Genomic DNA, 141033 nt, shown 5'->3' with positions numbered 1-141033 from the left:
TAGATTTATAAATTTTACTTCGATGACCGTTAAATATCAAAAATATCAAAAATATTAATTTTTAATAATTTGCCATTAACTTCTTTTTCTTTGTATTCAGAATGCAATTTGGGATGTCTGATGTACTCTCATGTCCCACTAAAAATATTGTGCAAACGTTGCTATCCGATTTTTAATATAAATTATGCATATCATTTTTAAAATATGGTTTTGTGTGTTACTTTCCTTTTGTTTTTATTGTTCTTTTCTGACAGGGTTGTTCTGTTTGTACGCATTGTATGTCAAGAGAGGCAATATATATAATAAAACTAGCATATGCAGAACATATCAATCGACAAAATATGAGACGGGTGTATCCAGAAGAAACGGTATGTCTTTTATTGTCATCTTTACAATTACATGTCCTGGCGCATTTAGACAGAAGTCCAGTAATGACTTCGTAATCAAGTGTAATACAGCCCGTGCACGAACTTGGTATACTCTTACACTCAAGGTACACAACGACATATGTTGGGCTCGCGCCTTCGCCGCTCTATAACATGCCTTTTGTCCTTGCACCTTCATCATTCCAAGAGGGAAATAATCACTTCGATACAAGATGTTCTTGATAGACGTGAAAAAAATGTGTTATCGTCAGTGGCACTCGATCCTAGTGGTCACTACTATTATCAGGAGTTCCAAAAGGTTCAGACTTAGGTCCAACCCTCTTTGTATTGTACATCAATGACACAGTGTACACCAACTCAGCAGGTAACCCTCCGTCTAACTTGACAGATCTCAGTACCCTGTGCCATATGATCCAGATTACGATTGGAATAAAGTGAAAATTCTTACATTGGACTAAGCAGTTTCAGATGCTACTAAATGCGATGCTCTCATCAGCGCTTGCAGGATACACGCTGTCATACATAGCATTATAAAGTCACCCATCTTGGTTTTACAATAAAAGGATAGACTGGACGGTTATGTCCTAAGTATTGCATTTAATACTAGCAATACTCTGGTACGGAACCCGTCACCCTGCCCTACACATGTTAACACAAAGGCTGACCCAGGGGCTGACCAGACTCTAGGGCAAACAAAGGTGGAATATGTACTTAGAAGATTTGCATCGTCAAGTTACTTGTTCGTTCACAAAAAAACACGTTGCCCTATGAGCAAACTTTAAGTGTGACACACATGCTGCCACGCTCAAGGTCTAAAGCTCGATTACACTGTGCTTTGTTTTACTCATCACGCGTTATGTTTGTGAACATCTCTTGCCGATACCATCTCTCTGTCTTGGTATCCTGTCATTATTCCGAAAGTCATAATACAGACTTTTCTTAGCCATCGCACCATCCCATTATTTCTGCCAATTTCTGGACACTGCAAGCCCACAGGGATATGACAACAACATCAACCTATCGGTTTTAAGGACCTTCTATACAACACAATCCTCGTTGGACACTTTGAATTTAAAAATAAATGGATCAACTGGAATTAGAGAGTATCGTCTTTGACAAAGAATACATGCACAACAAATTAGACATCATCTAACAGCTGCTGGTGTCAAAGCAAGGAAAAAAACACTCTTGGTATAAATTGTATATATGTTGTCACACTCTGACGTCAAACGGTGTGACACTCTTGATCAGTGGGTATCAACGTTAAATTAGTTATAAAACATACTGTTAAATAAATATGAACCACCAGATTCTCCATATAAATGCTGTTTTTATCTTTTCGATATTTTTTTTCTCCTCAGACAATGGAGGAGGCCATTTCATACAATGCAGAAGAGGATTCGCACCTGTCGCCAAACAACCGACTCACCAGAGCATGGTTTCGTGCAAAATGTGCTGCGGACCCTTATTGGTGCAGCTAGACAACAAACCTTTGATGTTAGTTTTTCCGTTGTTCAGTATTAACTATAAAATGCTAACACGTGTACCCGCGCAATTCACGGTCTACAGGTCACATTATCTCTATACAGAATACTTCTATGTGATCGCAGCCTTACGCTCAGAGTTGTGTGTAGCTTATAAATAAAAAAAAAAACCTTTAAAAGGGTTAAGCAGCGTCAAAGAAAATCTTTGAAAATTTGAAAACTGCGATGATTGTGTGTGTGTGTGTGTGTGTGTGAGGGGGGGGGGGAGAATGGACCAAAGTAATAATATGTTGACACGAATGTTAAGTTTGTTAGGATGGGTTAAAAATGTACACCGTGAGTCCAAGTGTTTAGGGTGTCTGTAACAATTTTGGCATTAGACAGTAAAGGTATGACACCAAAACACAAACGTTAACACATAAATATTAGGCCAAATAAAAAATAAACATGTTTCACGTAACCTCCCACTTCCTTTTTTGAGGTTTCTTCAATTATATATATATTTTTTGAAATTTAGTCATAACTTTTCAAAAATATGTCTAAGAAGTAGAGATATGCTTTCTACATTGCTTTGCTGATAATCAAGAAACACTTTTGGAATGTTTTGTGATAATAAGAGGGGATCTCTCAGAACAACAAATAAAAAGAGGCCTCCTCCTTTTTCCAGGTATTATTGTGTGCGCTAAAACATCTCTAATTATGGCTCTTTACACCGAAAAAAATAAAAAATAAAAAGCCCACTCTTCCTCCTTTTTTTCATAAACTCTTACTTGAAACATGTTTTGTATTTTACTTGGCCTTAAGAGTAAAGACTGACGAGTATTTAGATGTTTACTGTTCTATTTCATTACTTTTTAAACAATTTTGGAACTCAACATATCCGATGTTTAGGATCTTAATACTGTCATATGTTTATTCTTTGTGTTTATGTGTTAACTTTGTGTTTGCTTTGGTGTTTAGGTGTCTTACACTTAGTGTGAATTGGATAGGCCTAAATAAACACTTTTCAGTGTTCAGAAGTGTTATAAAAACTCTAAACACTTGGATTTACAGTTTATGTTCAACGAAATGTTGGGCAATAAATAGGTTTGTGTTTTTATAAACACTGTTTGAAGTTGAAGCAAAGAAGTTAAGCTATATACTGTAAGAACACTTTGGAGTAAAGCACTTGAACACAGAAATTGTACTTCGTATCAGTTTATTTGGTGGAAAAATATAACGTTCAGATGTACATATAAAAAATATTAGTTACTGGCAAAAGTAAGACTGTGTTGAAAGATTACATACAGTATACCAATCACGTAATTGATATACCTCCTGAAGCCCTCATCATGCTCATGAGACACGAAGAGCAATCGTGTCAACTATATGATACACCAATCACGTAATTGATACCCCTTACCATTTCCTGAAACCCTATACCATAAATGAATGTTACTGTGGCCATTACGTAACTCGGAAGATATGATACACCAATCACGTAATTGATATACCTGAACCCCTATACCATAAACAAGTGTTACTGTGTCCATTACGTAACTAGAAAAATCTGCCCAAGCTTATAAAGACATACCATTATATTTTTAGGGAACATAAACTTGTAATCGGGCAAATCAGAGTTTGCTCCTAAATTTATACACACAAAAGACACGCTATAGTTGATAAGCTTTTTCAAGATTCACTAAGTACATAAGTAACTTTGTAAAATGGCGTGTTGTTTCGTTATTAATAGTGCAAACTCTTAAATTCACGGAATAACCCCCTGCATATACCCGTGTACAATTTCCTGAAGCTTTCACCATAAACGAATGTTACTATGCCCATTACGTCACTCGGAAGATCTGCGTAAGTTATAAAAGACATACCATTATATTTTTAGGGAAACATAAAATTGTAATCTGGCAAATCAAGAGTGTTCCTAAATTACACACAAAAGACACGATTATAATTGATTACGCCCTGTCAAGTTTTCACCTGGTTTCACTAAGGGCACTACAGTCACTTTATAAAATGGCGTGTCGTTTTGTTTTTAATCAGAGTATAGTGCAAACTCTTTGAATTCACGACTGAATAATATAATATAACCCCTTCCAAATCTGGTGGTCTCACCTTAGTTAACCTCTACTAAGACTGTTAATACATACTACAAACCGGCCAACCCTTGCACAGACTGTTAAAAAGACAAACTATGCTTATTCTCTTTCTCAGTCATGTACTGCCATACAAAACAAACTCATAAAAATACAGAATGTGCATGGCTAGGCTCATTTGAGCTCGATTATCGTAATGTATTTTGAATGGTGTATCAACGAAAGTTGAGGAATATCACCTAATCGTATGCAAGCCATTTCAGTGAAATTAAATAGGGAAGCATCGCCTGCGGGCGCTGCTTCAACAACCTAAAAGGACTCCGTTTAAACAAGAAATATTTTCTCCGTTTAATAAACAAAGAGCCAAACAGAGAGGATGCCGCCCTCTCACGGTGGAAATTGGTTTAATATTTTTTTTTTCCTTGTTTTTAAAAACGCACCACATTTTTGACTCTTTTGTTTTAAAATGGCAACAATTATTTCAAACTCTTTTGCTTTATTATGTTCTTCACTATTGTACCCTTCTGTTTGAAAGAAGACATATATTTTCATATTCTTGTGTATTACTTAGTAAACTATAAACAAAAGAGTCCGAAATTATGTTGTTACTATTTGTCACGTCGGAACTCGCATTTTTTAAAATATTATTTCTGTAAATGTCCAGCGCCGTCTGATTCACTTGATCATTAAGTTTCAGGCATAGCGCCACACGCGGCCAATATTTTCGTATTTCCTTTGTAAGTTAATCGGACCACCTGGATTTATACCGGGATTTTAAAATCACAATGGAAGTATTGTGACCCGATTTTAACGTGCGCATTGGAAGAGCGTTTTCATTTACTTTCGATATAATTTCTGCGGTGTAAGGACGTTGGTTCATCGCCACCGCCTTGGTGGTTCACCTTTATTAATGGGCGCGGTCACAGTACCTCTGTGAAATTGATTACTCAATTTGGCAATTGCATGCGTAGTATGAGCAATTGAGGTCAATTATGTATTTGACGATGAGTAAAGTTTCCTGGGTTTAGAGGTTAGACCGGCGCGGGTATATTTAGAGACACGTGAAACTGTGATGGCAGTTCTAGACGTGGGTGTTCTCAAGGGACTACCAGAGCGATGCATGCAACGCCGCATAAACTATATCTGAAGTCAACTCCATATTTTCATTTGAGGAACTGGATGGGTCGAGGGTTTTTTTTACCATATCTTCGTTTGCTACTGTTTACCAACGACCGGAATCGCTTTCACCACTTGAACTTCACCTCGTACACAACTTGACGACCCGATCTTCAATTGGAGATAGAACATCATTTTCTACCGGTTTATGAACTTTCGCGATCAGCGTTGGCATTTCTACATCGTCATTTACGCATGAACTCATCGCGAATACATTATCGGTACCAATTCTTCTGATTAGATTCAATTGAACGGCCGTGGGTTTGTGTATGCACCTTTGCGAGGTTGTGTATCATTAAACAGGTTTATACATATTAAATTTTCAAAACACATCTAAATTGCAAGAAACTTGGATTATAAATCGGTCAAATCAATTTATATTAAATTTTGGAATTTCACTTTCAACATGGCGCTTGGTTGAAGCGAACATTGATTGACCGTTACATTTGGAAGCCCTTTTTGATTAATCATACACTTGGACTTTATTGAAATTTATTTTTGATCATTATTATTATTATTAAATTCAAATCTGAGTGTATGGTTTTCAAATTCAAATTTAAATAGAATACTACCGTGTCATATAGTTAATATAACGACTGGTGTTATTGAAATAGATTATTATATTTTTGTACTCGAATTATTTGTATTGGAGTTGGAATCAGATTTAAAAAAAAAAAGAATCTGATACATTTATTAATGATAGATTACGTATACACTTTGTCTGGAGTACTCATTGTATAGATCTAGTGTCTACCGCATCCCAATAACTTGCTTTTGTTTCAGTAATCCGGTCATTGTGATCTTCAATTCGGGTTTTGGTCACAATTTGTGGGGGCTCATCCGGGAGTTTACAAAAGCAGGGGTGCAAGGTTATTCTAGGTTTGTAGACACGAGTGATCCGTACGATGGGTTGGTTCGGACATTGTTATATTGGGTGAAAAATAATAATATTGTACTCCTAATTTATTTATTACATTTTCTCTCTAGGTAGCCTCTTGACACCATCCAGTATCCCGTTCTGCCAATACAGATTTCAAGGCTTGTCTTTGCGGTGTTTCGCTACGGTCTGGTGAGTCCGAATTGCTACAAACGGTAGTAATTCGATTTTAAATTGCATCATTGTCATTTTACTTCACCGTCAAATACAATTGCCTCTTTATAAGCGCATGTTAGCTTAATCTGTTTGCTTTGTTGTGTTTTAATTGGCAGAGGTTATCAGCAGCGTTGAGAGCGCGTATGAAAATTATTCTTTTGAAATATAGCATGGCGGCTGGCGCATTTAAGTTTAATTAAATTTTAGGAGTTCTCTCGTGACAATATAGTTTTTGTTTATCTAGTGTTCATTCTTATTATATTGATATTATGATTGTTTTATGATATTGTTGTAGTGTAAGTCACAGGCCTAATTTTAGATAGGCCTTATTTTGTATATATATTGTATGTTTATTCATGGCCAAGTGCATGACAGTAGAAATGGAAATCGAGAAGCTTGTAGAATTGGGGAAAGAATTGGGTTTGGAAGGTGCTGAGTTAAGAGAATGGATCAAAGTTGAAAGGGTTAATTTAAAGCAGCAGCATGATCGGGAGCGACAAGTTAGAGCTGAAGAGCGCGCTTTTGAAAAGCAGCAGCAAGAGCTACTTTTAGAGCAAGAAAAGCAGCGCATAGAGCAGCAAAAGCAGCGCATGGAACAAGAGCAACAGCGTATAGATCATGACCAAAAAAGGGCAGAAATTGAGCGCCAGCGCGAACGAGAGACAGCAGAAATTGAGGTTCAGAAGGAACGCGAAATGGCAGAAATTGAGCGTCAACGCAAAGAGCAGAAAGTGTCAATTGAAGAAAAGCGCATGCAGTTTGAATTACAATGCAAAAAGGAAGAAACGGGGACGATGGGAGATGTTGACGAAAAGGCTGTGCAGCGCGAAGAACGTAGAGTTACTATGGAAATTCATTTGGAAAATACCAAACTCAAGCGTTTAGAATTGCAAACGGCTAATCCTAATGGTGCGCAAAGTAAAGGTAGCGGCAAATTTGGAAATTATAAAGCGCCAAAATTGCACAAGTTTGATGAGGCTAAAGACAACATGGACGCGTTTATAGTAAGGTTTGAAAGGCATGCAACTTCACAAGGTTGGGACCCACAAGTTTGGGCCCTTAATTTAGGGACTTTGTTAACAGGCAAAGGTCTTGAGGCGTACTATAATCTTAATGTAGAGGAGGTTAATGACTACGAGTCATTGAAAAGACATTGTTGAAACGTTATGACCTCACAGAGGAAGGCTTTCGTAACAAGTTCAAGGACTCAAAGCCTGAACCCAGTGAGACTGCCACTCAATATATCACTAGAGTATCAAAGTACTTACAAAGGTGGTTTGATCTTTCTGAGATTGAACAGACACTTGAAGGCCTAATTTATTTATTAGTGTAGGACCAATTTGTTCATAGCTGCCCTAAGGAGTTGGGCCTGTATGTCAAGGAGCATGATCCAAAGAGTAGTAAGGAGTTGGCTAAAATTGCCGATAGGTATATTGAAGCACACCATGGTTGGTGGGCCTTTCCCAAGAAGAAGAGTCAAGACGAAAATAGGCTTAAGAATAATGCGCAGTATGGTAATCAAGGTAAGACTCTGCATCAAGAACAGCAGAAGAATACAAGGTACCAAGGTCAAGGTAATCGTAATCGTGATTTTTGTAATAGGCCTACAGGAAGTCAACCATTTAGGTATAGTATAACTTGTTACGTGTGCGGGAAGCAAGGACATCGTGCACGCAGCTGTACCAGCAAGAGTACTTTAGCAGCATTAGTCGACAATGCTAACATGTCTAATGTAACTTCTAGACAGACATCTCAACCAAACACCGACAGAAGGTCTATGTTTAATTCGGATAGGCCCCGTAGTCTTAGTAGTCGAGAAGGTGAGGTAGCCAGCTGCAACAACCAATGTGGGTTGATGTCTAATTTCACTCCGTCCAACGTAGGTGCAGTGACTTTTGGCAACCAGTGTAATGCAGGCAACCAAAGAAGGCCTACAAGTAGACCAAATGCAGTGAACACCGGTCACATCGGAGATCAAAATTTTGACTCATCTCACGTGATGGGTTACTTTTCTGAGTTTGACCCACACGTAGTATCTGGATGTCAGAATGGTTACTTAACTCTGGACTGTGGACATCATTTAGAATTGACAGCAGGGTGTCAGCATAATGAAGGTCGGAAGAGATACGTGCGTATGGGGATGATTGATGATCATCCCGTGTTAGCTATGCGTGACAGTGGATGTGATGGAGTTGTCGTGAAAGCAGACTATGTGCAACCAGAACAGTACACCGGTAGATACAGAGGGTGTATCCTCATCGATAGGACCATTCGAATATATCCAGTCGCAGAAGTATACATAGACACCCCATTCTTCGTCGGCAAAGTATTAGCGTCCGTGATGAAGAATCCTATCCGTGATCTCGTCGTAGGTAATATTCCTGGTGTTAAAGATCCTGAGGAACTCCCAAATCCACCAGACGAGCAAGAGAAAGCCGAGATAGATCAGGAAATGGGTACCAATCTAGTTCTTACATCTAGTCAAGTTACTTCAGACGTTATTCAGCAGTCAGACGTGGTTCCGCAGTCGGAAGTCAACATCGGGATGGTAGCAGAAGCAAGTGTGCAACTGACGACCAAAGCGAAACCACTCCAACTGCCAACGGTGACAGATGACGAGGTCGTTAAGCTAGATATATCGCCACAACCAGAATGATTCTACACTTCGTCATATTGAGGAGGTGGAAGAGTCAGAAGGACAAGGACAAGGTATAGTTGGAGGCTCTCCAATACAAAAAGACGAAAGAGGAATTGGCGTAATCTTCATGGTTTTGATACAGGAAATCATGGGTATATTGTTTTCTTGTATCTACACTACCAAGAAGTCAGAAGTTGAATGTACTCGCTCTAAAGAAGATGGATGCCTGGCGATCGTGTGGGTTTTGCGTAAAGTTGGTACTTACAGCAGAGAATCTACCGTGCAAACCGAACATCAGTAACTACCGTGCATCAATCAGTCGGAAATCACTCCATTCAGAATTTATATACGCCAAGCTTCGACTCCAAAGCCAGTTCGGTACCATATTGGAGTACGAGTAGTACACGAGTGGAGTCATATCGAGAGCAAGATAAAGTGAGATAAGGTAAGACATGTAAAACATGTTAATTATTAATAGGCTGTAGTGAAAATACTTAAGATGGTAAAATGTTTGACCTCAAGTTGGCCTATTATTGACGTGTAGCCTTAAAATGTATGTGGAAATAATATGTATATATTGTAGGCCTAAACTGAAAAGGCCTAGATGAAAAAAAAATGTGTAGAATTTAAGATATTGTAGATTAAGTTGCATCAAGTGCTTATTAGCAAATGTATTAAGTACTTATTAGTAAATGTATTGCATACATTTCCTTCGAAAGGAGGGAGTGAATTGTCACGTCGGAACTCGCATTTTTTTAAAATATTATTTCTGTAAATGTCCAGCGCCGTCTGATTCACTTGATCATTAAGTTTTCAGGCATAGCGCCACACGCGGCCAATATTTTCGTATTTCCTTTGTAAGTTAATCGGACCACCTGGATTTATACCGGGATTTTTAAATCACAATGGAAGTATTGTGACCCGATTTTAACGTGCGCATTGGAAGAGCGTTTTCATTTACTTTCGATATAATTTCTGCGGTGTAAGGACGTTGGTTCATCGCCACCGCCTTGGTGGTTCACCTTTATTAATGGGCGCGGTCACAGTACCTCTGTGAAATTAATTACTCAATTTGGCAATTGCATGCGTAGTATGAGCAATTGAGGTCAATTATGTATTTGACGATGAGTAAAGTTTCCTGGTTTTAGAGGTTAGACCGGCGCGGGTATATTTAGAGACACGTGAAACTGTGATGGCAGTTCTGGACGTGGGTGTTCTCAAGGGACTACCAGAGCGATGCATGCAACGCCGCATAAACTATATCTGAAGTCAACTCCATATTTTCATTTGAGGAACTGGATGGGTCGAGGGTTTTTATGTGCTACTGTTTACCAACGACCGGAATCGCTTTCACCACTTGAACTTCACCTCGTACACAACTTGACGACCCGATCTTCAATTGGAGATAGAACATCATTTTCTACCTGTTTATGAACTTTCGCGATCAGCGTTGGCATTTCTACATCGTCATTTACGCATGAACTCATCGCGAATACATTATCGGTACCAATTCTTCTGATTAGATTCAATTGAACGGCCGTGAGTTTGTGTATGCACCTTTGCGAGGTTGTGTATCATTAAACAGGTTTATACATATTAAATTTTGGTATTTCAAAACACATCTAAATTGCAAGAAACTTGGATTATAAATCGGTCAAATCAATTTATATTAAATTTTGGAATTTCACTTTCAACATGGCGCTTGGTTGAAGAGAAACATTGATTGACCGTTACATTTGGAAGCCATTTTTGATTAATCATACACTTGGACTTTATTGAAATTTATTGTTGATCATTATTATTATTATTAAATTCAAATCTGAGTGTATGGTTTTCAAATTCAAATTTAAATAGAATACTACCGTGTCATATAGTTAATATAACGACTGGTGTTATTGAAATAGATTATTATATTTTTGTACTCGAATTATTTGTATTGGAGTTGGAATCAGATTAAAAAAAAAAAAAAAATCTGATACATTTATTAATGATAGATTACGTATACACTTTGTCTGGAGTACTCATTGTATAGATCTAGTGTCTACCGCATCCCAATAACTTGCTTTTGTTTCAGTAATCCGGTCATTGTGATCTTCAATTCGGGTTTTGGTCACACTATTAAAAACAGAGGAGTATAATATAAAACAAAATAATTTAAACATACGATGCTAGGGGTACAACAGAGGGAAATATGGTAACATAACAAAAAAATTGGCAAAAAATATAGTGCTAGATAAGAATAATATAAACTAATAGAACATGAAAATATGTGAATATTTGAAAAAAAAATAGCAAACAGGTTTTCATAATATTTTGTTTTATATTGTCTTTCGTTGTTTTATCTAACTGTTAGCAGCATATTTTTTGCAAATCATTTGTATTTTTCTCTTCTCCCTGTTTTGTCCCTCTGTTTGAAATAATAGCAATATATTGTGATATCCTTTTGTTTCATATTTCGCCTCGGTGTTGCCCCTATCTTTGAAAAAAAAATAGCAACACATTCACCTCTACATTGCTATGACTGATAACTACCAACTGAACAGATTTTCATATTATGATGTTTCACGTTATTCTCCTCTGTTTTGTCCCTATTTTTTAGAAATAACACTCGAATTTCGGACTATTTGGTTTATCGTTTTTCTGTTTTATCTCTCTGGAAAAATACCGCTATATTTTTCAAAAACCCTTTTGTTTTTGTCACTTCTAAAAACAAATGTCACATCCAAAATCCATACAAATTCAATTTCAGTTATATATTCCGGGCTCTGAGAAATACCATGAATACAGCAGTATTTTTTTTACAGAAGTAAAAGGGTATCATTTAGGGGCTGTGCAATAATTATGAGCCCTGGGGGAGGTAAAATAGGAGGGGGCAAGAATTTTTTGGCGAGCCGAAAGGGAGGAGGCAAACAATTTTTGGCCTGTCGTGAGGGAGGGGCAAGTGATTTTTGGCACACATTTATAAAACACTCTAAAAAGGCTTAGGAAACAGTACGGAAACGCTTTAATATGCAAAATTTCCTGCTCGCTGCGCTCGCAACATTCTTTAAAACCCTTTAGGGGTGGTGCAATAATTATGTGTACAAACACAAACCTTTTCCCCCCCCTTTCGACGTGCCAAAAACCTTTGCCCCCCCTTTGACGTGCCAAAAATCTTGCCCCCCCTTACACATGCCAGATTTTGGGGAACCCGAATTTAAAACCTTAAAATGTCTTAACATATAATGCGAGCGCAGCGAGCAGGAAATTTTGCATATTTGAACGTGTTCGTAACGTTTTCCTACGCCTTTTTAGGGCGTAATATAGAAACGGTGCCCAAAATATCTGTGCCAAAAATTGCTTGCCCCCCCTTTCGACCTGCCAAAATTCGCTTGACCCCCCTTTCGACCTGCCAAATAATGCTTGCCCCCCCTTTTGGCCTGCCAAAAAATCTTTGCCCCCCCTATAATTCACCCCCCGGGGTACACATAATTATTGCACCACCCCTTAAGGTTTGTAAATTGGGATCCCAAAAATTTGCCATGTGTTAGGGGGAGCCATTTTTGGTAAGCGGGGGGGGGGGGGAGGGGGGGAGCAAGCGATGTTTGGCAGGCTGTTCGGAAATTTTACCCCGGGGCTCATAATTATTGCACAGCCCCTTAGTCAGCAGGCAATTTCACTAAATATTCACGCACGTTTCGTAAAGACTATTGTACTATTATTTAGTATAATATGGTTATTTAATGAGTATTTTACATATTTGTATAGGATTATAAATTTATAAATAATTTGCTTTTAAATTGCACATTATACTGCGCGCTTCGCATCAATATATAGTCAAGCTTCGAACTGGTAAGTAAGCTGTGTGCATTTGTTCGTGAAAAGATATTCTTTAAGTGATCACTCACTCACAAGCCGATTATATACGTGGGAATGGGTGAGTTTTACGTGAGAAATCTTTAAAAATGAGTCCGGACACAAGTCTTTATTTTGAAGGAAATAACCCTATATGGATCTTCTTTGAAAATATTCCCCTGTTACACGCGAAGAACTCATTATGGGAACTCATTAACCTAAAATTAATGTTTTTCACAGCACGGGAAATCTACAAAACGTAAAAATGGTAAAATGGACTTTATAAATAAACCAAAATTTGTTTATAAACAGATCCAAAACCAAATTATTAAAAGAGAACTTTTAACAATAAGAAAGTCTCACTGAGTAAAATAAATTGCTTCACCGAGGTGCTAAACAATATTGTTACAATTCTAACTACCAATTGCCCCCCCCCCCGTTGATATATAATGGTACGTCCCTCAGCTGGTCCCTTACATAAGGTACTTGACTTCACCTTTTAACATTTACGTGTATTATTTTGTCCTAGAGGCATGCATGCATTTGTATACTCATGTATTATGTGCACAGTACAGATGCAAAAAGTGCCGGCTACGCCGCTGTATGTCCATGTTGTTTTAACGCTACCTGAGCTGTGGTTCTAGGCTGCTATAAAAATATACTTGTATACACATTTAAATGAGTGCTTCAAAATGCCAGTATTCACCCGAGTATCCGTCATGTTATGATAAAGAAAGAGTATCTTAACACGGATATTCCCATCGTGGATTCACCACGCCACTCTGAAAACATAAATGAACGTGGCTGGACTGAGCTGATTGCTAGAAGCTTAAAGAGTCGGAATGGATAAGGTGTACTTATTTACGTATCTTTCTCGTGTGCTGCTCATACATAACATACTGTGTTTAACGTGGACAACGACATTAGCAGCACTGGGAGCACATTGTAACAGCGTCTGTCCTGGAGTCAGTAGGTGCAAAGAAGGTTGCGATTCGTCACTAGATCTTGACATAGAACCTGCTACTTGTGAAGTGTGCGAATGTGACTATGGATGGAGTGGGGAGTTATGTGATGTATACGACGATGGCGATTCTGGAACATCACCCGTTGTTTTTGTTATACCACTTGTTATATTAGCACTGGTTGTGATGGTTATATGTGTTATTTGTTTTAAAAGACGTGCTGCTAGCAGGCAACTTCAACAATCACAATCACATCCAATCACATTCACACAACCTGTGACACAGCCGCCTAACATTTATAATACGGTTGTTTACCAACCTCCACCGCTTGGAGCTGTTGTTCAGCCAAGCGCACCTCAATTATATGTTGCGCCACCGCCTGGGGGCGTTGTTGTGCCAACTGCACCTCAGCTGTACGTAGTTCAAGATCCCGTACAACCTCCTCCATCTTACGGCCAATGTGTGGGATATAATGCTATGCAACCTAAACAAGCAGATTCATTTGTTTGACCACAAGTGGCATATATATCAAACTATGTTAAAGGAAGGTGACCTGATATACGTTGAATATATAATTCTTTAAAACGTAAATAATCACATAAAATTATGTTCCTTTCAACTCAAGCATTCAAGCAAAAAGAACATGAAAATTTTCCTTGTAAATGTGACTTATTCCTTATGGAATTACTGATATTTATACACCGTGATTCTGGTAGTCTACAGTGTTTTTATTAAAGATAATCATCATGATCATATAATAAATTGTTATTAAATGACAGAGCCTACTCATCTCATCATTATATTGAAATTAAAAGTTCCAAGTTGGTGTAAATAATTCAATAAAAAAAGAGTTTTCACCTGATACCAAAATCTGCGTGTGGGTGTGTGTGGGTGTGGTGTGTGTGTGTGTGTGTCAGGGGGGGGGGGGTGAGACTATCGATCAGGTTACCCACATTTAACAAATAATATGCACGACAGCTGTAGTTTACAATATAGCAACAACATGATTTATGTAAAGAACTGTGATCAAGCATTATTATCACTAAAAGGGGATTATAAATATCTTGATATATAGAAGATTGTATCCTCGACATTAATAAACATTCTGCATTCCTGAGCTTGTTTATAATAACTTAGTGTACATTCATGAACGGTACTGTAATTTTTGTTTTATTTTAATAACAAATCAGCGTAAAATTGATTCGTAATCCTTAAAATAATAGTATACTGGCATTATGTAGGGTATGAACAATGTTAACTATTATTTAACAATATTTAAGACATAATGGGCACAATTATAATGTTAATTTTGATTTGGTGTTTTCATGAGTCCACACAGGAGTCTGTAGTCCCTTTGAATATTAGACATTTTATGTCAGCCACACTGAATCCATTAAAGCTATTTGGACTATAGTTGTTTTTGCATATCAGAGAAATATCACACACAGAGTGTTGTCAGCAAATGCTATACTTTTCAGGATATATGATTACCGGTCTATATTTTCAAAACACCTCAAAATATTCCTTTGCTGCTATGGTTTGTTGTTACTGAGCCCCTGTATTGAATCTAGAAACACTCATCAGTATTCCCGATGTGGTGTGTAGCGTATATCTGTATATGTAATGATTATAATGAATTAATCTGAACTTCACCTGTCTAGAAAGGGTTGCATAGATTTATGGCAGTGTACGCATGCGTGTTAAAGGAGTCAGGTTTCTAAGAATTCTTTAAAACTTACCTAATTACATAAAAAGTTGTCCCTTTCAGTATTATTTCACGCATTCATGCAAAAAGAACATGTAAATGTTTCTTGTAAATGTTACTAATTCCTTATGGAATTACTGACATTTCTACAGCGTGATACTGGTAGTCTACAGTGTTTTTTTATTAATGATAATCATCATGATCGTGTAATAAATTGATATCAAATGAAAGATACTGTTTTTCTCATTAAACAACATGATTTATGTTAAGAACTTTGATGAAGCAGTATTACCACCTTAAAATGAATATGGAGCAGTGGGTTATGGGTTATAGAAGATTCTATCATAGACATTAATAAACATGCTTTATCCATAAATGTGACCTGTCACGACGAATGAGCCGTAAATTCCTCCCCGGTCAAAATTGTTTTATTTCGTATTTAGAAAATATACATCATAAGCATTAAAATGGTATATTACATGTATTTGACTTCAAACGATATCCAGTAGCGGGGTTATGGTTTGTTGAACTTTGCTCCTTCAACAAAATGGTAGCTTTTTTCGTTTCTACGTGTGTCTCTTTTACCACATTGCTGGCAATAAATATCAAATAGTCGTTATTGGTCGTCATATCAAGTCAACGAGGTTCAAGAAAGTTCTCTCATTGTTAATTGTTGGTTATACATACCTATACAAAATACAATGCCTGGTAACCCACCACTTGAACAGGATTTAGCAAAAGCAAACAAAGACCAGAGCTATTAAAAATTCTATTGCCATCTAAGGTAGAAGCTTATTATCCTTTTCAATAATAGGATTATTGATTGGTGTTGTGACTATCAAAATGAGACAGATGTCGCGCCAGCTTAAGTTACCAATGCATACGACATTCGTACACATTTTACACTGTAAGTCAAAATACAATTAAGGGAATTTACGGCTCATTCGCCGTGACAGGTCACGAATATGTTATGGATAAAAACATAAGTGTATTTTCATGAACGTTTTGATTAATAAAATAAGCGTAAAATAATTCGTAATCCTTTTAATAATACCGGCATTATGTAGGGTATAAAAATACAAATGTTAACTATAGACATAGTGGGCACAATCATAATGTTTCTTTTGATCGAGTGTTTTCGTGGACCAAACATGAGTCTGATTTGAGCATGATCCACCATAAAAATGCAAGTGCTCCCCTTTCCAAATTAATAATACACTATGGATATGAATCAATAAGCTTAGGATTTGTAGTTTTTGCATCGCATCAACCATGGTATAATATGGCAATGTAGAGAACTATCACATCAAAGGTGCTGTCAGCAAATGCTAAACTTTTCAGGATATGATTATCAGTCTAATTTTTCAAAACACCTTGAAATAGTCCATTGCTGCTAAGGTTTGTTATTACTGAGCCCCTGAATGAAATCTAGAAACACTCATCAGTATTCCCGGTGTGGTGTGCAGGGTATATGTAATTGATATGAATTAGCCTGAACTTCACCTGTCCGGAAATGGTTGCATATGTACTGCGCCAAAAAGTATCCTTACACTTGGAAAAATAATCACAATTTCAAAACTGAACCATATTGGAATAATTTGTTTTATTAGATGCAGTATCTAATCCAGTACATTATGACACCCCATTGAATCCAATGTGACTTCAGGAAGCAAAGTTACAAGCATTTGATTAGACATCTGGTTTGAGAGTGGTGAATGACTAATTTATGCGTGCCTTTAATTTAAAACAAAAGGAACAAAAGAAAACTGAAACAAAATAACTGACAAATAAAATGAAAGTTATGAAAAGTACAGAGAAGTAAAAACTAAAAGAAACTGCTTTAAATTAAACTTCATTGAAGAAACTGTGCTGTCTCTTTGTTGCGCTTGTTAGAATCTTTTTGCGACTTGTGTAGGCCAGTTTGTCACTTTTAAAAGTGGACTTTCGTCTATTCAATTGCTTGTAACTTTACTTCTTGAGGTCACATTGGATTCAATGTGGTGTCTTAATGTACAGGATTACATCGTGCATCTATTACAAAAACAAATTTATTCCAATATGGTTCAGTTTTGAAATTGTGATTATTTTACCAAGTGTAAGGATACTTTCTTGGCGCAGTATATTACAGTATATGTCTAGTGTATGCATGCGTTTTGAAGGAGTCAGGTTTCTGAGGGACCGTTCAATATTTACGCCCGGGGGTGGGAGAATTGAAAAACAAAATTAAGGAGCATTTTTTGACCCCCCTCCCTAACGAAAGGACTTTCGCTTCATCGAACTTTTGGGTTGTTCCCTTATTACTTCTCCTTCAACAACAAAAAAACATGTTTTCTTAATATTACTACCATTTACACTACATGGAGCAATTATGAAATCTATTTTTTCCTTATACTGGTTCGTCTTCTTACTTTATTAAACCCAGCAAACACAAAACATTTTCGACATCATTCGCAAAAGGTTATAAAACGTTGTCGGAAAACGTTTGAATGTCGGGTTATATAAAGGGTACATTAATAGTATAAAACGTTTTCATAACATTAAAAAACATTTGTTGGTAATTTACTGCACAGCAAACACAGATGTTTTACAGAAAACATTTACATGTCGGGTTATATAAAGGGTATAAAAACGTTTTAATAACATTCCAAAAACATTTGTGAAAACTTGGTACAAATCATTCTAAACAGAATGTTATTTTGGAGTTGAAAAAAATTTTGCAAAAAATGTTTGCCCAAAATTATTTACAATAACGTTTTTAAAATGTTTTCACGACCTTTATATAACCCGACATTTAAATGTTATGAAAGCATTTTGTAAAAAAAAATTAAGAACATTTCTGTGTTTGCTGGGTGCAAATATTTTAACATAATGTTATTTAAGTGTTGACAAAATATTTGGCCAAAATGTTTGCAAAAATAGTTTACAATGACATTTCGAAAACATTTGAAAAATATTGTTGTAGTGTGTTTTCATACAAAACGTTTTAAAACGATTTCATGACCTTTATATAACCCGACATTTTAATGTTATAAAAATGTTTTTACCTAAACCAAAACCCAAAATATAACTAATTTAAAACGTTTTAGAAACGTTTTTGTGTTTGCTGGGAACCTGGATGACAAAGAACTAGCTTGCACTTAATTAAAGTGGCGCAGTGACGAATTGTATCTAGAAACGCTGATATTTTTTCCCAAGTGGTGTAAAGTGCAATATATATTTTACCTGAACGCGCTGAGCTTCTGTACACAGCTTACACACATAATGCAGTTAATGCTCAGCAATATACTATTACTAGAGCCACATCCTGGTAATAGTCTACTGATAGACCGTAAATTAAGTTGGGGGAGGTGGACCCTTGACCTTTGACACGACTCCTGCTAAATGTTCCAAACTGTTCCCTGGTGATGAGCTTTGTTGATCAGAGCAACTTAAAATTAGACTTTGACTTGACCTTTGACCTGGGATGACCTTTGCGGGTTTATACTCTCCGGGAGTCAGGGATTATTTTCCGCAAGTTACAGCCCAATTGGAACAACTTCAAATTTGACCTGATCTTTGACATCGGATGACCTTTGCGGTTTTAGACTCCCCGAGTGTTGAGGATGATCATTTCCCCCGAGTTACAGCCCAATTGGAGTAGCTTCAAATTTGACCTGACCTTTGACCTCGGATGACCTTTGCAGTTTGGTAGGGATTATTTTACCCGAGTTAAAGCCCGATCAGAGGAACTTTAAATTTGACCTGACCTTTGACCTTAGATGACCTTTGCGGTTTTATACTCCCGGAGTGTCTATCCGCGAGTTACAACCCGATTGGAGCAACTTTACAAATTGCATTATGGGTAAACAACCACTTCACACTGCATTATGGGTAGGCTTACACAACCTTACACTTCCATACCCTTACCAACAGACAGAAATGACAAATCTGTACCATTTGCAGACCATTCGGACAAAGTTTGAAATTCAAAAAATAATGCGCAGCAATGAATTCTGGGTAGACATTACGGTGCATGCATGTGTTACTTGAACTCTTTCTCTAGTGACTGCCAGAGGTATGTTTCCACTGCATAAATAGTTTTCACTCTCCTGACCTTAAAACCCACTTAGCCATATTTCTGCCAACTCACTCCCCTAGAGTAAAGACAGAGATATCCACAGACCCATAGACCGAGAGCTCTGTGAACTCACTCCCCTAGAGTAAAGACAGAGATATCCACAGACCCATAGACCGAGAGCTCTGTGTTAGTAGTTTGATGTACAAGTACATGGTGCTGCAAAATGTCATTTTCTGCAACTGATGATGAGCGAATATTAAATATTTTTATCCCGCTTATCTTCATCGCGGGTTCGCCACCGTACAAATATTATTATTAACATGGTCTGCTCATCTAATTATTACCAAGAGTCGTAATACAAAATGTACTCCATACACATCCTTCTCGTGTGTTTCATATATTGCATATCGTGTTTAACATGGTCAACGATATTAGCAGCATTGGGACAGCATTGTAATGATGTATGTCCTGGAGTCAATAGGTGCAGAGAAGGTTGCCATTCTTCAGTAGATCTTGATATAGATCCTGCTTATTGTGATGTTTGCGAATGCGACTATGGGTGGACTGGGGAGTTGTGCGATATAGACGACTCCAGTGATAGAGCTGATTCAGGAACATCATGCATCACTGCAGGTATACAACTTCTTGTATTAGGAGTGGTGGTTCTATTCATAATTTGTGTTTGTTATAAAAGACGTGCGGCAAGCAGGCAGCAACCTCCAGTTACATTCCAAATGACACAACCTGCACCACAACCCCCTTATAATGCGACAGTATATTACCCTCCACCTCCTGAAGCCGGTGTAGTGCCAGCCGCGCCTCATATGTACATTCAAGATCCTGTAGAGCCTCCACCACCTTACGACGAATGTGTGAGATATAATTGTATGCAACCTCAACAAACAAAGTTGAATACATACTCATTTGTTTGATCATGTTATGTTAACACACAATTTGCACGAGAGTTATTGGTTTTACTCCGGGTTTTTACTTCGAATTCAATAAATAGCAACTCGATTCATGTGAATCGTTTTGCTGATGCAACATTACGTGATTATGGTTTTTAAGGCAGATGTTCTCACCGACCTTTTACGCGACGGAATTCCAGTATGTTTCCTGTACTTTGGATTCCCTTTGGGCAGTGGGTTATAGAAAAATTGACTTTAATAAGATCTGAGGTACAAACAATATAGCTACAGTATGTCATCTTATGCTATTGCAATAAATAATCTCGAATGCATAAATAATACGACAGAGCATACGTGTAGGAGCAATTGCATATTTTGAGGTATTTGGAAAAATGACTCTTAATCATAACCTTGAAAATGACTTCTGGTTTATAATACATACCAAGTTTCGTATATAACTCATTTTTACACTGCAAACAACCGGAAACAAAAGAACTTTACGGATATTTACCAACGTGGTGCCTAAAACATGACCATTGTTGCCAATTTCCTGCGAACATTACTTCGAACACTTCGAAGATAGCACGTTTGGTCAAATTATCCTAAATTCTGCGAATAGCTTCGAAATGCATCTAGAAACAGTGTGCTTTGTACCGCAATACATGTATATAAATTAACCCGAACTTCGCCTTTGGCTAGCATGATAGCCATAGTGCATACATTATCATTACATCTACATGTATGCACATGATGTATAAGGGGCTATGCAATAACAATCTGGGGGAACAGAGGAGGACAAGATTGGTACGTCAAATGAGGGCAAGAGCTTTTTGGCAAGTCAAAAAGGGGGCACATTTTAAATAAAACGCTCTAAAAAGGGTTAGGAAATGGGAACGTCCTGCATGTAATATGCCAGATTTCCTGCTCGCTTCGCTCGCATTGCAATTTGAGTTCCCACAAATTTAGCAAAAGGGCAAGCTATTGTTGTCAGGTCCAGAGGGTGGCAAGGTTTTTGTGGAATATGCCGTTAGTTTTTTGCAAGCCATTCTCAAATCTCAATCTGCCTACCCCCGACAAATAATTATTGCACAGTCCCTAATTCATGTACGTAGGATAATTGATGCTTTTTCACTGCATTGCAGAATGCCAGTTTCCGACTTGTGATGAAGATTAAAGGAAATATTTATCTTCTCCGGATATCTTCATCCTAGGATTCTTACCGTAAAAGGGAAATAAATTAAAGCTAATTGTGTTGACACGGACTGATAGTTTTGCTGCTATAAAACAATTCAATGTGTTCAACACGCATATCTTCAGTGCGCTGCATTCTTAATGCATTCTTATCGTGTTTAACATGGTCAACGACATTAGCAGCATGGGGACAACATTGTAATGATGTCTGTCCTGGAGTCAGTAGGTGCAAAGAAGGTTGCGATTCTAAACAAGATCTTGATATAGAACCGGCTAGTTGTGATGTTTGCGAATGTGACTATGGATGGACTGGGGAGTTATGTGATGTATACGACTCCGATGTGGGATGGTCAACGTCAATACTAGTATTTGCTGGTGTAATTCTTGTAATAGGAGTTGTGGTAACAGTAATAATTTGTGCTTGTTATAAAAGACGTGCGGCAAGCAGGGGGCAACCCCCAGTTACTTTCCAACTAACACAATTTGCACCGCAGCCTCCTTATAACATGTATAACACGGCTGTATATCAATCTCCACTGTCAGAGGCCGTCGTTGTACCAACCGCGCCTCAGCTATATGTTGTTCAACAGTCTGGGGACGTTGTTGTGCCATCCGCGCCTCAACTATATGTTGCTCAAAATCCTGTACAACCTTCTCCCCCTCCTTATGGGCAATATGTGGATTATAATTATATGCAACCTCAACAGACTAGGTCCGAATCGACTACTTACTCATTTGTTTAATGACGTAACAAGTATTAACAGTATGATGTAGCATACGGCTTAAATTGGCAATTATCTTCAACACTGCCGGCTTGCTGGATTGCTTACATTATTTTACTGAGAGTGAAAAATAAGCTTGAATGTTTGCTTGATGGATTGCTTTATCTTTTTAAAAGTAATACACACTGCCTGAGACCAGTTATGAACATTTTTGATATTCGATCGACAGCCAAGTAGGCCAATGTCAGTTGCTTTTACCTCAAATGCAATGACACTTATGAGCTTATATGAATCAACACGTGACTTCAGATCTGGTGATTTTTAAGCATTTCGATTTAAAACATGTTCACATCTTCGATCGATAATTATTAACTAATTTGGTATGAAAACATTTAAAATATGTTCACACCAAAGTTAATATGGATCTGTGCTTCTTGCATCTACAATTTCCTTTGGTAGATGTTGGATAATCATGGTTATAGAATACTGTATCATGGTCGTTGCGTTTGAATGAGAGCTCAAGTACAATATTGTGTTATTGTTTAGAATTTACACTTGGATTGTATTATTTTACACTGGTCTTTTATACTTTCACCATAAAGCTTAATTTAAATATACAGATATTGAATGTTTACAATGGTAAGAGTGTTTTCATGAGATTGAATATGGACTCTACGAGTTGAATGGAACAATTAGTATTTCACCGAATGAAAATATTCTTTCCTTTGAATATGCAATTTCATATAAATTCAAGTTCTTACACTAAATGTTAAATATAAATCACCATGAAAACACAATGTATTTAAAAATATCTAAAGCTATATTATGTAGTTTTAGAAGTAACATCCACATGTAATTGGCGAGTCGAGGTGGTCACCGCGTGTGCTATACGCTCGCCCCAGCAAACACAACAACGTTTTAATAACGATTTAAATAAGTTATATTTTGGCTTTTGGTTTAGGTAAAAATGTTTTAATAACATTAAAATGTCGGGTTATATAAAGGTCATGATAACGTTTTTAAATGTTTTCAAAAAATGTTATTTTAAACTATTTTTGCAAACATTGTTGCCAAATATTTTGTCAATACTTAAATAACATTATGTTAAAATATTTGAACCCAGCAAACACAGAAATGTTCTTAAAATGTTTTTTCAAAACCATTTAATAACATTTAAATGTCGGGTTATATAAAGGTCATGAAAACGTTTTTAAAACCTTATTGCAAACATTTTGGGCAAACGTTTTTCGCAAAATATTTTTTCAACCCCAAAATAACATTCTGTTTAGAATGTTTTGTATCAAGATTTCAAGAATGTTTTTGGAATGTTATTAAAACGTTTTTATACCCTTTATATAACCCGACATTTAAACGTTTTATGTAAAACATTTTTGTTTGCTGAGCAGTAGATTATCAACAAATGTTTTGTAAGGTTATAAAAACGTTTTATACTCTTAATATACCATTCATATAACCCGACATTTAAACGTTTTCTGACAACCTTTTATAACCTTTTGCGAATGATGTCGAAAACGTTTTGTGTTTGCTGGGGCGTTTGTTAGCATTGCCATAGAAAATTGACTATTGCACTTTAGCAGAGTACAAAAGTCTTTTTTGCAGCTGGTGCCTAAAAATAACAAAAATAATAAATAGTTATTGGTCAATTAAATGACAAGAATCTTTATTATGAGTTACATAAATTCAATCAGTAGGACTCCCTCGCGAAAGTGTGAAGTGGATGCATAGTACAGTAAAGCCTTCTGTTACAGATCAACTCTTCAAGTACTCCAAAATGCGGGCCCAAATGTAATAGCTGTACGATGATGTCAACATATTATGCAAACCCATACCAATTAAAGTATTCATCTTATTATACATGTCAATTGAAGAAAGAATAATACCCTATAATTGAAGACTGAAAAAAAAGACTAGTTTGCGTCTGACGTCCTGTCAAACAGACCAAAAATGTCGTACTGCGCAGGTCAGCAACCAATCAAACCGCGCCATTGTCCTGACGTCAGACGCAAACTAGTCTTTTAATTCGGTCTTCAATTGTACCTGCTCCGTACCATGACTATTGTTTGTGAGTAATAAGTAACAAAAAGCTCAAAGCAAAGATCAAAATAATTAAATACCTATTAAGTGGAAGAAGGGCACAACTCCATTTTTTACAAAGATGAGTTAGATCAAGCATTTTACTGCCAACAGCCTGTTCTGTGTGAAAGAAAGGCCCAAAACCAGTCTCTAAATAATCATGGCTTTCATGGAAAGACGACCCATGCATTTCTTCCACAAATATTGGTGATATTAAAGTAGAGTTTTGTTTATACACACATCTGCTTATGGAACTAGCGCTTGTAATATATAAGTGGAAGAAGAGCCCAACTCCAGCTCGTTTGAAGACCTGTACCGTTGCCATGGAAACATCATTTATCATTCCACATGTGTGTAACAATTTTTATGTATTGAAGGTCCCCTGAAGATGAAAACATTGTCTATAAAACTTTTCAAATATTAAGTTTTTTCTTAATATCTCAAAAACAGATTTGATGTAATTGGGCCCAACTTCCTCTCAGGTATTATATTTAAAAAGTGCTCTCATTTCAGCGACACTTTTCTACAATTTTTCGTCATGTAAAAACTCGTCATGTAAAAACTAGTTAAAAGAGGAACATATCGGTGTCAATCATTGTGTTACCGGGTGTATGTGACATTAGTGTTACAATAAATAAACAGATAATGTCATTTTGTTCAAAACAACCTATGTCACACATTGTACTTTAAGGGTGTTTATATAATGAACATTTTTTAGCCGAGTTTTGAGCACATCGTTACTAACAAATAATGACGAAGGAGCACCAGCCATGCATCTCCCACTACAGTGAGCCAAATTATTAAGGTACCAGTTATGTGCATCCCTGCATATCCTAAACAAAGACAAATATATCAAAATTAAAATAAGCGGCTAATACCAGTACTCTTTAGCTCTGATTTAAGACCTTTGTTGAAATTGGTTGAGAGTTATAGAACGGTGATCTAAAACCCAAGGAACAAACGAAATCAAATGTTGCACTTTTGTGTTCTAAGCAATGAAAGCACGACGCTAGTTTTTCTCAATGGAAGCATCGCGCTAGTTCTCTTGTTCGAGAATGTTTTTTTTAAACAAATCAATAGGACATTCAATGGAACAACCTGCAACTTTTAAATTAGCATGTTCCTTGGTTTTTTGGATGTCGTATCTATATTCCTTTCACAATTTCAACGAATGAGGTCTTAAATTCGAGCTAAAAGACGCAGCTATTGACTGCTGGTTCCAATTATTATCTCAGGTATCTGTCTTTGATAGGATTTACGGGCGGAACATAACTGGTACTTTAATTCTTTGGCTTACTGTATATAAACACGCTTATTGCTATACAGAGATTGTGACTGAATTATTTCTCTTTCCAGTGACCATTTTGACTTTCACACATGAAAATTCGGACCTAAATACATTTGTATTATTGTGTTTTATTGATTAATATGTAAAGAAGGTCAGTATGTTTTATCTGTTTAACTTTTATATCGTAATAATTGTTCTAATGTTTTCTATGTATTAAACTGTAATGATAAATAAAACAAATTTATACGAAATAAAAGTTAATACGTTAATAGCTGGAGCGTAATACCGTAAACGTTCGCCTAATGGCGCTTTTGGATTCTTAGAAATGTGAGAGCGCCATCCTTGTAAAATCTCAACAGCATTAAGGATACGTGTATGTTAAATTGAGCAACCTGGACATAAAAATATCGTGACATGACCCAATACTTTAGGTCACTAGGTTAGTTGCTAGAGCAGCAAATGTTTTGGGGTTTCTTCATGTATTCTTTCTCAAAGTGCCATTGGACTTAATTTGTAAATCGATTCATACGTTATACCTAACTCATTTTGGTAAATCTTTTTATAACATTATACTTTCTTCATATTTTTTAATATTCTTCAGTTCAAAATTACACCCTTCTATTGTCTGACCCGTTAGCTCAGTCGGTAGAGGGTGCGCCTTGAATGGTGAATGGTACTTGTTCGAATCTTGATTTCTGCCCCCACTTTTATGTGAAGAAGGGTCAAGAAATGTTTTTGGATTTTGTCCCCATTTTACGAACGAATATTGTGATTTTTTTTTAATTTAATTTTAATTTTCTTATTTTTTTAGAAAAATTGACACTGCGAACAAACGGCAACACAAACCGCTGACAAAATTTGCTCCACCTGCTACCTATCAATGCGTGATATATTCCACTACATTTAACAGTTAAATGACCTTTGAAAAATAGAACGGCCTCAATGTTTCAAATTGTGTAACTACATTACTTTATTCATTTATGCATTATAAATGATCAGCTATTTTTTCTTTTCTTAAAAGGATCGAACCCAAGTAGATCAGACCATTGATCATATAACTATCAGACCACGAAGTATAGTTACGTAACTCCGTGATGGTATCGGAACCAAGCACTGTTTGTATGGCGATCATTACGATCACGCTATTTTGGTATGCCTTTTTTGTGTACTGATTGTTTCGATCGTGGTTCATTACTTAAGCGCGTGATCCCGTTGACATAGTAACATTACGTAACTTCGATACCGGGCTTCGATACTGAATAGTTGTTGAGTGCACATAATATGGAAAGGGTATTGTGTGCCTTCCAAAGCGCCTTATAACATGTTCTCATTGTGTTGTGGAATCCTAGCCAGTATTCAATGATAGCTATAGAGGCCTTGCGTTTATTGATTGGCTCCAAACAAAGGATTTGAACCGGTTTCTTCCCCGTAATCATGGCGCAGTGCAGTCCATTCAATCAAATGTTGTCATCAACCTATTTGATCGTAGTGCACTTTTTATGTGTGTGAGACGAACTGTCGCGGTAGATGCAATCATGCTTTCGTTGAATGCATTTGCGTAGTCCGCCATATTTACGGGATGATACGTCATATGCACAGCCTCTATTCAGTTGGTCGTTGTATGATTTTGTTCGTTCACTCATTCAAATTTTATTTATATCATTTGAAGACTGAGCCTATTATGATACATCCTCCGTGGAACAGTTTCAAACAAATATAGCTAGGGATTATTGGGGCAGAGGTTATCTTTTGAATCCTCTTAGAGGGCTATCATTTTTTTCGGAAGGGGGGTCCCAAATTTACAAAAGTCTGCGTCAATAAACTTGCGCACCCCCTATTTCGGTAACAAAAATTTTATGATCCCAAACCCCAAAATTGTATTGAAATCAGTCTTTTTGAATAAAATAACACACTTTCTGTGGTCATCGTGTGACTCTCTACATTTTGGTCATAAAACATTTTATGACCCCTCCTATTATTCTTTCCAAGACTTTATGACCCCCGTATATTTGGGACCCCCCCCCCCCTTCGAATAAAATTATATACCTCTTATGACATTGCAAAGGCAAGGACACTCGCGCGAATTGAAAGACTTGTCGCACGCGACAGTTCGTCTCACACACATAACAAATGCCTATACAATCAAATAGGTTCATTACAACATTTGATTGAATGGATTGAGTTACTCTAAAATGAAACGATAAAAACAAAGAATCATGAAAAAAGACACATACAAGATAAAATAATAACATTATATAAACAGTGTTTAAGATAAAATCAAGAAAATAGAGAATAAAATTTCCTCAAATCAGAAAAAAAAACATTGACAGATATAGTGGGTAATGGTGAATCCAACGGACGAGGACACAAAACACATCAAGGATCAATAAATGATACAAGAGGATACCTTGAATAATAACAACAGGAAAGAAAAAAGCAAGGTACACCAACTTGATGTGGGAAACAAGTAAAATACAGACTAGACAGTTTGCAGGGGACAAAAACATCAGACGTAGGCAGAAGAAGTAGGCAAAGTTCGATAGCCAAAATTACCAGTTCCAAGGCCCACAGAAGTAAGTGCTGAACCTGCAAAAACAACAAGGATCAATGGTAATACAAAACTGCACTAGAACAAGTGATGAAAATCAAGTGATGAAAATCACTGTGCATATCACAGGTGTTGGCCCTGATCATTTGTTCGTATATCCGCCATTTTGGATTTTTGCCATTTTGTGCATTTTGAAACCAAAGACCAATTTTTTCTTCATTTTTAAAGTCCCCAATTAATCTGTATGCAATTACCTATCATGTGAGACATGTTAATGGCTTGGCTTCGATTTAGTTTTCTTCTTCTGACAATTTTCACTTTACGGCCGCCATCTTGGATTTTGAGCTGAATTTTCATAAATTTTCAAGTTTTTCCGGATTTTTAAGCCGAAGGCCAATTTTTTCTTCAAATTTTGAAGTCGCTAAGTAATCCTTGTACAATTATCGTTCATATAGTACATGCAAATTGGTTGGCTTCGACTTAGTTATCTTTTTTTGAACTTTTTTGAACAAGTGATCGAGCGGTCTATGTACATCAACCCCTGTGATATAAACAGACACGCTAAACCAAACATCCAGAGTAGGCACAAAACAGGCAAAGTTCGATGGCCAAAAATTGCCAATTCCAGAGCCCACAAAAGTGTCAGGAAAACAGTACACTGGAAGTGATGAAAATCACTGTGTACATAGCAGTGAAACACTTAACAAAAAAAAACAACCGACGTTTCGAGCAGATAAACTGCTCTTCTTCAGGGACAGACAACAAAATATAAAGCAAACAACAAGAACTACATGCTGTAGTTTAAAAACAAATTCAAGTCAAAAATTGAAGGCAAGTTCAAATTGAAATAAGTAGCAAAATAAGACAGCAAACTCAGAGCAAAATAAGTTGTGTCTTCTCTCATTGAGAGCAAATTCACTACAAAGTTAGAATGGCAAACAATATGTAAATAAGCACCACCACGGGACAATAGAATATTGTCCTAATTGACAGGAAGTAAATGTCAAGTGGGGTCGCAATCAATAGAGGTTGTAGAGAATGAATAGATAGGATAAGTGGACAAATGTCACTCAAACTTTAATATTATGAGAAAAGTAATGCATATTAAATAAAGAACAAATAATGTTTATAGACCTACACAATACATGTATCAAGAAAAGTGAAAAATAAGCCAAAAATTGCTGGATAAAACACAAGACAATGAAGGTCTCAAATATTAAAGTGTAATATGCATACTGAAAAGAGGGGGAGGTAGAAAAACAGAGAAAGTACAATGTATGAAAGCATGTGGTCCATGCATGATAAAATTTAATTTCAGTGCATGTACAGATATAGGCCTGCGGATGAAAGTGATAAAGCCAAAAATCACTAAAACCAAAGCACAGTGAAATACCGTTGCAAATTGACATGAAATATGCCAAAATAGGTAGTGATACAGGGACTGCTAAAAGCTGGAAAATATTAGCAAGCAAGGAAGCCTACAATAAGAAGGCCAAATGTGAATTGACACATCAAACAAATAGGCCTACATGTAGGTCCAGAAATAAATGCTAACAAGATCCATAGGCCTAAAGATACACTGGCATGTTAATCTTTAACATTCAAGACAGATATCATAATCTGTCAGAAATTACTGCATGAGATTCGAACCATCAATCTTCTCCACAAGTTCTCTTTATCCTAGCACTATAGTCTAATGCTCTGCTCACTGGGCCACAACGTATCATGTGAATGATACCGCATTATCATGAACAAGTTTGTTCGATCTTGTTCATAATTGTATGTGTCGATAGGTTTCACCCTTTAACTACACGTACCCTTAATGATCTTCAATCTTCAATCTTCAATTGATACACTCCTAACAAAGCGTGATGCTTGTCCAAGGAGACTCTTGATGATGCTCAAAGATGTGCAGTTGTGCGATGTGCAGAAACTATACAGGTGCGAGTAAAAAGTAGATGCCCAACTAGATGAGCTGGTGAACTGCAGTGGGCTGCATAGCCCGGACTGCAGGGAGAGCTACTGACTGGAAGATGTTTGGTGATGTTGCTGACACAGCTTCCAGAGGTAGTCTGTTCCATGTAGGAATTGTCCGAATAAAAAATGAGTACTTGTACAGGTTGCACCTTGCGTGCACTGGGTTATAGCGGAGTTTGTGTGATGTTCTACCAACGGTGGGATGCATCTTGATGTTGGGTGGAAAGCCGATGTTGATTAAGCTGTGATGAATCTTGTAGAACAAAGTGCATTGGGACATTGTTCTCCTTATGGCAAGTTGATCCAATTGCAGTTGGTCTAGCAATGGTGTTACGCTGGCCTTTCTTTCAAACACTCCAGTGATAAATCTTACAGCTTGGCGTTGTACACCCTCCAGAGAGTTGATGTCACGAGCAGTGTGCGGGCTCCAGGCAGCAGATGCATACTCCATCTGTGGTCTTACTAATGCTTGGTATGCTTTCAGCTTGACCTCGGTGGAACAGGGCCCAAGATTCCTACGGATGACACCTAGAGTGCTGACAGCTTTTGCTCTAATGTTTGATATATGTTGCTTTGGTGACAAGTCACTGGATTTGGTTACTCCAAGATATTTATGATCAGTGATAATAGTCGGCTTTTACAGAGATGGCGCTCTCTCATTTCCATGAACTCCATAGCGCCATTAGGCGAACGTTTACCGTATGACTTTCTGTAAACGTCCCGTGTACGTATTCGTAACATGCCCAATCATATCAATGATAATCCTAGATCCTGTAACGCAAGATGCCACATCTTTCACTTGGTGGGCTCTTGTGTTAATTCTGAGGCAACTTTGTCTCCTGAAAGACACAACTCAAGACCTACCAACATACGAAGGTGTTTTTTTTTATCACATAAATGAAGCGATAATAAAATCTACCTTTGTCCCCTAACCCCAACACGCTCAACGGTCCATGCAAATTAGCTACTAAGCAAGAACCCCGACCAGGCCTAACTGTGACCTACCCATAATGGTACCAAATGGACCCTGCGATATGGGTTCTACAAAATTAGTCTTCTTATACACATTTGTCTAATATATAAATGACATGGTGTTAAAACAGATCGTAGTCCAAACGTTGACAACTCTGTGCAATTATTACTTATTATTATTATTATTATTATTACATAATACTACGGAGCACACAGCGCCTTACACAGTACAGCAATACACAAGCAATTATAATACCAAAAAATGCAGAAAATTAACTCTGGAAAAAGTGTGTTTCAGGCGTTTTTTGAATACAGACATAGATGCCGATTCCCTAATGTCAACGGAGAGACTATTCCAAAGGCGAGGTGCAGCAACAACAAAGGAATTATCTTCGACTCGTTTTTAGATCGAGGAACAGCAAGTCTTGTTGTATCAGTAGAAGAACGAAGTCTGTGTCTGTATCCGCCAGTAGCTACATCCTGAAGTAGCTGGACAAGATCAGTGAGATATGTAGGAGCCTGGTTATTTAGACATTGAAATGCATATCGAATGATTTTATACATAATTCTTTGCTTTACCGGTAACCAATGGAAAGACAGCAAGAGGCCATCAGAGGATTGATCCCGTCCACAAGCATAGACTAGCCGCGCAGCCTTTTTTTGACCTGACTAAACATTTGAGAGAGTCCAGTATATGATACTTCTACCACTGATTATACATTGGTCCTATGAAGAGCATGTATAGAGAAAAAATAAGGAGGAAGCCTTGATCAAGGCTATTTGCAACCTATTCTGAGACATACATGCACTGATTTCAGAGATACATGAGGCAAGATTATTAAGCATACAATAATGAACACTCAGGTCATGTCCACGAATGATATTTCCAACAGGATATGTATACAATATGAATCCTTGTGGACCGATTATAGAGCCCGGTGGTAAGGAATAAGACAAAACATGTTCATCGGAAAAATTATTCTTAATGGAAACTCTTGTAGTTCGATTTTCAAGATAGGATTGATAGTGATATCACCAATGTCTAATTGAATGCGAGGTAAAGTAGACAGAGCTCTAGAAGACCCAATGACAAAGAATTCCGTCTTCTCCTGATTAAGTTGCAACCTATTCTGAGACATCCATGCACTGGTTTCAGAGATACATGAGGCAAGATTATTAAGCACACGGTCACAGTCACCAGGAATCTAGGGGTCGAATTCAGAATAAAGTTGTATATAATGTGCAGCTTAACAATGAAAAGTCAGGTCATGTCCACGAATGATATTTCCAACAGGATATGTAATACAATATGAATCCTTGTGGACCGATTATAGAGCCCTGTGGTAAGGAATATGACAAATGTGTTCATCATTGGAAACATTATTCTTAATGGAAACTCTGGTAGTTCATTTTTGATAAATAAAATATGATTTTTTATTTACTATGCCCCTGTTGCATTTACATCAGCATTTAGGGAACTCTTTTTATACACAAATTGGTAAAAGAATAATATTCTTGTTATTTTAAAGTGTATCTATATATAGGCTAAATATTTACTTACTCTCTATTAGAGATGTGACGTCAAAATTACTACTTAAAAGTTGTCAAGTTAAGTTACGAAATACATATTCGAGAAGTAAAAGCTACTCTTTTGGGGGCACACCACTAAATAATCGTCCCATTGAAATACACGTGAAAACACAGTAAATTCGTTTTTCTACCCTTAGTTCCGAAAATGAGAAAATGTCGTATGGATTTTCTTAAAGTATAAAGTCTGAAATTTAATAAAAATTAATTTTTTTGTGACCAAGCCAGTCGAACTTTTGAGCTACGGGCACCTGAACAGCGCCCTCGCGAATTTCAGCCGACAATTTCGCCTCCTTACCAGTTCCGGCCTTGATATTATTCCGACAGCCTGTCACTAATTCACAATCGATTTGAAACATTTTTTGAACAGATTTTTAATGTTGAGGTCTTACTCTATTCTGTTCATAAAAACCAGCAAGATTCACTTAAATTTAGTACCCTCGAGAGGCTCATACATTTCGCTCAGGCGCTATTTTTAACCGGAACTATACAAGGTTACACCAAATGCGGAAGGTTTTAGTGGTGTGCCCCCTTTTACCTAATTTACGTACGTTTTTACTCATTTGGTTAAATGATTAACAACGTAATGTCCGGACATTCATGATGTTTATGTATATACACAGGTGAAAACACGTTACATGTCAAAATCACAATGTTGCAGCCATAGATTTGCCACAGACTATAAAAAAACCAGTCAGTCGTCGTTGTGCGGTAATTGACTATGCAAATGATCACAGCCAGATTCTAACCCAGAATACCGATTGATAACGTTATTATATTTACATTTTACAGATTGATGTGGATTTTTATTAAAATGTTCACATATCTCCGTACCCTATGGGATGGCGCGGTATTTTAAACTTCAAAGACTTTTTGCCCAATTATTTGACCATTTTCGTCAAATTTCCCCCTAGAAAGTCGGCTTACCCTCTTTGCATTGCCCCTCGAGCTCTGAAAATATCCAAGCTATGTAGCTGAAAACCTGAGCGCAAGAACACCGTAAGTCCACTTCGCCCCTCAACATGTATACACTCAAGTTGCGTATAGTTTCGTATAAGTTTGGTAATGTTTTATACATTTTCAGGGGCCAAAACAAATATTTCACAACCTTCATGATGTTTTCACCCTGGAACATGTATTAAACATTATAAAACCCTAAGAAACTATACGTAACTTTAGTGTATACATGTTGAGGGGCCAAGTGGACTTACGGTCTTCTTGCGCTCAGGTCTTCACCTGCACATGTTGTTGGCAGGCTTGCCATCTCTAAATCACTAAATAGACCACCTGTAGGCAGATGAACACGAGGAATGTTCATTGCTATAGATGATGTTGAATAAGAAGCACCACTTGAACAGATGAGGATCAAATTCAGTGGAGAAGTGGATATCACTGAAAGGAAATGTATTCCACTTTTGTGCCATATTTCATCAGTTTAGCTTCAAAATGGCACAAATTTCCGCACGTTTCGCGCGCATTTGTACAATAAACTTATTTTGTTGCCAAAAAGAGCTGGATTAACTCTGACTTCAAGAAATTGTGTCCACCTCACCCCCATGCCAAAATCCCAATCTCTGTATATTGAAGTTTGCTTGTAGGGGGGGGTTATGTGACTTTTTGCAAATTATTTGACCATTTTCGTCAAGTTTCCCCCTAGAAACTCGGCTTCCCCTCTTTGCATTGCCCCTCGAGTTCTGAATATATGCTAGCTATGCAGCTGCTTGCCTTCTCTTTTTTTTTATCTTAACGGCTTGAAAGCTAAACATTGTTCAAAATCTTCTTTATCTTTTGCTCAACTATTGTTGTAGTACATGGTCACTTGCCTGATACTAGTATTGTATTATTTTCTCAATTTTCAAACTTAATGACCCGTGATAGTACTGTGTAATAAATTGCTTCATTGCCAAAACAAAAGCAAAAGACACGAATCAGCATATAATTTGCAGACCATCACCAATGCCACCCACATTACAGTTGGCTATATTGTGCAAGCAAACTGTGTTGGCATTCAAATAGCTTCCACTCGGCAAATCACTAAATAGACCACCTGTAGGCAGATGAACACGAGGAATGTTCATTGCTACAGAAGATGTTGAATAAGAAGCACCACTTGAACAGAGGGGGATCACATTTAGCGGAGAAGTGGATATCGTTGAAAGGAAATTTGACGATGGGCTGCAAACACCACACGTCAATGGGTTCCCATTTAAATCCATAACCTTTATTTCAACAACGGATTCTGGATCTGATGGAGCTGGTATAGGATCCCCAAATCCATACACAGCACCGGGACACTTAAACTCTAAACATACTTCAGACATGCCAGTGTTACTATTTTTAATGGCATATACTTGTCGCGATCCGTAAAAGATGGGAGGTGTGTCATTAGGAAATAGTCCTGTGTCAGATGCGTAACTGCTTGATTTGACAAGCACTATGTCATATGGGACCGTCACTTCCAATCTAATGAAACAAGCTACAGTAGGAAGAGCCATAGTATATGGTTCAAATGGATAATAAGCGAATCTTGTATACACCAATGGGCTATTCGTATCGATGGGATACTGCGATGGCTGATTCAAGTTGTGAACCTTTTCAACTTGAAGCAGAGCTGAAGCAGTCGAGAAATAAAACTGCAAATGTTCGTCAGAAATTGTAGCGAGATGGCACTCATCATATTCATCAGCAGTGTATAAAGGCCCTGAAGAAAACGGGTATGTAACTTCATGTTGATTGGCTGTTATTCTTATCACATTCGTATCATTAACCGTGCTGATGGCATAATTCAAATTCGCCAGCGTAGTTGGATTTGACCCCGTTTGCATCGCAGAGGTCGCTGGCTCCAAAAAATTCCCAATAATCTCTGCAGTTATATAACTCGTGTACTTCCCATTATTTAATGAGTCACATGCAACCATTACACAAGCTCCAAATCCGCCAGTCAAAATCGACGGTTCTGACCGACCATAATATTGGTTTGAGTTGGTGGTATCTTCAATTAGTATTGAAAACTGTACATTGCCTAATATTTCTGAAGTTAGTAAAGAATCGGATGCATGTGGAAGCACTTTTGCCCAACACTGGTCTGCAGGCGGCCAACCTAGATAAACAAAGAAACAGCCAAACAATGATACAGGTATTGTGTCTTATATGACGAATGTTTTTATCGTGCTCTCTACTGTGTCTTTGGGCATTCTCATCTATATTATTTCGATTCATTTGGGCCACTCTGTACATCATAAGATCATAAGACCTGTTTGTAGGATGTTTTACAAGATGTGTGCGAAACATTAACATTTTATGTTTTCAATCGTGTGGTTGATAATCTGTTCAGTTTAAAAAACAAAATCAAAACATGCTTATTCCATCATGATTATAAAATGTATTCCGGTTGGTGTTTGGAATGAGTTGCTTGATGATTCGCAGTAATTTTAGAAGCTCCATTGATTCTCGTGTCCGTTCATTTTACTTCATAATGCAATTGCGTTTAATGATTTTCTTAACAAAATTAAAAATTAATTAAAATTCACCAATATGTACTTTATGTGGAAAAGATGCCTGAAACAATAACTCATATTTATTGTGTGTGTGTGTGTGGGGGGGTGTGTGTGTGTGTGAGGGGGGATGTGAAGTGGTTCAACCTATTTGGAAGGATTTGCTTATCATAATATTAGAAATAAGCATGATATTGATTTTTCAATTTCAGTTTTTGACAAAAATCCAATGGGGATAAAGAATAATGGGGAAATAGAATATTTAATTGCAAAAAAGAAAGCTAAGTTTAGCTTCCGCTTCCGTAAATGGAGATTTGACCTTGAATACCTTTATTTTGTTTTAGATAATGGCTTCATGATCATATACATGGAGCTATTAAGAATGGAGAGGCAATAGATTATGTAACGCATTGTACACTTGTGCCGATTTGAAATCTGAGAAGCTATTCATCGAAAGGTACCTTTTGTTTGGGACAAAGGGCTTCCACCATTAAATCGGTAAGCTGACCAGACAGTGTATTAACGCTTTACCTAGCAGACTACTGTCAATAAGTGATCAAACGAAAAGTACCTTTTGTTGTTATACCACTCAAGGGTGTAATTGAGTAGCCGTAAGCTCAAAAGGCACACATTAGCCGCTGATGCAGTTCGTTGTCACCCCACTGACTGTAGGTGCTTCATTTAAATAAATTGAATGCGCTTGCTGAATGATTACATATCAAGGCTGCCATGTCTGCATGTAATGGTAATAGCTACGTATAGGCCTACATGTAACATGTAATACGTATACCGGTATAGGCCTATATTAAAGTTGTTTCACAAATTGACATTTTATTTTATTTTAAGAAGGAGAATGTCATAAACAGTGGCGTCGCGTACTGAAGGGGGGGCAGCTCTTTTGTGAGAGGTCTTGGGAGGGGATGAGGGAGGAAGAGGTGGAGGAGGGGACATGAAGAATGAGAGGCGGCTGGAGGAAGAGAGAAAGAGGGACAAAAAGTATGAGGGGATGGAGAAGGGAAGGGAGATAAGAAGAGGGAGTGATACTTTAGCAAGGAAAGAATAAGTACAGAGAAAGGAAAAGAAAGGAATAACAAATAAATGTAGGCCTTATAATAATTATTATAGAAACTAAACACAGCCCCCCCCACAAAGGCCTAACACTAACAGCACTATAGGCAGCCATTCGATGATGTCAATGCCTTTATGCGTTACGTATTTAAAACGCCCAGTCAGATGTATTTTACACCTGCCAAGCACAAGTCACCCAATTTCGAAAATTGGACGTTGAATGTACACTCTCATGAATATTGATTGCCAACATTTTCCAATATGTCAGCGCTCAAATCGGGCACAATAGAACAATAGACCATTCAGTGCGCTGATCATATACATGAATACTTTGAATTGAATTGCCCACCTTTTTGTATTCATTTTAAAATCTGTTGTCTGCTGTTGGTTTTTTGTGTGATTTTTGTAATTTGTTGATAATTGTTTTTCTTGTAATAAAAATCCAATAAACATTGAAAGACAAACAAAAATCAGATGTGTGACCTATGAAGTTATGAGAAACACATGTATGATAGAGTTCGATATGGACTTAACGTAGCATTGTATCATTATGCGGGGGATGTGTGCCCAAACAAACAAATAAATAAATAAATAAATAAATAAATAAATAAATAAATAAATAAATAAATAAATAAATAAATAAATAAATAAATAAATAAATAATAAATAAATGAGTAGATGGGCTTTTTCTTTCTTTTTATTGAAAACGTTATCGTACACAGATTAGGGATTATGCTGTGAAATTCTAGGGGACTTTTTTACTGTGAAGTCTTACTAGGGTTGGTGAGTGGTAAAATATTCGCAGTAAAATTCTAATCATCAATTACAACCTCTGTCCATTTATGAACAGCAGAAGACGGATGATCTACTAGCTACATGTGTAATTTTACCCCGGAGGTCACTCGACTTTGGAAGTGACGGGGATGTGTGTACAGTAGTTCAAAACTATGGGTCTTTCGGTGAGAGCTTAGACACCTAACAAGGGTGTCTTTTGGTGAGAAGATCCAAAAAGGGGGTCTTTCGGTGATGCTGGGAAAATCTTATCAAAAAAGGGGTCTTTCCGTGAGACTGGGACAAATTTGATAAAAAATGAAAAAAGGGGTCATTCGGTGAGAGATTATCAGGACTTTGTCTAAAATTCTTAAAAAGGGGGATCTGATGATAGAAAATCTAAAAAGTGGGTCATAACAGAGTCATCCTCTTTTAAATAAAATTCTGTCCTTCATAAGGTACCACGGGAAAGTTGACATGATAATACAATAAAACGTGTGATAGGTATGAATGGTTGTGGAATCGATCTAGAGACCTGTCCCTTTGTCATCTTAAGCTATCTTAGAACTGTCCTCCAGCATGGCTGCCATTCCAATTTTTATACCGTTCCGGTCGATTTATTGCATACACTCTATAGGTCTATAGATCGATTCCACAATCATTCATACCTATCACCTGGTTTAATATATTATCATGCAAATTTCCCCGTGGCACCTTATGGAGGACAGAATTTTATTTAAATAAGGATGACTCAGTCATGAGTGACGTAGTCTTGAATATCCTCTATAGTTATTTGAAATACATAGAATAGTACAACATAGACTTACCTGTACATGTTACTCCATTTCCACTGTAACCGTTATGACATGTACATGTGAACGAACCGACGGGGGTATTGGTGCAATCAGCATTTACGTTACAGTTATGAGTACCTAAAGTGCATTCATCAATATCTGTACAAAATGGTATGAAATAAGCATAAGATGTGGAACCCCATTTATTTAATTCTTCATCCCGAATATTAACTATACGGCAAAGCCGTCTTGATTGACGCAACATTTTATCATTGTTTTCGTCAGGAGCTTTCGACATGTTATGCCATGTTATGTAACTGTGTGCCAGGTTACACTGGTTTAAGATCTTCATAACATATTACTAAGTTCCAAATGATATTAACCCGGGGATATTAATCATTCAAATAAAGTTGACTACTACTTGTATATGAGCGTAAGTCGGTTCCATTTTGTATATAGGTTATTTTCCCTTATTTATTGTCTCGTCTTCAATAATGGGCTATTCCAGAAAATAAATTAACACTCCCTATAGAGGAGTAACTTTTCAAACAAAGAAATGTTTGGATTTCCAGGCCTGCTTTCTGAAAGCGACTGGAATTCCAGTTGCCACTGTCACTTGAAAACAAGAAGTCTTTAAAAAAAAAGACAATTTACGGATCAGGTGTATAGTACTTTGAGCTACTTTAGTCTTACATTTAATATTCATATCTAACCTACTCTGTACTTTAATACGACAATATTTAAACCTCATTTTGCATTTATGTTTTTAAGCCACCTGCAGGATCTCATTTCGCATAAACGTTTTTAAGCCACCTACAGGAAACAAATTTTAACCGATTTGAGTGTGTTAGGTGTCAATTTGGACTGAAATGAGTCATTCACCAGATATTGTTGATTACAGCAAATTTCATTCATGAACAAAAAACCTATACAGCACATTTCATATCTGCCTAAACTCTTCAACAACCTCATCTCTTTTTCTGAAAAAGACACATCTTGAAGGTCAACACAAGAAAGTCATGCATATGCAAAATGAAGGAAATTCGAATTGCCAACTTGGTAAAATTGCATACTCGTTACCGAATCTCGTACATCATAGCACCCAGTTTTGGTTTGTGGTTTCAAAATATTGCAATTAAACATTGAGATGCAAAAACCAAAATCTAGTACAAACAATCATTATATTTATAAAGATATAGCAAACTTTCCATGCTAGATATTGGACCCAAGACAAAATTCACCTAAATTAAGTGTAAACTCAGAATTACCCCGCCCATGGCGGAAAAAAATACGGAAATTGCTAACAGTCCGGAAATCTGAACTCCTCTAGAAAGGGTGTGCATCTATGTTCTGGAATAGCCCAATGCGCTTGTCTCATTGCCGGGTTCCCCAGAACATTGAGCAAGCACTTACCTTGCAGGTCGCAAGATACCACAGCTCTGCAAATAGTAAGCCTTGTGACTGTTGTTTTAAATATACTGCTGTCTATGACTACTTACCATTTATGCATCTTGTTCCAGAAAATCCACTTTGACAGATACAGCTATACTGGTTGACACCATCTTTGCATTCACCGCCATTTTGACAAGGAACAGATGCACATTCATTAATATCTGAAAAATTGAAGTACATATTTAGATATCAGTTACTTTCTCGGTAAAATAACTTCCATGTAATCAGGGAATAAATAAAGATTGGGAAGCGTCACTCGAAGATAAATGTAATAAAACTATGGATGCCGCCATTACCCTGCCATCGCGTAGGCCTGGAACACTACCGCGATTTCTACCGGCTGCATCGCGCCCGTGCTCCGCGTTCAAGAAATAAAATTACCCGTGAAAATCACGGCTTGCTGCAACCAAGGTTAGACCTTTTCAAGCCTGCAACAGCGTATTTTTTCAAATGTTGAATAGCTGTTTTTAATACTTTTAATAATATTTTTAGCGCATCCATTAAATTAATTTATTAAATACAACAAATCGACCAACAATTCCACTCTACAGACCAAGATTTATACAAGAAAAATACTGTTTCAGTCACAAAAATTAACCTTAATTTCGCGCCTACACGTAAGACTTGGCAAGAGTCTATTCAGATATCGTTGTCAAGCTCGAGGTGATTGACCCTTGATGATTGACAGTCGGGAACGCGTACTGTTACGCGTAGTCATGGTGCTGGGAGCTGCTGGGCGCGTTCGGGGGTGCTGGTACCAAATTTGTGTTTCCCGGCAACTTCTGTATAGCATACCGTAGCGTGCAAATTTGGCCAAATTTGGAGAATCGGCGAATTACTGTCAACCCCTTGATGTAATCCAGAAAAGAACAAGTTTACTTTAATATACAGTACTCCCATTTCAGCTTGCAAATGGCAAATTCGCGTAAGCAAGGTGCATATTGTTTTCCTGAAAAATTATCTGTCACCTATTTATTTGGGCCCAGACTGTTTGACTCCTATTTTCAAAGAAATCCTACACTGATACTCATCAAGTTGTACTCCAGTAGACACATGTATGTCACTTTAATATTTGAGTGCCTCCACCACCCCCACCCCTGGGACTCAACCACTACTAGTCACAAAGTTATGCTATTAAATTTGTTATTCAACTTTTCTTTAATAGCCACTTATATTCCAAATTCAAGAACACATCTTGGACACCTTCAATGACGATAGGTGACTTCACCATTCGTCCTTCTCCACAAGCACGCAATCATGGCGTTAGCATGGACTCTGTCCTTAGCATAAGTAGTCACGTCGACAATCTGTGCACCAGTGGTCTTCTCGGTATCAGGAAGATTGGACGCATTCGGCAGTATCTGACTCGCGAATCAACCACTAAGTTGGTTCATGCCTTCGTAACATCTAAACTTGATACATGTAATTCGCTGTTGTACGGATTGCCGGATCGCGAGATTCAGAAAGTTCAGAACGTGGCCGCAACGCTTGTTCTGTGCGTCTCGCGACTTGAGCATATCATACCCGCTCTGGAAGAGCTTCACTGGCTCCCAATAAAACAAAAAGTGGCATATAAGATCATGCTTGTTACATATAAAGCTCTTCATGGCATGTCACCAGTTTTTATATCTGACATCATTCACGTCTATGTACCAACAAGATCGCTGAGATCATCTGCTGAATGTTGACTGAAAGTCATTAAGTCATCTACAAAGTTCTATGGTGACAGGTAATTTGCCTTTGCAGCCGCGAAATTATAGAACGATCTTCCCAGTGAAATTCGCCACGCTACTACTTTCGGCATTTTCCAGTCGCGACTGAAGACACATCTTTTTAGACAGTACTTCAATGGTGATGCATCGTAATTAATTTTTCATCAATTATTATGTGCGCAATTTATTTCTTCATGTGTTGTTTATTCCCAGTAACCCTGCCCATTTAATTTTGCCATCTAGGGAGCAAGATATTATTCTTGCTGAGAGTGATGTGCTGGTAACCTCTCCTCTCCAGGGTTTATTTATGCCATTGCTGTGCCTGCCACGGTTTGATGTTCCATCCACTTGTTTCAAATATGTTGCTTCGTATATTATCATTTTGTTTATAATGTATTTTGTTCCGTGCAATACCAATTATTACCCAGCCAATTTATGTTCTATGGGGCGTGATATTTATCTCGTCCAGAGTGATGTGCTGGCAACCTCTCCTCTCCTGGGCTTCTCAATTTCGTCGCATTTTCTCTCCTGTGCGGGTTTCGCGGAAACATCACTAATCACATTAAATAGAACATTTACATTATACAATATCCGTACCATTTACCAACCGCGAAAGACGGTGGCCGCGAAATACGGCTGACCGCTAGTTATTCAAAAAAAAAATAGAATGGTGATATGGTACAAAATAGACTTACCTGTACATGTTACTCCATTTCCACTGTAACCGTCATGACATGTACATGAGAACGAACCAACTGGGGTATTGGTACAATCAGCATTTGCGTTACAGTTATGGGTACCTAAAGTACATTCATCAAAATCTGCAAAATGGTGTGAAATTTGCCATTTATTTCAAAATGCACCATTGAAAGTCATTTTTGTGTGAAGAATTAGCACTTTTTGATGTGTAAAACCTACTCATTGTGCGATATATAACATAATGATAAGTAAGTGATAGAATTTTGAATTATATTTTTTATAATAATAAAAAAATGAAAAATATTACCGTTTATATTATTAGGTTAGGTGCTGTTAAGTAATACATTATAGGTAGAAAACAGATTTTGAGGTATATGATCAAACTAAATTAATTTACATGTGAAATTTTGTTGTATTTCGTCGCTACAACCACTAACCAAAGTAAAACCAAAATACAACGTATGATAGAACGCATAATTCTGCTAGTGATAGTTTGCGAAAGATTGTAATTAAAAGCTCACAGATGTCCCTAAAGACATACTGCCTTGATTGACAGTGGTTTTCCACTTTCAATACTACCACACATAAAGGTTTAAACATTAGAATAAAAAATATTGAGCAAATGTTGGAAGTAATTTGTGCCAGTTAATAATCATAGGTTTGAGTACCTTCCATTTTGAGAATCTATTCTCAAGCTGCCTGCTTCAATATTAAATCATGTGTGCTGCCATTTTGAAAATAGGGTGAACAAATTTTATAGTTTTCGTGGTTCAGTAGTTCGAAAAATAATTGTTTTTCTTTATGTTCGTTTACTTGTTTGTTTATTTAATGCTTGTCTTTAAAGTATACTTGCTTGTTTGTCTTTAAAGAAAACATTACTTTGAGAAACTGAGTCGCTTCGTAAGGGACAATATTGCAGTTTACAGACGTTTGACTGTTTGACCCCTATTTTCGACACATGTATGTCACTTTAATATTTGAGTGCCTCCACCACCCCACCCCTGGGACTCAACCAATACTAGCCACAATTTAGTTCTGGCGATTTCTCCTTGATCTGGAGGGCCTCCCGCACTAAACGGGGGTACTCTATATCATCCTTGGCTAACACCTTTGTGGATTCCCAGTCGATGTTATGGTGGGACTCTGCACTGTTTTGTGCTCTGCAACAGCAGATGGTTTGCGGCTGGGAGCAGTTGACTTGTGCTCCTTCAGTCTATCTCCGAGTTGTCTACCTGTCTGGCCGATGTATGAACTTGTACACTCGCCGCAGGGTATCTCCTAGACCACACCTGATTTTTTATCAGTTGGAGTGGGATCCTTAGGTGTGACTAATAGTTTTCTCAGCGTATTGTGCGTCTGAAGCTTGTAGCAACACCGTAGGATTTGAAAATACGCTGGAGCTTCTGTGACAACCCTTCTATAAAGGAGTACCCCGTTTAGTGCGGGAGGCCCTCCAGATCAAGAAGAAATCGACAGAACTAAATCGCGACCAAGGACTGGAATTGCCAACCTTATACAACGCCCTCATTCGACCAAAAGTTGCCAATGATCAACAAAAGGGCAAGTCCATCACAACATCTTAGGACTTCTTCTGATGAAGATGTGTGTCACACATCGAAAATTCAAGGTTAGTGAATTTTTGTGCTGAAAGTCAGTTTAAACTTTTGGAAATTGTTTATTACCAGCACGTATGAACTTACATTCGAGTATGATAATTTTCTTAGGTTCAATTTGCATTTTCTCCTCTTCCACCATCTGTCTCACCTCATCTTCATTTGGAAGTGCCGAACCACGGTACCAAACAGGCTTAAGAACATCATCATCAAGTTCCCAGGCGTAGTATAGAGGATTCTGTTGTTTGAACATACCAACCAGGCAATTAACCATACAGTTTACTACAAAGTTTGCACGTTGGATGTGGCATTTCATTGATTTACCGTCAGGGGGAAGCCTCTGAGACGAGGTTACCTTCCGCTTCTTTCCCTTTCCACACATTCTCATTGCATAGCGACTATCCCCTGCCATCCTTTCCTTCATTGGCCTGTTGTAAACTATGTGAAGTATGAAGTCTGTAACTTCATTAACATTGGCTGCAGTTCCTTCAAGGCTAGATATAAGTTCAACACTGTACCTGTCTAAGGGTCGTCCAGACAAAGGAAGAAAAAGAAGATAAACTCACCTTGACCAACAGTTACCACAGCTTGGTGAATGGAATGACTTCCTTACAAATGAATCCAATAGACTGCATCTAACGCAACTTCTAGCTGATTTCATCTTATCTGATGAATCTACTCTAGGAAGAGATGTTTTTGTCACAAAGGGTCATGTGTGTTTTTGCCTTCCGTCAGAACCAGAGTCAGTAATACGAGAAATCCCAGTTTCCTATCAAAGAGAAGCTGACCCTCGCCTGGCTTTCCACGCAGTGTATTCTACTGCAACACATAATACTTGTGTGGTAGCTGATGACACAGATGTATTTATTCTGTTGCTATTTGTAGCAGAAAATGCTACTAAGAACCTGTATTTCAGACAAGGGACCAGGCTGCCAAGAGCAGGCAAATCACCTTGGAAGAGATATTTGCAAGAGCCTACCTGCTTTTCATGTAGTAACAGGCAGCGACTTCACGCAACCTTTCTATGGCCGGTCTAAAATGAGAGCCTTTACCAAGATACAACAGAATCCAGAAAGCCTTGAAGGGACTGCAGCCAATGTTAATGAAGTTACAGACTTCATACTTCACATAGTTTACAACAGGCCAAGGATTGAAAAGACGGCAGGGGATAGTCGCTATGCGCATGCAATGAGAATGTGTGGAAAGGGAAAGAAGCGGAAGGTACCCCCGTCTCAGAGGCTTCCCCTGACAGTAAATCAATAAAATGCCACATCCAACGTGCAAACTTTGTAGTACACTGTATGGTTAATTGCCTGGTTGGTATGTTCAAACAAAAGAATCCTCTGTACTACGGCTGGGAACTTGATGATGATGATGTTCTGAAGCCCGTTTGGTACTGTGGTTCGCACTTCCAAATGAAGATGAGTTGACGTGAGATAGATGTTGGAAGAGGAGGAAGAGGATGAACCATCAGAAGCAGTCATGCCGACTCCAGAAATCCCAACAGAACTAAGGGGATATGATCTGATCAGCGACTCTGAAGATTCAGAGGACGAAGAAGTCCCGTTGAGTGAAGAGAGTTCAGAAGAGGACTCGTAAAAATGACAATTAATAACTATATGAAATAGGAAAATACGAAATAAACTTTATCGGCCATCCATGATCTTGAATGTAACGGTAATTAAGGTAATTGGTGTTCAAAATGGCGATCAAAATGACCTGCGAACAGCAAATCACTTTTAGATGGTGTTTTAGTTCTTGCAGCTATTTTGGATTTTGAAGGGAGCTGTAATATAAGTTTAAATCAAGAAAATGCTAATTGAACCTAAGAAAATTATCATATACTAGTACAAACAGTCATTATGAGCTATGTGATGGACATTACTAGTATGATTTCAGCAAATAGCAACCATTTTGAGCTTTCATAAACTGCTACCAACACATTTTTACATAATTATATTTAAACTAACACTTAATTTTCAACACTAAAGTTGTGGAACATTGTTTTCTTTTGGCCACATTTCTACATCGTTTTGGAGGCCATTTTGAGTTTTCGGGTATGCAGCAGCCATTTTGAATTTTAAAAATAGATTGATTGTGATCGTTGTACCCCACACAATGCAAATAGGTACTAAAATCATTTTAAAAATGTTCATACATGGGGAAATATTTCAATTTGGACAAATATTGCATTTTTGGCGCCATTTTGGATTTTTGAGCATAAGGCAGCTATTTTTTATTTTAAAAACTATCGGAATAGATTTGTCATGCTCGAAAACATATAAAGAGACACCAAATATACCATATTTGGCCAGAGAATGCTTAAAAACAAATTTTGACCCCCAAAATGGGAGCCACTACCGGGAAAAAGGCATTTTGGGCGCCATTTTGGATTTTTGAGTATAAGGCAGCTATTTTAAAAACGATCAGAATAGATTTTCTATGCTCGAAATCAATCTTACATCACTTTTAATCATTAAAAAGGAAAACAAAAATATACAAGTCTAGATCAGTGCCCCATGTTGATGGTGGCACGCAAGACATAAGTATAAACACACACAAATACAAGACATGTTATAAAACTTTGTATAAAAAGGCATAATATAAAATTACAATCAGAAGAGTAAAAAGAGCAGCCTAAAACAGACCAGACACCCAGATTAACAATATAAAAATATTAAATTTCTAAAAACGGTGGACAAATCCAGGAAGGCTCTTGTTTTGAATGAAAAATACTGAAAGATGAAACAATTGCCAGTTTTGAAAGATTATCCCTGAATATTTTGAAAGATGTCGGGTTATTGCACAGTTTCAAGATTTCTTTTAAACGATGAATATTGTCTGGTGTAATATATCCTCTTGAACCTACTTCTAAACAAATAAGACTAACTTCGTAACCAGAGTCTTCAATGTCAGCGACCAGGCGGGCATATTTATTGCACTTTCGAACATGAGCTTTAGCAACGTTGAATTCAAAAGGGACAGTGAGCTCAATGATGACTAATTTTTTAATGTTTTTCCAAAAAAGACAAATATCAGGAACCAGGTTTGTAGTTGAACATTCAAAAGGAATTGTTGTGGGGGGTGGAATGTTAGTTGCTCTGGTTACCAAGTCGGACAAAATTTGGGGAGGACTAACATCATTAATAAAGCCCAATTTAATGGTTTTGACAATATAATTGAGAATGTTGTTGTGTCTCCATGTGAACCGACCTTGTTCAAGGGAAGTTTTGCAATGGTTAAGCACGTGGTGGAGGGTCTCACGGTTCCTGCAAGTTCTGCATTTATCAGATGCTGCTTTGCCCCATCGTTTGAGATTGGTCTTATTATTCATTGTGTCACCAAGGGCATTGACAAAAAATTTCAGGACACCGTGGGGAAGATTGTAAATAATGCTCTTCCAATGGTGACATGTTGTTTCTAGAGCAAGAAGATCGAAAAATCGCCCTTGAACAAGGAGAGTTTTAACATGCGAGTGCCACATTTTTTGAACTTTATCTTTCAGATAGGTTTTAGCATTTTTTTGAATAGTTTTGAGAGGAGTGTCAACAGATTTATTTACAATTTTAAAAACCGATTCACTTTCATGAGTTATAGATTTTTTCCTAGTCCAGGATTGTTCCCTATTGAGACGAGTGTCAAGACAGTGGTTGACAAGGGGACCTCCTTTAACTCTAGAAGAGATGTGCGCTGTTAAATGAGCTTCACGGTACAAATCCGAGATAGATTTGATGTCTAAACCTTTTGGCATGTGAACGAAAGCCATGGTGCCAGGGTGGGGAATACCAAAAAATGTCTTTAAATACCTGTTGGCAAGGGCGTCCAGCTTTTCAAGATGGGTTGCGCACATGTCGTTCACAGTAAGATGATACCTCAAGGATGGAAGCAAATATTGCACATAAATGCGAATTTTATATTCAGCACGAATGGGGGAGTTTTTGATGTTGTCTAGGCCCGATGTCAACATCTGTCTGACATACTCGTAAATATCAAATTCTTTGTTATTAAAAGTGATAAGAGACCCTAAAAATTTATGAGATTCAGTTTTGACTGAAGGTATAGCAGTCTCACCCAACTGATAAAGCAAATCGGATGACGAGCCACGGACAAGTGACAAAGAACGACATTTTGCAGGTTTGAGTTTCAGACCCATCGTGGCAGTAAGCGAGTTGATTTTGGATATCAAACGCTGGTGAGTGCGCTTATTGCCAGTAATGAGGCAGAAATCATCTGCAAAAGGAGTGGTAATAACTTTAGTGCCGTCGATATCATATCCGTGGCTCATCTCAGATTCAAGAAATTGAATTATGGGATCAAAACACATAATGAAAATGATTGGTGAGAGTGGGTCGCCCTGGAAGATGCCCCGTTTAAACTGAAAGTTAACGGAAGACCATTGCTTGGTTGTAATCTTACCAGATATGTTGGCATACAAATTGAGGATGTACTTTTTGACTTCATTAGGAACATTGCATCTATTGAAAGAATACTCGATAAGATCATGTGGAACGGAACCAAATGCATCTTCCAGGTCGAACCAAGTAAAATGAACAGTACGATTTTTACTCTTAGCATGGCGAATTATTTCATGCACTACTTGGTTGTGCTCAATACAGCCATTTTTGCCTTTTAAGAATGCTTTTTGGAGCTGAGGATATAAATAGACACCAAATATACGATATAAATAGACACCAAATATACGATATTTGGCCAGAGTATGCTTAAAAACAAATTTTGACCCCCAAAATGGGAGCACTCCCGGAAAAAGGCATTTTGGGCGCCATTTTGGATTTTTGAGCAGAAGGCAGCTATTTTTGATTTTTAAAACTATCAGAATAGATTTTCCATGCTCGAAAACATATAAATAGACACCAAATATACCATATTTGGCCAGAGAATACTTAAAAACAAAATTTTGACCCCAAAATGGGAGCACCCCCGGAAAAGGGCACTTTGGGCACATTTTTTCAAAAAAGGCCCACCGGGATCGTGTTCCTCGGAAAATTTTGGTCTAGAATCGACTTCAAACATAAAGTGAACACCATTTCCCAATTGCGCGTGGCTGAGAGGCTGACTATCAATATGACATACTGCCTTGATTGACAGTGTTTTTCCACTTTCAATACTGCCACATATAAAGGTTTGAACATTATAATCAAAAACATTGAGCAAATGTTGGGAGTAATTGGTGCCAGATAATAAGCATAGGATTGAGTACCTTCCATTTTGAGAATCTATTCTCAAGCTGCCTGCTTCAATATTAAATCATGTGTGCTGCCATTTTGAAAATAGGGTGAACACATTTTATAGTTTTCGTGGTTCAGTAGTTCGAAATATAATTGTTTTTCTTTATGTTTGTTTACTTGTTTGTTTATTTAATAATTGCCTAAGAAAACATTACTTGGTTGTTTGTCTTTAAAGAAAACTGAGTCGCTTCGTAATTATTGCAGTTTATAGACGTTTGACTGTTTGACCCCCCTATTTCCGTAGTTGTGTACTCCAGTAGACACACGTATGTCACTTTAATATTTGAGTGCCTCCACCACACCCACCCCTGGGACTCAACCAATACTAGCCACTAAATTATGCTATTAAATTTGTTATTCAACTATTCTGAACTTACTTCTTTCACATCTTAAACCAGTGTAACCTAGCAAACAGATACATGTGTATTGATTGACTCCATCTCGGCATGTACCTCCATTTAAGCAAGGGGAAGACGCACACTCATTGATATCTGAGAAATAGGAACATTGATAAAAATGATCAATATGACACATGGAAGTAGACACTTAACCTGCAGTCTTGCAACACAACAATTATATATACATAGACTGAGGCTATCTGCACTACCACAGTGTGAAAAACTGCCTTTTTATATGACCTAAAATGTATACTGTACTAGCTATACATGTGTAATTTTGCATTAAAAGATTCCACATGAGCCTCTCTATTGACAATAAACTAAAATGACAATCATCCTCACACATCCCTAATTACATAAAATAGAACATTTACATATAAAATATCAGTACCATTTACGTTGACCGCGAAAGACGGGTGACCGCTAGTTATTCGAAATACATGTATATAAATAAAATGGTGATCGATATGGTACAAAATTGGCTTACCTGTACATGTTACTCCATTTCCACTGTAACCGTCATGACATGTACATGAGAACGAACCGACGGGGGTATTGGTGCAATCAGCATTTACGTTACAGTTATGAGTACCTAAAGTGCATTCATCAATATCTGTACAAAATGGTATGAAATAAGACATTATTTCAAAATAGACCGTTGATTAAAATTAGCATAATCTTGAAACTTCATCTTAAAATTCTTTAACACTCATGCTAAATGGAAATTAACTATATAAATGAAAGCTTGAAACGTTTGAAAGCTTGGGAAGTAGTAAAATCCGAAACCACAAAGATAGTAGACTAAAGTTTATTATTAGTATTACTAGACTTCCCAGGACCTGAATAAGACTTATCTTCACCTTGACATTCACGGACTTTGTTAATAGGCTAATACCTGGTCTTTCCTAGTCCTATCTCGTCATACCTGGATTTTCTCGCTTAAACTTGGTTCTGGATTTGATGGGTTTCTAATGATACATCATACGTGTTGAACGAAATTAACTTATTGATTCCAATGCTCCTAATTCACGGACGTCTCTGATATCAAATACTCTTGAAGCGTCATGTCACATAACAATATCATATTTTAGAGACGTCTCATAAATCACATACTCCCTAGTTTCAAAACCCAGTCGCAAACGATATTAGTAGTTTTGGTGAATGTGCCAGCGCAGTGTGAATACTTTTGTGAGTAAGCCTTATCAGGGTTGTAGCTAGCCCATGTTGAGTGCCTGCTAATTTTACTATCCAATTCATGAATTAGAGCGCAGGCTCGGCTACTCTTGTGATTTTTTTTATATACTTCAAAACATTTGATTTTGGCCCGGATTTTGGCCATTGCAATCTTAGTGCGTTCTGGGACCATATGTCAGAATTTGCACAGATAGATATATTTTTTGCACAGGTAGATATTTGCTAAACATAGGAAAGCTTATTCTAATACACCCAGCTTCGTTCCGACGAGCTCCATCGAGTGTCCATCTGTTAACAAAGCTCGACGTATGTGATATCACAGACCCCCGTATGTGAAATCACTGACCCGTCTTTGAAATCAGACACGTCCGTGAATTACGAGTGCCCCCGAACTGAAGTAGGTCTATAAATTCAAGTAGGTCTATGGTTTATGGTCAATGAATTCTGAGCATCAGTACCTAAGTTGTCGTCATGTAAATAATTTAGCTCTTATATATCACTATTTTTTCAATGGTCAAAGGAGTTCGTTTCACTTTAAAGTGGTTACTACTAGAAGTTTGTTACGGAAAAATTAAACTTTAATCCAATAATGTGCGATTTGCATAACGAATAGATTCTTATATGTTTTCCACAATAGGTTAGTTTTTTACTGATTACATTTTTCTCTTTTAATGTTGAGCCAAAAAAAATGAGGAATGGGAAAAACGAAGAAAGTTGCTATTTCATTATCATTACATTTCGTTATCGTCAATGCGTGTACTAGCCTACCGAACGTTATTGAGCGGAGCTTCACGCAGCTGGGACGTATAAATAAGACGTATAGCGATATGCACACAGTTTATGGTCACTGATTCAATGATACACATGCACGAGACGTGTCAGCCGACACTCGCTGGCAGAACTCGGAATGAAACCGGAAAACCAATGTTTATTATAAAAACTTTAATTTTGCTGTAAATAAAGCACTTCAGCCTTTAGTCTTTCACACTGTACACCAATTCTGCATTATAATCATGCAAAATCATGCAAAAAGTAGAAATTCGATAAAAATTGAGGGTGTCGTTGTAGAGCAGATCACACATTATATTCTTAGCCCCAACTAACACCCTGTCGTTACCTGGTGGCAGAACAGTCATTGCTGGATCAGTGGTCATCACACCTGGTGGCAGTTCATGTAAGAAATAAATTAAGTACAATGTATAATCATGGAATAAATCTAGGAAGCGGCATTAGATAATTAGCACCTTGCTGCATTGCTATAAAAATGGTGTATTGTTATTTAATTTTTCACCCTACTATAGGTTATTGGTCGCGCTATAGTTAGAAATTAGATAGATGTCGATATTGTTCTATTTTTCAGTATTCACTCTAAATTGATTGTTTGTAAGTTTACGTAGCTTTTCATCATCAAAAGTGCCGAGCTTGGGGGATATCTAGTTAATCTCCTCTTGAATCCCTTATTAGTATACTAACATTAGACACTTGAAAATATAAGATGGCCGCCATTAGTATTAATATTTATCATTTATTGGTTGCCATATTAAAATGGCAACCATCTTAGAATTACAAATGGCTAATGTTAGTTTCCTTGTTATTCAAAGTGATTTTATGGCCTTTTAATCCTTTGTTACATTGATATTTTGTAATTTAGGGGCAGCCTCTTAAAAACGGCGGCCATCTTGGATTTTGAATCCGCTAAAGTTTTTTCCTAATTAATGATTCAAATTGAGGGTAAATGCAAATTTGGGTACTTTTCTGGTCATTTGATTCCTTGTAACATTAATTTAGTCATTTAGTGGCGGCCAACTTGAAAAATGGCGGAAATAGTTCGCAAGTATCAAATTACAATTGCAGACGATAATCAAAATGAAACACAAATATGACATGAGATGATATACTCTTTCATTACACAAATATAAACTCTATAGAACGAAGATAAAACAGGTATCCTCAACTGTCATTTGATTTTTAATACAAGGGGTACAAAATCCGTGTAAGTAACCCAGCAAATTTGATATAACTTTAAAGAGGAAGAGAACAAATCTACCCACCTATCCATCATGGCGTCTGGTTTACCGACATTAGATCGATTATTTTTTAAATGTTCAAAGGAGTTAGTTTCACTCTAAAGCTGGCGATTTAGGCATTAATATAACCTTAGAGACTCTTTAGACCAAAAGGCACAGATGCATCTATCTTACCCGATGACAGAGCAGTTGTTGCTGGAGCAGTTGTCATCACATCTGGTGGCAGACCGGTTGCTGCAGGAGTGCCGGTCAAAGGGCCGGTCGTCACACCTGGCACTAGTGGTAAAGAGTAATACAAGATTGGCATAACATAAAAATTTGATTAGGTATGTAGGTAGTGAACTCATTATTGTCAATTACCTATTTTGCTGTGGTGCCAAGTAATCACTCATTCTATGCCGTACACATTATTGGAATAGTTTGGCATCTTTGTTAGAAAATATTTATGAAGCACGAATCACGTGGCTTTATTTAAAATTCATATTGAACATCAAAACGAATAAAAAGAGCTGACTCTCAGCATGCGATATTCAAAATTCCCGCGCTGAAATTGTTTAGGACAATAACGTCATTGTTATTTGTGCCGGGCCAATTGTCGTCAGCCGTCATTGTATTACTTGGCCGCCATTGCCCCAGACAATTTTGGCGTCAGTTGAGCGACGGCTGTTTTTATTCGTTTTTATGGTCAATATGAGTTTGTTTTAAATAAAACTACGCGATTAATATTTATTTTTTAACGTATAAGGCATAATATTGTGATTTCCAGAGACTTTACCTGTTCCGTTTGAAATATATGCCACAAACGCTACAACTCCCGCAGCAATAATTACCCCCATAATGAATATTACAATCCAGAGTCGACTGAACTTTCCTCTTTCTTCTTCTGGGGGATCTGAAATAAAAGTATGAAAATATAAGATAAATATTTTAGGGGAGAGCGGGGCAAGTCCGCCCTATTTTTTCAATCTCGCCTAGAGAGGGCAAATCCCATGATAGAAGGCTATACCTTTTACACTTTAAAGCTGTATGCTGTAGCTAAATACTATCACTTTTGTAAGAACATTGAGCTTTCAGTAACGGCAGAAGAAGGGAAAATAAATCACGATGCAAAGGCGGACTTGCCCCGTGCTGGGGCAAGTCCGCCCCTATGGTGAGGTAATATAAGTTCGTCCTGATAAAAAGAAAAGGTTGTAATATTGCATAACAATAAAGGGTATATTGGGCACTCATTCTCTTAGAGGGTATAATGTAAGCTAATAAATGTAGGGGTCCAAAATGAGCAAAAGCTTTATTTACAACTTCGGCAATTATGGTTTTAGGGGCATAAACGGTGGTATGAGTAATACTGATACCACTTAACTTAAAAATATGCTTTCATGTAGTTTTACCCTGTTTAAAAGTATTATTATGAATATTTTGCATAATATGCCGATGGGGCGAATCCGCATCGGGAGCCCACCTGGGGAAACACAGGACAAACTTGCCCCTTCACATACAGGGCGGACTTGTCCCAACGGTACTTTGTTTCTTTATCTCGTGTTATGCCTACTAAACAAAAAATGTCGATCTTTAAATTGCATAATTTGTTGGGCAAAACGTTCACATTCCAAATAAATATAAAAAAACTGCAAGGTCTTGAGATTATTACAATATTACTATAATATAATTCTAAAAAAGTAAACTTCCTTGACCCGGAAACGTTTTTTGACAATAATTTCTATGGCAAGATGTGTCGGGTTGTCTTGTTTTCTTGGGTACTTAGCTATGACGTGTGCAAGCTAATTACATCATCATTGCACTTTTCCAGCAGTCACGACATCAGAAATACGGGGTGGGCGGACTTTCCTCGAGGGCGGACTTGCCCCCGTCTCCCCTACTGTTTGCTTTGGGTGAAAAAATGTATATCCTGTTATGTGAAATTGTGCAGTACACACATATTACACGTATTATGATGCACATACTCAAGCTCTCCAGTGGGATATGGTGTATTGCTCTCCTCCCTCAGTCCCCTAGTACACCTCAAGTAGGGAGAAGCGTCCAAACAAAACCCAGCAGGACCCCCTTGGCGGTTACATAACACATTACAAACACACGCTATTCCATAGATTGGGACAATGTGAAAGTGTTTAACAGAGAAGACAGAGAGGGAAGCCATAGAAATACACTTCATGGATTCGACCTATGGTCATCTCACATCTCATGTCAACAGCTGTGGAGTTCTCCTGATGAGGACGTGTGTCTTCACGTCGAAATATGAGCTTATAGCCTCAACTTTGTTTGTGTTGAATGACTGCTTAAACTTTAATTGATATAAAAAAAAGAAGTAGCACTAAAATGTCACGGTGTCTGGTTCGGTACAGCATATCACAATACAGAAGCGGACATTTGATGTGGGCCTTATATTTAGCAACAATATAAGCATGTTTGGGTGTTTTGTTGTAGCAATTTTCATGCAGATTTCGATTATGACAATGAAAACGCGCAAAATTCAATATTTTCATGGACCAAGATCAACCCATTATCGACTAAGAACATAATAGCCACTTTAAGTACTACCGTGGTCACAATTAATGCTACTGCTTCTTGGGATCTAGGTTTACATCCAATTGATAACAAAAGCTTTAATTGGTGTTCTTGGCCATCTCAAGTGGCTAGTATGTCTTATCACTCGAACTCAAATCAAGCTTGCAGCCACCATCCATACCCGTATTTATTCAAGTGTGTTGCTAATCTTCGAGTATCGAGTTTCGAGTTCGAGTATCGAGTTTCGAGTTGCAATTTTCGAGTATCGAGTTGCAATTGTCGAGTATCGAGTTGAAATCTTCGAGTATCGAGTTGCAATTTTCGAGTATCGAGTTGCAATTTTCGAGTATCGAGTTGCAATTTTCGAGTATCGAGTTGAAATCTTCGAGTATCGAGTTGCAATTTTCGAGTATCGAGTTGCAATTTTCGAGTATCGAGTTGAAATCTTCGAGTATCGAGTTGCAATTTTCGAGTATCGAGTTGCAATTTTCGAGTATCGAGTTGAAATCTTCGAGTATCGAGTTCAATTTTCGAGTATCGAGTTGCAATTTTAATTTTCAATCTGCTTTTGAAGTAGGCTATAGGATGTCCCCTCTCCGACATGAAGAGAAAGCACAAATGTTTAACCCTTCTCTATCCAATTTGTTATTACGTTCTCCACGGAATTCGTAAAAGCCCCGGTAAAAGCACACTAGTTGTTCATAAAAAGGGTAGGCCTACTAGTGGATAGGTATTAACCTCGGGGTATTACCCTCCGAGTAGGCCTACATTGATACCAGAATGGCTAAATTAGACTAGGGTTAACTTATATATATACCGGGATATATACACGTTACCATTATATTAAGGGCTCGTGGATAACGAGAAAAAAGGAAAATCTGCATCAGAAAATTCAAACTAGAAAATCGTTCATTTTAGCATACTTCAAGTTTCAAACTCGAAAACCTGCAAAATGAGCCTACTTCGAGTTTTATACTCGAAAATCTGTAAAATGTTTAATTTTAGAGTTTCATTTATACCTATTATAATGAAAAGCAAACTACTTCACATCATATTAGATTAACCCTACTCTAACGCAGGGGTGCATGGTACCGTGGTATCCAACTCCCCTTACGGATGACTTTAACGTAACCCTAAAACGCTTTTATTTAGTTTTAGCACCCTCTACTTTTTATATAGCTCGAAAATCGTTCATTTTGGCATACGTCGAGTTTCAAACTCGAAAACCGTTAACATGAGCCTACTTCGAGTTTTAAATTCGAGAATCTGCAAAATTTTAAATGTTCGAGTTTCATTCATACCTCATACCTATCATAATGTAAGGTAAACTAAATTTACTTCAGATCATTAGATTAACCATATAGTCCAACGAAGGGGTGGTATCGTGGTATCCAGCCCGGGATCCAACACCCCAACAGATAAGTTTACCGTAACCCAAAAACGCTTTTATTTAAGCTTTAGCACACATTTCTTTTGTGCATGCGCATGTGCGAAAAATGTATCATTTGTAACAGGAAAGTTTAACTCGAACTTCGTTCATTTGAGCGCATTTCGAGCTACAAACTCAAAAACCTGCAAAATGAGCGTTCTTCGAGTTAAAAATTCGAAAACCTGCAAAATGATTAGTATTCGAGTCTCGTCCATATTTACTATATATGAAAGGCAAAATACTTCAGATCAATCTAGATTAACATTTGGCCTAATAATATGTGTTTACCACTTTGATTAAGGGCCGCATGTGCGAAAAGGGTATCATTTGTAACAGGAAAGTTAAACTCGAACTTCGTTCATTTGAGCGCATTTCGAGTAACAAACTCGAAAACCTGCACAATGAGCGTACTTCGAGTTAAAAACTCAAAAACCTGCAAAATATCCAATATTCGAGTGAAATCCATATTTACTGTATATGAAAGGCAAAATACTTCAGATCAATTTAGATTAACCTTTGGCCTAAATAATATGTGTTTACCACTTTGATTAAGGGCCGCATGTGCGACAAATGCATCATTTGCAACAGAAACGTTTAACTCGAACTTCGTTCATTTGAGCGCATTTCGAGTAACAAACTCGAAAACTTGCAAAATGAGCGTACTTCGAGTTAAAAACTCGAAAACCTGCAAAATGATCAATATTCGAGTGAAATCCATATTTACTATATATGAAAGGCAAAATACTTCAGATCAATCTAGATCAACCTTTGGCCTAATAAAATGTGTTTACCACTTTGATAAAGGGTCGCATGTGCGACAAATGCATCATTTGCAACAGAAAAGTTTAACTCGAACTTCGTTCATTTGAGCGCATTTCGAGTAACAAACTCGAAAACCTGCAAAAGAGCGTAGTTCGAGTTAGAAACTCGAAAACCTACAAAATGATCAATATTCGAGTGAAATCCATATTTACTATATATGAAAGGCAAAATACTTCAGATCAATTTAGATTAACCTTTGGCCTAAATAATATGTGTTTACCACTTTGATTAAGGGCTGCATGTGTGACAAATGCATAATTTGCAACAGAAAAGTTTAACTCGAACTTCGTTCAATTGAGCGCATTTCGAGTAACAAACTCGAAAACCTGCAAAAAGAGCGTACTTCGAGTTAAAAACTCAAAAACCTGCAAAATAACCAATATTCGAGTGAAATCCATATTTACTATATATGAAAGGCAAAATACTTCAGATCAATTTAGATTAACCTTTGGCCTAAATAATATGTGTTTACCACTTTGATTAAGGGCCGCATGTGCGACAAATGCATCATTTGCAACAGAAAAGTTTAACTCGAACTTCGTTCATTTGAGCGCATTTCGAGTAACAAACTCGAAAGCCTGCAAAATGAGCGTACTTCGAGTTAAAAACTCGAAAACCTGCAAAATGATCAATATTCGAGTGAAATCCATATTTACTATATATGAAAGGCAAAATACTTCAGATCAATCTAGATCAACCTTTGGCCTAATAAAATGTGTTTATCACTTTGATTAAGGGTCGCATGTGCGACAAATGCATCATTTGCAACAGAAAAGTTTAACTCGAACTTCGTTCATTTGAGCATCGTCATAAAATCCCTCAGAATTTCCGCATTGACTTCCGCATTGGGTCGACTGAAAAACGGGCTGAAAAAACCTACTTAGACTGGAGTCCAAAGTTGAACTCCTGCAGATTATGAATCGCAATATTTTTTACACAACATATGTGATTTTGGTGAATTTCGGGGGGAATTTAGAAAATCACATGTAGGCCTAATCGAATGGGAAAACGGCAACGGGATTTAAATTCCAAGAAATCGTGGCCGCCCTTCTCTGGCTAATAGCGATTTCTAGTTGGTGCCCCATATCTTAAGAACTGGACATCAGACGTTGTGCAAACTATTCTTTTTCTTATCCCAAATGACAAGAGGAACATTTTGCGACCATTTTGAAGAAAATCCGAGCATTTTTATTTTCTGACCCCTGTACAAGACTTCTGGCCTTTAAAACCCCCTATCTTGAAAACCATCGGTCTTATTGAGAAAAGAAATGCATTTCTGGAATCCTTGGAGAATGTGGATTAATTTGATATGCTGGATGCACACATTTTGGCACTTTCAATTTTGGCCACCTGTATACTCCTATACAAACGTTACCTTTTTATGTCATTTCAAGGTCATGTGAAAAAGATACATTTTGGCAGACAGAATATTTGGAATCAATATACCCCAAATGACAAAACAAAGGTGGTTGCCAGCTTTTACGCGGATATATAAACATTATAACAAGCTCTAACATCATTCAAATGACAAGCGCTAAAGGCAGACTTTTTGCCGGCCATTTTGAAGGACACATGATCAAAATAGATTTTGACAAATAAAATATTTGCATTCAGCACATCCAAAATAACAAATTAGAGGTGGTTGCTAGCTTTTACATGGATTGAAACATTATAACACTTACATATTTTACATCTATCAAACGACAAGCGCTAAAAGCATCATTTTGGCGGCCATTTTGAAGGTCACATGATAAAAATTGATTTCGGCAGACAAAATATTTGGATTCAGCATACTCAAAATGACAAAATAAAGGTGGTTGCCAGCTTTTACGTGGATTTGCGTCTAGCTTGAAAACTAAGCACATATTTCGAAATCCGCACCAGGCTAGCTGCCATAGGATTTACATGGGAAAACATGGCATGATATTTACGTGATTTTTGATTTAAAGGGCCATTTCGTGATCCACTTTTTCAGACCCCCACGTAACACCAAACTTTTTTGAGATTTTCATACCAATGGCACCCCCTACAGAACGAAATTATGACACACAGTCCTATGGACCATTGAAATATACGTTTTGGTCTATAACGCGCCAACGGAATGTCCGATTTGCATGAAATTTTGGATTTAAGCTTCTTTCATGAATGTCTACAGAATGAACTGATAAAAATATATGGGTAGGAAGAAATTTGGATCACGAAAATAATACCCCTTTAATTTTACATATTTTGGACAAAATACAAGTGGTGAGTTAAAAGTACTAGCATTGCTTAGGTTTAATGAAATGACAAACAAGATCTACTTTGACCCCAAACTGTGCTGTTATAAATTTATGACAGCTGTAGTTGAAATAACACTGGCGATCTTCAGAGTAATCCCGTGTACAATTTAAATTTCGCTATACGGTGCATGAGGGAGGGAAAAAATCGACAAAAGACCCACTGTATAGGAACTGTACTATTCTAAATTGGTCCATTTGACGTGATTTGGGGCGCCATTTTGAATTTTGAGGTATATGTCGGCCATTTTGGATTTTCTATGGTATCAGAACGTCTTTGTCATGTCCTAAAACATATATCTAGGTACTAATATTGCCATCATTAAGCTTTGAATAGCCTTTTTATTAAATAATAATTGATAGATTAGTGACTGGTACCTATTGCCACATCAAGTTCATCTTAGATATGTTCAAATTATTGTAATGCCCTACTTTACCCTATTATGTTAACTAGAGTGAATAACATTGATTGTATGTTGCTTTAATACGGTACCGCTTTCAGTTATTCACCAAAACCCATGTTTCAATTGACTATGATGGCTTAGGGAACAGACAAACAAGATCATTGTTTTTTAAAATATTTTTATCTACATGTATCTGCATTTACCAAGGCCCCCACACTGAACTACACTGGTACTAGGTGGAGAGAACAATAAACCTTAATGAGGAGTCAACCCTTCGTGGGTTTTTTCATGCACCTACTGGTACTCCAGGCTGGATTCTGCAGAATTGGAAAGGGATAGAAAAGTCAAAATTACCATGAATATAGTCACAGTTCCTGCAATCTTTCCTAAGCAGTTTGATTTCATCTTTAGTTTTTACAGATTTTCGTAGAGTGTCAAATGTTCAAAAAGTAGAAGTTTTGAACATTTGACACTATGTACGAAAATCAAAAAAGTTGGAAGGATGCTGGAAAGCTCAGCTATATTGTCATTTTTCTAGACCTTGCCAGTTCTTCAGAATACAGCCCAGAGTACCGCTAGGTGCACAAATGGTTGACTACGCCCAATGGCTAATGACAAGATTGTGTTCACACAATTTTCCAGACATATTCAAAGTGTGACAGGTAACTTTTAATTGTTTTCTAGCTTATTGTTGATTTTTTTAGTAAGTATTCTATGTGTAAGCCAGTTATTGTGTGTGTGAAAATTATTGTAAACAGTCTATTTCAGCTTGAAATGAATACAAAACAGATTTGTTACAAAGTTTTTCAACAATGAAAAAAAAAATGGAAATAAAAAGGGAAACTGTTTTTGTATATGTGGCGAATCATATCGAAAGGGGCACATGTCGGTTACTACTTTTGACTCAATAACAGTGCAAAACATCTATCAATAATCACTACTTGAAGTAGATCAATAAAGCTTCAATTGCTTTCGCCTTTGATCCTCGAGTATAATCCGCTAATATAGACACCCCAAACAATGGGCCGGCTCCCATGAGTGTTTTGAATGTTAAGTAGCTGTCAATCATGACTTACAGCATGCAATATCAAATAGCTTACAAAACCAGCAACATGTGCCATACACCATGTACTACCTTTCGACATAATTTGCTTGGAGGTTTAATGGTTTCAATTTAATCTTTAATGCAGTGTCTGGGAAGTTCCATTTTTGTTGCTATTTTTTGCTGTAGGTATATAGAAGAAATCGCTGCAGAATATTTCTTGTAAGTTAGATATGTAGTTAGAAATATATTATACCCACTGTGTAAGTTTGTGTATTCTAAGATAAGAAAACCATGCCTTCTAAATTTAAAGGAATGTAATGAAGGTGCTTTTATATTATCACCATTTGTAGTGTAGGAAATCAAAAATACTGATTACAGATATTATTAGCTAAAAAAAATATTTTGTTTGTTCAGCCAATTCTTTGAAGGAAGACTTGCTAAGTCAATTGGTAGTGGAGTCTTCATCAGCCAAACATGCTGCTAAGCCTAGCCCACCCCGTAGCCCATGTCCAGCTCCTAGACCGCCTTGCTGAACATAATTTTTACAAAGTCTTTGAAACATTTTTAGACTTAACCTTTGATAGCCTCAATCATCTGGACAATTTTGTCATGGTCTTAATTATGATTATTTTGTATTTTGAATGGCTCGGTGTTGCAGGCATATACTGGTTACAATAGTGGTGCTGATTGCCAACTGATTTCAACTTACCCTGATGAGCAACTGAAGCTACCAAAATCAGAGAAGTAAAGTTGGCTTAATTTCATGATATTTTTTCATTTCAATATACATGTATATAATTTGTAATCATGGTTTTGTTTCATTATTGACTTACTTTAACATCAAATTTAAATTAATTTGAAGCAAAACTGGATGCGCTTCCCATTGAAGTCCTGCTCTGAGGCATGTCTTGAAAATACTGAGTTATGTAGCCACGGGCTATGCCAGAGCTAGTGGTTGCAAAACTTTTTTGATGGAAGCATGTGGCTTTTGAAGTAAGCCTGGCAAGAGCAGTGCCTTCTTTTACCCCTGTTTCGAATAGTGAATGATCACACAAGCCCAGATTAGACCCACTTTAGCCTTAGGCTTAGCCTAACCTGTTGGCCTCTTGTCAAAGAATCGGCCCTATTCTTGAAAACATCCAATTACCAATTGTCTGATTGGTGTTTCTCAGTGATATTTACATGTAGTTAATGTATATAAGTTATTATACAGTGTAGTTTAGTAGAAAATAGAAAATGTGTCAGTCAATTTCAGACTCAATTTCAAGTTAATTGCATTATATAATTGGCATATACACACAATAGTTATTTTACTATGCCACCATTAGTATGGTGGCGAAGTGACTTAAGGAACTTTGGATGAGGCAATGATGTCAACTTTTCCCAACTAAAGAAATTTCGCCAAGGCCTGACAATCATATTTAGGCAATTTTTGGCAAGTTTGATTACGCTGAACTCAAACAACTCATAATATATATTGTCTTTCATCTGGGTCAGCTTACTGGTGCATCAAAAACATTTTAATATTGCAAACGTAATAGATAGTAGTTAATAATTATTGATATGTACGGGTATTAGCACTAAATGCGTGGCAGTAGAGTATGACTGTATAACCTGCATACAGCACAAATCACTAATGGGTTTTTTAAAACCCAATTGATATTGAAGTCAATTCCGGCATGCTGTGTCTTTAGGTGAATAATATATGCGCCGTCCACAAAATTTGACCAAAATACCAAAATATACACAAGTCATTTACTTACGCCATTTCAGACGCCAGCATGCTGGAAGTTAAAATGACATTACTACAATTGGGTATTAAAAAGTACCGGTGTCAGAACATAAATAGTCCTTGGTAGAAATTGGCCTACTAACAAAGGGGATCTATTCATATTCACAACAACCATTGATTGCAATTTATTCCGTGCTTGAATAGATCTAAATCTTTCAGGGCGGACATTTCATGGGTAGGACATTCAGTCTCATTACACCAGTAAAACGTGTAGTCAAAGGTATAGAGAAAGTGATTGGCTTGAAACATCGACCATAATGTGGAATAAAGTGACATTTTTACCTTTCAGGTAGTGATTCCACAATGGTGTTGTGTGATGTGCAGTCTAGTAGTCTGCATACAGAAGGGTTACGTCTGATCTTACGATTGATTGCAATGGCAGAATCCCATAGGAATCAATTGTAAGATCGATCGCAACCCTTTTGAGAAACAGCCCCTGTTACATTTTTTCCTTGCATAGCTTTGCATGTTGTAGCCTAACACAATAAGTGATATGTGGAGCTTTAGATGTGTAATGTTTTACTGAACTTAACTTTTATAAAATATGTAAAGTGGAATGTTGCATCTAATCATGGTCTATTAGTACCACTGATCATGCTCCTGAGTTGGAGTAGAAAAAAGTCGGGCAACTGACCCGCGGTTGGGTGAATCACATCTTGCACATGATATAAATTCTAATGTAAGCCCTGGAGGTAACCTTATTTACTGGATGATTTATATTTTAAGTTGATGTTGTTTACGAAAATGTGTTTTTAGTGAATGACTTTAATAAAAGATAATTATTAACTCTAATCTGCTGTGTTTAAGTTATTTCTATTTTTCAATTGTGCCGAAGTTAAACACGTAAAAATGAGCGCAGAGGATGTCCCCAACAGCTAAATGAAAGCAAAGAGTGCTAAAGAAAGGCGTTTTGGGGTCACGAAAAATATCCGTTTATAGAGGTAGATAACATTTAACATTTTGCAGATTTTCAAATTTTAAAACTCGAAGTAGGCTCATTTTAAAGGTTTTCGAGTTTGAAACTCGAAGTATGCCAAAATGACCGATTTTCGAGTTTGAGTTTTCTGATGCAGATTTTCCTTTTCTCTTATCCACGTGCCCTTAATATATATAATGGTGAATGTACATTTAAGTTAATCGTAGTCTAATTCGGCCATTTCTTGTAACCTCTCACGAAGAGGGGATGTTTGCCAACCACCCTCAGATTTTCAAAGTCTGTGGAAATCGTCGTGAGTGGCCTCCACCCCTTTACCATGTTTACCAAGGGAAGATTCTTTATAGGCCTTCCCGTTTTGCATCAACATGAGCGCAAAGGATGTCCCCAGAACCCACAGCTATATAAAAAAGAAAGTAATGTATAGGGTGATAAAGCTTAATAAAAGCGTTTTGGGGTTACGGTAAAATCATCCGTTAGGGGGGTCGGATACCATGATACCTCCCATTCGTTTGCCAAGGGTTAATGTAAAACTGATCTGAAGTAGTTTGCCTTGCATTATGATAGGCATGAATGAAACTCGAAAATTGTACATTTGCAGATGTTCGAGTTTAAAACTCGAAGTAATCTCATTTTAAAGGTTTTCGAGTTTGAAACTCGAGTATGCCAAAATGAACGATTTTCGAGTTGGAGTTTTCTGATGCAGATTTGCTTCTTTTCTCGTTATCGACGTGCCCTTAATATAATGGTAACATAAGTTAGCCCTAGTATAATTTATCCATTAGTTGTAACTCTCACGAACATAACTAAGGGGATGGGTAACATAAGTTAGCCCTAGTATAATTTATCCATTAGTTGTAACTCTCACGAACATAACTAAGGGGATGGGTGTTTGCCACCCGCCCTCAGAATGTCTATTGAAATCGTCGTGAGTGGCATCCACCCCATTTCCCCGAGGGGGAGATTAGGCCTACCCCGTTTTTGCAACAAAATGAGCGCAAAGGATGTCCCCAGGCCCCAAATAAAAAGGTAATGGGTGCTAAAGCTAAATAAAAGCGTTTTGGGTTACGGTAAAATCATCCGTTAGGGGGGTTGGATACCACGATACCACCCCCTGCGTTATAGTGTTAATGTAAAATGATGTGAAGTATAGTAGGTATAAATGAAACTCGAAAATTGAAAATTCTGCAGGTTTTCGAGTTTAAAACTCGAAGTAGGCTCATTTTGCATGTTTTCGAGTTTGAAACTCGAAGTATGCTAAAATGAACGATTTTCGAGTTTGAGTTTTCTGATGTAGATTTTCCGCTTTTCTCGTTATCGACGTGCCCTTTTTAATGGTAACATATATAATATAAGTTAACCCTAGTCTAATTTAGCCATTATTTGTAACACTCACGATGGGGGGGGCATCCACCCTCAAATTTGAAATGTCTATGGAGGTCGTCGTGAGTGGCATCCATCCCTTTACCCGAGTGGAAGGTTTTGTATAGGCCAACACGTTTGGCATCAAAATGAGCGCAAAGGATGTCTCCAAACCCCACAGCTATATAAAAAGTAAAGGGTGCTAAAGCTTACTAAAAGCGTTTTTGGGTTACGGTAAAATCATCCGTCATGGGGTTGGATACCACGATACCACCCCTGCTTTGGACTAGGGTTAATCTAAAAATGATCTGAAGTAGTTTGCCTTACATTATGATGGGTATAATGATACTCGAACATTGAACATTTTGCAGGTTTTCGAGTTTGAAACTCAAAGTACGCTCATTTTGCAGGTTTTCGAGTTTGAAACTCAAAATGCGCTCAAATGAACGAAGTTCGAGTTTAACTTTCCTTTTGCAAATGATACATTTTTCGCACATGCCGTCCTTAATCAAAGTGGTAAACACATATTATTAGGCCAAAGGTTAATCTAGATTTATCTGAAGTATTTTGCCTTTCGTATACTGTATACAGTAAATATGGATTTCACTCGAATATTGATAATTTTGCAGGTTTTCGAGTTTTTAACTCGATGTACGCTCATTTTGCAGGTTTTCGAGTTTGTTACTCGAAATGCGTTCAAATGAACGAAGTTCGAGTTTAACTTTCCTGTTGCAAATGATACATTTTTCGCACACGCGGCCCTTAATCAAAGTGGTAAACACATATTATTAGGCCAAAGGTTAATCTAGATTGACATATATATAGTAAATATGGATTTCACTCGAATATTGATCATTTTGCAGGTTTTCGAGTTTTTAATTCGAAGTACGCTCATTTTGCAAGTTTTCGAGTTTGTTACTCGAAATGCGCTCAAATGAACGAAGTTCGAGTTAAACGTTTCTGTGGCAAATGATGCATTTGTCGCACATGCGGCCCTTAATCAAAGTGGTAAACACATATTATTTAGGCCAAAGGTTAATCTAAATTGATCTGAAGTATTTTGCCTTTCATATATAGTAAATATGGATTTCACTCGAATATTGATCATTTTGTAGGTTTTCGAGTTTTTAACTCGATCTACGCTCTTTTGCAGGTTTTCGAGTTTGTTACTCGAAATGCGCTAAAATGAACGAAGTTCGAGTTAAACTTTCCTGTTGCAAATGATACATTAGTCGCACATGCGACCCTTAATTAAAGTGGTAAACACATATTATTAGGCCAAAGGTTAATCTAGATTGATCTGAAGTATTTTGCCTTTCTTATACAGTAAATATGGATTTCACTCGAATATTGGTTATTTTGTAGGTTTTGGAGTTTTGAACTCGAAGTACGCTCATTTTGCAGGTTTTCGAGTTTGTTACTCGAAATGCGCTCAAATGAACGAAGTTCGAGTTAAACTTTTCTGTTGCAAATGATGCATTTGTCGCACATGCGGCCCTTAATCAAAGTGGTAAACACATATTATTTAGGCCAAAGGTTAAGTTAAATTGATCTGAAGTATTTTGCCTTTCATATATAGTAAATATGGATTTCACTCGAATATTGATCATTTTGTAGGTTTTCGAGTTTCTAACTCGAACTACGCTCTTTTTGCAGGTTTTCGAGTTTGTTACTCGAAATGCGCTCAAATGAACGAAGTTCGAGTTAAACTTTTCTGTTGCAAATGATGCATTTGTCGCACATGCGACCCTTAATCAAAGTGGTAAACACATTTTATTAGGCCAAAGGTTGATCTAGATTGATCTGAAGTATTTTGCCTGTCATATATAGTAAATATGGATGTCACTCGAATATTGATCATTTTGCAGGTTTTCGAGTTTGAAACTCGAAGTACGCTCATTTTGCAAGTTTTCGAGTTTGTTACTCGAAATGCGCTCAAATGAACGAAGTTCGAGTTAAACGTTTCTGTTGCAAATGATGCATTTGTCGCACATGCGGCCCTTAATCAAAGTGGTAAACACATATTATTTAGGCCAAAGGTTAATCTAAATTGATCTGAAGTATTTTGCCTTTCATATATAGTAAATATGGATTTCACTCGAATATTGATCATTTTGTAGGTTTTCGAGTTTTTAACTCGATCTACGCTCTTTTGCAGGTTTTCGAGTTTGTTACTCGAAATGCGCTCAAATGAACGAAGTTCGAGTTAAACTTTCCTGTTGCAAATGATACATTAGTCGCACATGCGACCCTTAATTAAAGTGGTAAACACATATTATTAGGCCAAAGGTTAATGTAGATTGATCTGAAGTATTTTGCCTTTCATATACAGTAAATATGGATTTCACTCGAATATTGATCATTTTGTAGGTTTTCGAGTTTTTAACTCGATCTACGCTCTTTTGCAGGTTTTCGAGTTTGTTACTCGAAATGCGCTAAAATGAACGAAGTTCGAGTTAAACTTTCCTGTTGCAAATGATACATTAGTCGCACATGCAAAGTGGTAAACACATATTATTAGGCCAAAGGTTAATCTAGATTGATCTGAAGTATTTTGCCTTTCATATACTGTATACAGTAAATATGGATTTCACTCGAATATTGATCATTTTGCAGGTTTTCGAGTTTTTAATTCGAAGTACGCTCATTTTGCAAGTTTTCGAGTTTGTTACTCGAAATGCGCTCAAATGAACGAAGTTCGAGTTAAACGTTTCTGTTGCAAATGATGCATTTGTCGCACATGCGGCCCTTAATCAAAGTGGTAAACACATATTATTTAGGCCAAAGGTTAATCTCGTTATCCACGAGCCCTTAATATAATGGTAACGTGTATATATCCCGGTATATATATAAGTTAACCCTAGTCTAATTTAGTCATTCTGGTATCAATGTAGGCCTACTCGGGAGGGTAATACCCCGAGGTTAATACCTATCCACTAGTAGGCCTACCCTTTTTATGAACAACTAGTGTGCTTTTACCGGGGCTTTTACGAATTCCGTGGAGAACGTAATAACAAATTGGATAGAGAAGGGTTAAACATTTGTGCTTTCTCTTCATGTCGGAGAGGGGACATCCTATAGCCTACTTCAAAAGCAGATTGAAAATTAAAATTGCCACTCGATACTCGAAAATTGAACTCGATACTCGAAGATTTCAACTCGATACTCGAAGATTTCAACTCGATACTCGAAAATTGCAACTCGATACTCGAAGATTTCAACTCGATACTCGAAAATTGCAACTCGATACTCGAAAATTGCAACTCGATACTCGAAGATTTCAACTCGATACTCGAAAATTGCAACTCGATACACGAAAATTGCAACTCGATACTCGAAGATTTCAACTCGATACTCGACAATTGCAACTCGATACTCGAAAATTGCAACTCGAAACTCGATACTCGAACTCGAAACTCGATAATCGAAGATTAGCAACACGTTTTAAGGATTTCAGGATATAATACGATTTCCCTTTAGGGATTTCTTTAAAGATATCTCTAACGCATATGGGATTTGCTTGGCCGCCTCGCCTAAGTCGAAACCTCCAGAAACTGGTAGATCACGATGGATGGTTAGTGTACGAGGGTCGGTCAGAGCAGCAACCGCACAACCCCCCCTCCTCATCCTGGCTCGAAATACCGTGACACAATTCCCCAACATTCACAATTTTAACCTCCCTTTAGCCGACATTCTTTAACACTTGAGAATGTTCTTGCAATCCTATTGGTTCTTACCCGTGTGATATGACACGATATCACACACCCCAGCGCGTGCGTGTCGACGCGATACTCGTACGCGCTATTTGAACCAATCGGATGTGCATAGCAACAACAGGACTTATCGATTCTAAACCCTAGGGAATTCCTTGTAAAATATAGGATTTAATTAAATTAAAATTTGGTATACTTATGATTAATATATTTATTTGAATTGAAGTGTTTAAGAATGAGAATAAAGGTATTGTTTTTAGCCGCTGTCGTGCATCTATCATCTCATATAACACGCGACATAATTATTTTTGGCGTAAAACGAATCACCTACGCCTCGTTGTTTTACTTAAAATAATGATGTCGCCCGTGTTATATGAGACGATAGATGTACTCCAGCGGCTAAAAACAATACCTTTATTCTCTAATTACAAAACAGTGTGTAAGTTTTTTGTGCTTACCAATGTGAGTGTCTTTCACTTCTTGGTAAGTGTGATCTTCCTTACGAAGGGATTCATACACATTTCTCGTACTCGTAAGACTACTGTCTAAGTCCGTGTATACATCGTTGCTCTGTGGTTTTCCTGCGATATCGTTTTGTACTGCAGAGTGACTACTATCGTCAGTTTCTGTCTCGAACACGGGATTAGTCACACAAACTTCACTACCTGTCGATACCTTTGCATTCCGAAAAGCGTCATCCATGTTTTTATCAATATCTTACGACGAAGTCATAAAGCTTTTGTATCTATTTGTAAAAATTACAATGTTAAATCATCGTTTCGGCACCAAAACTGTTTGAAAAGTAAAAACACGTGAAACTTTAGTTGTCGTTTTTTCGTTTGATTCACATGGCTTTGATCTTGGTAAAGGGAACTGTACAGTGCAATCAGACGTGTCCGGGTTCAATGGCAGTGGTGGGTGAAGTTGAACTTGAAGTGTAATTGTACAATGTTTACTTTACTTTGTGATCTTGTCAACCAATGTTATTGATATTTTGAGGTGTCAAGGACAAAAATTTAACATGAAATGATGGAAATAAATAGTATGAGATTCAGCTAATTAAATTTTAGAGATCTATGATAATATGTTGCTGTGGTACATTTAATATTCGGTATGTTTAATGTCTTTAAAAAGTTATATAGTTCAAAATTAATTAAATTGATTGATTTGTACCAGCAATACAAACTAAATGAAAACGTTGGTTTAAAGCGATGTTTATCCCTAATGTGAGAATTTAAATCAAAACGAATATTTACCATACATGTAAAATACAATAAGTTGTAATCAAACAATACAGTACCTTATACAGCTTATTATAAATATACCATGAATAAATGTTAAATAAAAAGTTAAATAAGGTGTTTGCCAACCACTAAACGGCAAGCAAACCAACATACGTATGTCAAAGGGGCGTGGATAAGAATATTCTACAAACACGAATGATACGAAGGGCAATTTTAGATTTGGTTCGTAAGAGTAATTTAGATTTGAATATTCCGATTTCATCCAACATATTAGGGGCTATACTATTCACAAAGAAAGTGGTAGACAGTGGTTTTTATCATAACAGTCATGAAAATTCGAATACATGAACAATAATGGAATTATAAATATATAACAAACAAATCTGTAAACTTCAATTTATGTGGTAGTTTTTCCTCAAGCGAGAAGTAAATAAGTTGATTCAGAGAGTTATTGATATCAAACAAGTCTACTTGATACTACAGTAAAGGGGCAATTTTCCCAAACGTATATTAATTTAGTAAAATAAATAATATTTAGATATTGTTAACGACACAACATCGAAACAGCAAAGAAAGTTTCTGATCAGAACCTTTTTTAATTTGTTGAATACTGAGTACTTTTCCCCTACATATACCCAGACGGTAGTTTTTACCTATAGAAAGAGGAGTCCCCCACCAAAAAAATTTGACCAAAAGAAAGGTGGGGGATCAAACATTTTGTGGTCAAAGATTCCAGCTTTTTTTACTCTCCCACGCCAAAGTAATTTAACACATTCCCTTGACGTTTAAGATCATTTTGATTGATTTTATGTTTGTTTGTTTGTTTGTTTGTTTGTTTGTTTTTGCGTCGTATTCCATGTTAATATTTTCGTGTCACCAGAAATTTATGCCGATACTAGGTAATACCATTATAAGCAACCATTACAATGTTAAGATGCTTGCTAAAGTTTATACCCAGCTGTTTACTATATGAACCCAGCCACTGTTGTAAAAACTTCTATAAAACTTTATCCAACTCTTTGTAAGCATTGAATGGATGAAAAATAGTTTAAACAAGCTGTGTAATTCTTAAGCAACAGTTGCTAGGTAAATAATTATAGTAAGCGATGCGAATATTTTTATATACATCACTTCCTTAAACCATGCCAGGTAACATCTGTGATTAAAACTCTGAACAAAGTCACGCACATTAAAAGACATACTGACATTTAGGTATCTGTATACGTTGATTGACAAATTACATGGTAAATATTTAGCATTCTTGATTGTATAAAATGTCCAATATTTATTTAGAACCATTAAAAAGTTATTTGGAGCTTACCTATTGCAAGTTAGGATGTATTGCCATAAAACAATTTCAAGCTCTCTAAGTTGTTATTGTACCATGTAATGTATTTTGAGATTTTGTGAGATATGATTTTGAAAAGCAAGTATTTTAGCCATTTAATACTTAAACAGCGCCCTCGGTTTACCCAATAAATGCGTTTACCTGAATGAAGGCGTCTAACCACAAAAGGCAAGCTCCGATGCTAGCGTAAACTTCCACTGCCTGGATTGACTAGCAAAACAAGCACATGCAATTCAAATAGGGGTGAACATGAATATCTACACAAACACCCCCCCCCACACACACACACACACAATGAACTAATGGAGGCCTGAGGGTCATTTTGGATAAAATAAGAGCCATTTCTTTATTGTTCATACGAGTAATATAAATTTCAGTTAATCCAAATTCATCCAACATACCATCCACAAAATTAATAATAGACCGTTATTCTTTTGGCAATTCAAAATATATGAAAAACTATAATGGAATTACAAATAAGCAAACGAACAAAGAAACATACTAGTAAGCAAATCTGTTGATTCCAAAAATGAAAACAACTGTGTTCGTCGAAATTTGGATATGGGTTTGTTTTTGTTGTTTTGTTTTGCTTTGTTTACTTTTTTGTTTGTTTGTTTTTGTTTTGTTCTTAGTTTTGTCTTTTGTTCGTTTTCACACCAATCGATTTTTTTCTTCCAAAAACCAATCAAACCAGGAATGGATTGCCTGGAATATTTCACAGTAAAACAGGTTAGTACCCATTCATTGAGTCCTATTACTGATGACCTATTTTACTGCGATACCTAGATAATGAACCTAATTAAAATAATAATGAAATAAGTGCACACATTTCTGTTTGACTTTTTTTTTTATTACAAAACGAACGTTTTTGAGGATTTGTTAGAGACAAGTTGCAGTCTTTGACCAAAATAGCTCCAATTACAACTTTTGACACTTTAACAAAATGGTGAAAAACATAAACTTGGTTACCCAAAGGCTGCGATTTTTTTCCTCTATACTAACATGCCTCAAACTGACATTTAATGCAATAATATAATACTCAATCGGACTTTGGAAGTTACCTACTTGACTATGAGCAACAATAAACAGAACATAGAGTCAATGTTATAGCTGTTCCAACAACTTTTTATTTTTCAAAACTTTAATAATAATACACAAAAAGCAGGTAAAGCAGAAACTCTAAAAAAATACCCCAAATAATAACCACACAAAAGTAAAACAATGTACAGTCAAAATATTTAACAAACTGCAATCTTAAAATGATCTATCTACTCATCTTTGAATAGAAAATTCAACAATTTGACAGATGAAACTTTTCAGATGGGAACATAACAGTCTAACAGATTGCTCTTCAAAATGACTCGGATATTCTCATCAAAATGACAAGAAACTAAAAAAATCAAATTTGGTCAGATTGCGTTGTCATTTAATACGACGATCTTATCATTTAATATACAATGACCAGATTTTTGTCATTATCCAATTTACCAATTTTGAGTATAGTTGCCTAGTCAGAGGACGACTTAACAGAATCTTGTCAAAATGAAATAGATAAACTGGTTAAATAATAAGTTAGAGATCTTGTTAATATGAATAGTTGGTCGAATCCAACGAAAAGTGTACACGGCATGTTCAGGGCCATAACTTAAAAGTATTAATCAGTTGGCTTTCGTTTTTGTATTGTGTTTATTCGCCTTGATCATACGCTCTGTGAAAAACTTAGACACAGAGACCCCAAAACATACTATTTTGACCCATTTTTTCAAAATATTTCTTAACGTATTTTTAAAAGATCTACATCAGTTATGAAAAACAGTCATTGGATTGATTCTAAATTGTATTCAAAGATTGCCTGTTCAATTTTTCACATATTTGTGCATAACTATGAATTTTTGTGATAATTTTTTGAGTGGTATTTTTTTACATTACCTACTAATACAATTTTTCATAGCACTAGATATATCTTTAAAAAATAGAATGCGCGATTGATACAAGCTTTGATATGTCCAATACTGAAATGCATTGCATTTAGACATCTTTCTCATTGTGTTTAGCTGCCAGAAATTCTAAATGGCACAAAGGTAGGTTTGGTAAATATATGCATTTCCTCCGAATACATGCTAAAAGCTGTGTCATTTCCACAAACTAAGAGAATAGTAAATAATATTTAAGCAATAGGTGCAGGGTAATAAATTCTTTAAGTTTCATTTAACTATTTCTGAGATAGTAACAAAATAAGTAGCTTTCGATAGCCGAATGTTGCTTCAAATACAACTTGACATCATGACAGTATTGTGAAACACCGCCATTCATGCCCATATCGGTACATAAAGAAGGCCCGTACGTTCGCTGTCAAATCATATGCCAATATAAAGTTGCGAATTCACATATATGCCTGCCATGCAAAACTGAATACATTTTAATTGTTGAAAAATATGTACTGAAATAGACGACGGTTTGAAAGAAAATCAGATTCAAGGAAGATTAGAAGGGGACAAACATATGGATTTGTCAGCTGTCATGTGTGCTTCATTTTAAACGTTTACCGACCTTCTGGTTTCTGAGTAATTTGTGTCCAAATTGATTTATTCGAAGGTAACTTTTGACGTTTTTGCTAAGGTTACCTACGAATATAATGGACAAAAACGACTGTTCTCATTGTCTCATGATCTAGACAACACCGTGATGGACCCTGGTATAAAGCTAATTGTAGTTGCCCTCAAACGAAAGGCTACAAGACGTAACTGACTCCAAGATGGACGTCACAAGTCTGTAATAGCGGTTTAAGCGCTTTGTGTACAATTAAGCAAATTAAAGTCACTTTAGTGCCTTTTGGTTTTTTTACTTCAATCCTCATTCAACCACTGTGAACCGACATTATTAATACATGATAGGGTCTATAGTATCAATAAATGCACATAAAGAAAATAATACATTCAAAGTGCTTTATAAAATGAAGATTTGATTGCGATATCCACCAAAAGTCTAATTGTTACATACAAATACTGAAATGTTACTTACGAATACAGCATAATATTAGCACTTGTCCAGTGCCTGTATGGGACCATGACAACCCCTCGTGACATTATAAAATTCACCCTCGGCGCAAGCGCCTCGTTGGCTTTCGCGCGCACCCCACCCTCGAGGAACTAGAACTAGTTCTACATAATACATGACATTCTGTAATGAAGTGTCCCTACTAGTTGAAATTAACTGTCAAAAACTTTAAGTGGTACCCCGGACAATATTATTACCCATATACGGATTCATTCAACAATTATTTATTACGTAACTTGTAACTGTTTAACTACTTGTATATCAAAATGAAGTGTTCAAAATCTTGCCAAAAGCATCAAATAATTTTTGATCTAAGCTAAAAACATTTATTCATTTGGACGTACGCGTACCATCTGAAACAGATCTAAAAACTACCATTTTATTCATTCATTTACATAACACCTCTAAACTCAATATAGATGTTGTTAAATCCACCATGTTACCTACGAATACCCGGGTTTCGTGGGCACGGTGGTGCAGCGGTACGGGCTCTACCTCGTAATCGGAGGGTTGCGAGTTCGAGCCCCGGCCGGGCCATCGTGTTGTGCACTTGGGCAAGGCGCTTTACCTCCATTTCCTCTCTCTACCCAGGGGTGAAGTGGGGAGCTGTTAGGAATAATGTCCATTGAGCGCCGCTTAAAGGTATGAGCATGCCTTGGGCATTGCATGGCAGCTGACATATTCTAATGACAGCGGAATAAATGTAAAGCGCTTTGATACATGTGAAAGGCGCTATATAAATGTGAACATTTTTCTTCACCTATCATTATATAAAGCGTTATGTGTATGCTTATTTCCTAAATATTCCTGAAAACAGATATCCCACTCTTTCGTATACAATATGTAAATTGATTCATACTCAATTGATAAATAAAATACAGAAACTGACTTCATTAAACTTCATTTTCAAAAATAAACTAGCATAAATATGAAGGTCATGCAAACGTTTTAAAATGTTTTGTATGAAACCACACTACAAAAATATTCAAAAATATTTGTAAAATGTTTTCAAAATGTCTTTGTAAAATATTTTTTACGAACATTTTTTGAAAAGCTAAAAGGTTGATAAAAAAGTTCGCAGGCCAAGTTGAAGCCTATCACAAAAGAAAAAAAATTACACTAAAATCCACGCCTAAGGGTAACACGAGGATTCGAAACAAATATATAGTCTCAAGCATTATAGTTTTTCATAACATTTACTGAAAAAAGGAAAATCATTGCTTTTTATTTGGCCGAGAAAATTAATCTTACATTGGAAAGGTGCAACTCAAAATTTTCCTCATTTCAACACCAAATTCGATCGTTTGTATTGCCTCACTAAATGACTGAGTGAGCCTTGTACAGCAATAGAAATCGATTGACTAGTTCTGCCCGTACTGCCAGCTTTAAATATGCATCGGGGTTCTACTATTGACCTTCAATAGTCAAATGTTTCCATTATACTCGAATTAAGAAATAGAGGGTACTGCAGATACCTTTACACCCATTTCATATATCCAAGGCAGTAAAAACGTAAGTAATGGATGGGGCATAGTGGAACCTATTATTTAATTTTTTACTGATGAGGACACATTATTTAGGGCTGTGCAATGATTATGAGCCCCCAGGGATAACAATTTCAAATTGCGTGCCAAACATTGAACGTTTCTGTAGTGTTTTCATAACCCTTTTAGAGAGTGTTAATTAAAAGGTGCCCCGTAAATGTGTGACAAGAATTGCTTGTCCCCCCTCTCGGCCTGCAAAAATTGCTTGAGCCCCACCTCCTCCCCCTCTCTCGGCCTGGCAAAAATCTTTTCCCCCTCCACCCAATTTTACCATTCCCCGGGCTCGTAGTTATTGCACACACCTAATAAGTGTAAAGGGTAGGCCTAATGTTACACACTTTATGTCGATTTCATTACCATAAATAGTGCGATTTAAAAAAAATCAGCGCTACCAAGCAAAAATATAGTACGCGTAACCATAAGTGCTATGCGTAAAATGTGTTACGGCGATCGACCCATTATTTACAAATAAAGGGCTCTCACATGATTTGTTTTTAAAACAAGTCACGGTGCAAGATTTTGAATGATGGGTCGTTAAGGTAATATAATAGAAATTATATTATTTTATATTTCTAACCAATTAGAAGACAAAAATCTATTATGTTTTTAAGTTAGTGTACAATACTCAGGTTCAGAATACCTTACTATTCATATACCACTAAGATTCACCCAGTTTACACTGTTATTCTAAATATACACCGAAGGACTATAAGAATATAATTATTAAACATCTAATACATTGTACATGACAACATATGGATAATGATTATATATGATATTTAATGCTCATATCACCACATGCCACATAACTCTAGAAATCTAATACAATTCTTGATTAATCTAATATATAAAAAATATATAAATAAATCGGAATATTTGACACAGATATGTGTTCTTAACAAGTAACATGAATTACAAAACATTCTGCTATAAAACAACTACGTAAGTGTTAATACACCTTTGTTTATACTAAGGGTAATCAATTCAAAGAACGAGCCATGATTGGTTAACTAATGAATGCTAGATCACTAGGAAGACATTTTTCCGATGTGACCGGCTGAAAAAAAATCCGTTAAAATCTGCAAGTGTTTTGGATTACACAGATTTTTCACGGATTTTTCAACCGATCACAGATTTTTGTCTTCAGTTTAGATTTCCTGTTTAGCTTTATTCTTCAAATTTGCACCAGATTTTCGGACAAAAATTCAGGCTGTGTAGCGTTTATATATATAAACGAAAAGGGTGAGTAAGGTAATGTACACCGAGTGGAAAGAGTAGAAAAAAGAGTGTGAAATAGAGGACAACCCTTTTTGAGTGGAAAAATATTATAGTTTGTATACTCTCAAAAGAGTGAATATTGCCTAAAGAAAATGTACTTTCTCTCATTTAATAATGCTTTCCACTCATTTCCACTCAAACACGGATTGTCCTTCGTTAAACTCTTTGAAATAGTGGAAATTCACTCTTTTACATTTAGAGAGGACAGAATCAGGTTTTTTTATTAGCGTGAAAATAAAAACCAAAAGCTTACATCGAGTCATTCTTAAAAATAATAATCAGCAAGTAATTTTAAGGGCAAGTAATTTTCAGGGCAATATTACTTCCACCCATAGCACAGTTGGCTGTACTGTGTATGCAAACGTTTATAGAATTCAAAAGGGGCTTATATAAGCCGGCGTTAGCAAAAGTTATATCAGGAATTCTTATTGCAGTATTTGATGTAGAATAAACACCATTTGAACAATCTTGAATTAACGCATTTCCTGGAAACGGGTTTATAGTAGATGACATTAAAGTTGAAAGGAATGGTCCTGATGGGCTGCAAACATCACACGTCAATAGGTTATTATTTAAATCCATAACCTCTATTTCAACAACGGTTTCTGGATCTGGTTGTTGGGGCCCAAATACAATACCTGGACACTTATACTCTAAACATACTACGGCCATATCAGTGTTAACATCTTTAACCGCACATACTTCTCGTGATCCATAAAAGATGGGAGGTGTGTCATTAGGAAATAGTCCCGTGTTAAATGCGTAACTACTTGATTTGATACGAACTATATCATCAGGGGCCGTTACTTCCAATCTGATAAAACAAGCCTGAATGGGGTTACTCGGAGGGAGCGGGTTGTTATCTACAAATGGATAATAAGCGAATCTTGTATAAACCCCTGTGCTAATCGTATGTATAGGAAACTGCACCGGCTGAAGTGGGTTGTGAACTGGATCAATTTTCACACATGAAGGCAAATAAAACTTAAAATGTTCGTAAGGGAGAGAAATCGCAGCGTTACGGCATTCAGATTCTGTACCATATAAAGGCCCTGTAGTGGTAATATGATTTTGTTTCGCTGTTATTTTTATCGCCTTGTTAATAATACCTACATCAATGAAGTAGCTCATAGCATTCAAATTCGTCTGCGTCGTTGGATTGGCTGACGTTTGCATCAAGGTCGCTGGCTCAAAATAATTCTGAATAATCTGAGCCGTTATGTAACTATCATATTTACCGGGATTCGATTGAGTCGAGGGGTCACATGCTGCCGTTATACAAACTCCCCCGCCAACCAAATACGACGGATAATAATAACCATAGAAATACTGGCCATTTGAATTTGTGTTATCTTCAACTAATATAGAAAATTCTACATTGCCTAATATTTCCGAATTCAGAAAAGAATCTGACGCATATGGAACTACTTTTGCAAAACACACGTCATCCCATATTACATCAATATTACACACACTCTCAAATGTGAGATCAAGTGTTCCGGCAAAATAGTCCGTCGTTTCTGTGTGCGATCGTTTTTTGCGTCTTCTGGCAGTGTTCCTGACTAAACAGCTTTCTACTTCCCAAAAACCGGAATTTTTGTTAAGGACCCACATTTTCACTTCAGATAAGCCATTTTCATCTTCGTTTTCTTCAAGTGCTGGAACTTCAGTGGAATCTATGTATATAGGGACAGAGCCACCCACAGACAATCTTTGATTATCGGATCCAGTGAAATACAGGGAAAGTAGTCCGAAAGACTGTATAGGCATTGTATCACCACTAGCGCCTACTGTAGTAAACTCACCTGGTGCCGTCACACGGTCAGATTCGCGACGCATATCAAAATTGGTAAGAAAAACATTAACCTGACCTGTGTACGAATTTCCATTTCCATCATAAAATGAATTAGGTAGAAGTACTATTACGCCCACAGGTGCAAATTCTTCCCCTGCAATGGCAATTTCATTTTCAACATCACTTTGAATCTGAAATGGCACTGGACGCGCTTTCATCTTCACTGTGATGAAAAGTGAAGAACCACTACTTACAGTAACAACTTTGGTTGTTTCTTGCAGCGAATTAAAAAAAGTATCTTTAAATGTGAGAGCAAGACGTGATACTTTAGAATCGGTTATTTCTACTACGAAATTTCCACCAAAATCTGTATTTGAAACCAGCTCACCATGCATGAAAACACTTCCTAATAAAAGTGGTGAGTCATCAACAGCACTAACAACCCTACCAGCTACCCTAATTGGTATAACTACACATTCGCTACAACCACACTCAGTTATTCTAGTACGTAATATTTCATAATCACTGCATGTTACTGTTACTAGCTCTGTGTCAACAACAGCACAACAATTTTCCTCAATATCTACACAACGTGTATCATCTCCACCAGGACTACCACAGAGAGTATTAGGACATGTACCTATATCGTAAGTAGCTTTCCCAGTGTCCTGTTGCACACAATCTGTAGGAAGTTCGATAAAATTGCTTATCGGTTCAGGATTACATCCAGCTGATGATGCATCTGTAAAACAAAGACATACGTTAAAACAAAATTGTGCTTAGTCAGTTATAGCAGGGGTCGTCCGTGTGCGCCCCTCGGCCTCGCTGACTTCACAATGTCAAATGCGGCCCAAGTGTCTCATAACTAAATTCAATACTATACTGTAATTAATTAGAGAACCAAATAAAACTGATTATATTTACGTGCATGCGTTTCTCTTTTCACTGTCAAAAAGGGGTCATATCCGTGACGAGGATCCTTACCTCACCATGTTTTTATTAACCTCTTAATGTCATTTTTTCTTGCTCGCTCCGCACACTAATATAAAGTTTTTCTCAATTAAACGTTCTTATATATATATGTCAAATCATACAGAGATCTGTAATATGCTCCCACCGAAAATCACCCTACGCCACTATGGAATGAAGCCAACGAATAAGTGCATTCCATGAAAACAAAGCTTTTGACGAAGGTCAAAGTCATTCACCCGATTATAGTTCTCTATATTTTGTATACATCCATCAGGAGGACTGAGGAAGGCAATTTAGCATGCCATTCGGACATGTATTGCACAGCTCCTTGTCTTCCTCTTTACTTGAGTACAGCTTTACCCATCACTCGTATCAATTAGTTGAATCCATTGATGCAATCACAGTTCCAATATTTGGTACGCTTATTGGACATTTTACCCTCCAACGGCGTGTTTAATAATCATTCCACAGCCCCTTACCTGCTGCTACTAGAAGTGAAGCTTCTGTTGAGAATACTGATCCAGCCTTGTTGGTAACCCTACACTGATATGAGCCACTTTCTTCACTATCAAGTTGTGTGAGGGTTAATTTGTCAGTTACATCTGAAGATGTGTCTAGAATGTTGCCGTTTTTAAACCTAATTGAGAAATAATCACGATGGTATGGCAATAAATATCCGCGGCAGGTACGAGTTGTTAAGAACGTTTTTAAGTTATTAGTGCATATGACAGGAGTCTTCATTTCTCTATAATCAATAGAATACGTTGCTTATACAATTTTGGTTGTCATCGCACATTTTGCCCTTTACAAAACACGTGTTCCAATGGAGGCTGCAGCGCTCTATTAATGCCTATGTCTCTCTCTAAACTCAACAGACTCTGTTGACTCTGTTGTTACGGGATAGTTGTCGTTTAGATTTAATTTTTTAAAACGTTTCCTTACCATTCATATCGTGTTATTGGAGGACTTGCTGTAGCTGAACAACAAAACGCAACATTTTCCCCCACAGCTCGCACTTTATTTCGAGGATTGTCCACAATATTCGGCAGCTCTGCAAAAAACGTTTCGATATAAAAGAACAGAAAATGATTTCCATCTGCAGTCAATTATGTTGACAGCTGGTCTCCAGCAGTTATGTACATTTTATACCGACAGTAGAAGAGCAAAACAAACTATACTCAGTCCGTCACATAATGGAACACTTCGCACTAAAGGCAGAGCGAAATGTCATTTAGTTTTATTTGTATTTCCCATTTGTATTCATTTATAATTGGATGTTACTATAATTTAAAATATTATTAGGCCTACTTTTCACAAAAAAATGTATTTGATGTTGTTTCAGTTGTAATATAACACTTGCATATCGAGCAGTATGATGCATATCGATTTTTAACTGTTTCCGGTGCATCAAATCTTATTTTGGCTCTGAGGTCACCTACAAAAATCATTTATAAGTGACATTGCAATGTATAATGCTAGTTACCATTTACAGAACTAAAGCTATAAGAGAGAAGGTAGAACTTCTTGAATGACCCTCGTATAATCATTTCAATATGAGTATCAGATCAATGAGATCATTACAATTATGATTCAGTCAGTGGACGTACCCATTCTAGTCATGGTGATGTCAACAGTAGAAGAGATCGCATCTACAACTTGACTTAATACAGACACTGTTCCATATAACGACTTTGTTGCGAGTATCATGGTTTGAGTGGCACAGACACCAACTACCGAAAAGGTACCAGTGTTGCCTGTAGCAACTACCAGAGAAATGTAAGGTATATCCTCGTACGCGATGGTAACACCCGATAAGGGTCTGTTGTCGGCATCATGGACAAAACCAGTCAGGGTGCTACTGTCACATACACATGCGTCACACGCAGTATTCAAGACGCCAAAAACACAAGCTCGACCGCAATCTAGAGGTGAAAAATAATATGAAGAGAAAAGGTGGCTATAAACCGCTGTAAACAGAGACAATCCCTGTTTAAATAATTCAATTCAATTTTCAATTCAATTTTATTTGTTTTCTTCTCATAGAACAAGATATTATATATAAACTTTAGCAAAATACATGATATGTGGATGGCATCAAAAACGCTAGGCGTGTGGCTGATGGCACCCAATGTTTATACAGACAAATATTAGACAATAGAAAACATAAATAGATGTCAACCAGAAAATAAAAAAATAAGTTGAATAAATAAACGAATGTATCATAGAAAAATATTAAAAACAGTAAAAGGATGTCATAGTAGGTACATACGTGTACCATGGAAGAAAGAGATGAGAAGGAACCACAACGACTTCGATCGGCCAAGTTTTAATCCGCATATCTATTGACGCATGAAAAGAAAAGCTATCAATGGTACTTACTTTCATGTATGATCCATTTACCGCGATCGATGCTTGGCGAAATAATTACTGAAAAAACTATAACAAACCCATCCAAGAACAAACAAACGCTACCCAGAAGTAAGATTATGGAATTTCACTGATGCTCTGAACTTGAATAGCTCTTTGTTTTGGGATATACAGTCAAACTGTTTTCTTGATCGTGTTATGTAGAAAATGTCTTTTAAAACATCGAAAAGGTCTTCAAAATCGGCCGTTTTTTTGCTGAGTTTCATCTTTAGCAAATAAGGTAAGATTTTGGTGACTTTTTCGATGAAAAATAGATGCAAAATATTCTTAAATAATGTACAATGTTCCGGTTGAGTCCGGTACATGAAACCTGTTTAATTTAATAGTTTATATGTGTATAATCGTAACTAGCTAACTCGTTTCAGTGCCAAAGACTGCCAACTCTGAGAAAAAAGTCATCAAAGTTCGGGAAAATTGGGCGAAATGGAAGAAAAGATGTAGGCCATCAATGACCGATGATCACGTCACCAGAGAAAATCCTATAGAGTGCTTGCACGGAAGGTCATTAGTTCAAATCATCCTTCAGACACGCTCCAGAAGACATGCAAATACATGGAGTACAATACCAATCACCTATTTAACGCGGGGTATTGATCAAAGTAAATCCTCATGAATAACAATGTCAATTAAATGTCGGTAAAGGGAGTGTACAAAGTGAATGCGTTCGTTGTGGTTCCTTCTTATCTCTTTCTTCCATGCGTGTACCACATGAATATAAGGAACAATGATTGTTTTGAGTAAACTAAATACATCTCACAACAATTCATAATCCTACAAGTTTGTGCTATTTTTATATCCTAGGTGGCGATCCGCATTATACCCTTACAAATCATCAACGACAATATTAATTGCCTAACCTAAACATACCATCAATTGGTAAGCGCTCTAAGGCAAAGTCATAGCCCATTGAATTTACAACCGTATGACAAAACAGGCGAAAGTAGTAACTTTGCAATTTAAAGATTATTGGCCATTGCTCATTCTGATGACGCTAGTATAATGGACAATATAAAGTGTGCTCTTTCATTTAATGACATAAAATTTGAAAAATATTGTAAGGAACACTTGAGGTTTTGACATTTGAAACCTACATTTTGGTCAAAAATCGTGCTTGGAAAGGTCGTTTTCAACAGATTTACCACATTCGCCCTGCTATAAACATTGAATTGCGTCATCTGTTGACCTAATAACAAAAAAGTGTTTTAGGGGGAAGTGTTATCTTTCGTTCGATATTTTTTTTAAATCTGATTGGATGAAGGGAACACTTGAGGTTATGAGAAAAATCAATCACAGCTACACAGCTCATATGTGATGCGATCAAGCAAAATCAGTCGGAACTCGCAAATATTGATTTTGAGATATAGCCAAACAAAGGAAATATTTCCTTTTGTTTCCTCTTGTTTTGGAAACTCTTTAATTGCTCATATCTTTGGAACTGGTTGTTCAATTTCAACTGGGCTTTCTGCAAAATCCAGCTTTGTGAATGCGTTTTTCTATCCTATAAAAAACTGAAAATTAAATTTCTCCGAGTTCCGACTGATTTTGCTTGATCGCATCACATATGATGCTATGCACTCAATCGTATATTGTAATGAAAGACTGTGCAGAGGCATTCACTGCTAGCTTTGACGAAATTGTGGGCTTGTGTTTCTTGGTGGAAACTGTTCATAGATGGTTTATAAGAGAATCGTTTTTGTATAGAAACCTTTCCATTTGTGGCTGTAAAATTAAATTGTTAACTAAAATCAAAGCAATTACCTGGGCACAGCCACTCTGAACACGCTTCATTTTCTTGAGGTTGACCAGCACAGAGTACATTTTCTAGAACGTTATCGTTAGGTTCTGTACAAACACGTGTTCGCTGTCTCATACCTCCATCACATGTAACATCACATGATCCCCAATTCGTCCATGCAGTCCATGCTGTTTATAAGAAACAGTTTCATTATAAGTTTATAAGAAACAGTCTCATTAATTGAATACATGAATTCAAAACCCACCAAGTCCATGGGAATTTAGTGATTTTGAGAAACAAACCTGTGTATCATTTTAATTCTTTCAGTTAGATTTAACTGGTCCATACGTTTTACGTGCAAATGAGTGGGTTAAATTGTATAAGGTATGACGATTAGCATTTCAGGGACTTCGTGGGGGTTCATTAAAAAAAAACCACAAGTCCAGCATTTAAAAATGCTGGACTTGTGTGGTTTTTGAATCATATAAAAGACAACAATGTTGGAATGAGATTACCACTAGTAAGATAATACAAAATAAAGCACATAGGTATGTATAATGTTGACTGCCATGTAATATAAACCACACACTTTCCATGATTTTTTTCAAAAGTCACTCTCCAGCAATGAATGTGTTACAAGTGGACTTTTATACATACTGGATTTCAATCAAAGTGTTACAAGACTCAAATCCTGGACTTGGGTGGTTCTTTCATACATGCTATTTTTCACATGCTCAAGAGACACAGAGGATGAATTTGAGTTGTTATTTCATACATATGACAGGCCTATGTATAGCAACAATTTCCCATGCTTAACTCAATTTAGCCAAAGTATGGACTTATGTGGGTTTTGTATTCATATATTCAATTTCATCAATAATGTTTTTCCTTAATGATAACTCTTTGTTTGCAAATATGTGGGCTAACATCGTATCGTCGTAATTAAAGTCAAAACGTACCGCATAACAGTATGCCGTATGCGAAGCACATTTTAACTGATCTGTTCCAGTAACTCCACTGACGCTGAGAAGTGCAGCAAACAACACATTTTGGGAATAAAACTAAGATTTAAAAAAAGCAATCAAATTATGATACAAATTTTGATTATAAAGATCGTTAACTTGAACCCCGACTTTAAATCTTCGCAATCGGCCACACAATGGCCGAGATGCATGCGGACACGCTTTGTATACAAACCTATTCAATTCGGCACAGAAAAAACCCTCAAAAATCACTTTTTCTTGAAAGTGTCCCAGCAGATTACAGATTCAAGTTGAGACATGTTTACGAAAAATTCACAGAATGTCGCGTGACGAGGCGATATTGCGCACGTGTGAGAAGCACGTTTTACTATCGCTATGAAAAATCTGCCCATTACATTATTCTTAATCCGCCACACGACGAGCGAGATGCATGCAAATACGTTTTGTACACAAACCTGCTCAATTCGAGCATATAGTAACAGTGTTTAAAAAACACTCAAAAGTCACTTTTTCTTTATTATACTCCTCTTGATTTCAGATTTAGGTTGAGACATATTTTCTAGAAATTCACAGAAAATTGCATCAATTAGAAAAAGTTGGAGGACATCTCCCATTCACCCGTGTGGTGAATTGACTACGTAATAATCACACACTCAAGCGTATAGTCCAACGGCACGTATCCACTTATTTCGGAAGCCGCATCTTGCTAAACTAATGTATTTAGGCCAAAATATCACAATTGATATTGATTTGAATATGGTATCTTCATATCTCGTGCAAAAAAAGTTTTTAAAAATTAAAAAGAACCGACGTAACTGATGGAATTTCGACAAAACATTGTACTGTTTCGAAGTGAATGTGGATGTGGACGGCGGCGTCCTACCATTCATACTACAGTTCATTAAAAAAATATCAAACTCACTCGATAGTATCGAGGTTTAGGTGTATTCGAGCCAAATTTGGACACCGTCCGGGTATTCTGCCTTTATATACCATGCAATATTTATAAATATACCACTATAATGCCCATTTGGCAAACCATTTCACAAATATTATACGCCAGAGTGTGGCCTTCAGCACGTAAAATTGGGACATCTATTTAGCATAACAAAGGGTTAGTTCCAGATACACGGAGCAAGGAAAGTGATAATTTGCATGGTAAATACACTATTAAATCACGGCGAGATGTAAACGGGGTGATGATGTCACAGCTCATTTATATAGTTTGTCACTCGTTCTGTTGTTGTTGTATTTCTGAGCGAAACAGAAGCACTGTTACTATCGCTATGATGTATCTAGTATCCCTGTTCAATTCGGACATAGAAACAGTGGTGAAAACAACACTCAAAAGTCACTTTCTCTTTTAAAAAACCTCCAGATTTAGGTTGATACATATTTTATAGAAATTCACAGAAAATTGCATGACGATCGGTATTGTGAGCGAAACAGAAGCACTTTATCGTTACGGACTATCTAGACCCAGCAAAATTCCAACACACAAAGTAAATATCAGAGGGTTGTGCTACACTTGTTAACTGATCTGGTTGCGTTCCAGGGGTTACGTTACAAAACTTGTAAAAATATTGAAAATAAATGGCATTGTTGTCTTTCATATATTTTGTGAGTTATTACAAAGATTACTTTGAATTAATTTTCCAAAATACACACATCTTCTTGAAAGTGATAGACACAAAGCAGTATCTTTATCTATCGTTTTATTCACGTGGCTTGAACCCCCAAATAATGGCACAACACTGATATTTTTTATGCCATGCCCATGCCGTTCACCTGTGGAAACGCCATAGGGAAAATAACGAAAGCAACCAGTCTCTGTTTTAAAAAGCTACCAAGCGTACAGTGTCCGCTTGGTAACCAAAGTACTAATTTTTTTACTTTTAATGGTTCTTTGAATTCCGAGCAACAAAAGTAACCAAGTTGTCATTTATGATTGACATGTTAAGAAGTTTCAGCTCTTATATGTCACTATTTTGTCTTTGTTCAAACGAGTTCGTTTCACTCTAAAGCGGTCAATAAAGTGTACACAAAATTATTCTTCAATAAATATATATCCATAGCCCCGTGTCTTACCTGGTGACATAGCGGTTGTCGCTGTAGTGGCAGTCGTCACACATGATGGTAAGAAATACATTAAGCATAGCCCAGTAATTTTATTATTCACAGCCAGAAGTTTATGATCAAACATATTCATATGATATTGGGTACGATTTATCACTGAAGACTGCGACAAGTCTGAGTGATAATAATGATATTTTTTTTTATTTATCTCTGATATATTACTATTTGTTTAAATGGACAAAGAGGTTCGTTTCACTCTAAAGTGGTCAATTACAATCAAACTAGGCTTCTAAAATTATTTAACCTTAGCCACAACTCACTGACTTACAACATGTCTTACCTGGTGGCATAGCGGTTGTCGCTGGAGTGGTAGTCGTCACACCTGATGGTAGAGTAATGTAAAATATATAAATAAGCATAGCCATGTCATTTGATTACTCACAGACAGAAATGCAAACAAGTTTATGACCAACTAAGTCACAAAAAAATAAAAAAATAAAAAAATAAAAAAAAATAAAAAACATAAAACAAAACCCAAAAACCAAAGGAGTTAATTGGGTGCTACAGGGTGAGTCAAAAAAAGTGCAATATATTTATTACCGAATGCTGCGGCAAGTCCGAGTGATAATAATACTTTTTTTTTATCTCTGATATATTACTATTTATTTCATTTGTCAAAGGGGTTCGTTTCACTAGTGGTCAACAAATTAGGCTTCTAAAATTATTTAATCTTAGCCACAAGCCACTGACTTACAACCTACATGACTTACCTGGTGGCAGTGAGGTTGCTGCTGGATCTGGAGTGACAGTCACCACACCTGGGTGGTAGAGTAATGTAAAATATATAAGCATAGGCATGCCATTAGATTACTCACAGCCAGAAGTGCAAAAAAGTCATACAAGAACAAAAAATAAAAAACACAAAACAAAAACCAATAGAGTTAATTGGGTGCTACTTGCCATTATACAGGGTGTCTCAATAAAAATAGGCCCTATGGAAAGTGGCGCATAACTTAAAATATCGGCAGTAAAATTTTAAAAAAATCTTTAAAATTCAATAAAAATTCCCTTTAAAAGGGAAAGCCAGCCTCAATGTAGAAGAGGTCTTGTAATTAGTTTTGGTCAATGTGAAAGGCATTTTTAGGATCACGCTTACATCTACATGACAGTCCACCAAACCATCAACGATGAGAACATGCACACTGAAACAGCAGAAAACATTAATTCCTAATCTCATGTCAACTCTTTTAATTCATTACATGTACTCCAAATTGTTCTGGTCTGTTTGTTTTGTTGTTGTTGTTGTTGTTGTTGTTGTCGTTGGGTTTTTGTCTTTTCAGCTTTTTACCCACGATATCTCAATTTCCAATTTTGTAATACCAGAACTTACGAACTCAATATCTTCGCTTAGGAATGTCCGATTTCACTGCTTTCGATATATACACTGCCGGTTTGAGTTAACTTACATGTACATTTTATTTTAAAATAACTTAATTAATTCGCAATGTATAGTTTAAGCCTACTATATTATAATAGATAGTGGCCAGCACATTTATAAAGGACTGGTTACTCACTACAATCTTCACTCTTAAACTGTGTTTTTCTGAATGTGCTGATCATGTTGATTGCTAGTCGGAAACTCCTGCGAAGCTATGGACATGGCATCTTACATACTCCATTCTATAACAGTCTGCCTAGTGCCTTGTGTGTTTTCTCTTCAATCATTTTGTTGAATGTAATTTTATGAATCAAATAGTTATGTGTCATTTTATTTATAATAAAGAAGTTATTAAATTAATAAAGTAAGACAATTTATTTATCTATAAGTGCATGTCAAATGGGGTACATTGTTCAATACTATATGCATAAATTATGCCCATATTATAGCTAGGCCCTAAAAACTTTATTTTGCATCGGATTTTTCCCGTTGAAAAGACAAAACTGATGTTTATGATAGCAACCATTTCATCAATAACATTTTGAGTCATTTTATCCATAAAACGACACAGGATATGATAGATAACTACTTTCACATCAATATGGTCCATATGATCACAGATCGTTGAGAATCTGTGATATGATCCGGGGATATGATGAAGATTTTGATTCTATAGATCTGTTATCAACATGATATCACGCTGTTCAGTGGTCAAGGAGTAAGGACCCCGGTCAAGGACACTGATATGACATCATAGGTGATGTCAGATTTTCTTCTGCTGACCATATGATGCTATATATATTAACTATTATTGTTACATTTAGGCCTTTAAACTTTTAAAGTCATAATTAATTAGTTCAAACATAACTTTGGTAATACTCACTCGTTTTCGTTCGTTGAAACGGCAAAACATACTTACTTTTCCTAACAAATCGAATTAAAATATTCTGACCCCAAACCTGAAACAGGTACCAGCCCCGAATGGGCTGGCGAAAACCATTAGGTGTCTGCTAAAGATTGGTGCAAAAATGATCCAAATCCGTTCACGCGTCACTGAGATAATTAAGTTTGTACAAATATACACATTTTTGGACCATTCCAATGGGGTAATACACATTAACAATAATGTGAAGTTTATTATAAAAGAAATAAAAGGAAACGCCAAGTGTTGCTGAGTAGGAGTTCAAAATCAATCAATCAATCAATCAATCTCCCAAAGAATGTTTTTCACACGTTTCTCTTTGGGTTAAGGGCTCGGATAGCAACGTTTGCACAGTATTTTTTGTGGGAACAGAGTACACATCAGACATATCGAATTGCATTCTGAATACGAGGAATGTCCTTCTGATAACAAATATTATTAAAATTTGAATATTTTTTGTATTTTTGATATTTAACCATCCTCGAAGTAAACTTCATAAATCGAATGATGTGTACTTAATGTATACTTATTATTATACATAAATTAGTCAACCAACAGTAGGGCTGAACTTTATATTGAAGTGGCTGAAATATTTGATTTAAAAGAAATTGGTTCCCTCAAAATGATAAACAACATCAATAACAGAAAAGAGGCATAGTTGCTGATCAGGCATGTTATCTCCTACCCTAGTGATACTATTTCAAACTATTGCGATTTGGTAGTTCACATCATATTCCAAATGGTAGTGAGCTTGTGCAAAAATTGAATTGATATTTACAGATATACTTTGTAGGCCCTGTGGTTCACGAGTTATTTTGTAAAGAGGGATGAAACAGCATCTATTTTGTAAAACGTATATAACTCATTAACAATAATAAATCAAGCAAGTTTTGCAAAGTATGAAGTTTTGCAAAACATCAAGGTGTTAATTTTCAATAATATTTGGATTTCGATAATAAAAATCGATCTTTTTGTCTGCTTCGACAAACAATACTTAGTCAACCCTTAACCTCATTCATTTCTTCCGTTCTAAACTACAATGCAGCACATTATTGTTAATGTGTATTGTCCCATTGGAAAGGTCAAAAAATGAGTATATTTGTAGTTTTCCAATTATCTCAGAAGACACTTCATGGATTTTGAATCTGCAAGAAAGTTTTAATTTTACTGCTGATATTTTAAGTTATGTCCCCCGATCCACAGGGCCTATTTTTATTGAGACACCCTGTAGTGCTTCAATATACTTTCAAACGGGATGTGAGCAATATTTAGTTCAATTATCTTAACCGTGACTTCCCAGCAAACACAAAACGTTTGCGACATCATTCGCAAAATGTTATAAAAGATTGTCAGAAAACGTTTAAATGTCGGGTTATATAAAGGGTACATTAATGGTATAAAACGTTTTTATAACATAAAATAACATCTGTTGGTAATTTACTGCACATCAAACACAAATGTTTTACAGAAAACATTTAAATGTCGGGTTATATAAAGGGTATAAAAACGTTTGAATAACATTCCAAAAACATTTTTGAAAACTTGGTACAAATCATTCTTAACAGAATGTTATTTTGGGGTTGAAAAAATATTTTGCAAAAAATGTTTGCCCAAAATATTAACAATAACGTTTTTAAAATGTTTTCACGACATTTATATAACCCGACATTTAAATGTTAAGAACATTTCTGTGTTTGCTGGGTGCAAATATTTTAACATAATGTTATTTAAGTGTTGACATAATATTTGGCCAAAAATGTTTACAAAAATAGTTTACAATGACATTTCGAAAACATTTCGAAATATTGTTGTACACATAATGGTTTTTCCAACCCCTACCCCCAATTTCCTCTAGTAGGCAGTGGCGGCAATGCCGGGGGTGGGGGAGGGAGGGGTGAATCTGTCCCCAACATATTTTTCTTGCCCGCCCCCAGTTGCACCCAGTAAAACCCAAAATAACGAACATTTCCTCTTTTTCCCCCAAATTGTCCCCCAAATTGTTTGAATTTGCATACCTGAAGTTCACATGACCCCATAAAAAATTCCACCAAATATTTATCTTCCCCCCCCCGTTACACCAGGCATATCTCAATTTCACTGTAATTTTTTGACTAATAATATTTCCATTGTTAACAGCATGAAAGGGAATGAATTATATGTATACGAATTTGTTTTTTCAATGGATTCCATGGGTTCATGAGCTGTACACTGAATAATTGTTGATCATAATGAGTCATGGACCAATGTATTAATCATGTATATAGCCAAGAATATTCATTTGACACAATGATATTTCCACAATCCTACAATCTGTATCAAAAGTTTCAAAATTCTTTACAATACATTTTGGACGAGGTATAATTGTAGACATAAAATGTGCAATAATGCAAAAAAAGGTTAATTTTGCGTGACAAACTTAACTAAATTAATGCCAACAATATTAGAGCATTTCGAAATACAATCAATACAAATATTAACATTATACGACCCGTACAGGTTCTCATTTCTTATTTCTGGCCTGGTGAGTTGGGTTGTCCAACCCTGCTCATAAAATGCATAAGGGGTCTGAAAATATATGTTTCCCAATTCCTTTTGAAAATTAAGCGTACTGTCGTTTAACATTTCATCGCGTATTATCACGTATTTACTTGAGTCAAGTTCGCACGTACTCGAGAGAACTAACGCTTAAAAAAGACTCTGCATAACATAGTTTAAACTTCGGACAACTGATCGTACTAGATCTAAAAGGTCGACCGTTAAATTTTCGTTGAGAATAATGTTTGATTCAGGGAAATACCGGTAGGTCATCGTCAATATGACTCAAAGATATACGACCTTATGTCCGTGTTATGTGACCTTCCACGACGACCAGGTCAAAAGTTGCACATTTTAATTTTTAGATCTTGAATTCTGCTTCCAACGCATTTTTCAGATTTGTAATACAATTACCCGTTTTTGAATAATGATCATTATTTAAGGGGGGTTAGTTACTTTTTTTGAGATGTTTACTATTGCTTTGAAGCCCCGGAGAGCAGGGGGGGGTGGAGAAGTATGTCGACGCTTAAAAACTAGACATACAAAGTATATAACTTGACTATTTTCGGGGTTTTGTTTTACAACGCAAACATATGACGAATTTCGGTGGCTTCCGAGTGAACAAATTTCCGCACTATCGACTGATTACATATGTTATGAAATATTTATAAGGTATTTTATTTTATTTTATTTTATTTGTGCTGGAGTTTGTAAAGTACTTGCAATAGCACTTCGATGAGTTCAATAAACTACGCCATGAAACGATTTAGCTCTCCATACAGACAAATTTATCGCAAAAATGTATACCCAGTCCGTCGCACAATAATGGAAAAACCTCTCACTATAAAGCCAGAATGAATATTATTTATTTCTGTTTGCATATCCCATATTCTCTCTTATAATATTTGTTATTTAATTTCTCAATATGATCCTATAGGTAATCGGATGCCTACCCATTCTAGTCATGGTGATGTCAACAGTAGAAGTGGTTGGGTTGACAACTATACTTAATACAGCCACTGTTCCATATAGCGACTTCGTTGCGAGTATTGAGGTTGGAGTGGCACAGACCCCATCTACCGAAAAGGTGCCAGTGTTGTCTGTAGCAACTACCAGAGGAACGTAAGGTCTGTCCTCATAGGCAACTGTAACGCCCGATAAAGGTATGTTGTCTGCATCATGGACAAAACCAGTCAGGGTACTACTGTCACATACACATGCGTCACATGCGACATTCAAGACGCCAAAACTACAAACTCGGTCGCAATCTATAAGATAAAATGCAATATGATTGATGAAGCATCATAAATGGAGAAAGTATCATCTGTGCGAGGATTTCAGTCTTTCGAGAAACCAGCACCATTTCTGTGTGTGTTTTATACGCAAAGGATATATAAATGCAAGTGTACAGTGGACTTCGCTGAACAGTGATTTTCGTAGGACAAGTGAACAAGGATATTACCTCAGCTATCCAGAACATTACAACAGAACTCTATAATCAACAAGCAGAGGGCTGCTGGTTAAAGGGGCATTTCGTGATCCACAGCCTCATCCCCCCACTTTTCTCAAAAAAAGTTGAGATTTTTATATCACTGGAAACCTCTGGCTACATAATGTTTATGTACAAAATATCTCTTGCAGATTAATTCGTTTAGCCAAGATATCGTGAAATTTGAATTTCGTTCTGGTGCACCAGAACGAAATTACAACGTATTGTCTATGGAGCAGTGTAATACACATAATCATGCATAACTCGCAAACGCAATATCGGAATCAACTGAAATTTTGGGAATATGCTTTTTTCGTGGATATGTACTGAAAAATGTCATAAAAAGAGGATGCAAGGATCACGAAATACTCCTTTAAGTAGTGATTATTTAAAGGTGTGATTACACTGTATGTATATTTATTGTTCATGTATTTATCATATTTTACCTTTAATTAAATCCTTAGATTTTGTTAACTTAATCCAACAGTGTATGATTGTTGTCCATTTGTGTGATTTTGGCCTTGGGTCATTACGGCTCGTAACAACACTCGTAGACGGCAGATTCGCAAGGAGTTGTCCTCAAAAGGAAATGCATTTTGAAATTTGAAGCAGATGGTTCCCTGCCACTGATTATTCATCCTCAATAACTCTAAAAAGACCCCTAAAGTCAAAAGGTACAGGTGGAAAACCTAAAGATTCATATGATACGATAACCCCAACCCATTATAGTTTTAAGTGAAGGGACCGAGCAAGCTTATGTACGAACAAAATGAAAATTAATATTAAAATGAGGCTTTTTGAAATAACCTGGCCATCATTTTCAACGACCGGACGATTATAATACCTTTCACGTATTATCCTGATTGTAAGCTTTTGCTTTTCCAGGACTAAAAGTGGTGAAAATAAATCAATATCTTGATAACTAGCTGCAAAAGAAGTATGGTAAAGAAAAATGTAATAATTACCTGGGCACCGCCACTCTGAACACGCTTCATTTTCTTGAGGTTGACCAGCACAGAGTACATTTTCTAGAACGTTATCGTTAGGTCCTGTACAAACACGTGTTCGCTGTCTCACACCTCCATCGCATGTAACATCACATGATCCCCAATTCGTCCATGCAGTCCATGCTGTTTATAAAGAAACAGTTTCATTAAATCAGTAATTAAATTGTTTTCTTTAAATGATAACCCTTTCTTTGTAAATGCGTGTGTCCCCATCGTATTCTTAAAACGTACCGCATAATGAATAACAGGTTCGTGTATCAGTAGTATGACTCATGCAATCCAACGTCGGTTAAACCTGGATTTGAACCCGGGGGCACTCATGCGCGTCAAAAGAAAACGCAAAACGAGGATCCGCGTTTCAATGGTCAAAGGAGTTCGTTTCACTCTAAAGAAAAATTAGGCTTCGAAAATGATTTAACCTTAGCCACAACCCACTGACATACAACATGATGACTTACCTGGTGGCAGTGCGGTTGCCGCTGGATCTGGAGTGGCAGTCACCACACCTGGGTGGTAGAGTAATGTAAAATATATCAATAAGCATAGGCATGTCATTTGATTACTCAGAGCCAGAAATGTAAAAAATAATTATAAAAAAAAAAACCAATGGAGTTAATTGGGTAATACTTGTCATTATAGTACTTCAATATACTTCCAAACGGGGATATGAGCAATACTTAGTTTAATTATCTTCACCGTGACTTCCTTGGGCTTTGCTAACAGGCTACCTGGACTTACGTTGCCCTATCGCGCCATAAGAGGACTTTGCTCTAATTAGATTAAATAATTCTGGACTTCTGGGGTTTCTATAGCGATATGTTATTCGTGTTTGATATGTTAACAAAATTTACTCTTACATGTTCCAAGTACTTAATTTTTACTTCTAACGGATCAATGAATTCGAGTAACCAGGTCTAAAGTTGCACATTTTAATTTTTAGATCTTGAATTCTGCTTCCAACGCATTTTTCAGATTTGTAATACAATTACCCGTTTTTGAATAATGATCATTATTTAAGGGGGGTTAGTTACTTTTTTTGAGATGTTTACTATTGCTTTGAAGCCTCGGAGAGCGGGGGGGGGGGGGTTGAGAAGTATGTCTACGCTTAAAAACTAGACATACTACCACAAAGTATATATAACTTGACTATTTTCGGGGTTTTGTTTTACAACGCAAACATATGACGAATTTTGGTGGCTTCCGAGTGAACAAATTTCCGCACTATCGGCTGATTACATATGTTATGAAATATTTATAAGGTATTTTATTTTATTTTATTTTATTTGTGCTGGAGTTTGTAAAGTACTTGCAATAGCACTTCGATGAGTTCAATAACTACGCCATGAAACGATTTAGCTCTCCATACAGACAAATTTATCGCAAAAATGTATACCCAGTCCATTGCACAATTATGGAAAAACCTCTCACTATAAAGCCAGAATGAAATAGTTTTTATTTCTATTTGCATTTCCCATATTTTCTTTTATAATATTTGCTATATAATTTCTCAATATGATCCAATAGATAATCGTATGCATACCCATTCTAGTCATGGTGATGTCAACAGTAGAAGTGGTTGGGTTGACAACTGTACTGAACACAGCAACTGTTCCATATAACGACTTCGTTGCGAGTATTGAAGTTGGAGTGGCACAGACCCCATCTACCGAAAAGGTGCCAGTGACGTCTGTAGCAACTACCAGAGGAACGTAAGGTCTGTCCTCATAGGCAACTGTAACGCCCGATAAAGGTATGTTGTCGGCATCATGGACAAAACCAGTAAGGGTGCTACTGTCACATACACATGCGTCACATGCGACATTCAAGACGCCAAAACTACAAACTCGGTCGCAATCTATAAGATAAAATGCAATATGATTGATGAAGCATCATAAATGGAGAAAGTATCATCTGTGCGAGGATTTCAGTCTGATGAGAAAGCAGCACCATTTCTGTGTTTTATACGCAAAGGATATATAAATGCAAGTGTACAGTGGACTTCGCTGAACAGTGATTTTCGTAGGACAAGTGAACAAGGATATACCTCAGCTAGCCAGAACATTGCAACATAACTCTATAATCAACAAGCAGAGGGCTGCCGGTTAAGTAGTGATTATTTAAAAGTGTGATTACATTGTATGTGTATTTATTGTTCATCTATTTATCATATTTTACCTTTAATTAAAGATATAGATTTTGTTAACTTTTGTCCAACAGTGTATTATTGTTGTGCATTTGTGTGAATTTGGGTAAAAGGTGATTTTGGCATCGAGTCATTACGGCTCGTAACAACACTCGTAGACGGCAGATGTCCACAAAAGGAAATGCACTGATTATTCATCCTCAATAACTCTAAAAAGACCCCTAAAGTCCAAAGGTACAGGTGGAAAACATAAAGATTCATATGGTACGATAACCCCAACACAAACACGTGTTCGCTGTCTCACACCTCCATCGCATGTAACATCACATGATCCCCAATTCGTCCATGCAGTCCATGCTGTTTATAAAGAAACAGTTTCATTAAATCAGTAATTAAATTGTTTTCTTTAAATGATAACCCTTTCTTTGTAAATGCGTGTGTCCCCATCGTATCATTAAAACGTACCGCATAATGAATAACAGGTTCGTGTATCAGTAGTATGACTCATGCAATCCAACGTCGGTTAAACCTGGATTTGAACCCGGGGGCACTCATGCGCGTCAAAAGAAAACGCAAAACGAGGATCCGCGCGGATCCGCGATTAGGCTTTAAAAACACTCATTACTGGAAGAAATGATGTTTTTAAGGACGATCCTCGCTTAGGGTATTTAAAAAATATTATTATCGGCCATTGGTGGGGACATATATTTATCAAGTTATTCTGGACAAATTCTGGTAGTTTCTATATGTTGCTTTTTGCCTTGGAGACCAGACTAGACAATTATTTGCGTGCCGATTTATGCATGACCCTGAGATTGAACTTAAACATACTCTGAGACAATCGCTTGACGTTATTGACATGAATAGAAACAATGACGGTGATTTTTTCGACTCTAGTGCGTCTTAATAGGTAAAACATTCCTGAAGTTTATCCTTCCGTTGGCTTGCAAACAATGTCTTTTGAATCTGTAAAGCCCATCGAGCGTAAAAAATTGGAAAAACTAAGAATCACATGTCTAGCGATGCCGACATAACCAGGCAATCTAGCTGTTTTTCAGTCTCTCTACTTCAAAGCTATTCAAACTAATTGCAATACGTACATTTTTATGATGTCCATAGAACACAATACTAAAAGTCTTCAAATATTCCAGCAGGGGAAAGGGGTATACTTTGCATAAAACCAAAATGAGAACCCGGGCTTCTGACTTAGGGTAACTTGGGGTAATATGGCAGCTAGCAGTAACTACCCATTTTCGCAAAATTGCCGTGCAAAATTGTTGATTTTCTGATGGATAATCAGGCTGCTGCACGTATTCCTATTTAGAGCTCAAAGGACATTCGAAAGGTCGCATTAGACCCAATGATTCAACAGTGGGCTGTACAATTTTCTCTACAAGCCGATTTTTGTGTAGGGTGCCATATTTCCCCAAGGTGTCATATTACCCCAAGTGACCCTATACATTATATGTATATAATTAATGCTCCCAATACCATTGCTACATAGGATTTAGTACACCATTACATCTTCTTTCTTAAAAAGGACATTCAGAGATCTGTCAAATTCAAACTACATTATCCATGCACACATGTCTAGAATATTTACATATCATAATTTATATAAAATATTTAGATATAAACTGTTTATGTACACATTATTTGGCCAACTATTAACAAATGAATACCCAAATATACTCCAGAATGACTTGGATGTTGCAGATTACAGTAAAATGTTAATGCCATACAAAATTATACAGCGTGTCATTAAAAAGTAACAAAACATATAATTTCTATGTAAAATTGTACAGGGTATGATTTAATAGTAACGCAATAACATAATTTCTGCTATTTTAAATGTAGGACATACACATATGTTGTGAAAAGAAACAAGAAATGTCTTTAAAAAAGACAATGCCTCCAAGATACCAGTGGGCACCTTTTGTTATTAGTTAAGGAGACACTTATAATGCTAGCTTTAAGGTAACGCTATTGGATATAGATTTTGTCTGATTGAAATATGTGAGCCCATTCTCTCCTGATTACAAGACTGAAAATTTTATTTTAATCGGATATTCGGTTACCAAAATATGGCCTGTCAAAATGACACGTAGGCCCTAACCAAGAAGTTGGCAACAACTTTCTTTTATTTTTGTTATGCAATGTTGTCAGGTAGGCCTTATTTTCTAATTATATATGCAAGAATTATACAAAGTAAAATGTTCAGATCGGCTACAAAATAAGATATAAAACCCATGGATGCCTTTGGCAAATTTCCATTTGCATAATTAATTAAGGCCCTAATCAACTTTTCTAATAAGTGGCCCTAATTAATTATGCAAATTGAAATTTGCAAAAACGCAACCGTAATTTTGTAGTATAGTGTGTGTTCTACCCATGTACCATGCCTCAGTGCCATAGCTCTTTTAATTGTATCTGATTATCTGAAATCTTTACTTTGCATAATTCATGAATGTAATTAGAAAATCATCTGGCAACTGGACTTGTCAAAATATAGAAAATAAAAAGAAAGTTGTTGCCAATTTTTTGTTTTGGTTTCGCGCCATTTTGACAGGCCATATCTCAAGAACCGAATGTAATCTACAGGGCATAAGCTTTAACATACTATAGTATTATTTAAATAGAAAGAAAATCTAAATGTGTGCATTAGCCAATAGGGCCACGGTCACCTAAAGCCATCTTGCAATCTTGCAGATAATTCTGATGTATGAAATAAGACCTTCAAACTTTCAGATATGAAGAGTTCCAGATGCAGGCAGCCGTTTCTGTTTTTTAAATAGGCCTATAGGCCTAAGTTGTATCAAGAGTCATTTCTTGTGGATTTTTTGACTGAAAATTACGATTGTAACGTTTCAGAGTAACAAATTTTCGTATCAGATTCTTTTATGCTTGTTTATTATATTTTGTATTCAGGACTAAAATAATATTAATATTATTATATTTAGGGGGGTCTTTTCATAGACCATTACTTTTTTGTATGTGTAATTGAATCAAAAATCAAAAACATTATTGTTTTGTTTTCTTTCCTTCATTTGTGCTTTGTTTTGCATCGAAAGGGCCAATATCAACACCTTGTTTGTAAGAAGTATTGTGTGGGGAAAGATGATTCTTGCATTTTATTTTTATTTTTATCTTAACAAACAAAAAGCAAATTTCTCAGTCATAGTCTTGAAACGGTCATGGGTATGCATGCAAAAATATTGCAACAGTACTCAGTAGCAGGGCTGTCAACTCTCACGCATTGGCCGTGAGTCTCACGCATTGGGTCACTTTCTCACGGTCTCACGCCAAGGTAGTATAATCTCACGCCTAAGTAGTAAATCTCACGCAAAAAGCTGGAAAAAGAGTAAATTCTCACGCATCGTCATGAATAATTTGTACCTCAAATTTTGCACAACACAATCCATGATGTCAAATTATCACATCCAAAGTGTCTCCATGAACTTCAGCTTCAACTTCTCCAGCCAAAGTTTTTCCATTGATAATCAGATTTCATGTAATCATGAAATTAAACCCTGTTTGATGTGTATTCCCATTGTCACAGCATAACGGTTTTCCGACTTGTCTTCAACGATAAAGCTGCTGATGAGCGCTGAGGCTACAACCTAATAATTAAAGACCGAATTAAAAAAGACTAGTTTGCGTCTGACGTCATGACAAAGGCGCGCCGTGATTGGTTGCTGTCCTGCAGGACAGCATACGCAAGCTAGTCTTAAAATTCGGTCTTCAATTATACAACATATGAGCTTGAAAAAATTCTAATGCATAATTCATGAACTTGATAGACCCACATCATTGTCGCCACGTGCTAGGTGTTTCTAGAATCCCTATAGAATAAGATTAATTTTAATGCTAATTTATTGCACATGCTGAGGAAGCGTGATTACCTTTTTGAACATTCGGAAATGGCGATAGGCGAATTTATGTATGGCGCAGAGAGGTGGGGATATATATTGGGCTCTCGATATTGGGCGGAAATTAGAGTACTTGTCAGAATATAAATTTGTACAATCGGCCTACATGCCGCGCAATGTGCGGCATTTTAGGTGTCAATTTCAAAGCAAATCTACCTCCTGCGGAGGCAGAAAAAACAGGCTTAAAACATGAACATGTTTTCTACATACATCATCCCATGAAGCAATCCCTTATTAGGCCTAATTATTTTTAAAAGGAATGGATATTAGCCGTATTTATACACTTCACCATACTTGTATAGGGTGTAACATAAAATTCCATGATTTGATATTTTCACAATTGTAAGTGATCTTTAACTTCAGACATACGTCGTACCTTGTTCCTTACAAAATGTTTCATACAGTGTAATTCCAGTGTACTTGGTAATGCTTAAGCATGTCAATAACTAGGCATGATAATTAAAATGTGTACAATTTGCCCAATATACATAGGCCTATTACAATTTGGAAGTTCAAAAAATAAAAATATATATTTTGAAAAGATTAGGACCTATTTTGTGATACATTATACTATTTATACTTGTAAGTGATTCTATATTCCTAGAGTCAGCAGGTTTCCAAAAATGTATACTCTTACTATTCTAGGGTGATTGGCTCACAAGATGAAAAAAATGTGTATGCAATGAAATTGCGCAACTTTACACTTCAAATTACTGAGTCTTGCATAACGACAAACAGCATGGTCATGTGACGTGCATTTTCCCAGATCTCGGAGGTTTGTAATTTCGCTGCCATGGTGAATCATCACAATAACTGCAGATCGCATCAACTAGGCTGGTTATCCCGAACCGGTCACAAACCTATCCACACGTAGATGGTAGCATCCACCCCTTATCTGTGCAGCTCCCCAAATTCCATTGGGTGAAGGAAGTTTTTGATAACCAAACAACTAATAACTGATTTTTGAAAGCAGGAGGAAACCGGAGATCCCGGAGAAAACCTGCGAGAGCGAGCATGGACCAAGTGCACATGAGTCCTTGAGCCGCGCCGGGGCTTTAACCCAGGACCTCGGTGGTGCAAATCGAGGAAACAACCGCTGCTCTCCCTAGGGGTTTGTTATAATAAAATCAATTTAATAATATCTAACTGCAACATTTTCCCTTTAAAATGAGACCAAATATTATTATTTCAATTAAGGTTTGCTAACAAAAATTAACAAAATTATACAAATGATATAGTGAAAAAGTGTGATTCTGCATAGACTTTATACAGTCCCTCCCCTAATCCTCCTCCCCTAATCCTCAACCACCCTTGGCACATTTCATTTAAAATGTCATGAAAAAATAATGAAAGATGATTTGAAAACAGCACTTTACATGAGTAATAAAGAATAAATTAGCTTAAATTTAAGGCCTTAATGAGCCTTCTGGGTGAAGAAATACTCAGGAGACAATGTTTTGTAATTCATACAGCACGTCAAAATGTAACAAAACCACCTTTTTGGATGCGCAGGACCATCTTTGTTTAGGGGCAAATTCCAAACCAATTCCTCGCTTAGGGTGTTTTTATAATGTCTATCCTTGTTTGTCTCACTTAGGGTGTTTTTATTTGAGTAAAATCCTCGTTTATGGTTAGTTTAACACATTTTCGACATCCTAGCTTAGGGTCACTTTTGAAAGTCAATTCACGAAGATGCTTACAACTTTTATATGAGTTTTTTTTTGTTGACCCACGCCACACGTATGTTTGTCTCAAGTCCTTTTGAACCTGATGCCTATGATATCACTCCATCACGAATCCCCCATGTTATGAAATACTAGTAGGCCTACTGATATAATCAGGGAACTTCCCTGGTATATATGGTATAACAGGCCTATACCAAAGTATTCTACAATCCAGGAAAAAAAGGTTGGCACAGTTTGCCTGTCTTTTGGTATATCTCTGCCCCCGCTCCCCCAATTCAATGTTGGACCAAGCCATGTTGTCAACAGGTCCGTGAGACCCTCCAACATTGAATGATGGGGAGTGGGGAAGGGGGAGATATAGGGGGGAGTCTGTACTTCACATATATTGCATGCATGTTTCCCTCGCCTCACCAATTTTAATAGGGCACGCATTTCCATTGTTTAGTGCAGGTGTGCCAACTATTAATTTCCTGGGTTGTCCGAATCAATTCCAAAAATATGCATCTAATTTCATATTTTGGCTTGTAAAATAAAAACCGTTAAAGGTATGGCCACCAAATTTTCAGGAAATAATCCTCACATGCATATCAATATATGAAATTAATATTAACAAAAAATATTGTGAAATAAGGTATAAGTCAAAAGAATGTTATATAATTGCCGATTATTTTCGAAGTTTAAAGCTATGATAACTCGTCCAAAATATGCATCTAACTTCATATTTTGGTTTATAAACTAAAAACCATAAAAGGTATGACCACCAAATTTTCAGGGAGTAATCCTCACATTCATATCAATATGTAAAGTTCATATTGATAAAAAATAGTGTGAAATAAGGGATAAGTCAAAAGAATATTATATGATTGCCGATTATTTTCGTAGTTTAAAGCTATGATAATTCTTCCAAAAATGCATCTAATTTCATATTTTGGTTTATCAAATATAAAGCATTAAGCATATGACCACTAAATTTTCATGGATTAATCCCCATATTCGTTTCAATATGCAAAATTAAAATTAATCAAAATAATATCGATAATCAATTATTATCGATTATCGATAATCAATCAATCCTTTTTCAATATTCAATGTTTAAATTGTATAGGCCTACGCAACCAACAAAACTGTATATCTGCAGTAATTTGAAAATATGACTTTCTCCTAAGTGCTATAAAAGCATCATTTTTTACCATTTATATGCACATCATATCTCATGCAACCTGAATGAACGAAACTTGTTTCCGGTTTGGATTGTAACACCTTAAAATTCACATTTTTCGTAAAAACGGTTCAAATATTTTTTTCTGAATTGAAAAATCTCTCATGGTATATAATGGCCATATTAGGCATTGTGATTGGCAATTTCAAACTTTTTTCAGTTCAATCATCATGGCCGTGGACACGTGATGCTCTGTTTTGAAAGCCATCAGAGTTTCCATTTTGACAAACAACTCGGTGCGGCAATTATGGTGATATTTGTACAGTGCCGTAAAATAAAGGTAGAAATACAGAAAAAAAGAAGGACGGACATTGGCAAAAATTAATATAATGATGAATATAATATGATGAAGGATATTGTAAAATAATAACAAAAAGAAAAGAAAAAGAAATCTAAATATATTCAGGGGCTCGAACCCGTGTTCCAATGCGCCTGTGGCAGATGCCGTATCCATTGAACCACAGAGCTGTGTTACTTCAACATGCTTAAACTATAATATAATGCTATTCAAGATGCATGTATATAAATATACGCTCTACAAACGGTATACAGTCAAACAAATCACACTTTTACGGCATTTGTTTCATTAAGTGAATATTTCTCATATAGCAGGTGTTGGCTGACATTGTGCTCCACATTTATTTCAGTTTTGGGCAGGGTAAAATGACTTTGAGACAAAATCGAACGATATACACGTTTGTATAAATAAAAAAGAAAGTAATATTATATTAAAATTCTTTACTCTTTAAAGACGTGTATACCGTCCGATTTTGTCCCGTAGTCATTTATCCCGGACAAAACTGAACTAAATGTGAAGCACAATGTCAGCCAACACCTGCTATATGATAAATATTCAGTTAATGAAACAAATGCCGTAAGAGAGTAATTTTTGGACTGTATACCGTTTGTAGAGCGTATATTTATATACATGCATCTTGAATAGCATTATATTATAGTTTAAGCCTGTTGAAGTTACACAGCTCTGTGGCGCAATTGATACGGCATCTGCCTCAGGCGCAGTGGAACACGGGTTCGAACCCCTGAATGTATTTAGATTTCTTTTTCATTTTTATTTTACAATATTCTTCATCATATTATATTTGTCATAAGCCAATGTCCGTCTTTTTTCTGTATGTCTACCTATATTTTACGGCACTGTACAAATATCATCGTAATTTCCGCACTGATGATGTTTTTATAATAAACATACGTAAAATTGCCCTATCTATGATACGGGTGTAATTACATTAATTTGATGTAATAATAGCTGATTGAAAATTGCTCATTCAGTTCTTTTTTATTTATCATTTGAATTAGAAGCAATTCGATGTAATACTGCATTTAAAAATCATTCTTTCTTTTTTTTTGTCAAAGAGTTTTCGCGTAATTCAGACCCAAGCCAAGACGCAAAACCAGGCATTAGCGATGTTTTTAATGACCACCCCTAAATAAACAAATACATTGTTTCTATTTTTTTTATTTATCGTAAAGCCCTATCACTTATATGTGTTTGTGTGAAATATGAAGATAATACAACATTCCGTTGCAAAGTTATTGAGTAAAAACGGAAAACAGATGCAATATTTAGGATTTGACTCGGACACTGTCCGAATCAATTCCAAAAATATGCATCTAATTTCATATTTTGGCTTGTAAAATAAAAACCGTTAAAGGTATGGCCACCAAATTTTCAGGAAATAATCCTCACATGCATATCAATATATGAAATTAATATTAACAAAAATATTGTGAAATAAGGTATAAGTCAAAAGAATGTTATATAATTGCCGATTATTTTCGAAGTTTAAAGCTATGATAACTCGTCCAAAATATGCATCTAACTTCATATTTTGGTTTATAAACTAAAAACCATAAAAGGTATGACCACCAAATTTTCAGGGAGTAATCCTCACATTCATATCAATATGTAAAGTTCATATTGATAAAAAATATTGTGAAATAAGGGATAAGTCAAAAGAATATTATATGATTGCCGATTATTTTCGTAGTTTAAAGCTATGATAATTCTTCCAAAAATGCATCTAATTTCATATTTTGGTTTATCAAATATAAAGCATTAAGCATATGACCACTAAATTTTCATGGATTAATCCCCATATTCGTTTCAATATGCAAAATTAAAATTAATCAAAAATAATATCGATAATCAATTATTATCGATTATCGATAATCAATCAATCCTTTTTCAATATTCAATGTTTAAATTGTATAGGCCTACGCAACCAACAAAACTGTATATCTGCAGTAATTTGAAAATATGACTTTCTCCTAAGTGCTATAAAAGCATCATTTTTTACCATTTATATGCACATCATATCTCATGCAACCTGAATGAACGAAACTTGTTTCCGGTTTGGATTGTAACACCTTAAAATTCACATTTTTCGTAAAAAACGGTTCAAATATTTTTTCTGAATTGAAAAATCTCTCATGGTATATAATGGCCATATTAGGCATTGTGATTGGCAATTTCAAACTTTTTCAGTTCAATCATCATGGCCGTGGACACGTGATGCTCTGTTTTGAAAGCCATCAGAGTTTCCATTTTGACAAACAACTCGGTGCGGCAATTATGGTGATATTTGTACAGTGCCGTAAAATAAAGGTAGAAATACAGAAAAAGAAGGACGGACATTGGCAAAAATTAATATAATGATGAATATAATATGATGAAGGATATTGTAAAATAATAACAAAAAAGAAAAGAAAAGAAATCTAAATATATTCAGGGCTCGAACCCGTGTTCCAATGCGCCTGTGGCAGATGCCGTATCCATTGAACCACAGAGCTGTGTTACTTCAACATGCTTAAACTATAATATAATGCTATTCAAGATGCATGTATATAAATATACGCTCTACAAACGGTATACAGTCAAACAAATCACACTTTTACGGCATTTGTTTCATTAAGTGAATATTTCTCATATAGCAGGTGTTGGCTGACATTGTGCTCCACATTTATTTCAGTTTTGGGCAGGGTAAAATGACTTTGAGACAAAATCGAACGATATACACGTTTGTATAAATAAAAAAGAAAGTAATATTATATTAAAATTCTTTACTCTTTAAAGACGTGTATACCGTCCGATTTTGTCCCGTAGTCATTTATCCCGGACAAAAACTGAACTAAATGTGAAGCACAATGTCAGCCAACACCTGCTATATGATAAATATTCATTTAATGAAACAAATGCCGTAAGAGAGTAATTTTTTGGACTGTATACCGTTTGTAGAGCGTATATTTATATACATGCATCTTGAATAGCATTATATTATAGTTTAAGCCTGTTGAAGTTACACAGCTCTGTGGCGCAATTGATACGGCATCTGCCTCAGGCGCAGTGGAACACGGGTTCGAACCCCTGAATGTATTTAGATTTCTTTTTCTTTTTTATTTTACAATATTCTTCATCATATTATATTTGTCATAAGCCAATGTCCGTCTTTTTTCTGTATGTCTACCTATATTTTACGGCACTGTACAAATATCATCGTAATTTCCGCACTGATGATGTTTTTATAATAAACATACGTAAAATTGCCCTATCTATGATACGGGTGTAATTACATTAATTTGATGTAATAATAGCTGATTGAAAATTGCTCATTCAGTTCTTTTTTATTTATCATTTGAATTAGAAGCAATTCGATGTAATACTGCATTTAAAAATCATTCTTTCTTTTTTTGTCAAAGAGTTTTCGCGTAATTCAGACCCAAGCCAAGACGCAAAACCAGGCATTAGCGATGTTTTTAATGACCACCCCCTAAATAAACAAATACATTGTTTCTATTTTTTTTATTTATCGTAAAGCCCTATCACTTATATGTGTTTGTGTGAAATATGAAGATAATACAACATTCCGTTGCAAAGTTATTGAGTAAAACGGAAAACAGATGCAATATTTAGGATTTGACTCGGACACTGTCCGAATCAATTCAAAAAATATGCATCTAATTTCATATTTTGGCTTTTAAAAAAAAAACCGTTAAAGGTATGGCCACCAAATTTTCAGGAAATAATCCTCACATGCATATCAATATATGAAATTAATATTAACAAAAAATATTGTGAAATAAGGTATAAGTCAAAAGAATGTTATATAATTGCCGATTATTTTCGAAGTTTAAAGCTATGATAACTCGTCCAAAATATGCATCTAACTTCATATTTTGGTTTATAAACTAAAACCATAAAAGGTATGACCACCAAATTTTCAGGGAGTAATCCTCACATTCATATCAATATGTAAAGTTCATATTGATAAAAAATATTGTGAAATAAGGGATAAGTCAAAAGAATATTATATGATTGCCGATTATTTTCGTAGTTTAAAGCTATGATAATTCTTCCAAAAATGCATCTAATTTCATATTTTGGTTTATCAAATATAAAGCATTAAGCATATGACCACTAAATTTTCATGGATTAATCCCCATATTCGTTTCAATATGCAAAAATTAAAATTAATCAAAAATAATATCGATAATCAATTATTATCGATTATCGATAATCAATCAATCCTTTTTCAATATTCAATGTTTAAATTGTATAGGCCTACGCAACCAACAAAACTGTATATCTGCAGTAATTTGAAAATATGACTTTCTCCTAAGTGCTATAAAAGCATCATATTTTACCATTTATATGCACATCATATCTCATGCAACCTGAATGAACGAAACTTGTTTCCGGTTTGGATTGTAACACCTTAAAATTCACATTTTTCGTAAAAAACGGTTCAAATATTTTTTCTGAATTGAAAAATCTCTCATGGTATATAATGGCCATATTAGGCATTGTGATTGGCAATTTCAAACTTTTTTCAGTTCAATCATCATGGCCGTGGACACGTGATGCTCTGTTTTGAAAGCCATCAGAGTTTCCATTTTGACAAACAACTCGGTGCGGCAATTATGGTGATATTTGTACAGTGCCGTAAAATAAAGGTAGAAATACAGAAAAAAGAAGGACGGACATTGGCAAAAATTAATATAATGATGAATATAATATGATGAAGGATATTGTAAAATAATAACAAAAAAGAAAAGAAAAAGAAATCTAAATATATTCAGGGGCTCGAACCCGTGTTCCAATGCGCCTGTGGCAGATGCCGTATCCATTGAACCACAGAGCTGTGTTACTTCAACATGCTTAAACTATAATATAATGCTATTCAAGATGCATGTATATAAATATACGCTCTACAAACGGTATACAGTCAAACAAATCACACTTTTACGGCATTTGTTTCATTAAGTGAATATTTCTCATATAGCAGGTGTTGGCTGACATTGTGCTCCACATTTATTTCAGTTTTGGGCAGGGTAAAATGACTTTGAGACAAAATCGAACGATATACACGTTTGTATAAATAAAAAGAAAGTAATATTATATTAAAATTCTTTACTCTTTAAAGACGTGTATACCGTCCGATTTTGTCCCGTAGTCATTTATCCCGGACAAAAACTGAACTAAATGTGAAGCACAATGTCAGCCAACACCTGCTATATGATAAATATTCAGTTAATGAAACAAATGTCGTAAGAGAGTAATTTTTTGGACTGTATACCGTTTGTAGAGCGTATATTTATATACATGCATCTTGAATAGCATTATATTATAGTTTAAGCCTGTTGAAGTTACACAGCTCTGTGGCGCAATTGATACGGCATCTGCCTCAGGCGCAGTGGAACACGGGTTCGAACCCTGAATGTATTTAGATTTCTTTTTTTTTATTTTACAATATTCTTCATCATATTATATTTGTCATAAGCCAATGTCCGTCTTTTTTCTGTATGTCTACCTATATTTTACGGCACTGTACAAATATCATCGTAATTTCCGCACTGATGATGTTTTTTATAATAAACATACGTAAAATTGCCCTATCTATGATACGGGTGTAATTACATTAATTTGATGTAATAATAGCTGATTGAAAATTGCTCATTCAGTTCTTTTTTTATTTATCATTTGAATTAGAAGCAATTCGATGTAATACTGCATTTAAAAATCATTCTTTCTTTTTTTGTCAAAGAGTTTTCGCGTAATTCAGACCCAAGCCAAGACGCAAAACCAGGCATTAGCGATGTTTTTAATGACCACCCCTAAATAAACAAATACATTGTTTCTATTTTTTTTATTTATCGTAAAGCCCTATCACTTATATGTGTTTGTGTGAAATATGAAGATAATACAACATTCCGTTGCAAAGTTATTGAGTAAAAACGGAAAACAGATGCAATATTTAGGATTTGACTCGGACAATCCAGGGAAAAAAGGTTGGCACAGTTTGCCTGTCTTTTGGTATATCTCTGCCCCCTGCCCCCAATTCAATGTTGGACCAAGCCATGTTGTCAACAGGTCCGTGAGACCCTCCAACATTGAATGATGGGGAGTGGGGAAGGTGAATATAGGGGAGTCTGTACTTCACATATATTGCATGCATGTTTCCCTCGCCTCACCAATTTTAATAGGGCACGCATTTCCATTGTTTAGTGCAGGTGTGCCAACTATTAATTTCCTGGGTTGTAGCCAAGCATTACCATAGAACTCATATCGTTTACTGATTAGCTTCTAGCAGTATCAACCTATAGTTTTATCAGCTCGTAATTGACTGGAATTGCTAGACTTTTGCACTATGGCAACAAGTTGACCGACGTTAAGGGTAATATAGTTAACCTGCACGTCTATATTTTGCGTGTTAAAGAAAGTAGACAAAGTATAATCATGACTTCATTAAAGAAATATGGCTTCAATAATTATATAATCCATAGCCCCATGTAAACTCCATGTCTTACCTGGTGACATAGCGGTTGTCGCTGGAGTAGCAGTCGTCACACCTGATGGTAAGAAAAAAATTAAGCATAGCCCATTAATTTTATTATTCACAGCCAGAACTACCAGGAAGTTTAAGATCAAACATATTCATGATTTTGGGTGCTATTTATCATTGAAGATGCATATTATGTGGACTGTGGCAAAGGAGTTCGTTTCACGCTAAAGTGGTCAATAAATTACGACAAATTAGGCTTCGACAATTATATAACCTTAGCCACAACCCACTGACATACACTGTGACTTACCTGATGGCAGAGTGGTTGGTGCTGAAGTGGCAGTCGTCACATCTAGGTGGTAGAATAATGTAAACAATAAATAACCAGAGCTAAGTCATTTGATTACTCACAGCCATATATGCAAGAAACATTATGACCAACTAATTAAGTCACACAAAAACAAAAAAGGAAAACCAATAGTGATAATTGGGTGCTATACTCGTCATTATAGTACTATACTATACTTTCAAACGGGATCACTTTGCTGGACTTAAATTGGTGCATTTTTGACCTGATGGGCTTCAAGTAATAGGTTCTTCGTGTTTGATGTTAACAAAATAAACTCTCACATAACATTCAATTATTTCAATGTTCCAAGTACTTAGTTTTTACGGTTCTATGAATTCCTAGGTAATTCCTAATGTAAAGGTATTTTATAGCTCTAATGGGCTATTCCATTTAAAATCCACACTACCCCTGTGGAAGATTTAGCTGAAGTCTTCTACATATCACGGAGTATGAGTTTTGAATAGAATAGACAATTGGGTAACTTCCACTTGAAATACTTACAGTTGTGGAAGATATAGGTAAAGCCATAATACAGAGGGAGTATGGATTTCAAAATGATCGGCGCTGATCAATTACATTTGAGAAACTTATTCCCCCTGTGGAAAATATTTTCAAAATCTTCCACAGGGGTAGTGTGGATTTCAACTGAAATAGCCCAATATGTCACTATTTTTGAATGTTTAAATGAGTTCATTTCACTTTTAAATGGTCAATAAACTACCAACAAAATTAGGATTAATTCAATAATTATACATCCATAGATCCATGTAAGCACAATGTCTTACCTGGTGACATAGCGGTTGTCGCTGGAGTAGCAGACGTCGCATCTGATGGTAAGAAATAAATTAAGTCTTAGGCACAACGTCTAATTACGTAGAATTACACCATATTACACCCTTTTAGCCTCGCGGGCAATGGCAGTATAAACTCTTTCTGTCGCCAAAAGGTGCTGGATTCACCATTCTGGCTTACCATACCGGCTACGCAGGGCCGGCGCAACCTATGCGACAGGTCAGGCGATCGCCGCACCAGTTTTGAGCAAAGCAAAAAAAAAAAAAAAAGCAAAAAAAAAAAAAAGAATATTTCTCCTATTTAGAAGCAATTTAAAAAAATGAACACTATACTAAAAAAAGTTGTTGTAGTGTTTTTGCACATACATCCGTTTTAAAAATGTGACATAATAGCAGTGATCAACAGGCACTCGAGCAAGATTTTCAATTAGTGAATAGATGCAACTTTAAGTAGGCCTATGCATCTTTTTTCATTCAAAGGGTCACCGTGGCAACAAATGTGGACCAAAGTTTGCAAAACAAAATTGGGCTCCATTTTGCTATTTCAGCTTTAAAATTTGATGGATAGCTTTATTAGGCCTATTTCAGGCGCGTAGCCACGGCTCGGATCAGCAGGATTTATCCGACCAAGTTTGGTTTAAGAAAAAAGAACAAAATAAACACTAGTATAGTAATAATTAGTTCTGCTCGGGCCAAATAATACGAAAACAATTCATAGTTCGGTTTAACTGCTTAGATTATAGATTCACTGTTAACAAAACAATGTCATTTAAAGAGAAACTGATAATATACCCTCCGTCATTACCAAAATTGTATCTATACTTACAAAATAATGATGCTATTTATTAGTCATAGTAAGCCTAATGTAGACCAATGCTACTCAATACTAGTAATTATAGTTCTGCTCGGGCCAAATAATACAAAAACAATTCATACTTTTTTCGAAGTTTAACTGTTTAAATTATAGATTCACTGATAACAAAACAACGCCATTTTTGAAGGGAAACTGCTAATTATGCCCTCCGTCATGACCGAAATTGTATCAAAGAAAATGTTGTCACCACACATTCACACGTATTCTCTGTAGGTTGCACAAAACTATTTCCAGTTCGTTTAACATTATTTCTGCTTTGAACATGAATAATAGACCATGAACAGGGAGTCTGAACAGATAACATGTCTTGACTTGGTTCATATTGTGATGAACAACCATGTTGAGAACCTTTTGTTAGGGCCGCTATCAATGTTTATACAAGGGAATTTTCCCACAGTAAAGTGAATTTATTTCAAATCAAGATTTTAACTTGAATTTTATGGGCTCCATAAATGCGCGATATGCGTTTAGGTTTTGTGTGGAAATTACTCTCTGATATTTATTCCTGCTCTATTAAAAGTTGTATTAACGGAACTTAAATCAATTTTGTATGGTATGGATATTTTAAGCACAATTATTTACATAATAATGGTGGCCATTTTTGGGCAATGGGCAGGTTAAATTAATACTGCATGGGCAAAATAATTTACTGGTGCTCATCTTTTTAAAAAAGTAATGTTAGTGGAAAATGGTCCATTTTAAAAATAATTCAAACTTTTTCCAAAAAATTGTACACACTAATAGTGTAAAACTAGAGCGGTTACCGCACCATAGCTGAACCATGTGACTTCGGCAGCATATTGTGGTATAGGCCTAGGCCGATCGGATCAACTTTAAATCTGACCTGACCTTTGACCTCAGATGACCTTTGCAGTTTTATACATGTGGAAGTGTCATGGATTGTTTTCCGAGTCAATTACAGCATGATCAGATCAATTTTAAATTTGACCTGACCTTTGACCTTGGATGACCTTTGCAGTTTCATACTCGCTAGGTGTCAGGGATCAATTCAACAAATAAAAAAGTCCTAAATGCATGAAGACATGACAGGAGATACAGCGTGCAGAAACGCCATCACCAAAAACGTGTGCCATCTTCCTTCATTTGTTATCACCAACAGTCAGAAGTTCTAAAACTGATTAATTATTAATTTTCAGTGGACAATATTTAATTTGTCAATATATTTCTTTTGTGCAATAAGTTCAACCATGAAAAAGTAAGAGAAAAATAAAAAGTAATAAAGACATTTTTTTTTAATAACTTGTGCTTGTGCTCAACTATGGTTAGCCACTTGACACCTCCGTCATCTTGCGCTAATAAGTCGTAATAAGTTAAGTTGCTTTTAAGATTCAGAGGTGAAACTTACTTGACAATTACAAAAAGGATGAATAAATAATATCTGAAAAATTGACATTGTTTTGTTGTACCATCACAAAATGCGATTCATTTTCTACATGTAACCTTTTTATGGGACACCTTGTATATATTGATGGGTCTACTTTCAAATTCCCAGCGGCACACCCCCCCCCCCCCCCTTTTCCCCGGGTTTTATAATGTGAAGTTCTTAATCTGCATATTTACCATTGCAAATTGGGGACATTGTAATAGAGTGAGTTTTTCTTTTCCGTGATTCTCGCGCAACCGAGACCTTGTTTTGGTGTTAACTTAAAGGTCCACCACGACATCTGGAATAATGAACTACCTTAGACCGCTCGACCACGAAGGACTTCATAGTGTCATCATGAAAATTTAAACATATATAATATTAATAAATCGCAACTTCATTACTACATCATATTTTGGAATTTTATCTGCTTAAAACATTAATGTGTATTATAATAAAGCTACCATTATTTATATTGTTGAATTCTCAAGCGCATAGAGACAATAAAATACGAGGGCTATATACATACACAATACATAAAATCGATTTTGATATCGGCCACGTGCTCTGCTGTTCATGTGGTTTCCCGCAGTGGCGGAAGTTGTATTACGAAGTACATCCGAACTCCATTTTGAAGCAAATGTTTTTGACAAGGCATTGGATTGTTCCAGTTTGCATCCTAAATCCACATTAGACCCCTAATTTTATTTACGAAATCAAAAGATTAGATTATCATAACAACAAAACAGTAATCTTTTGTCGGGTCTAATGTGAAAATTACATGAAATAATTACAGTTTTTACAGAATTAATTTTCACTTATAATTTTAAAAAAAATGGCGTAATATAAGATTGAAATAAATTCTCTACCTTCTATACTAGATCAATTGTGACGCAAGTTGTTATCAAAAATGTTTGTGATAGATGTACAGTTAATATTCATATATTCCATTACCTATCTGATGGTACAGTTTTTACACAGAAAATATTTATTTGAAAAACCTGCCACTCGGCTTTTTCCGGAAAGGTCACAGGGTCGCCGTGACCTGTGCAATAATTACAATTAAAATTTTTCTTATTCTAACAGCAAGCGTTTCTAAAATGCATTTTGGCGAAATGTGGCGTAATTAGAATTAGACCAACCATCATTAAACATTTTCTTTTATTTATTTTGCTTAGAATAATGTACCTGTTCCGCCTGAAAAATATTCCACATACACTACAACACCAGCCGTAATAGCTCCCAGGATAATAACAAGAAATGTTATAACCAAGAGTAGACTGAGCTTTTTTCTTGGGCGATCTAAAGTAAAAGCATATAAGAAGCTATAAATCATTAGAGAATGAATTTGGAGAAAACATTCTGATAATTACAAACACTCGCTGAGCAGCAAGACCTTCCCTCTTAATCCGATAAGCTGATTATCTATTTGTTTTCATGAATTGGAAGACATTCTTTGATGTATTACTGAGCTCAATCATCTCAGCATAGTATTTTATGGTTTTCTCCAAATTCGTTTCCTAATGATTTAGTCTTTGCTTTGATATTATTGTTTTCGGAATATTTTGCTGGTAAACCAGTCCTAAACTGGTGGGTGCTGATCGGTTGTAACACAGTTGGGACAGTTGCATGTCATATAGGCCTATTTTATTTGTTTATGAATTTATTGGTAAGATTTTAGGGGCAAATTAACGAGAAATGTCAGAAATAATCGCTTGCGTACATTTGTTATACGTACATAAACAATAATTATCCGTGTGTTTTAGTACCAGCACACCAGTGAGTCTCACGATTTATTGGTACACGTTTTTATCTCCCATTTTTATTGTTTCTATCGGTTTTACACATATCTCACAATAACAATCATTTTTCAAAATGACATGGCCAAAATTTATGTCTCTTGGTCAGCAAATCTTTCTAAGAATAGATACATGATGTATTAGATCCGCATTTCGTTCAAGTCACTCTTCCGCATAGGTGGCGGGAGCGCGCGGGGAGCGAGTGGCGACTGCAATGTAAGGATATCTTGATTGGTCCCCGGAAGAGGAAATCATCGCGTCGGGAATAATTAAACTTCAAGGTTCCAACCTGGTCGATAAGATCAAATATGGGCAGAGTAGTTAAAGTCTTGCTTTGTCTTTAATTTAAAAGTACTCAAATAATGTTTTACAAACGGCTCTTTCTGTATAATACATGGAGTTTATTGACCAATAGCATACCGTTCCGTTTAAAACAATGATTTTGCTTACCAATTCGAGTGTCTGCATCTTCTTGATAAGTATGATCCTCCTTTTGAATGGATTCATACACATTTCTGGTTCTGGTCTGGTCTAAGCCCATGTACACATCCTTGCTTTGTGGACCAGTGTCAGTATCTGTCTCAAACACTGGGTTAGTCACACAAACCTCACTAGTATCCGTCGGTAATATTTCATTCCGGAATTTATGCTCCATATTTTTATCAAAATGATAATACCAAATGATAATGTATAACTGTCATTTCGGCACTTGCAAGTACACTCACACACAATCCACCCTCAAATATCTCTAAGGTGGTTCTGAACCTCTCTTTCCATACATTGCTATACAAGGAACGCTTCATTAATTACCTCAGTGTTGTTGCGCAAGTTCCATACAAAACCATACCGTGTCTGTGCAAATAAATCCTAATAATACTGTCCTCTATTATGTATATGTCAGTCTAGTTAGTGGGTAAAACCGGGAATATCCCCTTTAATAATAATAATAATAATAATAATGAAAATAATAAGCAAAGCTTTAATATATCACCCCATGCAAAAAAGCCTCCAGGCGCTTTACAAAGAAACCATGCAAATAAACTGAATAAAATACAAACAAGGCTTACACATCGTACACTAGAACATAGAAACATTACAAACTAGCGCACCAGATCAAATTAATGAGGTTTTCGTTATTCCTAATTTACAGATATCACGCATCGCACACTAGCACAATTAAACATGAAATTGCAATGGAAACATGACATGAAAAGGCACATAAACCGGAGGAAGAAACTCTGGACATACCTGCCCGTGCGGGGGCATGAACCCCAGACCTCTAACTTGTGGGGCGAGCGCTCTAACTGTACCTGATAAACAGGACTCAAGTCTGGTACTTATGGATATGAGCAGTCAAGGTAAACAGTACAAACAACACACAACTCACTTACGACTACCATACAACTTATACATTAAACACATGATACATAATATAATTTATTTTCCACATATATATACAAAGTACAATAAAAAAAACTCAAGAAATATATAGTACAATCACTGAAAAACATATAGTGGAGGAAAACTGAGAAATAAGCCAGAGGCCTGTCAAGTCCCAGACTCCATTGTTACTCTAACTGTTTGTAATCTAAAATAAAAAACTCCTTATAAGAACCTTTAAAAGAGTTCAGATTCCTGGAGTTTTTAACATGATTTGGGATATTGTTCCAAATCTTTACACCCTGGTAGCAAATAGATTTTGTTGCCAAATTCAAGCTTATTATTTGGATATTCAAAGTCAGCAGCATATCTAGTGTTATTATAATTTTTTTAGTTGTAATGCTGGTGGCAACAATGCAGTATTTGAATGTGCCAATATTTAGTTTCCATAAATCAAGAACTTTGAGCTGTCACCATCACACGCTGGGAATGAGGCTACTAGTTAGGGGAAAAAGTTCACTTTGGTGACCACTCTCTGGCTAGTAAGGTTTGACGATTGATTCGACTTCTATGTACCATTTAGAAAAAAATAGCCACCATGTCCCTCGCGAAAATCCGGCATTTTTTCGCTAGAGGCCAAAATCAAAATTTAAGTTTTGAACCAGAGCACCTATAATCATGCACAAAGACACTTTTTGGGATATGTCGAGTACAAGGATTCCGATTCTGACATTAGTTTGACATTACGGCATCATTTTCACCAGAAATCCAAGATGGTGGCCGGCACCATCTTGAAAAATTTAGATTTTGAACAAGAGGACCTTAAATCGTGTACAAAGACACTTTTTTGGATAAGTCGACCACAAGGATTTCAAATTTGACATTAGTTTGACATTACGAACTCATATTTACCCAGAAATCCAAGATGGTGGCCGCCGGCGCCATCTTGAAAAAAAAAGTTTTGAACCAGATTACCTAAAAGCGTGTACAAAGACACTTTTCCGGTAAGTCGACCCCAAGAAATCCGAATCTGACATTAATTTGACGTTACAAAATATTTTTTGGTAGAGCGTAAATGTGATTTTTGAATGAAAGCAGAAGCATAAATGTGTCATTTCCGCCTTATCTGGGGTTCATGTCCCTTATATGGGGTTTAAACTGCCTTATCTTGGGTTTACATCCCTTATCTAGGGATAAGGCGCCTTACCTGTGGTTTAGACGGCCTTATCCTGGGTTTACGTTCCTTACCTGTGGCTAAGATGCCTTAACCTTAGCATATCGCAGTCTAAACCCAGATAAGGCATCTAAACCCCAGATAATGCGCCGTAACCCCAGATAAGGGACGTAGACCGTCGATAAAGCAGTCCAACCCCCCAAATAAGGCGCTTTAACCCTAAATGAGGAACATAAACCTAAGATAAGGCATCTAAACCCCACATAAGGTGCCCAAACTCTAGATACGGGTCGTTAACCCCAGATAAGGGTCGTAAACCTCAGATAAGACATCTAAACCCAAGATAAGGCGCCTTAACCCCAGATAAGAGACTTAAACTCAGATATGATAGTTTAAACCCCCGATAAGGCGCCGTAACCCCAGATAAGGGACGTACACCTCGGATAAACCAGTCCCAACCCCAAATAAGGCGCCTTAACCATAAATAAGAGAAGTAAACCCCAGACAGCGCCTTATCTGGGGTTTAGACTGCCATATCTGAGTTTACGTCTCTTATCTGGGGTTAAGGTGCCTTATCTTGGGTTTAGATGCCTTATCTGAGGTTTACGACCCTTATCTGGGGTTAACAACCCTTATCTAGAGCTAAGGCACCTTATGTGGGGTTTAGATGCCTTTTCTGGGGTTTATGTTCCTTATTTAGGGTTAAGGCGCCTTATTTGGGGTTTAGACTGCTTTATCTGGGGTCTACGTCGCTTATCTGGGGTTACGGCGCATTATCTGGGGTTTATATGCCTTATCTGGGTTTAGACTGCGATATGCTAAGGTTAAGGCATCTTAGCCACAGGTAAGGAACGTAAACCCAGGATAAGGCTCTCTAAACCACAGATAAGGCGCCTTATCCCTAGATAAGGGATGTAAACCCAAGATAAGGCAGTTGAAACCCCATATAAGAGACATGCACCCCAGATAAGGCGGAAATGACACACTTATGCTTCTGCTCTCATTCAAAAATCACATTTACGCTCTACCAAATGGGGGCCATCTTGGATTTCAGGGCAAAAATTATTTTGTAACGTCAAATTAATGTCAGATTCGGATTTCTTGGGGTCGACTTACCGGAAAAAGTGTCTTTGTACACGATTTTAGGTAATCTGGTTCAAACCTATTTTTTTCAAGATGGCGCCGGCGGCCACCATCTTGGATTTTTGGGTAAATATGAGTTCGTAATGTCAAAGTAATGTCAAATTTGAAATCCTTGTGGTCGACTTACCAAAAAAGTGTCTTTGTACACGATTTAAGGTCCTCTTGTTCAAAACTAAATTTTTCAAGATGGTGCCGGCCACCATCTTGGATTTCTGGGTGAAAATGATGCCGTAATGTCAAACTAATGTCAGAATCGGAATCCTTGTACTCGACATATCCGAAAAAGTGTCTTTGTGCATGACTATAGGTGCTCTGGTTCAAAACTTAAATTTTCAAAATGGTGGTGGCGGCCATTTTGGATTTTGGCCTCTAGCGAAAAATGCCGGGATTTTCGCGAGGGACATGGTGGCTATTTTTTTTCTAAATGGTCCATAGAAGTCGAATCAATCGTCAAACCTTACTAGCCAGAGAGTGGTCACCAAAGTGAACTTTTCCCCCTAACTATACAGTCGGTTTCCGCAGGAGAAGCAGTGAACAAAGACACTTTTGAGAAAGCCATTATCCAAGATGACGAAAGCTAAAGATGTGAGTAATTTTCTAGATTTGTATACCTAATTAAATCTTTGATATTAGCAGAATGATCAGGTTTTACAATAATTTTGTAAAAATGAACAGCTAAAAGCTTATCTAATAATTTCATTTCGGTGAGAGATGGCTTTGGATTAAATATGGAGTTATTGGGTGGGAACATATTTTTTTACAAATCCCAAGGCTTTAGGTTGGTGAGTCAAGAACATGCAATACAAGCATAGAGTATTGGTGTAGGTCATCTACGTGACTTCAAATGGCTTTATAATTTAAAAACAAGTATTAAAATCAATACTTAATGGTTGTTGTCAATCAAGTTGAAAAAGAAGCAAAAAAAAAATGGGTGACAGGATACTTAGATCGAAATTGGGCCAAGTAACAAATGTCTCAAATTTGATACCCAGGGCACTTGCAGAAACTTGGTATTTAGATTAAATTTTGACCAAAGAACGAGATTCAAAACGTTTGCAAAATGCTGTGACCAAAATGTTTGAATGTACATAACTTGTCTCAATGTGACGTGATCGATACAGAAAAACGTTTTTCAAACTGAAATTCAACTTGATTACAAATACCTAATATCTTATGTCGAACTAACTTCCCCATAATTATTCTAAACGATTTCAAGCGGCATACACAAACAATACCGCATAAGGAAATAATGGTGTTGAAGGGTCACAAACATTGTTTATGACATTATTATATTTTTGCCATTGCATATTGTTTACATAATTTATTATCACGCGAAGTAGGAATAAATGTTTGACCACGCACAGTCAACTGAATAAAAGGTAGGTTACCTCATTTTACTACTTTTGAATGTATCATGTAGGCCTATGATGTTTGTTCCATGCATATGAAATAAAAGTAGGTTACTGTTAAAATCACTCGAAGACGGAAATAGTTATGTTTTTCCCCGCACAGTTAAATGAATTGAAGTAGGTTACACCAATTTACTGTTATTATCACGTGAAGATGGAAATACGTGATTATGTTTGGCCCCACACAATCAACTGAATTAAAAGTAGGTTACCTCTTTCTTTTCAGAATCTATTCTCTATTGCACACAAATCCATGTAGTCTCCCGCGATGTGAACCCGAAGCTTATTATTATATGACACCACAGACACCTACCAATAAGCAATTACCCCCCCCCCCCCTTCATGAATGACCATGTTCCAAAACGGTTTATTGAATGCCAAATTGGGTATACATTCGAAGCAGGATTTATTTCTACGCATTATGACACCTCATTTGTTGCAATAGTCCCAATATCGATGTCGCAGGGTACACTTAATGAGAGTAACCCAAGATTTGAAATTTGCAGCAAAATCCTATTGCCTTGTATTCAGTATCCATGGAAGGAAATGTTTTCGACTCTCATTGGATTATTCCCTCTTGTTTCGTGAATTTATTTATTTATTCATTCTTTATCATTATTATTGATTTAAATCATTGGTGGTAGGCCTTAAAGAAAAGTTTTTAAACATTTGAATATTGATTCACAAATCTAGAACCGGTATCGGGTATGTCAAGGTTTTCACATTTTGTATTCAATATGACAATTGTTACTTTTTTGAGAAAATTAAGTTTGCCAAATGTTGTGACCATTATCATTGATTTAAATCATTATTGGTAGGCCGTATAAAATGAAAGTGGATCCTATATGTGCAGTTTTTTCTTCAAATGTCGGATTTTTAGAGAAAATCGGATTTGAGAAAAGTCAAGTTTGTGATAAGGATAATCAACTGAGTGCAATGCATTAGTCAAGATAATCGCACGCGCCGTGGAGTTATTGCAATATTGGAGTTAAATGCAATAACTACATGGCAAGTGCGATTATCTTGACGAATGTATTTGCACAAGTACATTATGCGTCATTATACTTCGAGTACGGTATATCAAAAAAATAGGTAATATCAATTGCTGCATTCAATATTTTAGTTTAAACATTAGGAAAATATCTTTAATTATAAAAACACCGTCAGGTCACTGACCTGGTAGCAAGGATACATGTAACCGGTCAGCAATATCAATCACTGAATAAGTAAGTGCGATATATTCAAAACTTGTTTTATATTGCTATGGTAGTTAATCCTATTACGGTATATATTACATCACTTCTACGACGAATAGCATGGTAAACCATTCTATGGTAAATATTTACCATTCTATGGTAGATATATTGCATTCGTTGTGGATTAAAATGCCAATAATAGGAAAAATATCCCTTTAAAGCTAACATTTTTGTTGGATTATTAATAATAAATTGGAGCGTACTATATATCTATTGCAAGTTATGATGATTTGCCATAAAATAATTACAAAATATTGATAATATTGTACCATGTAGACCTATCTTGAAATTTTGTTGTTGTTGTTGTTTTGTTTTTTTTTGTTTTTGTTTGTTTTGTTATTGTTTGTATATTTTTGTTTGTTTGTTTTGTTTTTGTTTGTTTATTAATAATAAATTGGAGCGTACTATATATCTATTGCAAGTTATGGTGTTTTGCCATAAAATAATTACAAAATATTTATAATATTGTACCATGTAGACCTATCTTGACATTTTGTTGTTGTTGTTGCTGTTGTTGTTGTTTTGTTGTGTGGTTTTTTCGATGCACATGATTTCGAAAAAATAATAAGTACCCTCTGCAGCTACTGCTATACTTAAACGGCGCCCTCGGTTTACCAAAAAAATGAGTTTACTAGCCAAACATACATACGCAATTCATGGGGGCGTGAACAAGAATAATTATTCTACAAACATGAATGATATGAACTAATCAGTGGCGTAACTAAGGGGCAGGGGGGCAGCGTGCTCCGGGCGCCACCCTTAGGGGCGCCAAATTGACCATCGATTCTGCGCCCCTCCAAGCGATGAAAGTCAAAATTATTAATTAGTGGTTTTGGCCTTAAAATTCCGCACGCTCCGCGCGCAATTGTTTCACGAATTGGAGGGGGCATTATATTTCCTTAGACCTGGGCGCCACAACCCCTATAGCTACGCCAGTGCCCGCTTCTATGATGTTCTTGGGTGGAGGGAGGGGCAAGGGCGCCAATTTTGTTTCTTGCCCCGGGCGCTACCAACCCTAGATACGCCACTGGAATTAATGAAGGCCTGGCGGTTCATTTTAGATAAGATAAGGGCCAATTCTCTTTCATTGGTAAGAGTGATTTATATTAGTTGTTCAAAATTAATTAAACATGGCCATGGTTACCATCCACAAATAGTAGGACAACCTACGGAATATAGTGGCATTTATAAAACACATAACAAATTTAAATGCAACAAGCGATATATGGTTCAATTTTCTCGAATTGAGATATCCTAATATAACTCGTCAAATATAAAGAACATAATAAGAAAATATGTGTTTTTATCATAGTTTCAAAAAAATAAATTGGTTGTTTTCAAGTAGAGTGTTAGTATTGGTGGTGTCGACCTTAACGCAAAATTTTACAAATGGCGAATATCGCGTGTTGCACCTGAACTCGACAAATGTTAAGACTGGTTGTCTTCATAGATTTAGGTCTAAATGGAATGATATAGTTAAACTGATCAATTTGTTAAATTTGTAATCTTGACTGCAATTGTTGTTAACTTGAACTCCCTCGGAGTTCTCAAGCAGGGTAATGAAATTAGACTCTTTTTTTTTCAAAAACACCAATAAGAAAGGATTAAATTTTCAATTGATCGTCGGCTTTTCATTCCAGCTAACATACACATGAAATATACATAGCATTAAATTTGTAAAGTTTACTTCGAGGACTGTTAAATATAAAAAAATATCAAATTTTAATAATTTGCCATAAAATTGGTATTATATCGCGCATTTCAAAAAATCAATATTGTTTGATATCAGAAGGACATTCCTCGCATTCAGAATGAAAGTCGATGTCTGATGTGCTCTCAGGGCCCACAAAAATACTGTGCAAACGTTGCTATCCGAGCCCTTAAGTTTGGGTAATATGTGGCCAAGGTCTTTTAAATGGACTTTTATTAACACTAAGCTTTATTTAAGCACTAATTTGTTTCAACAAGTTTTAAACCTTGTGAGAAAAAACAAAACAGTTCATTATGCAGTTACTGTCCGTTTTTCCTATTCAGTGCACACACAGCGCTCCAATTGGTGATTGACCTCTAGCTCACTCACTGTACTGTAGGTATAGGCAATAACTAGTAAGTGAGCTGGTGGGAAAACCCTTCAACGAATATTAGCCATAGAGGCTCACATGTGAATTATAATATTCATCCTTAACATACTACAATTTGAAGTGAAAAAATGTCACGGGAAAGCTGTGTTATCGAGCTATTTTTCCGAAGAGAGAATTCCAAAATTTCATAGCATTCGGACGTGTAATTTCAATGGCAAATTGTGCTTAACAGCTGACTTGTGATAGCTCCAACTTCGAAGGGGCACCGTCGGGTGGTCGGTTTGATCAATGTTCGCCATAGAAGATGTAAATAAACTTTAATAAATAATTCTTTCCCTCTATGGTCATCTAAATACTATTAAAATGCGATTTTGGGAAGATTGTTGTCGAGCCCTCCCAAATATGGAGTTCTGACTGCCCGATAGGGAGCTAAAAAATGAAAAACTCATTTCCAAACCGTGTTAAGTCTAAAACCACATGTTTCTCATTTACTTGTGTGACACAATCACAATTACTCTGACAATATTCAATTAAATTTCATGCTGATTATTTTCTGTAGCACACTATATAGCCTACCATTAAGAGCCCTCTTAACAGTAGGCTGTAGGCCTACATAAATATTGTTGTACCATATGTCAAAGAACGCCATTTTTAATGACATCGATAATGTAACGGGTTTGATATATTAAAGGGGGTGGCCCGATTTAATAATGACCTTTAAAAATCTGTCAAATTTACTGAATTGTTGTTTACCACCAGACATCAAATGTATTGTTTGTTCATGATCGGAGAACTCAGACCTGATACACTTTGATACTTACGTGTACACGGGGAACTCCAAATTGGTATTGGCCAATTTTATACATAACTATAAATAGCTGCGTCGTGCTTGACCGAGCTACATTTATATACATGCATTTAAATAGGTGAGTTTAAAGATATGATTTTGTGCTTATTAATTTTACTGATTTTCTTGTAGTTCTTGTAGTCGAATTATATTTCATATTATATCCTCATTTACGGGGTCAAGGTAAAACGCGAACCACTAAACTGAGGACCACATTTTGAATGCTTTTCTATGCATAACATACCAGGTTTTGGGGTCCTCGGTTTTGGGGGCTAATTTTACAAACACTCTCATAATGATATTATACGTTAAAATACTGGTAGTTTGGAAACTGTCAACGGAAACAATATTTTTAAATTTTTTGATTATGCTCTGATAGATTTTACCAAGGAGTTTTCATCCGTGGGGTTTTCATGACAACTGCGTCCCTATTTCGGCAGTAGTACTGTTTACATGAGCATACATGTATTCAGTATAGGTATCACACATTTAAGGTGGTACTACACCCCCTGATAAATTTGTGACTAATTTTGCATTTTCTCGTAAAATAACTACACTCTGGTAACAAAAGTTATGTATATTATAGGGGCAAGGAATCCAATTACTTCACTGAAATTTCAGTGATTCAAGACAGGTGGTTCATTAACGTACGTATGTTAAGAAACGAGGTGCATTCTAGCGGTATCTCTTTTCTTATCATAAATAACGTACGGCTTGTCTTGAGCCCTTGAAATTACAGTGTAGTAACTGGATTTCTTGCCCCTATAATATACATAACTTTTGTTACCAGTGTGTTATAATCTTTGAGAAAAATGCAACAATAGTCACAAATTTATCAAGGGGTGTAGTACCACCTTAAAATGTCAGGGGAATTTACGTCGATTTATTAATAGCAACATGATTGTGACTGTATATATCGTTTTGCTTACCACGTGTGTTGGTACAAATTAAATGTACCATGAACAAAGAGAAATCAAAGTCTCTTTCTATATTTAGCTTTAATTTTTTTTTAAGGCTTAATTGCCTTTGTTGTACAAGCTGCATCAAAATAATAATGGTATATACCCACCAGATTTTATTGATAATGGATGAGTCTGTCACACGGTTGTTTGCGTGATCGTTTATTAACGTTTCTAACAAAACATTACATAATTTTCAATTCTAGACCTTTACAATACCAAGAGCTATGACACTGATATACATAATAATTATTGTATATCTGTTTTTAACTTGGATTTTCTTTTCTTTATAAAATTTCATTTTTTTTTTGTGGTAATTTTTATTCTATAAACTGTATAATTATTTGTGTGCAAATTGAGGGTGATATTTACATATATTTTGAAAAATTCCGTGCTATATGTTACTCATTTGATGTTTTAATGTCATTATACTAGAGTCTACCCTTTGTAACCGAGATTTAAGATAAATGGCGCCATCAGTGTTCAACTTTGCTTTAAAATGAATACAATTCTACATGCCATCAAATAACTGCACATCAAAAGATCATAAGATTCAAATAATGTGTCAATTAATTACATAAGTCATAGATTATGCATTCTGGATATTTCAAGAGTATATCCAATGTTGTATTTGGAAGAGGCAGGTTTTTTAATAAACATCAAAATTGATGGAACCAATCATTTTCATACAGCCTGTATGTTAGTACCACCGTATACGCTGGCGAAGTTACGTAATAATCGGATTAACTACCATAGCAATTATAGTTGAAAACAATTTTTGAATATACCGCCCTGCACTGATACGTTCACGCGATACCTCTGCATTGAACCATATCATGTTGATCACTTGCACCTGTAAGATAAGTATCTTTGAAAAGACAGGAATTGTATTCAATCTATGATTATAGACATACACAGGTGATGAGTGCAACCTGCTTGTAGTGCGGCGCGGAATATTCAAAATTGTTTTCACATATTGCTATGGTAGTTAATCTGATTTATTACGTAACTTCGCCAACGTATGCCATCACGGGTTCTTATGTGTCACTTTGAGGACTCCGTGGGTATAGCCATTACATTACTTATTTTCAATACCATATCTTAAACATTTTAACGCCATTGTAAATCTTGTTTTTGTAACAGGCTTGTACTTACCGTAATAATAATAACAACTTATTTATTGTTGTACTTACAGAATTCACTTTTGGTTTAGTTCGCTGATGGGAAATTCCCTGTTCGTTCCAGCCATTTCCTCTGCTGCATAAATATCCGTTAGATTACCTGTAGAAAGTTTCTTTTTCGACGATAAGCATGATAAAAGGTGGGTGTAAATTATGATAGGCCCGTAGCACCCCCTCCCCCGTAGTCCACTTTTAAAACCGCCTCCCGTGAGATTTTCATGTCCATTTTGTTTTCTGCACGGTCCAATAAATAAAATGATCCATGCTGCAGTTTTTTTGATGGGGTTAAGGGGTAAAATCTAAGATGGCGGCCTAGTTACGTTATTGACTAATCAACATGGACCGATCAGTGCAGTAGCGTAATAGGGACACGGGGGGCCTCTGCGCCCCCAATCGATCTGAAAATTTAGAAAATCCCATAGGAAAATTGCCCAAAAATGGCTTGTGCCCCCTCCAATCAGACCCGGTCCCTCCCCCATCATGGTCGGTACCCCCCCCCCCCCCCAAAAAAAACAATAACAACACAACAACAACAAACAAATGATGACCCACGCTACGCCACTGTGTGCAACACCTCAAATTCTTCCTCTAATCATAAGGAGCATAGAAGTCAATGGTTGCATATCTCTAGGATGATTGGTTCAAGAGTTAGAAGATGAAATATGCAAAAGGTCAATTCAATGGGGGGGTTAAGTCTGTTTTTATTTAAATTTAAACACAAAACAGGTATAAAGACTCCGCTTCCACCCATATAGGCAACATTCCATCCCTTCCCATTGCATTGTATAGAGAATAAAACTACTTAAAACCGGATAAAACTAGATAATAGTACTTTGAAGGGATGACTCATAAAACTCGTTAAAATGCTGACTTTTTTAATATGATATGCTTATTCAACTTGTATATCTGCTGGTAAATTAAATACCGGTATTATTTTTCATCAATCACATGTGAAAATCGGTACAGTCGATTTGGCTCCAATTCAAAATAATGATTTGGATGCCGGCATGTGAAAATAAGTTTGTATGTATAGTTAATTTCTGCCATGCATGATAGGGTTCAGAATATTAATTTATGATTTACTCGTGTCATATTGTTCCATTCTGTAGCCTAGAAGAGAGTTGCTTTGAACACGGCAGAACTGGGCTTCACAAACTGCGAGGTACTCAGGCGTAATTGGCAGACATTAACGTGTATTCAGTTTGGACTGATATTTCCTGAAGCCGCTCACCATGGAACTTCAGTTTTAGCTTTCTTCATGTGACCAGGAGGCGCGGTGAAGAATCGGGTCAAATGTTGACAAAACATGAACACTCAGTGACTTGTGCTTTGGTATAATGTAAGCCACTTCATAACAATTATATATGCTAATAATGGTCAATGTCTGCTCGATTGAATTCTATCGAATGACATTTTGATTTGTGTGAGTCTTTGTTGTTGCTGCTAGAGTTTCTAAAATGGGACAAATGACCAGTATGATGTCGAAGGCTTTACTTAATCTTGGACATGGTGAATTGTGTGTAAGACATTTACTCAGATTGTATTCAATTTACTCTTTATTAACACTGTCAAACACGACCCCATATTTTAGTCAAAAATATTGTCCACCAAATTGTGAATTCAATAGCGGACAGATTCTAAGGACTCAATGTGTCGTTGACATCAATGATACCAACACGACTATCAAGCTTGGTAGCCTACCACTTTCAACCAATGAGCTTAATGTAGGGTCTCGAAGGTATTACGGCACAAGTATTACGACTACTTACCAAATGAATCAGGAGGAACTAATATGCTCGACAATAAACAGAACTGGGCAAACTCTCTCCTCAAGTCCTGTGGTAGTGAGAGTGAAATTCCCTCCAAGAGATGTTGCTGCAGACTGTACCTTGTGGAGACCGACAGAGTCCTCTGACTATTACGAATATCGCGTAACGATACAAGGTCGTGCAAATCCTTTACCCGATTGTTCGGATTTTGAGGTAAAATTTAACGATAATACAACCAGGACCCGCGGTGAAGATATCGTTTGTCATTGTCCTGACAACGACGCCAATTTGAACGAAACCAGCTTCACTTTGACCTATAATGTTCGGATTACCAACCAACCCACATGAGTTTACTGACGGTATCAAGGCTTATTTTCAGCATGAAATTAGCGAGATAAACGGGACTGCTACATGTGAGCCGATTCCAGACGCCACTAACAAAAATTGTAGCGGAATCCCGTATGATGAAATAAAGTCGGCTGCTTCAGCTAATGTGCTTTCCGGATTGACCATTCTGGGAACAATAGTCGCTTTTTTAGCTCTTGTCCCACTAACATAATTCTTGTAACGCATCCTACAGAGGGTGTTATTGTTGCAACACCCTCATATAATAAATGTCCTGCGTCTAGTTATGAGGCGATGTTGATACCATATCAGAGACTGGTTTTATGCTTCTTAAGTTGCGGCAAGTTTACGTAAAAGTGGACAATCAACTTCAGTATCTAATGTGGTCCTATAACATATCGGTGCTATGTATGTTAGGTAGCGATGACAATTTCTATCATACATTGGTGATGTAATCAATTGAATGAAGCATAATAATTAACACTTGCATCGTGTTATCGGGGTGACAACAAAGGTTACGCCTCGTTATTCCGAAGGTTCGTTATTCCGAAAGATCATTACTCCGAAGGTTCATTACTCCAAGGCTTGTTACTCCGAAGGGCCGTATGACCCTCTTGTGTAACAAACGTTAGGAGTATTCGGACCCTTCGGAAAAACGAATCTTGTTGTAAATTCGGATTACTGATCCTTCAGAGTAATAAATCTTCGGAGACCGACCCTTCGCAATAACGGTCCTTCGGAATAAAGATCTGTTTCGGGCATCAAATGCGTCGATATTCTAGATTGTTTGTAGTGTATGATTAATAAAGAAACAAAGGGTAATGCCATATCCTTTACACCCAAATGATGTGTCCGAGGCAGTAAAATGTAAACAATGGGCGCAACGGAACCCATTATTTAAACCTTATTTGGGTGTATAAAGATAAGGCAGCAACCCTTCTTTCTATTTTTACCGCAAAAATAATGCGCTTTAAAGCGAGTGGGTCACTGTTGATGCTTTCATAACAGTTTCCTTAATTTTGAACCATTTTCAACGAACGAGGACTCAAATTAATGAAAGCTTCCTTGTGGTCATTATGGTTACCTTGATTTTCGAAATTTACTCTTCTGTGGCTATACTTTACCCAGTTTCAGAGGGTGGTTGCTCAAATTGTAGAAAAGCTATTCATGATATTGTTACATATTCTAAATGTATATCTTTCTTAAAGTATGTGATGAAGAAATGAAAGCAAAAGGAGCTAAATTAACAAAATGGTGATAGTTTTGCGTCCAAGGGTCAAAAATCACTTTGTCCACACGTAATTCAATGGGATTTGTCCGATTGCCAAGAGTAAGGCATACATATGCGTTAGGCATACATGTAACTAGTAAACATGTTTGGCTTGTCTTTGAAAAGTGATGATTGTTTTACATGCATGAAAGAAATACAATCGATTTTAATCCCCATTTACTTGTCATGTACTCGAACTTCACTCCTGTCATTGACCAACAATTAGCATAATAATGATACAATTACAAAGGTTTCATCTGGCGCAATTTTTAAATTTTAAATAGGTCTTCGTGCATTTTGTGCCTGCGTGGCTTATTTCTAAATAGGTTTGCAAGGTGTAAAGATAAGGCAATTCACAACACAAGAGAGGACTTTTATGGTAGAAGTATACTAGAACAGAATGCTTTTTGGAAGTGCAGCGTCAAATTCGGATTCGTTTCCCGAACATGGTAAGAGTCTCGCCTAAACCTACCATAACTCTACTTACGAACAAGTTTCACAACCTCGGAAGTGTGATGAATAGATGCAAAGCACGGAGCGGACGTCCAAGAACTGGCCGTTCAGCTGCAAATATTATATTGCAGCGGTACAAAGGGAACTTGCAGCTAACCCCACTACCCCAGAGTCAGTTGTCGAGGTAACAGCTTGTCAAACATACCACGAACGCAATAAGTGCAGTAACTTTCTTGTAGATAACATTAACTTGACAAAAAATGACAAAAATGAGGTCTGAGGTTACAATAATTTGCTTTGCGCATATTTGAAGATAATTGTTTTTATATCTTTGCAGCAAGAAAGCTGCATATCATGACGAAATATCGTAGCTTGACATTTAAATTGTTTATGTTTGATTATTTCATTGTGTTATATAAAACTGCTGAATAAATTTGTGCAGAATACTGAGTGGTTCTCATTCTCTATCGAACTCGCTATTGCAACTAGTAGGTCTTCGCGTGGACAAAGTTAATTTTGACCCTTTGATTTAAAACTAACGTCACGTTTTTAATTTAATACATTATTGGATAGTTTTTTCACCAAATACTCTTAAGAAAATGTTCTTTACGAACATGTAAAAATAATTTGAAGCAGACTTTTCAATTTTGAGATATGAACCTTTTAAATTGGGTAAAGTTGTTTTTGGCCCACACTGTATAGGTCCTTGCCAGTAGCGTAGCCAGCAGGGGGCAGGGGGCAGAATGTCATCCCTGACAAAATATGAAAGAAAAAAGTGCCCCTCTGATAAAAAAAAAATGAAGAGAAAATTTCGAGGGCAAAGGAAAATAAAAAGGGCAAGGAGCCCTTTTCCACCAAATTTTAAGTAGATCATATGGGCCAAAATAGTGTAAAATACAAAAATTTTGCGCGCAGATTGTCACAACAAATCCCCTTTCATCACAACCATGGGCAATAATAGTGTAAAATACAATTTTTTTGCGCACTACGCGCGCACATCGTTCCAGTAAAGCCTCTTTGGAAGCTCCAAGACATGTACAGTCTCTCTAAAAAACCTTTTTTTTCGTCTGTGCCCTCGAAATTTAATTTTGCCACCCTGACCAAGAAAGCTGACTACGCCCCTAGTCCTTGCAGTCATTATAGTTTATTCTTAGTCAATGGGAGTGGTCTATTACGTAGACACATAATCTGATTGGACAATCGCATGATTTTGGGTGTCGTCTATCAGGCTATCGCACGCGTTAGCAGTACGCGCAACAAAAGATGTGAAGTTGTAAACAAGTTTCGTTCATTTTAGGAAAAGGGGAGTTTTTATGACGGTAACTTAATTTTTGCTTTAAAAAAAATAGTTTACAGTTATTAAAATAATATTTAACTGACTAAGAGGTAGAGTATAGTCAAAATAAAAATTCCTATCGTTTATTCTCTAAATACCTTGATTTTCGAAATCGACTCTCCTTTGGCTGTACGATGTCATGATTCATATTCATGAACAGGTATCTTAATTTTTGTGCTCCCTGTATATTATTGCGTGAGCAAAATAGGGACACCCCTGGTAAAATTGCGTGTTCATCACGGTTTAATAACTTTCCCTGTTTTGTTTGTATATAATTCTTGGTTTTGTGTGTTTCTTAGGTCATATTCCCACAGCGTTCACGCGTTCAATCATCAGGAAAGAATAATGGACAAGAACGCACAATGTTGATACCAATTACAATAAAACAAGCTTGTGCCGAGTGATTATAAACTGTATATTTTGTGAGTTTGTGTTCTATGTTAGTGATAGCTCATTACTTCAGGAGGTAAATAAAGACACGCAGTTTATTGATCGTTGTGTCCATATTAAAGTAATCAGGTTATATGGTTTTGCCAGTTAAGGGTAGACGAGGTATTGTTGGTCGAAGCAAACCTAAAAATCAATTTTAATTATCGAGATCAATATATTATTGAAAAATAACACCTTGATGTTTTGCAAAAGTTCATTCTGCAAATCGTATACTTTGCAAACTTGCTTAATTTATGGTTGTTAATGAGTTATGTACGTTTTACAAATGTGTTGTTGTTTCAGCCCTCTTTACAACGTAACTCAAGAACTGCAACACCTATAAAAGTATATCTGTGATATTTTAATTCTTCTACACGCTCGCTATGAATTGAGCAATGAAATTTTTGCCAAAGCTCACTACCATTCGTAAGATGCTGTGAACTACCAAATCACAACAGTTTAAAATAATTAATAACCTTAAGGTGTTTTTCTTCGCGGATTATAATTCTAGGTGGTACAAATGTGATTATAGAGGTGTAGAAGTGCCACCTCTGGGCAATTCAAGATATTCAAGGTCAAAGTTTATACAGGAGTCAAATTCAAAACTGTCGAATTGTTTTTTTATTTCATACCAAAATGTTTCTTTGATCATAAGGATTTAGAAAATGTATAGTTTGACATAACTGTGCCTTGTCGTTCCGGAGTTATAAGCAAAAAGATCGAAGTTAAAAGTTTAAAACGCGAACTTTTGGAATAGTGACCCCTTTTATATTTATCTGAGTAGCGATTTTTTTCTGACTTTATTGTCGGACTATACATGTATCGCACCTGACATTATTGCTTGCTCAGACGAACAGACGAAGCTACCCACTAAACTACGGGGTTAACAACAAAGGCTATGCGTCGCTCTTTCGAAGGACCGTTATCCCGAATGGTCGTTATTCCGAAGGGTCGTTATTTCGAAAGATCATTACTCCGAAGGTTCATTACTCCAAGTGGTTGTTACTCCAAATTTACAAGACTCGTGAATCCGAAGGGCCATTACTCCGAATTTCCGAATAATGACCCTTCGGAGTAACAAGGCTTTGGAGTACCGGTATTGATCCTTCGAAATAACGAATCTTTATGTAAATTCGGAGTAATGACCCTTCGTAGTAATGAACCTTCGGCATAACCACCCTTCGGAATAACTGTCCTTCCGAATAACGATCTGTTCCCGACAACAAAGGCGTCGACATTCTAGATTTATTGTAGTTATTTTTTTTAAATAAAGAAATAAAGGGTAATGCCATACCTTTTACACCCAAACAATGTGTCCGAAGCAGTAAAACTTTTTTTAGAAAATATAAACGTTTTTTGTGTGTAAAGGATAAAGTAGCAACTGCAAATATAGTGTACTGGTCACTGTTGATTTTTTCATCAGTTTCCTTTATTTTGAATCATTTACAAGGAACAAGGACTCAAGTTAAAGAAACCAGCCTTGAGTTCATTATGGCTACCTTGATTTTCGAAATTGACTGTTCTGTGGCTATAGGCCCTAAGGTCATGATCCATGGTCATGATTCATGATTATTTATTTCGGGACTGATATGGTTATTTTATTATGTAACTTAAAATGTTTGGGTAGTGTGACTGCATAACTTTGTATTACTAATATTTCTAATTCTTGCTGCCTTTTTGTGATTTGTTGTTGATTTTCTTAATTTGTTTGCTGAAATGAATAAAAATTATAAACATTGAATATAAAAAATGCTACCTTATTATTTGTGCTCCCTGTATAATAGTATTGCGCCAACAAATTACCAGGAAAAATTGCGTGTTCACCTCGATTCAATAACTTATTGTGTTTTGTTTGTATTGTTTTGTGTTTGTATCATGTTATGTTCCCACAGAGTTCACGCGCGCAATCATTCAGAAAGGATAAAATGGACAAGTAAACACAGACAATGTTGATACTAATAACAATAAAGGAAATTTGTGTCAAATTAAAGGGAAATTATTACCTCATTTTGTAAATCATAACTGCTAAATTGTTGGTCTAAAGTATATAAAAGTATATTAAGAATGGCACACATTAAACGAATTCATATCTGACGTAATATTTTGTAAAAATGGAGAAACTATTAAACATTTTAGAGAAAGATACTAAAAATAACCTCACAATAAGCTCACTTTTTTGACCAACTTGAAAAAATGTTCACCAAAAACGGTTGTAAAATGCTACAATTGGTAAAATAAATCATAAAAAAACAAGATTTCACCCAAATTTCAAACATTTTTGGTGAAGTTGGTCAAAATTCAAAAAATCAAAAATGGGTTCTTAGATATTTATATCTAGTTTAGAAAAATATTAAGGAAATTATTTTACTTGTTATTTTTGGCTCTGTTGTCCAAACAATTGTGTCAAAAACCTTTTTAGGACTTTCTGAAACATGTAGGGAAAACGGGAGGGGCGGGATAATGACAAGAATTGCAGGAATAATTTGAGACAACTAAAATACAGCAAAATGAAACTAGAATTGCATTTCATTACTTTTAATACATAATTAATGATGTTTGTATTCAAATAATTTATTACCTGTTAGAGCGAACCTGATAATTATAATAATTTCACTTTTAAACCGTATCCATTGCTAAAGCAATTCGCTAGTACCCAGTCAATGCTAAAACAGTATTCACAAGCAAGTACCCAGTCAATGCTAAAACAGTAATTCGCAAGCAAGTACCCAGTCAATGCTAAAACAGTAATTCGCAAGCAAGTACCCAGTCAATGCTAAAACAGTAATTCGCAAGCAAGTACCCAGTCAATGCTAAAACAGTAATTCGCAAGCAAGTACCCAGTCAATGCTAAAACAGTAATTCGCAAGCAAGTACCCAGTCAATGCTGAAGAAGTAATTGCAAGCTAGTATCCAGCCAAAATTATGTTATTTAAAAGCAGTATTCGTAAACAAGTACCCAGCCAATGCTAAAGTAGTAATTCGCAAGCAAGTACCCAGCCAATGCTAAAGTAGTAATTCGCAAGCAAGTACCCAGCCAATGCTAATGTAGTAATTCGCAAGCAAGTACACAGCCAATGCTAAAGTAGTAAACTCGCAAGCAAGTACCCAGCCAATGCTAAAGCAGTAAATTCGCTAGTACCCAGCCAATGCTAAAGCAGTAAATTCGCAAGTACCCAGCCAATGCTAAAGTAGTAATTCGCAAGCAAGTACCCAGCCAATGCTAATGTAGTAATTCGCAAGCAAGTACACAGCCAATGCTAAAGTAGTAAACTCGCAAGTAAGTACCCAGCCAATGCTAAAGCAGTAAATTCGCAAGCAAGTACCCAGCCAATGCTAAAGCAGTAAATTCGCAAGCAAGTACCCAGCCAATGTTAAAGCAGTAAATTCGCAAGCAAGTACAAAAACGAAACATGATGCACTGCAAAACTAATGAGTGAACGTTTGACCTGTGATTTGGCAGAATAAGGTCTGTGAGGATCGCACTTTCAAACATCATATACGCGCGGCGTACAATACGCACCTTTCGGGTTTCTCTACGTGTGTGTCGATTTTTACCTCAATTCATTCCCACAAGGTAATAGACATATCGCATATGAATAGATACAGTTCAGAGGTTAATCCATCACCTTTTTGTTATGCAATACGTGTATGATATTGTGGGAAGGAATTTCGGTACAATTCAACATCCGGTAGAGAAAGGTGCGTATTGATGAGCACATCGTTTCTAGAGTGTACCATGAAGTACATAATAAGTTACGAAAACAACAAAACCTTTGTTCACCTCAATTTCTGTATAAACGTTTTGCATATTTCGCTGTTGTATTATCGAATCGCGTGAGTATATCGCATACACGCAGACGTACAAAGGCGGTTTGTCACCACGTTTGCCCCGCAACTGCGAAAAGGTTGACGTCACAACCGAACTTGCGGTGAACCAAGTTACTGTCCTATTTAAATATTCATTAACCAGTGTAACTTAGCGTACCTACTGTTTATATTCAGCATTTTCAGTACAGTCCAAAAACTGTGCCCCAAATCATATTAAATAATAATGACAATAAAGCTGATTAGCAATTTAGGATTTGTGTATTGTTGTTTATGCCACCAAATTTTAGATCAAATCCAAACAGTTGTCAGGGGAGGATTTTGGAGGGGGCAAAATGCAGTCTAAATCCTCCTATTTCAGCCAACAGTACTACATCTCTGCCATCTGTAAATTAAAATTTCAACTAAATTTATTCTAATACTTCATCGAACCTTATATATTATGATCCTGAACTTTTCTATGTACCTAAAATGTCTCTTTTTTCATACCAACTATGTACAAATAATAAGAGCCAACCTACGTACTTAAGTCATTTTAAAACTTCTTTTTCCCATAATTATTTACTTTCTGCAAATCTTAAAAATATGTAGTAAACAGCTGGTAACTCTTCATAAACCCCACCACCGTCATGACCGTGCCTAAAACATTTTACAGCCATCTAAAATTTGTACATTTTTACCAAATGTATAGCGATTGTATCATATTCAACATTACATTTAAGTACGGTATCTCAATATTTTACATTAATTCCCTAAATCTATTTCTTTAATATCAGCAATGTTAAGATAACAAGTGCCAACAAAATGTATGTACATGTACTTCAAACCAGTTGCAAGTTAAAAAAAATTACAATAGACCGTACCATATACTCTACCAGTCAGAATAACAATTGATAACCCTTATTGTTTCCAAGACATTGCGCTGTCAAAATTAAAACTACTAAGAAAAAACATTGACACCAAAATATGCAAGACCGCTTCTCAACCATGAGGACATCTTTCCTTTTTAAATGATTGTTTTTATATATTTAGTGTCCTCCTAATTTTACACTAATTTAGAATTTATGAATATTTATACCTGTAAAACAAGATGCAAATATATATAATTATTTAAAGAAACAACTTAACACTCAAAATCAAATTAAAGAATAATGACAATAATTTACGATTTGTTTATTGTTGTTTTTGCCGCAAAATTGTAGATCAAATCCAAGTGGTCAGGGGGGATTCTGGAGGAGGCAAAATTTAGTCTAAATCATCCTATTTCAGCCAACAGTACATCTCTGCCATCAGTTAATTAAAATTACAACTAAAAGTATATACAGTATTCTAATACCCCATCTAACCTTACATATTATGATCCTGAACTTTTCTATGTACTTAAAATGTATCTTTTTATACCAACTATGTACAAATAATAAAAGCCAACCGCATTACTCCAGTCATTTTCAAACTTATTTTTCTTATAATTATTTACTATGTACAAATCTTAAAAATATGTAGTCATGGTAGTAAACAGCTGGTAACTCTTCATAAAACACCACCACCGTGCCTACAATATTTTACAGCCATCTTAAATGTGTACGTTTTTACCAAATGTATAGCGATTGTATCATATTCAACATTACATTTAAGTACGGTATCTCAATGTTTTATATAAATTCCCTAAATCTGTTTTTTATCAGCAATGTTAAAATAATAAGTGTCAACAAAATGTATGCACATGTACTTTAAACCAGTTACAAGTTTTTAAAAACTAAAAAAGACCATGCCATTTGCCTATACTCTTTGAAATTTTCATTTCTGCATCAACATAAACACTAAATAACTACAAAACTCAGGTGTTAAAGGTAACACCGATTGGAGTCAATAGAGGACCGCACCCAGGGGTCAGAGCCCAGGGGTAGTGTTGTTTTGTAACACTTTTGGTGTTGAAAATGACACCAAGAGTATAAAAAGAGTGTCAAAATGACACAAAGAGTATAAAAATAACAACCAAAAGCGTTAAAAAGTAACACCCCTGGGTGCGGTCCTCTATTGACTCCAACCGGTGTTTCTTTTACAGCTTTTTAATATACCCGAGTTTTTGCAGTGTGATAGGCCTAACTGATGTTAAATTTTGAAATTGTCCTCTTTGTCTAGAAATGAAACTACAAGATAATATTTTGAAAGTTATAGACTAAAAATAAACTAATGTTTGCATTTCATGTTGATCAACAAAAAAAGGAAACAAAAGAACATACTTCTTTTGTTTGGCTATATTTCAAAATCAATATTTTCCGCTTCCGACTGATTTTACTTGATCACTCCATTTATATTGTCAGAGTCATCCTCATAATTCAGTATATACATACCCACGATAATAAGTCCATGCTTTGCTCGAGTAAGAGCTACGTTCATCTGATTTTCATCAGTGATAAAGCCAAGATTCCTATTCCTCCAGTCAAAGTTAGGATATTCCTCAATCTCCACACGCGGTAAAGAACGCACGGTTGACATCAGTACGTAGTTCCATTCGCTTCCTGTAAGATTCAAAAGGATGTTGTTATAACTTATTTGTCATACATTTATTTTGTCTTCTGTCCTGTATCGTATTATCTTATCCGTCTTGTCCATGTCTTTTCTTTTCATCATTATCTGAAATAATTAGTATTACTTTATTCCAGATGGGACCAACATTAAAGCTAAAGTGAGGTTATCTAGTGCCACCCCATTCCCATTTCCCCCAAGAAAGGGTATACTTAAGGGTATACGAGAAAACACAATCTCCCAGTAGATGAAGAATCAACATTTGTTTCACACTATGAATTAATTTCTTGAAATAAACACATATTAACCTACTAGTGCAAGGAGTTAGTAAGACGAAAAATTGACATTAGTTTCAACCTGTGGATTAATTGAAGACCTGAGCGCAAGAAGACCGTAAGTCAATTTGGCCCCTCAACATATATACACTCAAGTAAACAAGTACCCAGCCAATGCTAAAGTAGTAATTCGCAAGCAAGTACCCAGCCAATGCTAAAGTAGTAATTCGCAAGCAAGTACCCAGCCAATGCTAATGTAGTAATTCGCAAGCAAGTACACAGCCAATGCTAAAGTAGTAAACTCGCAAGTAAGTACCCAGCCAATGCTAAAGCAGTAAATTCGCAAGCAAGTACCCAGCCAATGCTAAAGCAGTAATGCACATATCAAATGCATCCCCGGCCCCTGGGGACCCGGGGATGGCCGGGTCGTGGGCCGTGGATTTTGGGTTTAAAAGTTCAAGTCCCGGGTAAACACCTGGCCAGTCCCGGACCCACCCGGGCACAACTCTCAGCCACTCCCCGGCCCCCTGGGGAGAATATCCGATGCAAACCGATGCAAACCCCGGGTATTCCTCGGCACAAGTTCCCGGCCCTGAGCATCGGATATAGGCCTGGATCTACATATGGTTTTAATATCGCGGGCTCAAAATTCGGTATTCAGGTATGTCTTCACTAAATGAACTGCCGAGCTCTGGACATGCTGGTAGGATTCAAACGCTTAATAGGCCAACATATTGTTCCATTGCAAATACGTCAGTTACTCACCTTGTTGCGGAACATCTAAAAACGATAACGAAATTAGGCTACCTAGATTCTCGTCACTAGTGCAGAGCAGCGTAATTCTCATATATAGGCCTACTGTTTCCACTTTCGGACTAACGTCTATTATGGCTAATGACCCTTTTTCGGACAAGCACACCGTCGAAGGAATTTTACGTTACATATATCAATGTCGGACCGTAGTCACCCCCCGGGGGGGGCACTCCCTATCTGAAATGGCAGGGATGTGCCTCGGCCATGTTAAAAGTAGGGGGCATTCAGGTCAAATGTACAATTATAAAAATAT

At 36.3% G+C, this 141033-nt stretch overlaps 3 protein-coding genes across 5 annotated transcripts in view; 1 reads left to right on the top strand and 2 right to left on the bottom strand.

Annotated features, from left to right (window-relative positions):
- The window catches only part of LOC140149706 (probable tubulin polyglutamylase ttll-15), a 4569-nt gene extending 2578 nt beyond the window's left edge, over positions 1-1991 (top strand). The window contains exons 4-5 of the mRNA XM_072171773.1: positions 255-368; positions 1748-1991. Coding sequence (XP_072027874.1) covers positions 255-368; positions 1748-1867 — 234 coding nt within the window. The 3' untranslated portion in view covers positions 1868-1991. The remainder of the gene's footprint in view (positions 1-254; positions 369-1747) is intronic.
- Positions 1992-33986: 31995 nt separating this feature from the next.
- Positions 33987-70313, bottom strand: LOC140150643 (uncharacterized). 3 transcript variants are annotated; one of them, XM_072172702.1, is made up of 10 exons: positions 69942-70313; positions 53956-54072; positions 53355-53456; positions 52271-52312; positions 50447-50572; positions 49939-50052; positions 42699-42824; positions 40339-40452; positions 38873-38998; positions 33987-35812 (listed from the first exon to the last, which is right to left on the bottom strand). In XM_072172702.1, exons 1-10 carry the CDS (start codon positions 70183-70185, stop codon positions 34641-34643), a joined length of 2283 nt encoding a protein of 760 aa, XP_072028803.1. In that variant the 5' UTR covers positions 70186-70313; the 3' UTR covers positions 33987-34640. The 3 variants fall into 3 exon arrangements, with proteins under 3 accessions (XP_072028803.1, XP_072028806.1, XP_072028805.1); XM_072172705.1 differs by lacking the exon at positions 42699-42824; XM_072172704.1 differs by lacking the exon at positions 50447-50572.
- A 7256-nt stretch (positions 70314-77569) lies between these two features.
- Positions 77570-117133, bottom strand: LOC140150024 (cartilage intermediate layer protein 1-like). The gene is made up of 17 exons (XM_072172029.1): positions 116757-117133; positions 115696-115809; positions 112244-112285; positions 111420-111461; positions 111135-111176; positions 97696-97833; positions 96874-97188; positions 95792-95839; positions 95292-95456; positions 93791-94105; positions 88713-88760; positions 88283-88324; positions 84907-85071; positions 82329-82643; positions 81664-81772; positions 81201-81358; positions 77570-80491 (listed from the first exon to the last, which is right to left on the bottom strand). Exons 1-17 carry the CDS (start codon positions 116959-116961, stop codon positions 78246-78248), a joined length of 4509 nt encoding a protein of 1502 aa, XP_072028130.1. The 5' UTR covers positions 116962-117133; the 3' UTR covers positions 77570-78245.
- Positions 117134-141033: the final 23900 nt, after the last annotated feature.

Source organism: Amphiura filiformis, chromosome 4 (assembly GCF_039555335.1).
Source record: "Amphiura filiformis chromosome 4, Afil_fr2py, whole genome shotgun sequence".
NCBI lineage: Eukaryota > Metazoa > Echinodermata > Ophiuroidea > Amphilepidida > Amphiuridae > Amphiura > Amphiura filiformis.
This window is presented reverse-complemented; position numbering and strand designations above follow the sequence as displayed.

Bases quoted from the DNA above. Each gene is read 5' to 3' on its own strand.
- LOC140150643 (XM_072172702.1), bottom strand. From the start codon at position 70,185: ATGGATGACGCTTTTCGGAATGCAAAGGTATCGACAGGTAGTGAAGTT. The intron at 53,457-53,955 runs GTAAAGTCTCTG...CTTTACCACTAG, and splicing joins ATATATTTCAAACGGAACAG to TGCCAGGTGTGACGACCGGC. The intron at 52,313-53,354 runs GTAAGATAGATG...AACTGCCACCAG, and splicing joins AACAACTGCTCTGTCATCGG to GTGTGATGACCACTGATCCA.
- LOC140150024 (XM_072172029.1), bottom strand. From the start codon at position 116,961: ATGGAGCATAAATTCCGGAATGAAATATTACCGACGGATACTAGTGAG. The intron at 95,840-96,873 runs GTATGCATACGA...TCTACCACCCAG, and splicing joins CATCACCATGACTAGAATGG to GTGTGGTGACTGCCACTCCA. The intron at 88,325-88,712 runs GTAAGTCATGTA...CTCTACCATCAG, and splicing joins AGCAACCTCACTGCCACCAG to GTGTGACGACTACCACTCCA.